The sequence below is a fragment of the Gopherus evgoodei genome, chromosome 4, assembly GCF_007399415.2.
Source record: "Gopherus evgoodei ecotype Sinaloan lineage chromosome 4, rGopEvg1_v1.p, whole genome shotgun sequence".
Classification (NCBI taxonomy): Eukaryota; Metazoa; Chordata; order Testudines; family Testudinidae; genus Gopherus; species Gopherus evgoodei.
The window spans coordinates 152,879,943-152,995,541 of record NC_044325.1 but is presented as its reverse complement, the minus strand read 5'-3'; the positions used below and the strand labels follow the sequence as shown (position 1 = coordinate 152,995,541).

General features: G+C 55.2%; 7 protein-coding genes across 17 annotated transcripts in view; 6 read left to right on the top strand and 1 right to left on the bottom strand.

Moving 5' to 3' along the window:
- Positions 1-2,067: 2,067 nt before the first annotated feature.
- On the top strand, positions 2,068-32,565 carry SRCAP (Snf2 related CREBBP activator protein). 6 transcript variants are annotated; one of them, XM_030562301.1, is made up of 35 exons: positions 2,068-3,209; positions 3,912-4,754; positions 5,084-5,157; positions 7,697-7,929; positions 9,461-9,700; positions 10,011-10,196; positions 12,103-12,243; positions 12,688-12,922; positions 13,258-13,511; positions 13,836-13,926; positions 14,069-14,158; positions 14,544-14,699; positions 14,782-15,032; positions 15,111-15,288; positions 15,625-15,761; positions 17,504-17,673; positions 17,772-17,964; positions 18,375-18,511; positions 18,952-19,138; positions 19,438-19,607; positions 19,915-20,246; positions 20,539-20,829; positions 20,910-21,074; positions 21,937-22,161; positions 22,377-22,679; positions 22,761-23,008; positions 23,308-23,651; positions 23,953-24,155; positions 24,353-24,522; positions 24,752-24,948; positions 25,070-25,184; positions 26,501-26,629; positions 26,717-26,899; positions 27,311-27,394; positions 28,121-32,565. In XM_030562301.1, exons 2-35 carry the CDS (start codon positions 4,555-4,557, stop codon positions 31,430-31,432), a joined length of 9,624 nt encoding a protein of 3,207 aa, XP_030418161.1. In that variant the 5' UTR covers positions 2,068-3,209; positions 3,912-4,554; the 3' UTR covers positions 31,433-32,565. The 6 variants fall into 6 exon arrangements, with proteins under 6 accessions (XP_030418161.1, XP_030418162.1, XP_030418160.1 ...); XM_030562302.1 differs by having other exon boundaries at positions 2,068-4,754; positions 13,839-13,926; XM_030562300.1 differs by having other exon boundaries at positions 2,068-4,754.
- Positions 32,566-41,901: 9,336 nt separating this feature from the next.
- On the top strand, positions 41,902-47,636 carry LOC115651409 (pollen-specific leucine-rich repeat extensin-like protein 1). The gene is made up of 2 exons (XM_030562387.1): positions 41,902-42,039; positions 42,932-47,636. The coding sequence occupies exon 2, from the start codon at positions 42,978-42,980 to the stop codon at positions 44,931-44,933; it is 1,956 nt and encodes a 651-aa protein (XP_030418247.1). The 5' UTR covers positions 41,902-42,039; positions 42,932-42,977; the 3' UTR covers positions 44,934-47,636.
- A 160-nt stretch (positions 47,637-47,796) lies between these two features.
- TMEM265 (transmembrane protein 265) lies at positions 47,797-60,826 on the top strand. 2 transcript variants are annotated; one of them, XM_030562572.1, is made up of 4 exons: positions 47,797-50,312; positions 57,097-57,141; positions 59,073-59,329; positions 59,846-60,826. In XM_030562572.1, the coding sequence occupies exons 3-4, from the start codon at positions 59,114-59,116 to the stop codon at positions 60,002-60,004; spliced, it is 375 nt and encodes a 124-aa protein (XP_030418432.1). In that variant the 5' UTR covers positions 47,797-50,312; positions 57,097-57,141; positions 59,073-59,113; the 3' UTR covers positions 60,005-60,826. The 2 variants fall into 2 exon arrangements, with proteins under 2 accessions (XP_030418432.1, XP_030418431.1); XM_030562571.1 differs by lacking the exons at positions 47,797-50,312; positions 57,097-57,141 and adding an exon at positions 57,268-58,161.
- Positions 60,827-63,261: 2,435 nt separating this feature from the next.
- PHKG2 (phosphorylase kinase catalytic subunit gamma 2) lies at positions 63,262-78,658 on the top strand. 3 transcript variants are annotated; one of them, XM_030562495.1, is made up of 10 exons: positions 63,262-63,330; positions 65,600-65,736; positions 67,088-67,263; positions 74,169-74,223; positions 74,659-74,724; positions 74,888-75,051; positions 75,407-75,497; positions 76,185-76,338; positions 76,528-76,653; positions 77,846-78,160. In XM_030562495.1, the coding sequence occupies exons 2-10, from the start codon at positions 65,642-65,644 to the stop codon at positions 78,158-78,160; spliced, it is 1,242 nt and encodes a 413-aa protein (XP_030418355.1). In that variant the 5' UTR covers positions 63,262-63,330; positions 65,600-65,641. The 3 variants fall into 3 exon arrangements, with proteins under 3 accessions (XP_030418355.1, XP_030418354.1, XP_030418356.1); XM_030562494.1 differs by having other exon boundaries at positions 63,286-63,330; positions 65,597-65,736; XM_030562496.1 differs by lacking the exon at positions 63,262-63,330 and having other exon boundaries at positions 65,642-65,736; positions 77,846-78,658.
- A 159-nt stretch (positions 78,659-78,817) lies between these two features.
- On the bottom strand, positions 78,818-86,908 carry CCDC189 (coiled-coil domain containing 189). 2 transcript variants are annotated; one of them, XM_030562546.1, is made up of 9 exons: positions 86,772-86,908; positions 82,849-82,880; positions 81,074-81,139; positions 80,668-80,837; positions 80,270-80,340; positions 80,004-80,120; positions 79,708-79,771; positions 79,235-79,318; positions 78,818-79,032 (listed from the first exon to the last, which is right to left on the bottom strand). In XM_030562546.1, the coding sequence occupies exons 1-9, from the start codon at positions 86,796-86,798 to the stop codon at positions 78,854-78,856; spliced, it is 810 nt and encodes a 269-aa protein (XP_030418406.1). In that variant the 5' UTR covers positions 86,799-86,908; the 3' UTR covers positions 78,818-78,853. The 2 variants fall into 2 exon arrangements, with proteins under 2 accessions (XP_030418406.1, XP_030418405.1); XM_030562545.1 differs by having other exon boundaries at positions 79,235-79,321; positions 86,772-86,905.
- Positions 86,909-87,243: 335 nt separating this feature from the next.
- RNF40 (ring finger protein 40) lies at positions 87,244-102,592 on the top strand. 2 transcript variants are annotated; one of them, XM_030562324.1, is made up of 19 exons: positions 87,244-87,344; positions 91,315-91,513; positions 91,763-91,930; positions 92,429-92,594; positions 92,749-93,221; positions 93,387-93,533; positions 93,785-93,859; positions 94,206-94,325; positions 94,741-94,920; positions 95,205-95,340; positions 95,761-95,882; positions 96,495-96,925; positions 97,021-97,138; positions 97,449-97,598; positions 97,788-98,000; positions 99,263-99,388; positions 101,485-101,625; positions 101,722-101,823; positions 101,960-102,592. In XM_030562324.1, exons 2-19 carry the CDS (start codon positions 91,382-91,384, stop codon positions 102,134-102,136), a joined length of 3,177 nt encoding a protein of 1,058 aa, XP_030418184.1. In that variant the 5' UTR covers positions 87,244-87,344; positions 91,315-91,381; the 3' UTR covers positions 102,137-102,592. The 2 variants fall into 2 exon arrangements, with proteins under 2 accessions (XP_030418184.1, XP_030418185.1); XM_030562325.1 differs by lacking the exon at positions 87,244-87,344 and having other exon boundaries at positions 91,382-91,513; positions 92,749-92,982; positions 93,100-93,221; positions 101,960-102,136.
- A 5,732-nt stretch (positions 102,593-108,324) lies between these two features.
- The window catches only part of LOC115651482 (zinc finger protein 345-like), a 9,710-nt gene continuing 2,435 nt past the window's right edge, over positions 108,325-115,599 (top strand). Inside the window, exons 1-2 of the mRNA XM_030562577.1 lie at positions 108,325-109,859; positions 110,856-112,092. Of these exons, the coding sequence (XP_030418437.1) occupies positions 109,721-109,859; positions 110,856-112,092 (1,376 nt within the window). The 5' untranslated portion in view covers positions 108,325-109,720. The remainder of the gene's footprint in view (positions 109,860-110,855; positions 112,093-115,599) is intronic.

Below are 115,599 nucleotides of genomic sequence, written 5' to 3'. Positions count from 1 at the left end.
GAGCAATAAGGGAGTGAAGGGGGTCTCATTCATACTTAACAAAGCCTGTTCAAAGGGGATCAGAAAAAAAACCAGATCTCAGGACTGGGGGAAGATGAGCCCTAAAGGATCCTGCTGTGTTAATTCAGAAGGAAACAGGGTGTTTGGGGAAGAGTTGCTGGATGGTTCAAATGCAGCTGACTGCTGTCCCTAGGGGGAGGTAGTGAGACAGCAGAAGAAATGGACTTGTTTGCATTGTATGATGTGGTAGCATCCCATTACCTTGAAATGGGATTTGACTGCAGCTCTAGAGCTAGTTTTCTGTCCACATATATCCTCCTCTCTCCACCTTTGCCCCTGCACACCCCTTCCTCCCTCCACATATCCCTCCCCTTCCACCTCCATCTATCCTCATTCACACTCAGCTACATCCATCCCTCCTTCCCCATACCACACCCCTTCCTCCCTCCATATATCCCTCCCCTTCCACATCCCCCATCTATCCTCATCCACACCCAGCTACATCCATCTCTCCTTCCCCATGCACTCCCATCTACATCTGTCATCAAACACACCCCTCTGTTCCTGCCTCTGTCCACGTCCACATCCACACCCACCTAACCTGTCCTTCCGAATACACTAATCCATCCATCCCCATGCAATGGCCCTCTATATCCATTTCTTCCCATACACATACATGTACATCCATCCCTCCATATGTGCATCTTTCCATCCATTCATACCCCTATGGACACTTCTATCCATTCTCCCCCCCCCCATGTATCTATCTCCAAACACTCAGACCTACGCCCCTATTACTCTAATCACTGCTTCATCTATCTATTAGCTACTGGGACTGTTTATGCAGAAACAGGGTGGATTTTTCCTTAGGAGGAGTGTTTAAATAATGACAAGACATCTTTTTCTCAACTCTGCTCTAGATCAGTAAGGGAGGTGTGGGGCTGGATGTAGGAAGCATTGGGGGAGGTTCCCAACCCTGTGGGATTCCAGCTAGATCGTCCAATGGAAGCTAATTCCTGGCCCCACGGGTTTAGCAAGTGATAGCACAGGCACATCCGCTCGCGCTCTCTCTCTCTTAAAGCCCATCCATGGCTCCGTCTAGGCGAAGGCGCCGATCACATCTGCCCACGAGCACCAGCAAAAGGGGCATGGTAGAAAATTTTGCAGAGAAAAATGACCACAAGGTTTTGTTTAAGTTCCCCAGACAGTAGATAGTGACACTCCACCATGGTTCGGGTCCAGAGTTCTCATGGAAGAGCTCAAGGGAAAGACCCCCTCAAAAATTGGTGGGGAAAATCCTTGACACCCTTCCATGGAACTACACTTCCCAGCAGCCTCCTTGGCACTCTGCTGGAGAACTACATTTCCCAGCAACCTCCTGTCTCTCCGCGCCCGTTTCCATGGAACTACCTTCTTCAGCATCCCCTTCTGTCCTGGCTCTATGGAATAACATTTCCAAACGCCCACCTCTGCAGCCCCCTCCATGGAACTACTTTTCCCGTCATCCCCTGCGCCATGTATCCGGGCTGGACTCCATTTCCCACAATTCCCTGAGCTCAGCGCTCTTTCTTTCCTCGCTGGGAGTCGGGACTTCACTTCCCGCGCTCGCCAGATTCCTCCTCTCGCGAGACTTCGGGGCGGCGTTGGCCCTGCTCTGCCCCCTAGCCCTCCCTGAACTCCACTTCCCGTCGTCCCTCGCAGCTCTGACTGTGTCTCCCTGTCACCTCTCGCGAGAGTTGGCGCACGGCGAAGCGGGCGGGGGGGGCCGGCCCTGGTGGTGGAGGTGGTGGCGTCCGCCATTTTGCCGCGGCGGCTCGGCTCGGCTCGGCGGGGCCTGGTTCGGGGTCGGCATTCGGGGGGGAGGGGCCAGCGCGGGGCTGATCGAGGCCGGCGGGACCCGAACGCGAGAGGGGCGGCGGGGCTGCGGCCGGGGGGCTGCGGATGGCGGCGGATCTTGCCCGGCGGCGGCGCTGGGGCTGAGGCGGCGGCGGCAGGAGGAGGCGGAGCAGGAGGCGCCTCCCTCCCTCCTCCCCCCTCCCACCCAGGTAAGATGGCGGCCCGGCCGGGGCTCCGCGCTCCCCCCCCCGCCCCTACCCATGGGGGCGCGAGACGCGCTTGGGATGGGAGGGGGCGCGTGCGCCGCCAACGGCCGGGCCCCTTACCCGCGTGGCACTAACCGCCGCCTTCCCAAGAGAGGGTAGCCTCGCTCTGGGGAGTGCTGGGCAATGGGGGTGGGGTCAAAGGGCAAAAGGGTGGTGGGTTAGGGTGTGCAGGGGTCAAGGGGCAAAAAGATGTTGGCATGGACTATAGGGGTCAGAGGTTAAAGGGTCAGAGGGCAAGGAGTGTTGGGTTAGGGGTGGGGGTCAAAAGGTGTTGGGTTAGGTACTGGGGATCAGGGGGCAAGAGGGGGCTGGGCTAGGGCTGACAGGCTCAAGGGGGAATAGGGTTAGGAGCTGACGCTGACAGGATCAAGGGGGAATAGGGTTAGGGGCTGACACTGACAGGATCAAGGGGGAATAGGGTTAGGGGCTGACACTGACAGGATCAAGGGGGAATAGGGTTAGGGGCTGACGCTGACAGGATCAAAGAGGAATAGGGTTAGGGGCTGAAGGAGGGCAGGGGTTAGAGGTCAAAGGGCAAGAAGGGTTGGGTTGCAGTAGGTCGGGGCTATGGAGTCGGGTAGCACAGCTAGGGGGTCTGTCTCAGAGAGTAGTAGATCTGAGGGGGTCTGAGCAGGGTCAGGGGGTGTCAGAGCTTGTGCAACAGGCGGTTGTGGGATCCGTGGGGCAGGGAGCATCAGGGTTGATGGGACAGGATCAGGAGTTGGCCCAGCAGGCAGCCATGGGTTTAGTGGGGTAGGGGACACAGGTGTTGGCACAACAGGTAGTCATGGAGTTTGTGGGGTAGGATCCAGGGACACCAGGGCTGGTGGGGCAGGATCAGGGGGAATGGGAGTTTGTCAGTTTGAGTCAGGGGTCGCCGGGACACAGTATGCCAAGATTAGTAGTGACAGCGGAGGCAGAACAGTCTCCAGGCAGGACAGAGGTGGTTGACAAAAAGGATTCGGCAGCGTGGGGTCTTGGGAAGAGGAAAATGGTGGGTGTGGGGGTGACAGGCTTGGCAAGACGGAGTTGTAAGGTAATGTGGTTGGGAGGTTATAGAATGATGGGTTTGACAGGTTTAATGATACAGAGATCCAGAGTATCTGGGTTGGTTGGAGGTAGAGGGATATGCAGAGACAGGACGAGGTCAGCGGGTGAGTGGGTTAATGGACTTGGTGACGGTACCCAGGGTATCAGGCTTGAAGGACACAGATTACAGGACTGCGGAATTGGTAGGGTTGGCAGGACAGGACCAGGGTGTGGTAGTGGCGGGAACAGGGATAGTGGGACAAAACCCTGATATGACAGGCTTGACAGGATGGGTTCAGGTATCAAAGGGGCTGGAGGCAAAAGTGGGACTGGGTAAGGAGGTCGTAGAAGCATCTGGGATGGTGGGAAAAGGGGTGACAGGGCTCGCAGGCCAGGATCGGAGGCTTAGTGGGTTGAAGGTGGTGGGAAATAGAGTGGCTAAGTTGTCGGGACAAAGTCCAGAGGTGCTGGAGTTGGAAAGGGCAGTGAGATGGGAATGTAGGGTGACAGGGATGGCAGGATATGAGGGGCTGGGGCGAGAGGTACAGGGTCATATATTGGGAGCGGCGGAGGCAATGGGGCTCAAGAGGCAGGTGTGGCATTGGAAGGGCGTGGGGTGAGGGAGTTAGTGGGACAGGGTCAGGCCTTGGCAAAGTTGGTGGTGGCAGGGCATGGTATGCAGGGACTGGCAGGACCAGATCATCAGTTGGCAGGCGAGCGACCTGGGGTGACAGAATCAGTGGGATGGGGGTTGGCGATGGAGGGATACAGGGCAAGGAGGTTGGCAGTATGAGGTCAGGGGGTTACAGGGTTGGAGGTGGTTGGGCACAGGCTCACTGGGTTGTTGGGACATGATGAGAGAGCTCCAGGGCACAGCATCACAAAGTGGGGTCAGGGGGCACCTGAGTTAGCAAAGACGGGACACCGGAGGCGGGGGTGGGCACAGCAGGATCAGGGAATGACTGAACTGGTGGTGGTGGGACACAGGGTGACTGGCTGATGGGGTGGGGCTGTGGGATTGGCAGGGACGGGACAGGGCATGGGGTAACAAGGAACAGCTGGGCACATGGGACCAGGAAACAGGAAGGTGTGATAGAATTGGGACTTATGGGGGTCAGGGTAGTGAAGGGGAGGGGCGCAGGTTGCTGTTTGGGGGTGCAGTAATGTGGTGAGCAGGATGAAGTCAGTGGAGTGGGAGCCAGGAGTTAGCAGGTAATGACAATGGGGTGGAGTGACAAGGGATGGGTCAGGAAGGGGTCACAGGGTGGGCCAAGATTGAGTGTAACAGGGATGCCAGGGCATCAATAGATCAGGGGGTGGGAGATTAGAAAGGGGAGAAGGGCTAATATGGGATAAGGGATACGTTACAGCAACAGCATGGGCAAGGTGGCGGACAGGGAGGTGGCCAGGGTTAGAGGTGAGAATGCAAGGGTCTGGGCTCCTGACTCCACCCTATCTCTCTGGGACATCGTCCCTGGCAGACGAGCCAAGCCAGCGAGCTAAGTGGAGATGGGTTATACCAGCCTTGACGACATCTAGGCATTGCTGTTGGTGGCCAACCATCTCCCAGGCTCTGCACTGGACCGACAGAGTGTCCCTGTCTCTCCCCAGCACCCTTAACAGGTCTCTGCCTTTCCCCGTAGGCAGGGATTTGGTAGCTGGTGCTCAGAGAAAACTCTCCGTTATATCCTGCAGCTAGGTCCATACTCTGCCGGCTGCATTTCAGGCCCGGAGAGACAGGTTTAGCTAAACCCAAGGACTGGTTTGTGCGAGCCATGTTGGACCAAGGGCGCAGGAAAAAGTGGGAGGAACGGGGATGTGGGGGGATTGTATCCCTGTGGAATATCCTCCCAAGGAAAGGGCTCGGATGGACTATTTGTTACCTCTTAGAAAAGTGTGAAGGGAGAAGGAAGTCTGGACCCAGGCCCCAATCCTGTCCCATCTTGTTGCAGGAGCAGTCTTCCCCGGGAAAGAGAAACCGTGGAAGTGGAGTCTGACGAGGAGGAGGAGTTCTCAGCTCACACAGGTATGGCTGGGACATGCTCTCTGGTGGCTTAGGGCTTTGTCCCCCTCTTGCAGGAAGCCAGCAGTGTAGCATTGCCTTTGCAGCAGGAAGCTTTGGATGTTCTCCAGAACAGTGTCACGTTTCACCCCACAGGCAGGTGCATTTCAGCAGTGGGCAAGTGAATCCTTCCCACTGTAAGAAACCCTTCTGAGATCCCAAATTCAAAAGTGTTAGCCCTTTTCATCAGTGATCTGTGTTTTTCTGAGCAGGGCCGGTGCAACCATTTAGGCAGACTAGGCGGTTGCCTAGGGCGCCGAGATTTGGGGGTGCCAAAAAGCGCCCCCCAACTTTTTTTTAAAATGGTTGAGCAGCCGCTGCTGCTGGGGCAGAGAGGGAGTCTGAGCTGCCGGCGGCAGCCGGCAGCCCAGGGGGTCCCCCGGGTCCAGGCGCCGCCGCGGCAGCCGGCAGCCCAGGGGGTCCCCCGGGTCCGGGCGCCGCCGCGGCAGCCGGCAGCCCAGGGGGTCCCCCTGGGTCCGGGCGCCACCGCGGCAGCCCAGGGGGTCCCCCTGGGTCCGGGCGCCTCCGCGGCAGCCGGCAGCCCAGGGGGTCCCCCCGGGTCAGGGCGCCGCCGCGGCAGCCGGCAGCCCAGGGCTTCCTCTGGGTCAGCATGCCGCCGCGGCAGCTGGCAGCCCAGGGCTTCTTCTGGGTCAGCGCACCAGCAGGACCACCCCCACGAGAGGGGGCAAGAGGGACAATTTGCCCCAGGCCCCACAGGGGCCCCCACGAGAGTTTTTCAAGGCTCCTGGAGCGGGGTCCTTCGCTCGCTCCGGGAGCCCCGGAAAACTCTCGCGGGGCCCGGGCCCCTGGAGCTTCTGCTCCTGGTCCTCGCTGGCGGGGGGTCCTTCCGCTCCGGGGTGGAAGGACCCCCCGCCGGTGAATTACCGCCGAAGTGGGACCCGCTGCCAACATGCAGCCCGGTCTTCGGCGGTAATTCGGCGGCGGGGGGCCCTTCCGCTCTGGGACCAGTCGCCAAAGTGCTCTGGAGACCTGCGGCGGGGGCCCTCTGCCACAGAATTACTGCTGAAGACCCGGCTGCACTTCGGCAGCTGGTCCCGCTTCGGCGGCAATTTGGCCGTGGAGGGGGCCTGCGGTGGGTCTCCGGGGCACTTTGGCGACTGGTCCCAGAGCAGAAGGGCCCCCCGCCGCCGAATTACCGCCAAAGCTAGGGCCCCCCACCACCGAAGACCCCAGGGCCCCCGGAATCCTCTGGGCTGCCCTGGCACGCTGCTGGCAACCCAGGGAGGTCCCCTGGGTCAGCACGCCGCTGCCAGTAGCCCAGGGGTTCCACTGCGCAGTCCTGCTTGGAGAGGATGCGGAGCAGAGGTGAGCTGGGGTGGGGAGGTACCGCAGGGCTCCTCAGGCCCGGGGATGGGGAGCTGCCACGGGGAGCTGCCACGGGGGCGGGGGGCACACTTCAGGGCGGGGGGGCGGGGAGCTGCTGCAGGGCTTCGGGGGGGGTGCACAAGGTGGAAGTTTCCCCTAGGGCGCGAAACTTCCTTGCACCGGCCCTGTTTCTGAGGGATCAGATGGGCAGAGGTTGATTATGGATTCCCTGTGTCAAACTGGGAAGCAGCCATTCTTGGGGGAATCCTGACAAAGAAGGTGATGTATTTCCAACTATTTCAAAATGTTGTTTACTTCAAGATGTTTTTGTTTCCTGCTAGAAGGAAACTTTAACACTGTGGGGCTGTCTTCTTGTTCTGTTGTCGTACGGCACTTAGCGCAGTGCGGTCCTGGTTTGTGACTCACGCGTCTAGATGCTTCTGTAATAATAATATAAGTAAGATGTATATGAGCATTCTTGCTAAGTAAATTAATTTCAGCTGCAAAACTTAGTCCTGGATGCATTAAAATTGCACTTATACTAGTGATGCTGAACTTGGAAACTTCCTGATCAACTCTTTCCACTTAAGGCAGTAGACTGTGTCTGTATTATGGAGTTGCCACAGTGCATGTTGATTGGTGTAATGTAAATCAGTGCAGGTTTTTTTCAACTTAGATCAGGCCAAATTCCTGCTTATCCCAACTTCGGCAGTTGTTAAAATATGAACAGCAATTGAAAATAAAGTGTCCTGTGTCCTGAGCTTAGTTCCCAGTTCTTGGTAGTTGATTGACAGGTAGAACTGGCAGCAAAAGGCAGTGTAGTCAGGGAGGAAGTTTTTCCCCATTATAAACTTTTTTTTTCCCCATTGAAGATCAGTGTCTACACCACAGCACAGAACTAAGGAATCCTGGCTCTGTTCCCTCCTGCTCTGATCCACTAGACCCCGCTCCTCTCCTAGAGCCAGGGCTAAAACCCAGGAGTTCTAACTTCCAGCCCCTTGCTCTAACCATTAGACATACTCCCATCTAGTTCTGTTTTTGCAAGGTGAGTCTCCCCAGAGGAAATGGGTGTTGCCTTCTGATTATGGGCAGCCTTCTGTAGCAGAGGAGTCCCTTCAGCTCGCCTGGCTGACAGCATGAATACACGTTTAATGGCTACTTCCCCATCTCTTGTCAGGTGATTCAGAGACAGGCAGCCCCGAGCGCAGGCTGGGCTGCCAGGGGACCCAGGAGCTGGACAGTTCGTCCCAGCGGTTGCTTGACCAGAATGAGGCCAGTTTCCAGCATGCACTGGAGCAGGACGACAGCACTTCGGCCACGAGCAAAGCTATCGGGGCGCGAGGCGAAGAGCAAGGGAGCAGTAAAATGCAGAGCAATCCTCCCCAACAGCACCATGCACTGCACAGTGAGGTAGGGGCTCCCAGCCTGGCCTTGGAGCTGATCAGGAACGCTCTGCATTGCTGCCTGGGTGGCAGAGCTGGAGAAACTCAAATGTTGCTGGGGTTTCAGAAGGGGGGCGCTCTCCTCTCGCAGTCAGTGCTGATCCCAGTGTGGTGCTTGGGGGAGCAGCATGGGGCCTCGCTAGGGGGCTCCTTCCCTTCAGTCAATGCTGACCCCAGCACTTGGAGGAGCTGTGTTGCAGGGTAGGGAGCACTCACTTCAGAGTCCGTGCCAACCCGAGTGCGAGGCTAGGGGGCGCTGTGCTGTATGGAGCAGAGTGGAAGCTCAGTAGGGGGTGCTCTTCCCTCACAGGCAGTGCTGGCCCCAATGCCATGCTGACAGTAACTACTTCTATGTCTACCCTACAAAATGATGTTGACCTAATGTCTGCGTACAGCCACTGCAGTTGTTATATCGCTTGTGTGGGTGCACACTTGGCTCCTTGTGTTGTCGGAGCCTGTTCTCACCGGGGCACTAGTATCGGTTGTATTATCAGTGTGGGGCATTGTGGGACAGCTCCTGAAAGCCAGTAACTGGCAGCGTAAACAACACTGACATTGCGTCGACCTAATTATATCGACTGTGGCTCTACGCCGCTCGGGGAGGTGGCGTTACTAAATCAGTGTAGAGAGGCACTTGCATTGGCAGAAGTCAAATTTAAGTGAAGAAACTTCCACAGCTAGGTCAACACAAGGCTGTAGTGTAGAGCAGGCCTTTGCTGTTGGTCTTTCATTAAGACAGTGATACGCGGACTGAGGCTCAGGAGCCGCATATAGCTCTTTAAAGTGTCTCCTACGACTCTTTGCAGCACATGATGTTAAAACACTGTGTGATTTAATTATTAACCAGTCTAAGTAATTAACCAATCAGGGTGTTATTACTATATTATTAATCAATTGTAATTGATAAAATAATAATACGCGGTTAATCATTTTGCTGTGAGAATTTATTATATATTTCTATAGTAAATGAAACAATGAATTCACACTACTGCGGCTCTTTTGAGTAATGTTGATCACTAATTTGGTTCCTGAATCACTGAGATCTGAGTATCGCAGCATTAAGAGATTTAAGAAACCCCTTTCTATGAAAGCTGTCTTGTCCCTTTTTTTCCCAGGACTTGAAGTATTAATCTTACTGTCCTGTCCAAATCTTAAATGTAATTCCATTCCGCTTCCTTAATTCCGTCTGCAGTTTCAGGTGGATATGGGATTTTCTGTCACTTCCCATCCAAAACTGTTATGTGCAGCTGATAATTAGAGGCCATGTCTCAGCCGAGAGTTGGCTGCACCTGGATGCTGGGTGAGGGATAACTGTATAAACAGCCCCCTTCTCCACTCCAGAGACAGCTGCGTTTCAGCACCAGGCAAGTCTTTCTTGTGCATACACATGGGGAAAAGCACTTTACAGTCCTTAGTCTGAACGGGCTGCTGACTTCACTGGTTCCATATGTAGCTATGGCAGTGGCTGTCCCAGTCACCTCATCCTCTTTCGCCCCCAGATTGCACCAGACAAAATGACGGGGAGCAATCCTGTGTCACCGGCCTCTTCGGGGTCACCTGCCTCCAGTGGCAGCATCTCACCATCACACCTTACTCACGATTCCTCTCTGGACAGTCACCTGGGCTTTGATGTGCCCAGGCTGCAAAGCAAAGCTCTGGCGTCCCCAGGAGTTTACGCCTCGGACCCGGCCAGCATGTGGGACAAGACACATGCTGAGATCGCTGAGCAGGCCAAGCATGTGAGGAGCTGACTGTGTCTGAAGGGTCCCCTGAGCTGGAGCTCTCCATGCTCCCATGGCCATGACACAGATGCCCTCAAAGAGCCCATGCCAGGGTGGGGGAGGTGGAAGGAAGTGGGGTTGGGGAGGAGGGGTAATGTGACTCAGAGCCCCTTTATGTCCCTTACACCTGTGTCACTGTGGGTCATCTTTTGATTAGGGTCAGATGGGTCTCGGCCCAGAGGATGGTTCTCCCTGATTTACCTCTGCCTTCCAGTCTCCTGTGATGGGTGGGGGCTGGGATCCCTGCTGACTTGGTGCTGTGTTCCAGGAGGCGGAGATTGAGAACCGCATCGCAGAGATGAAGAAGGAGGGTTTCTGGTCTTTGAAGAGGCTCTCCAAGGTGCCGGAGCCAGTTCGCCCCAAGGTACACTGGGATTACCTCTGTGAGGAGATGCAGTGGCTTTCAGCAGACTTTGCCCAGGAGCGACGCTGGAAGAGGGGAGTGGCCAGGAAGGTGAGCTCTGCCGCTCCCTGAAACAGCTCTGACTGGTTTATTAAGTCCCCTAAAGCCCAAAGGTGGGTTTGGATTGTCTTGGAAATTGCTGTGTCTCGAGGAGCCGTAGAGTATATGGTCCAAACCTGGGGGCGTTTGAGATAGACCTGTGAAAGTATCCCATGATATCAAAATGTTCTGTGTCTTCTAACTCTCTCTTACACGCATCTGGGGCTCAAACCTATTGCTGTGATCCTCCCCCACTCAGGATTGATCTCAGCCAGCATTTCATACCCACTGGTCCCCTGGGAAATCAATAGCACAAGAGTCATTGAGGGCCAAATCTGGGAATTCCAGGGTAGGTCAAGCCACAGTGCAGGGTGGATTGATTTAAATCAAAGCTATAAATGCCTGATTTTAATCATGATTTAAATCTGCAAGCCGGTAGCCTTGATTTAAATCATTTATTTTACTCTTGTTCTGCATTTGTACTTTTTAGTTACTTTCTTAAGGAAAGGTTGATTCTCATTGATTTGTAACACTTACCACATACTAACGTACAACTAAATATAACCTTTGTACTAAATTTGGTGCTTCTTTTAGTTAACCAGCAGGATATGCTACTTACATCTTCATTTAAGCAAGTACATAGTTTAACTTACATTTACTCTGATTCTTAATTTTTACATTTTTGTTAGTTTAGAAAACAGTGAATGATGCATTTCTTTTTTACATGTGATTTATGCCAAGCTGTATATGGATGGAGAGTCAGCTAAATGCACAAAAACAGTTTTGAATGTTTTTTAAATAGTTAAACTGTCTTAAACATGCTAGATAAACAAGAAAAGTTTATTAGACAGTTTATCAAAACATGTTTTATGTTGAAAATTGATTTATTAAACAAAGGAAGTACTTCATGCATTGAACTGTGGTTTTGGTCACCATGTCCTTCAGAAATTTAGAATTAGTAGATCACATCCTCTCATACCTAGTTTTTATTCATAGATTGGAAGAAGAAAACAAGTTTTTCTGCTTTTTCAACACCCAGCTCATTTCATAACTCTGAATTATCTCGTCATTGAACTGAATTAGTTGGATAAACTGAAATGAAGCAAATTATTCTGCAGGTGCAGAAGAGGCTACTTGTGTCAAAAGCTAGTTTAAGACTACAACACACTCTGGTTCCAGGTGCTTTGCCTGTGACTTCCACAAGTTCAGTGCTTTGTCTTTCTTTAAAACTTGGCACCAAATATGCACTGCTAATTTTTGTATTTAATTTTGATTATTTTATAGATGCAATAGATTATGGTAAGTTGAGGTCTTAACATAGGTTGTCATTTCAAATTTAACTTTAAATAGGTTTAAAATCTGATTTTAAAAAGAAACATAGATTTTTGTTCACCATTCTGTGCCAAAGAGGGTGGAGAGGCACATGTTCAGCAGGACAGTGTCTCTATTACAAGGCAGAGGGTTTGCAGGTCGCCTGGTATCGGGGTAACTGGATGACCCCCATGTGTTATGAGTTCAAGTCCTGCCCTCAGCAGCTCTCTGTGACTGCTGGGCACATTTTGCAGGGGTTTACTAAGAGTTCTGCCCAGAAAGCACACCTTCTGGCTTAAGAGATGGCATTTCCAAGTGCTCTGGAATCCATCCAGGCACCATCTGCCTGTCCATCCATCCAAGCACCCATCCGTCTATCCATGTTCCTGTGCTCCATCTAGGCTTGCTCTGTCTGTCCTTGGTGCTGAACGGAAACCTCTATGACCCTTCTTAAACTGGCTGGTAACCCAGCTGTTGGTTGGCAGCATGTCCCTGGGCTGTGGCTCCAACTAGAGAGATCTCCCCCACCCCCCAATACAGTCTGCTCTGGGTCAGTGAAGCCCCCATGTCCCCCCTGAGTGCATCTCACCCTCCTCCTCTGCCCCAGGTCGTGCGGATGGTGATCCGACACCATGAGGAGCAGAAACAGAAGGAGGAGCGAGCCAAGCGGGAGGAGCAGGCCAAGCTGAGGCGCATCGCCTCCTCCATCGCCAAAGAGGTCAAGCAGTTCTGGAGCAATGTGGAGAAGGTGGGTAGGGCGTGCAGCAATAGAGGGAGTGCTCAGGCTGGCTTTGGGCCTGGCCTTCTTCATATAAGAATTGTCACATAACATACAGGCCTCTCTAGCCTGGTATCCATGCCTCTTCACTGGTCTAGCTCAGGCTGTTGGGCTTCTCTCTCCCAGCATCCACTATTCTCTGTCATTTCAGCTTGGGCATCAGGACTCTCTAGCCCAAGGTCCCTGCCTCTCTGGGGCTCCAGGGTGGGTTTCACTAACACAGCATCTTGTATCAAGCAGTAGAATACAGTCGTCAGAGGGGAGATTTCCTTTTGCCCCTCAGCTGGACCACAGCAGGAAGGTTGTTCAGAAGCGAGTACGACAGGCTAACAATATGCTGCCTATCGAGACCTCCCTCTTACCCTTCTCTTTCACTTGGATGTCCCTGCCCACCCCATGGCCCTCCACTGGCAGGTGGTGCAGTTCAAGCAGCAGTCTCGCCTGGAGGAGAAAAGGAAGAAGGCCCTGGACCTGCAGCTGGACTTCATTGTGGGCCAGACAGAGAAGTACTCAGATCTGCTGACTCAGAGCCTCAACGAGACCTTCCCCATGGCCAGTAAGACTGGCTCCTCCTCCCACATCAGCTCCTCCCACGCTGGCTCCACCACTTCCAGCCCCCCGCCACCTCCACACCTCATCGACGAAGAAGGTATGGAACCAAAACACCCCGTGTCTCATTCCCTGCTCACCTTGAGCCAGCCAGTCCTCCCCTAGAGGTTAAAGGTCTTGTGTCCCTTTCCCCTGAGTTGGCCAGTCTCTCCTGCCCTGGGGCTGGATTGGAGATGGCACTCTTTGGAGATGAAAGATTCCATGTCCCATTCCCTGAGCCCTCCAGTCCCATCCCCCCAGGGCCAGATCAGCCGGCGTCCCCTACAGGGAAAAGGCACCAGGTTTCACTTCCAGGGCTCCTTAGCCCCAGGGTTCCCCACTTGCCCTATCAGTGCCCCAGGTGTATGGTTCATCCCCTGCTTCCTCCTCCCACAGATGGGGACTTCCAGCCCCATGAGGAGTCAGACGACGAGGAGACGATTGAGGTGGAGGAGCAGCAGGAAGGGAACGACTCGGAGACGCACCGGCGTGAGATAGAGCTGCTGAAACAGGAGAGTGAGCTGCCCCTGGAAGAGCTGTTGCAGTCTCTGCCCACCCGGATCCTGGATAATTCCTGCAGCACTGCCCCCTCCATCTCCAGCTCCAACAACAATGAGGAGGAGGTGGCAGTGGGGGAGAGTGAGGAGGAGGTAGAGAAACAATCCAAGAATGTAAAGATAGCGGAGGGGTGGGTCAGACCTGCCAGGGAGGCTAAGGGGATTGGTGATCGGGGAGAGTCTGTGGGGCTATAGACAGGACACCCCTGACTGGGGCAGCACTTTGCTCAGAGCAAGCACCTCTCTTTGCAGCCCACTGACCTGGAGAGGCAGCTGCACTCAGATACTTTAAGCTGCATGCTCTGTGTGTCCTAGCTAGGCCAGGGTAGGAGGGCTTGGAGGGGCCAGGGTTCTCCCTTTGGGGTGGGAGGGCCTGGCCCCAGCCTCTCCTCCCAGTGGTCTCCTTCATGCCTCCAGCAGGAGAAAGCAAAGTCCGTCATGCAGAGGAACAAAAGGCCGTGGAAGCCTGACAAGGAGGATGAGGAGTTCACGGCCAACGAGGAGGAAGGTGAGCATGGCAAGAGACCTGCTGGAGCATCTAGGTTCTGGGTGGATGGGAGGGACCTGTCTGCCACTGGTGGCTGATGGGGGTGACAGGTTAACGGGGCCTTCTCCCATCCACCTGGTAACACAGCCCCCTTTTTCCTCAGCTGAGGATGAAGAGGAGACGATTGATGCTGAAGAGAAGTTGGAAGGGGACATGGATCACAGGAAGGAACTGGATGACTTGGCCCAGGAAGGTACGGAGGGGATGGGAGGAGACTGATTCCAGCCATGTAGCTCTGATGTTTGACATGGCCTGGATCTCTCTCAGGGACATAGGGTCAGTTTCTCTGTCCCACCATCCCCAGGGCTCCTGGCAAACTGTCCCCCAAGTCATATGATCAGTGTTCGGAGAGCACTTAAACAGGTCTCTGCCTGGCCTTGTAGGATGGGATTTGGTAGCTGGTGCTCAGAGGAACCTCTCCGTTGCAACCCGCAGCCAGGTCCTTCCTGTGCTGGCTGCGTTACAGATTTGGAGAGACATCTCTAGTCACAGGGCGGGGGTAGGACATGACATGAGCCTTGCCCCATCCCACCCTCTGCGTGTTCCCATGCGCCCCTGACCCTGTCGCTGTCTGGCAGGAGAGCTGCCCATGGAGGAGCTGCTGGAGAGATACGCCGGCGCCTATGCCTCGGACTTTGAGATGGATGAGTCAGATAGCTCCTCGGATGCCTCGGAGCCCAGCACCTCAGAGTACGAGGAGGAGTCAGAGGATGAGGACAGCAGCAGCCAATCAGGTATGGAGGGGTGAGGGGGTGTGGTCTGAGGAGTGGGTGGGTGTCTTAAGGCAGGGCTTATGCTGGCTGGATCTTGCCCTAGACTCCACCGCAGAGGAGGAGAGTGAGGAGGAGGAGGAGAGCGAGGAGGAGGAGGATGCCCCCGCTGAGGAAGCGACAGCGGCGAGCCGAGAGGAAGACTTCGGCGTGGAGTACCTGTTGAAAAAGGATGAGGATCGGGGAGAGGGGGGTAATGACGCAGCCCCCGCCCTGGGGCCCAAGAAGGAGATCACAGACATCGCAGCCACTGCCGAGAGCCTGCAGCCCAAGGGCTACACCCTGGCCACTACCCAGGTAAGTGGAACCGCAGTGGGGAGGGGGTTGGAGGAGGGAAGGCAGCCAGACTTAACCACCTTCTCCCCCTTTGCATAGGTGAAGACGCCCATCCCTTACCTGCTGCGGGGGACCCTGCGGGAGTATCAGCACATTGGCCTGGACTGGCTGGTCACCATGTATGAAAAGAAGCTCAACGGGATCCTGGCGGACGAGATGGGGCTGGGGAAGACTATCCAGACCATCTCCCTGCTGACTCACCTGGCCTGCGAGAAGGGTGAGGGAGTGGGACGGGGCTGCATGGGGCGGCTCCATCTCTGCCGGCGTTTAGATAGACGGGGACAGTCCTGCCCCAGGTGGGGACGGGCTAGATGGGCCCAGATGCCTGGATTGCAATAGCCACCTGCCTCACTGGTGACATGTGGAGAGAGACCCAGGGCTGACAGACAGTGGAGGTGGAGCTTCCTTCTCCCGGGGCTCGGGGAGGTTCATTGGTGAGGAGGGTGCATGGCAGAGATTGCTATGCCACTGCCTAGGCTTTGCCCACCTTGGCACTCCAAGGCGGGCAAAGCCCTCAGCTTGAGAGCAACCCTGCTCTGTGTTGGTCCCACAGGTAGCTGGGGTCCCCACCTGATCATCGTGCCCACCAGTGTGATGCTGAACTGGGAGATGGAGATCAAACGCTGGTGCCCCAGTTTCAAGATCCTCACCTACTATGGGGCGCAGAAGGAGCGCAAGCTCAAGCGTCAGGTGAGGAACCAGGGGCCCCTCCATCACCCCAGGTGCACCCCCCAGCTGGGATACAAGACTGCCTTCCCACAGTGGCTGAGGGTTATCCACTCTCCCTGGCATGGGGGATGAGAGTCATAGAGTGTAAACCAGAAGTGACCACTAGATCTAGTCTGGCTTCCATATAGAGCACAAGCCACCAGCACCCACACACTAATCCAGCCAGCGAAATGTGGCCAATGTATTGACTAAACTCTTGTGTGCCATGGGCAGAATAGGAGGGACCAGTGCCCCGGCACCAGCAGGGAAATGATTAGATGCAAGATCCCCAGATGGCCCCAGCATGCAACCTGCATCCACACGCTGCAGAGGAAGGGGAAGTCGTCTTTCCCCAACCCAGGGTTCCTACCAGTCTGACCAGGGGAAAAATTCCGTCCCAGCCCCACATACAGCGATCAGTGAGACCCAGCCCTTGTGAGTAAGAACCAGCCAGCCAAGCACTGGAGGTAGAGACTGCTTGGTGCCATCCGAGTGCCCTGGCCCGCCCTCCCAATGTCCCATTTCCAGCATGGCCATCCCTGATGCTTCAGAGGAAGGAGATGATAAAAGCCTCACAAAAACAGAATATGTGGAGGAAATCTCTTCCAGACCTTGGCCAAAGTCCTGAAGCATGAGCTTTAGGAACATAAGAAATAAATCTGCCCCCTGCCAGCACAAACAACCCCCTCATACAATCGCACGCATACATTTTCCCAGCTTTCTCTTAAAACTAGTGAAGACTTTTGCTCCCAAAACTCCTACTGGGGCCTGTTCCAGAACCTCACCCTCCTGATAGTTAGACACCACCTTCTCATTTCCAGCCTGAACTTGTTCATGGCCAGTTTATATCCATTTGTTCTTGTGCCAACTTTGTCCTTTAGCTTCAATAGCTCTTCGCCCTCCTTGGTATTTGTGCACACACACACCCCCACACCCTGGTGTATTTATAGAGCTCAATCAGATCTCCCTCAGTCTTTGTTTGACTAGACTAAATAAGCTACGCTCTTCCAGTCCCCTCTGGTAGGATCAGCCCTCCATTTGCCTGGTCATCCTCCTCGCTGTTCTCTGCACCTGTTCCAGCTGGAATTCACCTTTCTGGAACCTGGGGGCCCAGCACTGTGCACAGTATTCCCAGGGAGGTCTTCTCAGTACCTTGGACAATGACATTAGTACTTCTCCCTCCTACTGGAAATGCATCTCCTGAGGCATCCTAGGATCACATTTGCCTTTGTCACTGCAGCATCCCATTGGTGGCTCATAGTCATTCTGTGATAGACCTCCACAGCCACGTCTCTCTCCTCTCTTGCTTCCAACTGATGAGCTTGTAACAGAAATTCTTATTATTAGACTTGAGATGCAGGATCTTGTATTTTTGTCCTGCTGAATTTCATCCCATTTCTGTCACTGTAGTCTTCAAGGTCCGATCTTCCTGTATAATATTTCCAATCTTCTGTATTGACAGTGCCTCCCAGGTCTGTATCATTGCCTCCCAGGTCTGTATCATTAGCACGCGCCTGCTTTAGGAGCAGGCAGACTTCTGCGGGGTCGCATGGGTTACTGGCTGACTCGGGTGTCAAGGAATGGATGCGGGGCCTTTCCCCTTTGAGGGCACCAGCTCCAGTCTTGTCCTGGGCTGTGGAACCATCTGGTTTGGGGATGGGAAGGGGATCTGGGTGGCCTATCTTCTCTGGCCCCTCCCAATATAACCCAGCTCCCCTCCTTAGGGCTGGACCAAGCCCAATGCCTTCCATATCTGCATCACCTCGTACAAGCTGGTGCTGCAGGACCACCAGGCGTTCCGGCGCAAGAACTGGAAGTACCTGATCCTGGATGAGGCCCAGAACATCAAGAACTTCAAATCCCAGCGCTGGCAGTCGCTGCTCAACTTCAACAGGTGGGTGGAGTACTCCCCGTGAGGGGGGAGAGGACCCTGGCCCGGCGCGGCCCAGCACGCTCACTGCTCTGCCCTTCCTTTCCCCATGTCTCTTCCAGTCAGAGGCGGCTGCTGCTGACAGGCACCCCCCTGCAGAACAGCCTGATGGAGCTCTGGTCCCTCATGCATTTCCTAATGCCCCACGTCTTCCAGTCACACCGCGAGTTCAAGGAGTGGTTCTCCAATCCCCTGACAGGCATGATCGAGGGTAGCCAGGAGTACAACGAGAGCCTGGTCAAGCGGCTGCACAAGGTGAGGGTGGGAATTGCTGGGGCTGCAGTGGAAGGGAGAGGGAGCTGCTATGGGGTGGGGAGCAGGAGCTGCTAGGAATCAGGTCTGCGAGGGACTGGGATTGGGTCAGGACCGGGACGTAGCTGGTTTGATCTCATGCTCAGAGCAAAGGTGACAGGCCTAGTGGTCAGAGGCCAGGTCGGGAACCTGTCAGGAAGTCAGTAGGTTGCTCAGACAACTTTCTGTGCCTCCTGCTGTTTTAAATAGTACAGTCGAGCCAATCGGTGGGGGCCAGGCATTGTCCCAAAGCAGGATCCTCCTAGGGGGTGCCTCTGGGAGGGGTCAGAGTGCCGCTAGCCAGTGGTGGCCAATCAGGACCGTTGGGAGTGAGGCTGGCATTCAGACTAATGGCTCTGTCCCACCCCTGCCAGGTGCTGCGGCCCTTCCTCCTGCGGAGGGTGAAGGTGGATGTGGAGAAGCAAATGCCAAAGAAATACGAGCACGTCATCAAGTGCCGGCTGTCCAAGCGCCAGCGCTATCTCTACGACGACTTCATGGCCCAGGCCACGTGAGTGCAGAGAGGACAGGATGCTTGGGTTTATCCCTGGCTCTTGGGAGTGTGGGGTGTCTAGTGGGGAGTGGGAGCCAGCACTCCTGGGTTCTGTCCCCAGCTCTGGGAGGGATGGGGCCAGATCCCAACTCAGGTGATTGCATTCTGCCTCTCTAACTCCTGCCTGTTGTGTCAGTTGGGTACAGAATCCACCTTCGCTTCCTGTCCCAAATTACTCTGTTGCACTGCTATGTTAACTAGTCACTGCTCCCTACCCCAGAGATAGCTGCATTTCCAAATTGACTGAGGGGTTCCTGTGCAATGTCACGGTGTGGTTACCCGACTGCTGCACCGCATCTCAGCGCTGGGTGGTCGATCCCAGGGTGGCATTGCTGGATGGTTTTTACCCACCCGTCAGCCCAGAGCTCTGGCTGATTCTGCTCTTGGTTTTGTCTCAGCACCAAGGAGACTCTGGCCACAGGGCATTTCATGAGCGTCATCAACATCCTGATGCAGCTGCGGAAGGTGTGCAACCATCCCAACCTCTTCGACCCCCGGCCCATCCACTCGCCCTTCATCACCGAGGGCATCTGCTTCAGCACCGCCTCCCTCGTTCTGTGCGCCCTCAACCGGGATCCCTTTAAGGCAGGTGCCCCCAGCCCTTTCAAGGGGGTGGGGATTGGGACAGAGGGTTCTAGGGGTCTTCAGCCCCAGGACAGGGGCTTGGCTTGCTCAGGGAAGACCAGGGGAAGGGAAGAGATGGGACCTTTCTCCTCTAGGGCTCCCGGCCCTGCCGGGGACTGGCTTGCTCAAGGGGGAGGTGGGAATGGGACACAGGCCCTTTCCCCTTCCCGCCTGCCCACATGTTAGTGTTGCTGCAGGGGGAAGTACCAGGCGCCATGGGGAGGACTGGTCCTCTCCTAACTGGGCCTGGCCCCTTGCAGCATGTGGACATGGGCATTTTTGACCTCATCAACCTGGAGGGGCGTGTGTCCCGCTACGAGGCCGACACCTTCCTGCCTAAGTGGAAGGTGACAAGGAAGCTGATTGAGGAGATCGCCGAGTCCCCGGACCCCCCGCCCAGGCCCAAGCCTGTCAAGATGAAAGTGAACAGGTACCACAGCCCCCCAATGGGGAGGGAAGGGGGCTGCCATGGCCATGGGCTGGGGGGATGGGGATCTCAGTGGGGGGCACGGGGCTGCCATAGCCCAGGGAGAGGGGGATCTCAGGGGCAGTGGAGGAAGCTTCCGTAGCTGATGCTAGCGGGGTTCTTGAGGATGTTTGTGGAGGGGGCTTCCATAGCGCAGAGCAGGGAGTTGGAGGGGAGTCCAGGATTTGGGGGCGGGGGGGAGGTGTCAGCAGGAGTGGCGAATTCCCTTGCCCACCACCACTTTAACCTTGTCTGTCCCCCCTCCCTGCAGGATGCTGCAGCCGGTGCCAAAGCCAGAGAACCGGACCGTGGTGCTGGTGAACAGCCCTCGCCCCGTAGCCCCCTTGCAGAGACCTATGACTCCTGTGTTGCCAGAGGCCCTGGCCCCCATGCACCCCATGGGCCCAGTTCTCCCGGGGCCCGTTCAGCCTCCCCTGCTCCCTCACCCCATGGCCGTACCCATCTCGCTGCCCCTGCCCCTCCCGCCATCCCCGGTGCCGGTGCCTCCCTCTACCAGGCCGCAGGGCCCAACGCTAGTGCCTACGCTGAGCCAGAACAACGCCGCGGCCGCAGTGCTCCAGGCCCCAGTGTCTGCCCCGCAGGGTAAGGGCCCTGCCCAGTGGGAGGGTGGGACGGGGCTGGGTGCTCACTGGGATCCCCTGGAGCGGGGCCCTTTCCTCTGCCTGAGGGCTGAAATGCCCTACTGGGGGAGTGTGGCCAGGATTTCCCTCCCTTCTCCTTTTTGGGGGGCAGGGCAGGGCCAGGTAACACCTCCTTGGGCCCTGCCCCATATTTCTGAGGGTGGAGGAGGTGGGCTAGTATCCCTGTCTCCCGTGGGGGTGTGGCTACGCTGGCTGACTCCGCTCCTCTAACCAGCCCCTCTTTCCTCCCACAGTCCTGCCCACACTGATGCCTGCGGCCCAGCTGGTCCCGAATGCCCCCCAGCCCCCCGTGCTGCCGGCCCCTGCTACCGCTGCTGCTGCCTCCACCCTCAAGCCTGGCCCAGTGCCAGCCCCCGCCATGCGGTTAGCCACCAACCCCCTGAACCCGGGCTCCATGGGGAGCATGATGAAGCCAGTGACAGTCCATTCCACCACCAGCGCCCTGCCTGGCTACAACTTCCCGGCCACCAGCGCTGTGCAGCAGAGGGTGCTGCTCTCCCCGGACATGCAGGCCCGGCTGCCCTGTGAGTACAAGGGGCGCTGCAGGGCAGGGGGTGGGCAGCGGGTGGGTGTCCTGGGAACTGACCCCGTCTCCTCTCTGCAGCGGGCGAGGTGGTGAGTATCGCACAACTGGCTTCGCTGGCCAACAGGCCCCTTCAGAGCGCCCCAGGCAGCAAGCCCCTCACCTTCCAGATCCAAGGCAACAAGCTGACCCTGACAGGCACCCAGGTGCGGCAGGTCACCATGGCCCAGCCCCGACAGCTGCAAAGTAGGTAAACCCCTCCCTTCCCACGTGCCCTCAGTCACCTCTGCTCCCCCCTCCCCTCCTTCCATCCTGGTGAGGAATCTCTGTGTAAACAGCCCCCACACCCCACCCCAGAGGTGGCTGCATCTCATCAGTCCCTGTACACTGAGAGCGCCTTCTGCTAAGAGCCCTCTCCCTGACCCAAATCCTCGCTCCCCTGCTTCCACCATTGCAGTTCTCGCTGTCTTCTGTGCCCTGACTGCTTGGCTGGCTCACCTGCTTTCTCTCCTCTTTCCCTTCGCTCAGCCAGAGCTCTGCTGAACACTCTTCTTAGACCTGGCGAGGCAGGGTGGAGGGAGGGGGCACGAGAGACTGCAGCACTTGGGGGAGGAGATGGAAGAACCAAGGGGCCCTGGTGGGTGGGTAAGAACGGATCTGGGGAAGTGGGGTCCTGGGGAACAGTCGAGCAGCACGATGGGGAAAAGCAGGGAACCAACAGACATTGGGTCAAGGGGAGCCATGGGGCGCTGGTGGGATGCTGATTGGGGGGCGATGGGCAGGGGTGCACGGAGGGATGCCGGTGGGGTTGGGGAGTGGGGAACCAAGGGGCATTAGTGGGCAGGGAGCGGAGGGGCACCATAAGGGAGTGCTGGGGGATGGCGGGGCAGAGGGCCAGGATGGGATCCCTCTAAGCTCCAGCCGTCTCTGCCCGTGAGGCGTCTGTTGACCCGAGGGAGAGAGCAAAACTCCAAGCCTGACTCTGCTGTAAGGCCCAATGCCAGCCTGGCCTGGTCGCTGCAGGGGGGCGCACAGAGGACGGAGGGGGTGGGCGTGCTCTGGTGGGAAAGCCCGCCCCTGCCATCTGTTCATGCGTTCTCCCTTGCAGGGAATGTAGTTCACCTGGTCTCTGCCGGGGGGCAGCACCACATCATCAGCCAGCCCACCCAGGTGGCTCTCATCCAGGCCATGACCCAGCAGGGCGGGCAGGCGCAGGGTGGGGTGCAGGCCATGCCAGGCCCCCAGCCCACCACCGTCCTGCCCGCCCCAGCCTCTGCCACCCCGGCGGCCGCCACTTCAGCAGCCATCAGCGTCCCCATAGCTACCACGCAAGGTGAGTGTCAGTGGCCTGGGGGCAGATCAGGGCGAGCGGCAGGCCGGACCCCTGGGTTCTAGCCCCAGTTCTGGGAACAGGGTGAAGCTAGTGGGTTAGGGCAGAAGGGGCTGGGAATTAGGTTTTGTGCCTCTCTCTGGGAAGGGAGTGGGGTCCAGTGGTTTGTGTGGGGGAAGATGTCTGCCAGGCTCCGACCCTGCTTTCCTCACCCCCAGTGCCCTCCTCCATGGTGAACAGCTCTGGTGTGGTGAAGATCGTGGTGCGGCAGGCCCCACGGGACGGCCTGGTGCCTGCCCCAGCCCTACAGCAGCCTCCACGTCCAGCCACAGCCACCACCCTGCCTAGCCTGCCGGCCGCCCTGATGGCACAGCGAGCCCAGCTCCCCGTGGCACCCATGCCACCTGTGCGGTTGCCCACTCAGCCACTGGTTCCAGTGCGAGCACCCACCCCACTGCAGGCCCTAGTGCGACCCATGATCCGGGTGGTGCAGGCGCCAGTGCCCAGCATGGAGCAGTCATGTAAGCAGGTCATCTTTGCCTTCCTAGCCGGGGCGTTGTGCCCTAGGACTCTCACTAACCCCACTTGGCTTTCCTCTGCAGCTCCAGCACCTGCTCCATCTTCTCCCGTCACGGCCGCCCCTCTCCCCATCCCCCCTGCCACCACCATCGCTGCTGCTCTCTGCCCTGCGCTGGCTTCCCGGCCCGCAGCCGCGCCCAGCCCGGGGCCCAAGGAGGAACCTGAGACACTAATGCTACGCTCCACCACGCCCACCCCGCCTCCCCCGTCGCCACGGGCCCCACGGCACAGACGGCAGCCCCCTCCCCCGCCCCGGTCCCCCTTCTATCTGGTGAGTGAATGTGCAGGGAGCCTAGGACTGGGCTTGGGGGGAAGCGGGGCGGGCAGAGAGGGTCTGGGATAGTCCATGGGGAGGGGGATCTCAGTGCGGTGGGGCAGGGATAGGACTGGACCGGGAGATGGGAAGGAGAAGGATCTGGACCAGCTGGGCTAGGGGGAGGATCTTGGAAGAAGGAGCTGTGCTAGCCCAAACTGGCCCGGATGGAGGGGAGAGGATCTGAGGTGCAAGGCAGCTCGGAGGGGGCGTCCCATCACCAGCACTGACATCCATCCGTGCGGTCCCGGTGGCAGGAATCACTTGAAGAGAAGCGGAAGAAGCAGAAGGAGGAGCGCCTGGATCGGCTCTTCCGCCTCAACGAGCAGCACTGCAACCTGGCCCCCATCTATGGCACCGAGGTGCTGCGCCTCTGCACCCTCTTCCCACCCAGCCCCCCTCGGGAACAGGAGGAGGAGGGGCAGGAAGTGGCACCTGAGCTGGATGGCTGGAGAGGGACCAGCTACAGCCATTGCTACATGGCACAGATGCATCGGGACCCCCAGCACCTAGAGGCGTACTGGCAGCGGGCCACAGCCATTGCCCTGGCCATCCTGACGCCCCAGCAGAGGGTTGAGCAGTTGGCAGACATCATTGAGAGGTAACGCCTCCTGGCGGCGCGGCTGGGCCCCTCTGTGAGGAACGGGGATCTATGCAGGTGCCTTGGGGAGCTGGGGTTCGAACTCAAGAATCCTGGCTCCCAGGCCCATCCTGCCCCATTCCAGGCCTGAGACTAGAACCCAGCGACCCTGACTCCCAGGCCTTTTCTCCATCCCACTGTAACCCACCAGATCCCGCTCCCCTCCCGGAACTGACAACAGCGGAGGCGTGTCCTCCATCTCCCTGGCCTGCTGCTGTGCCATGGCTGTTCGCACCCTCAGCCATGCCCGTTGTATCTGCAGGTTCATCTTTGCTATGCCTCCCGTGGAGGCGCCTGCCATCACCATTCACACCTCTCACCCGCCCCCGTCACTCCTGCTCCACCAGGCCATCTTCAAGGAGACGCTGCGGCGGGAGATTTCGCCCCGTGCCAGCGGCCTGCATCGCATCGTCTGCAACATGCGCACCCAGTTCCCCGACCTGCGCCTCATCCAGTACGACTGCGGTATGTGGGTGGGCCGGGCAGTGGGGACCATGGCTAGCTGGGCCCCTGGCTGATCCAGGGGAGGGGTGGGAAGCAGGGAGGCTGGGCAGAGACACTCTACTGAGGCAGGGGCTGAGGGAGAAGCAGAAAGGCCAGGCTGTTCTTGGTCCCCACCCCTGTCTGGCTGGCCTGGTCACCATCCCCGTTCCTTCCTGCAGGGAAGCTCCAGACCCTGGACCTGTTGCTGCGACAGCTGAAGGCCGGGGCGCACCGGGTCCTCATCTTCACCCAGATGACCCGCATGCTGGACGTGCTGGAGCAGTTCCTCAATTACCATGGGCACATCTACCTGCGCCTGGATGGCAGCACCCGCGTGGAGCAGAGACAGGTATCGCCGGCTGTCGCCCTGTCCTTGCGCCCATGTGTCATGGGGGTTCCCTCAACAGCCAGGCTAGGGACTCGTCAGAGCCCCCAGGCCTCTCCTGCTATTCATCCTCTCAGAGCTGGGGACAGAACCCAGGAGTCCTGACTCCCAGCCCCGTTGCTGTAACCTCTAGGCCCCAGCTGCCCCATATCCTGTCTGCTACCCCTCACTGTGGCTTCCCACCCCCCGGCAGGCGCTGATGGAGCGTTTCAACGCTGACAAGCGCATCTTCTGCTTCATCCTGTCGACACGCAGCGGAGGCGTGGGGGTGAACCTGACGGGCGCTGACACTGTGGTGTTCTACGACAGCGACTGGAACCCCACCATGGACGCCCAGGCCCAGGACCGCTGTCACCGCATTGGTCAGACCCGCGATGTCCACATCTACAGGTCAGCACCCAGTGACACGTGCTCTGACTCCTCTTGTCCAGCAGAGGGAGCCTGTGCAGTGCATGTCCCCTCCCCTCCCACTGCCCCAAAGGGTAAGTTGCCTCTCTGCCTCCCCCTGCAGGCTGATCAGCGAGCGGACAGTGGAGGAGAACATCCTGAAGAAGGCCAATCAGAAGAGGATGCTGGGAGACATGGCCATTGAGGGTGGGAACTTCACCACAGCTTACTTCAAACAGGTACCTGGCCCTGCTGCAGCCGTCGCACTCCCTGCTGCATTGCAGCCCTCGTTGACCAGCTACGTCATGGGCTGGAAGCTGAAACTCCCTGCTGAGTCCCAGGATTAGTGATTCCCAGCACCCACAACCTACCAGACCCAGCTCCCCTCCCAGAGCTGGGCAGAGAACCCAGGAGTCCTGACTCCCAGCACCCCCTGCTCTAACCCAACAGACTCCACTTCCCGCCCAGAACAGAACATAAGAATGGCCATACTGGGTCAGACCAAAGGTCCATCTAGCCCAGTATCCTGTCTGCCAACAGCGACTAAAGCCAGGTGCCCCAAAGGGAATGAACAGAACAGGGAATCATCAAGTGATCCATCCCCTGTCGCCCATTCCTGCTTCTGGCAAACAGAGGCTAGGGACGCCGTCCCTGCCCCTCCTGGCTAATAGTCATTGATGGACCTGTCCTCCATGAATTTATCTAGTTCTTTTTTGAACCCTATTACAGTCTTGGTCTTCACAACATCCTCTGGCAAGGAGTTCCACAGGTTGACTGTGCGTTGTGTGAAAAAATACTTCCTTTTGTTTGTTTTAAACCTGCTGCCTATTAATTTCATTTGGTGACCTCTAGTTTTGTGTTATGAGAAGGAGTAAATAACACTTCCTTATTTACTTTCTCCACACCAGTCATGATTTTAGAGATCTCTATCATATCCCTGCTTTGTCGTCTCTTTTCCAAGCTGAAAAGTCCCAATCTTATTAATCTCTCCTCATATAGCAACCGTTCCATACTCCTAATAATTTTTGTTGCCCTTTTCTGAACCTTTTCCAATTCCAATATATCTTTTTTGAGATGGGGCGACCACATCTGCACACAGTATTCAAGATGTGGGTGTGCCATGGATTCATATAGAGGCAATATGGTATTTTCTGTCTTATTATCTATCCCTTTCTTAATGATTCACAACGTTCTGTTTGCTTTTTTAACTGTCGCTGCACACTGAGTGAGTGTTGTCAGAGGACTATCCACAATGACTCCAAGATCTTTCTTGAATGATAACAGCCAATTTAGATCCCATCATTTTATATGTATAATTGGGATTGTTTTCCAGTTTACATTATTTTGCATTAATCAATATTGAATTTGAGCTGGGGAGAGAACCCAGGATTCCTGACCAAGCCTGAGCTCCTTCCTCTGAGAGACTCCAGTCCCAGAAATGTGGCTGAGTACATTGCTCTTGCTCTTACTCTTACAAAGTCCCTCACTCTAGCAGGTCACAACTCAGTATAACCTGGGGGTATCTGTGCCTAACCTGTGTGTCTCTGCCCCTCAGCAAACCATCCGGGAGCTCTTTGAAATGCCCCTGGATGAGCCAGCCAAGAAGGAAGGGGAGGTCCTCACCATAGCGCAGGAGGACGAGGAGGATCCCATGGCCAACAAGCAGACCCAGATCCTGGAGCAGGTAAGCCCCACCCAGCCATGGGGGCAAAGCCAATTTTCCCTCAGCTCCATCTCCCCACCCACTGAGACAAGTATATTTGCCTGGCAGGCGCTGTGCAAGGCTGAGGACCCTGAGGACATCCGGGCGGCCACGCAGGCCAAGGCTGAGCAGGTGGCAGAGCTGGCTGAGTTCAACGAGAACATCCCCCTGGACGCGGACGAGCGGCCCAGCAAGGAGGAGGAAGAGGAGATGTCAAAGGCTGAGCAGGAGATCGCCTCGCTCATGGAGCAGGTGCAGGACGGGGGCAGATTGGCTAGAAAGAGATCCACCCTTGCTCCTACCCTGCGGCAGAGCGAACCCTAGTGTATCTCAGCTGGGGGAGCGTTGGACCATGGGAAGGGAGTGGGTGGCTGTGTCCTTTGTGTCATCTAGTGGAGGGAATGAGCCCTGCTCTTGGTGGGTGGGTTCAGAATCTCACAAGCTCTTCCAGCAGCCCCTGCACTCTGGGTTTAGCCAGCAATATGTGCCCACTATTTCAGGGCTCTTTTATGTGCAGTGGGACCCAAGAGACCTGACTGCTAGCCCCCTGCGGCTCTAGTCCAGCAGACCCCACTCCCCTGCTGGAGCTGAGGATAGAACCCAGGAGTCCTGACTTCCCCAATCCCTCTGGTAACCCCTGTTCACCATCTCCTGCCCTTGCAGCTCACCCCCATTGAACGCTATGCCATGAACTTCCTGGAGGCCTCTCTGGAAGACATCAGCCGAGAGGAGCTGAAGCAGGCAGAGGTGAATGTGACCCCCTTTAGCCCTTCCATCACTTGGGGCTGGGTGGGGGATCTCACCCTGGCTGGCCAGAGTAGCTTTGTCCACAGCCTTGGCTTCGGCAGCACCTCCAAACCTCAAGCGCGTCGCTCCCCCCATGCAACGCAGCTTCGGTGGTGTGGCCACACAGCAACCATCTCTCAGGCTGTTGTGAGCCCCACTCCCCTGGGCTTATGACCTTTCATGGAGATGACACTGGGGCATCAGCTGCGTGGGAGACAGGAGTGGCCACAGGGTACTGAGGCATTCTGTAAACCCATCTAGCCAGGTATCCCGTCCTCCCTGCCATCCCAGATCACATTCCAGGGGCCCATCTAGCCCAGTATCCTGTCCCCCCGCCACCCCAGATCACATCCAGGGGCCCTTCTAGCCAGCTATCCCATCCTTCCTGCTGCCCCAGATCATACCCACAGGATTATCTATCCCCCTGTATTCTGCCCCAGATCACGCCCATGGGACCCTGGAGGCACAAACACCCCTTTCATATCCCGCCCTGGATGAGACCCACAGGACCCTCAAGCCCTGTACCCTGCCCCCTCCCTGCTGCCCTATCTCAGACCCATGGGCCCATCTAGCTCAATATCCTGCCCTGGATCAGGCCAATGGGCCCATCTGGCCAAGTATCCCTCCCCTGGCCCAGATCAGATGCCTGGTTGCCTGGCAGATGACCACTGTCTCTCTCCTTTACAGGAGCAGGTGGAGGCTGCCCGGAAGGACATAGACCAGGCCAAGGATGAGGTGGTGTTCAAGCTGCCCGACGACGAGGACGAGGGTCGGCTCAGCGAGGAAGGCTACATCAAAAAGAGCAAGAAAGCCAAGGTGCCCAGCCGTGCAGGCCCAGAGCGCACTGGCACACGCATGAGTGAGCGACTGCGGGGCACTCGCCTCTCCCTGCGCGAGGTGGATGGAGTGGACACCGAGTCACCCCAGGCCCGGCTCCCCAGCCTGCGCCATCTGCGGGGCCACCATGCCAGGCTGGAGGCCGAGGAGGCAGAAGACCACCTGTCCCTGGTGGCCCAGCACACACGTGGCGCAGCCATCCGCAGGGACCTGGTGCAGGAGGAGACGCCAGCTCTGACCCGCAAGGCCGCGGCCAAGAGGGAGGAGTCGGGGACCAAGGTCCCAGGGGCTGGCGAGAGGGTGCTGCGGCCCATCCCTCACAGAACAGAGGCCCCCGTCATTGGCGAGAGGGTGCTCCGGACCTCTCCACAGAGACCTGAACCTCCTGCTACTGGAGACAAGGTGCTGCGAGGCACCCCCCAGAGAGCTGAGCCCCCAGCCATCATAGAGCGGGTGCTCCGAGCCATCCCTCAGAGAGCAGACACCCCAGTCCCCGGGGACAGGATGCTACGAGGTGCCCCGCAGCGAGCAGAGCCCCTGGCTACCATGGAGCGGGTGCTGCGCAGCGCCCCCTTGAGAACAGACACTCTAGCTCCTGGGGACAGGGTGCCCCGGCTGGCCCCACTCAGACCAGAGGCACCTCCTGCTGGGGAGCAGGACCTGAGACCTGAGGCACCAGTGACTGGTGCGAAGCTCCTCCAGCCAAGACCTGAGGTAGCACCTGCCAGAGAGGAGATCCCCCAGCCAACGCTCCGAGCTACCGAGATGGGGATAGTCTTGGGGGTGCCGGCCCTGCTAGGGCATGAGAGCACAGCACCCACAGGGGAGCTAGCCTCAAAGAAGCCCCCTGCTGAGCACATGCTGAGGGTGGAACCCCCACCCACTTGGGAAAAAGTGCTGGGATCCATGGAGCTCGCGACAGGGGTGAAGATAGGGAGCGTAGAGCCATCTTCTGCCTCAGAGAAAGTTTCCCTACCAGCCCCCTGCAGCCTGGAGATCCCAGCCCCCCACAAGCTGGTGCCAAGCCCGGAGACGCCAGCCTCAGAGGAGGAGCCACCCGACGGAGCCAAGGGATCTTTGGGCAAAGCTGAGGTAGCCGGAGAGCTGGCCCAACGCCCAGTGGAACTGGACAGTGTGGATGTGAAGAGGGGAGAGCCAGAGAGCCTGGCACCCGATGGGCCCGCAGCAGAGCTCCCCTCAGAGACGCCTGCCCACTGCGCTGCTAGGGCAGGGGTTGAACTGCCCGCTGCTGAGCCTTTCTCCACCACAGAGGGCAAAGGGCCAGGAGAGATGGAGCCCCAGCCAGCCTGGCCTCTCTCGGGCTCCCTGAACCAGCCGGTGGAGGCTGCCAACTCCCTGCCTCGACTGAAAACACCACCCCCCAGCAAGGAGCACAACGGGCTAGAGCGGCCTTCCCCTCTCTCCAACAGCCTGGCCAAACCCCAGCCCAGGGAGCTGGCACAGAGTGCCACAGAGCCACTGGAGATAGCCATTGGGTGCAGCAGCAGCCCGAAGGAGGTGTCCAAGAGGGGGCTGGGCGACCAGGAAGACAAGCTCAAGCATCCAGACGGAGTGAGTGCAGCCAACACCGCCTCCCTGGGGCTGGGGGAAATGCAGCCAGGGACGACCTCCTCTTCGGACAGCCCATCGCCAGCCAAAACACCGCGCCGGCGCACCAGTGCTGACGTGGAGATCCGGCAGAACCACCAGGGCCAGGACGGCCCTGCTGCCAAGGTCTTGCGCAAGCTGCCAGGCCGCCTGGTCACCGTGGTGGAGGAGAAGGAGCTGATCCGACGCCGGCGCAACCGCATCCACAAGCTGGATGCCACCAGCAGCACTGTGGTGAGCCCCAGCAGCAGTTCGGCCCACAGCATCTCCGAGCTGGAGTTGTCCCCCTCCAGCAAGGAGCTGCCACTGCTCCGTGACCTGCCCGCCCGCCGCAGGATTGAGCTGGAGAGCCGGGCTGCAAAGGAGAGGGGAGACGAGGGGTCTGGCCTGGAGCTGCCCCCCAGCCTGCCCCCGCCGCCCCTCAAGCGTAAACGGGGCCGGCCCCCGAAGAACAAGTCTCCAGAGCAGCCAAGCCAGGGGGAAGCACAGCTACCACCCAGCACCCATGTACCCCGCGTCAGGAAGCCAGAGATCAAGACTCCTGAGCCATCCTCACCCAAGACCCTGAAGCAGCCATGCAAGGGGGAGGCACGGCCACCGCCCGGCACCCTGAAGCCACGTGCCCAGAAGCTGGAACTCAAGGCCCCTGAGCCAGCCTCACCCCGGAGCAAGACAGAGAGCAGTGAGAATGACTCCCCCCTGGAGAAGCGCCGGCGGGGCCGACCCCCCAAGACACACTGGGCCCCCGCCACTCCCAGCACTGAGTCACCCCCCAAGCGCAAGCGGGGCCGGCCCCCCAAGAACCCAGCTTCCCCCCGCGTGGAGACAGCAGCCCCCCGCCCTGGCTCAACCTCGGACCGCGACACCTCTGCCGAGAAGGAACTGCCCCCGCCTGGCCGCAAGAGGAGGTGGAGAAGGAAGGAAGAGCCTGGCCAGGCCCCCAGCGAGAGCTCCTCAGATGGCGAGGAGGCCCGCCCCCTCACCCGGCTGGCCCGTCTCCGGCAGGAAGAGAAGCTGGAGTCGGGCAGTGAGTGTTCGGCCCTGCTCCCATCCCAGAGCGCTGCCCCTAAGCCGGAGCCAGACGGCACCTCCTCAGGGGAGAGCAGCACCTCCGAGCAGACCCCGGCCCGCTCCACCCGCCAGCGCCCTGGCAGCTTGGTGCCACCGCTGGAGCAGGAGCATCAGAGGCGCAAGCGGGGGTGCTTGTCAGAGGGCGGCAAGTCCCCCGGGGCTGCCGGCTCATCGGAGGACGACGGGGGCGGCGAGTCAGAGTCCTCAGCAGAGTTGAGCGGCGAGGAGGGTGAGCGGCGGCCCAAGCGCCGCCGCCGTCACGCAGGCCGAGCCACTGGCAGCAGGAGGCGGCAGTGCCCACGGGGCAGTTCGGCCGACCGCGTCCTGCGAAGCGCTGCCGCCACCCCAGCCAGCAACACCCGCTCGGCCACCGGCCCCACGCCGGGGGGTGTGGCTGGAGCCCCCACCCCCTCGGCCACCGCTGCTCCTGCCGCCATGATTACCTCCTCACTAAGTATCAGAGGCCGCAAGCCCAAAACGTGACCACAGCTTGGGAGATGCCAGAGTCGCTTCCCATTGGGATAGATCGGAGCTCACCTACCCACTCACCCCCATCCCCGCCCTTCTCAGGCAGCAGTACAGCCACTCTGGGCTTCCCACATCTCTGCCATCCCCATCTGGACTGTTAAACCACTACTTGAACGCGGGAGGGGCTGGTGGCATGGCTGTCCGGTTCCCCTGGCTCTGGGCACAAGCTAACCCAGCTGTAAGCCTTGGCAACCTGAGGGGCCGTGCTGCTCTGCCCTGGGGAAGACGTGTCCTGTGGACGAATAGGGCTTGGCTCCCTGGCATCATGGAGCAGGCAAGGCGACAACCAGGGCGGGAGGTGTACGCGGCTCCACCTGGTTCTGGGCGTGGGATTAGCCCAAGGCCCTGGCTGAATTGGCCCAGGCATTTCGCACCCTTTTTTATTTCTATCCTCTTGCCCAGTCCAGGGTTGGTTCAGATCCCCCCTCCTACCCCCCCAGTGGAGGGAGCTCCCCCCCCCCCCCGATTTCTAAAAACTCGCCCTTTCTTTTTAACTAGCTTGGGTTGGTTTTTAACTGATGCGACCAAATTCGTGGCCTCCCACTCCCACCTGGTGTTTTTCTCGATTTCCTTCCTGCTCTTCCATGCAGGAGCCAGGTTGTCAGGCTGGGGCAGCCTAATCTGGCCGCTGGGGACAGACTGGAACACGGGGTGCAGCGGCCCCCCAACACAGAGGGACAGGAGAAATTGTCCTCTTTTTAATTATGTACATTTCAGACTCACAGCTCCAAGGACTCTTGGGGCTCTGATTGGTTGGACCCCCCCAACACACAAGCCCCCACCCCACCTTTCTCTTTATGTACAGCCCTTGTTGTAAAATAGGTTCTTTTGAACATAATCTATGCAAAGGTTATTTTGTATAGGGGAGCACACCATTCCCCCCTCCACGGCAGGACTGGGGGCGGCAGCGGTTCTCGGGTTGGGGGGGAGCGTGTGGTTGGGGAGCAGGGGGTGTAGGGACTGGGAGGGGGGAGGTGTTCCCATGGAGCTGTCTTTCCTACTGAAGCATGTTCAGAACGTGTACAGAGGTCCGATGTAATCTTTCTTCAGAATAATGCTATGAATAAAGTGTTTAAAAAAAAAAAAAACGACAGCACAGCCCCGGCCTCTGCAGTGTGGTTTGTGCCTCCTGCACCCTCCTGTCTCCCGTCCACTATCTCAGCCTTCCCTTGTGGCTATGAGTGTCTCATCTGACCTGCCACTGTGCCTTTTCACCTTCCACCGCAGCCTGGCATGCTCATGTGCTGGGATCAGGGGTGTTTCCTGCCATTTCAAGGGCCTTTGGCACTGGTGGCCCTTCACCTGTCTTCCCCATCACCACCACCCTGGTTCTCTGTGGTTCAGCAGAGGGCTGAAATGCTTTGGGCCAACTAAAGCCATGGGACTCAACATGGGGAACTGGGTGGGATTTAATGGCCTGTGCTCCACAGTGAGTCACAGTAGATGCTCCGTGGGCCTCCTCCTGGGCTTTGAATCTGTAGAACAGCCCCATCTGGAGCAGTCCAGGCCACAGTTCCTGGGTTGAACCCTGTATCTGATGGCCAGGCTAGAGCATGTCTTTGAGAAGGGACAGGGGCAGCCAGAAGTATCCCATCTGGCAGTGCCCAGTACTAGCCGCTTAAGAGGGAGCTGCGAGAACTTCCCACAACTTCTCATCCCCTGTATTGCTGCAATGGGCTGTGAATATTGTGTGCTTCATACTGTCTGGCCTAGCTCATGAGTGGCTTTTGGAGGTTTTCAGGCTTTAAATGTAAACTACCCTCCACCCCAGAGATACCACCTGTGGTTCCACTATCTCTCACACCTTCCTGTGCCTCTTCCCACGTGGTATGGCCACCCCTTGGCCAGGGGCAATCGGCTAGGGTTTCAGCTGAGCCCAGAACTGACTGGAAACCCCTTGAAGGGCAGACAGACCGACCCTGTGCTGGCAAAGGAGAAGCCATGATCCCATGGGGGGAAATGACCTACAGCAGGAGACAGAGGAACAGGGTGTGTGCCAGGGAGCTTCCCCTAATCTGTGTCATCTGCAAATTTTATCAGTGAGGCATTTGTTTTGTGCTAGGCTACTCATAAAAATCTTTCTTAGCATAGGGCCAAGAACTGATCCCTGTGGGCCCTCCCATTATATCCCAGTCCCCAGGAACTTCTCGCACCAAGACTCAGCCCCACTATACCCAACTCCAGGAGCCCCGGCATCAAGACACAGCCCTATCCCCCCACCATATCCCAGCTCTCAGGAACCTCTGCCACCAGGACACAGCCCTGTTCCCTTGCTATATTCCAGCCCCCAGAACCTCCAGCACCAGGATGGCATGGGGGCTAGGCGGGTGTCTGAGGCTGTGAGGCACCCGCCTGGTTCATCACCACAGTCTTTGCCTCATGCCCAATGGGTTTCCCAGTGCAGCCGTTCCGTGTGCCAAATGTCATTTCTGCCATGGGGCACCAAGGGTTCCCCCAGGGTGGGACTGAGATCCAAGCCATGGGGGGGCACCTACAGGACAAAGGCATGAACAGTCACGTGGCCCTACCCTGTCTCAGCCTGCTTTGGCTGCTGCAGTCCTGTGTGCTTTCCACTCTTCCCTTGGGCAGGGAAATTGGTGCCAGGGTCCCCAGCAGCTCCAGGAGGGGGTGCTGAGCAGAGTGATGAAGCAGCCCCCTGGGGTTCCACTCTCCTTTTGGGAGGAGCCCCAGGCTGGGCACCCTTGTTCTTTGCAGGGCCCCCATTTCAGGCTATCTGTTTGTGGCCCCTCCTGGTTTTCCTCAGGGGAGTCCCCAGCTGCCCAGGGAAGGGAGGGTGGCACCAAATGCCAGGGCACAGCACATTCCTGAGCTTCCAGGGACAGCAACTGCCTCAGCCAGCAAATGCCCCATCACCCAATGCCCCCAGGAGGGGGAACCCCCCCCCCGTGCTGAGCCAGCCAGTCCCCCCCAGTCTCTGGTTCACAATCAATTCCCCTTCCCAGGTCGAATTTCTCTCTCCATTTCAAACACCCGCCAAACTAACGGGCCATTTCATCTTGAATGGGCCCTTAGCACAGGTGTTACTGGCTTATGCTGAACTATCTGCTCCTCCTGTTTAGCTGTGACTAGGGTTGCCAGGTGTCTGGTTTTCGAAAAGGGCCCCTGGAAGCTCCGGTCAGTACATTTGACCAGACCATTAAAAGGCCAGCTGGCCGCAGTGGGGCTAAAGCAGGCTCCCTGCCCAGCTCCACACAGTTCACAGGAAGCGGGCAGCATGTCTGGCTCCTAGGTGGAGGAGCTACCCTGAGAGCCAGCTCTATAGGTCCCATTAGCAGGGAAGCCATGGTGGGTGCGAATCTGGGGCACCATGACTGTGGCCAATGGGAGCTGTGGAGCAGGGACTCAGGGCGGCACCCATGGGCAGGAGCAGCATATGGTGTCCCCTGGTCACTCTGCGACCTAGGAGCTGGAGGGACATACTGCTGTTTCCTGGGAGCTGCATGTACTTCCTCGATCCCCAGGAAATGCCAGGGCAGCGCTGATGGGTCTGCTACTAAGTGGCCACCTGAGGTCAATGCCTCCCAGAGCCCCCTCGAACTGCACCTGCCAGAGCCACCCAGAGGCCACACCCCAACTCCCCCTGCACCCTAAACCCCTCATCCCCAACCCCATCCAAGACCTTGCACCCCCCCGGCCCAGAGCTCCCTCATCCCCTGTCACAGCCCAGAGCCCCCTCCTTCATTTCTGGCCCCACCCCAGAGCCTGCACCCCCAAGCGTAGAGCCCATATCCCAACCTCCGTGCCCCAGCCCAGAGCCCCCTGCCACACATCCCAGCCTGGAGCACCCTCCTGCAGCCCAAACCCCTCAGGAGGAGGAGCCCCCAGGGGGAGAATTGTCTCACCTGGTGGCAGGGTCCTGGCCTGGGATCCCAGCTGCACCCATCTCCCTCTGCCTGTTTGCACAGGGGTGAGTTCCCGGTCCAGGTTTGGCAGTGCCCCTTTAGGGCTGGGCCCAGCCTCTCAGCATGAGCTCATTGACTCTGACTCAAAGCTGGCCGGCTGCCTCGGCAAACGCCCCCACCCACCTTGCCCCTCTGGCCAAGTACCTGCCAGGTCCCCAGGATATGGTGGACATTCAGGCTGTTTCAGGCAATGGGGAATCTGCCCTCCAGGGTTCTAGTCACAGTGCTAGGCAGGGATCTGTGGGGCTTGTGGGTTAGACCAGAGGATGGCCTGTGAGTCAGGATGCCTGGGTTCCTAGCCTTTCCTCTGTCTCATAATGCATGTCTCTTCCCCTCTTTGTGGCTCAGTTTTCCCCTTGTTGATGCTGCATTTCTGTTGAAATCCTGATGCCACTGGGGCACGTGACAGGAGGGCTGTTTGCCATGGGCTAGGAGCTAGTTTCTGGGGCAGGGGAGCCGTCTGATCAGCTATGGCTGCCTCCTTCAATTAGCTTGGGAGTTTTGCTCTCTCCATGCCTGGCAGCCCTGTCCCCATGGGCGGCAGCAGCAGCAGGACAGGTGAGTCTCTGTGTGCGTGTCCCTTTGCCTCTTAGCATGTGTCTGTCCAGCAGCCCCAAGGCTGAGCCAACGTGTCACAAGCCACCGCTCCCTCTCCAGGAGGGGCTGAATCAGGAAGCACTTGGGGCCCATTGCTGGGGATGATCCACCCTGGGACCACCCAAGCCAGGGAAATTGCAGAGTCATCTGGTCTTTACTCATTTCTGTGCCCACAGCATTGGCATGGTGCCAGCCCCATAGCCTGGCATGAGAGCCCTCCCCCTAGGGTTGCCAACTTTCTAGTCACAAAAAACCCCAAACACCTAGCCCCGCCCCTTCTCTGAGGCCCTGCCCCTGCTCACTACATTCTACCTCCCTCTGTGTCTCGCTCTCCACCACCCTCACTCACTTCTACTGGACTAGGGCAGGGGGCTGGAGTGCGGGAGGGAGTGAGGGCTCTTACTGGGGGTGCAAGCCCTGGGGTGGGGCCAGAAATGATGGGGTTCGGGGTGTGGGAAGGGGCTCCTGTGGCAGGGAGTTGGGGGGTGGGAGGGAGGGAGAGCTCTGGGCTAGGGATGATGGGTTTGGGGTGCAGGAGGGGGCTCTGGGTTGGGGGGGGCTCAGGGTTGGGGCACTGGCTTACCTCGGGTGGCTCCCAGTCAGTGGCACAGCGGGGGGGTTCAGGCAGACTGCCTGCCTGTCCTGGCACCCAGTGGCGCTGGAACATTTTTAGTAGCGGGGGTGCTGAAAGTCAGCCCTCTCACCTATCTGCCGCCCACCCCACCCCGAGGCTGGGAACAGGGCTGTGTCTCCAGGAGAGGGGGACCCGGACAGGGGTAAGGGGGCCGAGGCCACAGCTGAGGGAGGGCATGGGGCCAGGAACGGAGCCCTGGGCAGGGCTGGCAGCCAGGACCCCATGTGCGGGGCCAAGAACAGAACCCCAGCCGTGGGGGCAGGCACGGCAGGGCTGGCCTTACCATGAGGCGAACTGAGGCGGCTGCCTCAGGTGCCAGACTTGGAGGGGGAGGGCACCACTAGGACCCAGAGTGTAGAAAATTGTGTCTGCTGGTAGACGCACAGAGATGGTGGAGTGCTGTGCTGGAGGAAGGAGGGCACAAGAGACATAACAGACAGGCAGGAGAAAAGGGGAGAGGGAATAACAGAAAGCAGCAGGAGCTGCAGGGAGAGAGAGGTAGGATGACCAGATGATAGGAAGAAAATAGTGGGACACAGGCGGGGGGCTGCCGGTGGAGAAAAAAAAAGCGGAGTGCCACCAGCAGAGCGAAAAAAAGAAAAGAAGGAAAGCCGTGAAATAGCGACGCGGGACAAACGCCTAAATATCAGGACATCTGGTCACCCTAGAGAGAGGAGGAGGAGCCTCTTATATACCTCTCGAGCACCCCAAGGAGCCTGGACTGATTAACACCAGCTTGTCAGGGAGCTTCCTGTTTCCTACTGCTTCCCTGAACCCGCTTGAGGAGAACAGGCAGTCAACTGAAGTAGTAGGAGCCGAGTAAGCCCTTAAGACGCTGATATCTTCCCTCACTCAGACCCTGCTGCCAGCCTGATCATTTGTCCCCTTCAATTAGTGTTGAGAGCCACTCTAGCTGGCCCAGAACAGCAGTCATGAGTGAACGAAGAAAACGCCCCTCTGGGGCAGCATTCAGAGGAGGAAAGAAAGCAAAGGAAGCTTTTCTGTCTAAGCAGGAAGGAGCTCTTCTGAGATACAGAGACACAAATGTTCACAGTGAACCTTCCAGCCCCAATGAGGATGTGACTGGTGAGGAGATGCCTGATCTTCCAGTTAGTCAGAGTGCAGGTGACCTGGCAGCTACTGCAGCATCCTTATCTCTATCTCAAATGGATGGAACCATGCACATTCCTGAAGAAAAGTGTAGATCAGAGACGAGTGTAGTGGAGGTGCAAGAAACAGCTGCTGCTGAGTTTAGTTCCTTAAGTCTTAGATGATCCAGGACCGTGGACCCACTTAAGCAGTAGCCTGAGGGACTTCCTTGTACTGCATGGGCCACAGCAAGTGAAAAACTTCACATTCCCCAAAGACAATGAAAATAGAAGTTTCCATCAAACAACATTACTGGTGTGAAATCCTCAATGGTGACAAAGTGGAGAGGCCATGGCTTAGGTACTCAAAACCCAGAATGCTGCATACTGGTTTTGTTGCAAACTCTTCCAGTCTAATATTCCAGCCACACTGTGTTCCACAAGAACAAAGGACTGGAAAGTCTGGCTAGAAATGTGGCATGCCATGAGAAGGCAGCAAATCACCAGAGAGCATTCCATAGGTGGAAAGAGCTTGAGATGAGCCTAAGGTTAAAGTCCACCATAGATGATCAGCATCAAGAGAAGATTGCATCAGAGTTCTGAAAAGGCTCTTTGCCATTGTGAGAGTGCTTGCTACCCAAAACCTAGCACTGCGTGGCACTTCAGATCAGCTGCATGTGCCAAACAATGGAAACTTCTTTAAAATTATGGAGCTGATGGCTGAGTTTGATGCTGAGCTCCAGGAGCATCTAAGAAGAGTCCCCACCCAAGAAATGGACACACCCCACTACCTTGGAAAAACAATTCAAAATGAGATCATACAGTTACTGGAAACAAAAGTCAAACAGGAGATTGTGGCAGATTGGAAGTCAGCAAGATATTACTCTGTTATTCTGGACTGCACACCTGACATCAGCCATATGGAACAAATGACTTTAATGGTGTGTGTTGTAACAACAAGAGAACCTAGTGAAAATGTCCCTGCAATAGTGACTGTCAGAGAGCATTTTCTAGAATGTATTTACATTGGTGATATTACAGGAGCTGGTGTGACAAATGTGCTTCTTAAAAAGCTGGAAGATAAGGGAATTGCGATAGCTGATATGAGAGGTCAGGGCTACGATAATGAGAGGAAAGAACATGAGAGGAAAGAACAGAGGAGCGCAGACACCCTCAAGCTTTTTTTTGTCCCATGCAGTTCTCATTCATTGAACTTGGTGGTCAGCAGAGGTGGCTCCAGGCACCAGCGCAGCAAGCATGTGCCTGGGGTGGCAAGCCGCGGGGGGCAGCCTGCTGGTCGCCATGAGGGCAGCAGTCATGCAGCTTTTGGTGGCATGCCTGCAGGAGGTCCGCCAGTCCCGCGGTTTCAGCGGCAATTCGGCGGCAGGTACGCTGAAGGCGCGGGACCAGCAGATCACCCGCAGGAACGCTGTCAAATCCGCGTGACCAGCGGACCTTCTGCAGAACTGCCGCCGAAGGCAGCCTGACTGCCGTGCTTGAGGTGGCAAAAAACATAGAACTGCCCCAATGGTCAGTGATGCAGCATCAGCTTCTAGTGAGACTGCTGAATTTTTCATGTAATTCAAAGCATCTATGTATTTTTCTCTGCATCAACTCATCAATGGCAAATTTTGAAGGAACATCTGGGAACATCCTCTCTGACACTGAAACCACTGAGTGCCACATGATGGGAAAGTCGAGTGGAGGCGATAGAGCCTATCAAACACCAAATTGGGAAGACAGATGGTGCCATAGTTGCTATTATGGAGGATAATGCTATGACAGGAACTGTTCTTGGGAGACCAGTGGCAGAGGGAAATGGAATCACCAGAAACATACATAACTTCACATTTCTGTGTGGCTTAGTGTTGTTGCATGACATACTGTCTGAAATAAATGTTGTAAGCAAGAGACTCCAAGGTGTTGACCTTGATATATCTGGAGCAATGGAACAACTGGACAAAGCAAAGTCAGACCTACAGTCTTACCTGTCAGATGAGGGATTTCAAAATGTTCTGAAGAGTGCACAGAAGTTGGTAGAGGAACTTCACACTGAAGCTATTTTCCCTTTCATTCAAGAGTACAAAAGTCATTGAAGAAGAAGACATTTTGATTACGAGGTACAGGATAAGCCCATAAGAGATCCAAACAAGAATTCAAAGTTGAATTTTTTAACCAGGTGCTAGACTGAGCAATACAGTCAGTTAAAGAACGTTTCATGCATCTTAAGGAACACAGCAGTATATTTAGGATGGTGTATGATAATCCAAAACTCCTTACTGTACCTGAGAAGACCTACACCAGTAATGCAGGGCACTAGAGACAGTGTTGACACATGATGACATGTGTGATATTGATGCGAGTGATTTAGGTGATGAACTAAAAGCCCTTTCAAGATACATTTCAGCAGAATCAATTCCAAAGGCTGTTCTGGAATATATGTGCACAAATGAGATGACCACCCTCTTTCCAAAAGCTTTTGTTGCTCTGCACATACTTCTAACACTTCCTGTAACAGTTTCCAGTGGAGAACGCAGTTTCTCCAAGCCAAAGTTAATAAAAACACATCTACGCTCCGCAATGACACAGGAGAGGCTGGTCGGCCTTGCAGTCATCTCAGGCTACGTCAACACTACAGGATAAATTTGAATTATCTTAAACCGATTTTATAAAACAGATATTATAAAGTCGATTGTGCGCGTCCACACTAGGCACATTAATTCGGTGGTGTGCGTCCATGGTCCGAGGCTAGCGTCGATTTCTGGAGCGGTGCACTGTGGGTAGCTACTGTAAAATAATGAGGCCAATAATGTTGATTTGCGTCCACACTAACCCTAATCCGATATAGTAATATTGATTTTAGCGTTACTCCTCTCGTTTTGTAGGAGTACAGAAATCGATTTAAAGAGCCCTTTAAATCGATATAAAGAGCAGTGTAGTGTGGACGGGTGCAGCGTTAAATCGATTTAACTGCATAGTGTAGACCAGGCCTCAGTAGAGCATGAGCTGGCCCAGATTGTGAACCTTCAGCAGGAAGCAGTTCATACCTTTGCAACTAAGAAGACGCAGAAAGCACCACTTTGATTATTCAAACAGATAAAAATGCCAGTGCCAGCATCTGATGAAGTGGGTATTCACCCACGAAAGCTCATGCTCCAAAACGTCTGTTAGTCTATAAGGTGCCACAGGATTCTTTGTTGCTTTTAGTGTTTACTATGCAGACAAGAAAAGTTACATTTGCTGTTCAGACGTTTGAAAGTTAAGTGTTACTTTAAATTTTTGAACAAGGCATTTTAAGTTGTTATTTCTCCTTTATTGGGGTAGGTAGCAGAGCAGTACCATGAGAGGAGTAGAACAGGAAGAAGGCAGAATTGAAACCTTTCAAGGTTTTGGGCCAAGCGAGGGGGCATGGGGGCGTCAGTTGAGCTCCGCGCCTCAGGTTCCAAAATATTGTGGGCCGGCCAGGATTCCTTTTCCACCGGGTGTTCCAGTCGCAAACCGGACACCTGGTCACCCTACCCCCGAACATATGTTATGTGTGTTCATCTCACGGGTGTTCTGGGGGCTTCGGCACAGGGACCTAACGGGCCCCTCTGGCCTCGGGGAACCTGGGCCTGGCCAGGGCCAGGACGTGCCCAGGGCAGCCCCCCACTGCGGCGCCCCGGCCCTGACCCAGCCACCCCAGGGACCATGTCACAAGGGTCACTGGGGGCTGGGCTGTCATGTGACCTGGGGGCAACACGGGGTCAGCTGGGCTCAGCATTTGCCATGTGACACCCCAGGGCAGTGGTCAGGTCACATGACCAGGCTGCAGTCATGACACTCCCCTTGCCTGAGGGCCCCTAACCTTGCCTCTGGGGTCAGAGGTCACCTGGCTGACCCCATGTTAACCCAGGAAACTATCCATTTAAGAGCTCCTTCCTTTCCCCTATTGGCTGACCGGCTCCCGTTGCTTGGCTCCTGACTGGTTGGCTACTTGCGAAAACGGCTCCCTCCTCCCGTCTGATTGGCTGAATGGTTCGTCAATCACAGTGAGGCCCTTACCTCCATTTATGATTGGCTATCCGAGCCGTCACTCATCTTCAAACTCCTCCTTCCCTTTCTGTTTGGCCGCGCTCCCCGCTGCTCACCCACCGAGGCCCAGCCCCGGAGCTCGATTGGTCAATCCGGCTGCCGCTCCATTGCCCGGTCCCGCCCCTCATTCGCCACCTGCCAGTGCCCGCGGATTGTCCCGCCTCCGCGGCGCGTGGGCAGCCAGTCTCCGCTCCGGAAGCGGGCTCGGCGCGCGGCCCAATCGAAACCGCGCGGCCTGGAACCGAGGTGCTGGGCGCGTGGGGGGCTCCGGCCGCGGGAGTTGGGGTGGGGCAACTGGGGGGAGGGGCTGGAGGAGGGGGAGCTGGGGGGAGGTGAGTTGTGTCTGGGGGGGAGGGTTGGTTGGCTGGGGGAGGGGCTGGAGGAGGGGGAGCTGGGGGAGGTGAGTTGTGTCTGGGGGGGAGGGTTGGTTGGCTGGGGGAGGGGCTGGGGGGAGGTGAGTTGTGTCTGGGGGGGTGGGTTGGTTGGCTGGGGGGAGGGGCTGGAGGAGGGGGAGCTGGGGGGAGGTGAGTGTGTCTAGGGGGGAGGGTTGGTTGGCTGAGGGGGGAGCTGGGGTGTGGGTCTGGAGAAGGGGGAGCTGGGGGGAGGTGAGTTGTGTCTGGGGGGGAGGGTTGGTTGGCTGGGGGGAGGGGCTGGAGGAGGGGGAGCTGGGGGGAGGTGAGTTGTGTCTGGGGGGGTGGGTTGGTTGGCTGAGGGGGGAGCTGGGGGGAGGGGTGGAGGAAGAGGGAGCTGGGGGGAGGTGAGTGGTGTGGGGGGGAAGGGTTGGTTGGCTGAGGGGGGAGTGGGGATGAGGGAGGTGAGTGTGTCTAGGGCAGAGGGTTGGCTGGCTGAGGTGGGAGCTGGGGGGTGGGGCTGGAGGAGGGGGAGCTGGAGGGAGGTGAGTTGTGTCTGGGGGAAAGGGTTGGTTGGCTATGGGGAGCTGGGAGGAGATGAGAGGTATCTGGGAATACGGTTGATTGGCAGAGTGGGGAGCTGGATGTAGATTGGCTGGGTTGACGGTGGTGGTTAGGGAAGGGGGGGGGACCTGGGGGTGGGGCTCTAATGCTTGGGGAAGGGAAAGTGCAGATAGAGGTGAGTCACTCCCCCTCCCCACTTGGTGTCTGTCTCTCCCCTCCCTCAGCTGGCCTGCAGGTCTGTGAGCTTAGCTCCAGGAGAAGCTGACTAGCATGACCCAGGACATGGGGCTTGAGAACAAACTGCCTGACCTCGGTGGCAGGAGGGAGTTGGACCAGAAAGATAACGACAGCGGCAGCAGCTGGGCCAGCAGCATCTCAGCGCTGGCGCTGTCCTCCAGCGGCGAGGAGTTGCTGCAGCGCCGCAGCCAGCCCGCCAGCCACAAGATTCAGGTGGAGAGCGAAGACGAAGCTTCTGAGCGAGAGATGGCCCTCAGCCTGTCTCCAGTGCCCCTCAAGCGTAAACGGGGCCGGCCCCCCAAGAACAAGTCTGTGGAGCAGCCAAGCCAGGGGAAGGTGCAGCCCCCAGCCAGCACATCCAAGTCCCAGGCCATGAAGCCAGAGACCAAGGCGCCTGAGCCCTCCTTACCCAGAAGCAAGAAGATCCTTGAGAATGACTCTCCCCTGGAGAAGCGCAAGCGGGGCCGGCCTCCCAAGGTGCACCGTGTCCCAATCACCCCCAGTGCTGAGTCTCCCCGCAAGCCAGGCCGGCCTCCCAAGGCAGGATGTCCCCTGGTTGCCCACAGTGCTGAGTCACCCCGCAAGCGGGGCCGGCCTCCCAAGGCGCACTGTGTCCCAATCGCCTCCAGTGCTGAGTCTCCCCGCAAGCCAGACCAACCTCCCAAGGCACAGTGTTGCATAGTTGCCCCTAGTTCTGAGTCACCCCGCAAACGGGGCCGTCCTCCCAAGGCACAGCATTCCCTGGTAGCGGTCACCCCCAGCTCTGAGTCACCTCGCAAGCGGGGCCGGCCACCCAAGGCACAGCGTTCACTGGTAGTGGTCACCTCCAGTTCTGAATCACCCCGCAAGCGGGGCCGGCCACCCAAGGCAGGGTGTGCCCTGGTCGCCCGCAGTGTTGAGTCTCCCCGCAAGCGGGGTCGACCTCCTAAGATCAAGTCTCTGGAGCAGCTGAGCCAGGGGGAGGCGCAGTTGCTATCCGGCACTCCTAAGTCCCACGTGAGGAAGCTGGAGATGAAGGCCCCTGAATTGTTCTCACCCGGGAGCGAGACAGACAGCTGTGAGAGCAGCTCCTGCCTGGAGAAGCGCAAGCAGGGCCGACCTCCCAAGGTGCGCGGTGGCCTGGTCATCCCCCATACTGATTTGCCCCATGAGAGGCACCGGCCCTCCAAAAACAAATCTCCAGAAATCAACAAGGGAGGTGTGCAACCACCACCCGGTGTCCCCACGTCCCATGTCATAAAGCTGGAGACTAAGATGCCTGAACTCTCCTCACCAGGGAGCAGGACCTCAGAACTGCCAGGGGAGGGGGAAGCACAGCCTTCACCCAGCGCCCCAAAGCCACATTCCCAGAAGCCAGGATCCAGTACCCCTGAGCCAGCCTCGTCCAGGAGCAAGACAGTAAGCAGTGAGCCGCCTCTGGAGAAGCGCCGGCGGGGCCGGCCCCCCAAAGTGCCCTGGGCCCCGGCTGTCCCCACTGCTGAATCACCCTCCAAGCGCAAGCGGGGCCGGCCCTCCAAGAACCCAGCTTTGCCCCGCATAGAGGGGCAGTCCTGTGCTCCGGGTCAGCCTCAGACCGTGACACCTCTGCTGAGAATGAGCCACCTCTGCCTGGCCGCAAGAGGAGGAGGTGGTGGAGGAAGGAGGAGCCTGTCCTGGCCGGCAGCGAGAGCTCGTTGGATAGTGAGGATGGGGGGCCGAAAGAAAAGCCAGACTTGGGCAGCGAGACCTCAGCCCTGCTCCCACCCCAGAACACCGCCCCTGAAGCAGAGCCGGATGGCAACTTGTTGGGGGAAAGCGGTGCCTCTGAACACCCCCCAGCCCACTCCACCCGTAGCACAGCAGCAGTTAGCAGTAGCAAAACGGGGCCCATCAGTGGCTCACTCAGAATGTAGAAGAGAAGAAGAAAGGAACAGGTCTAAAAAGAAAAAAGAACAGCCTCTAAATCTTCAAATTCCCACAGCACTGTCTGATGGGAACAGTTTAACTTAAAGGCTTTGGTGTTCATGGTCTGCTCCTTTCTCTCCTCGCTCAACTCAGGGTGCTGAACTTGGTGCTGTCGCCTGTGCTTTGGAACGCTCCACTGGTTTCCTCGTACCCTTGCTTTTGCTTTCCAGTTCTGCATGGCTCTGTAATGCCCCCACCGAATTCCAGCCTTTCTAATAAACCTGCCCCTGATCTTGCCTCTCTCCTTTCCTACATTGCGTTCCTCGCTTCATCCTCTCCCGTTGTTCTAAAGGTTTCCTAGATTCCAAGGTCAGAAGAAACCATTGTGATCCTTCTAGTCTGACCTCCTGCTCTGGCCATAGACTTTCTCCTCCCATCACTTATAAATTGCTTTTCCTTCTGTATTCTACGCTTTCCTCACATTTTTTCATACTTTTTTTTTTTAGTGCTTGCATTCTTTGTCATTGTATTTTTGTGTCCCCCACCTCGCCCTTCTCATTTCATTACTTGATTTGTTTTAAAAGGTGCTGTGTTCTTACCAGAGTCACTGGCAAATTCCTTAACCTTGAAGTGCAGCCTCCTTGTTGGGAATCAGACCCCAGTCTGCTGCAGGATGGGCAGTGATAGTCACCATTATGCTAATGAAGAAAGCTGTATGGCTCCATTTCATAATGAAAATCTTATCGCTAATTCTTGCTAAACCAAGTACTCAGGGGGTGTCAAGGAAGTGATGGGCTCTTTCCATAAAATTGTGAGCATTTCTGTTTTAGCAGTCAGTCTTGCAGAGACCGTACCTGATTTGTAGGCTCTGAAGAGGTAGATTGCATTGTTGTCAGAAGCAATAAAACAGGTGCAGGCAAAGAAGGAATTATCATAGGACTCATTCTTAAAATCTTACAGACCAAAATAGAGAGCCATGGAGAGTTGTTTTCTTATGTAAAAAGGGAATGAGGCACTAATATGACTGGTGCCGGAGCAAATATTGAAAATTGGATTTATTTGGTCCATGACGTTGCCTCAGGAGGATAGCAAGGGACTGATAAAACCAGGCAAAGATTGGCGAGAGTAGGTTTGTAGCCAGAGATGATAAATGATGTGAAATAATACTGTGATGATTGCTTGATCTGTGCGCAAAATGATCTTGAAGTAATAAGAACGGTGCTCCCCTTAAAGCTCATAAAAATTCAGGGCCATGGTCTACTTTGCAGATTCATTTGGTGGGACTGTTACTTGCAAGTTAAAAAGGAAATAAATATTTTTTGCTTCAGCAACAGCTCGTGTGTTGTAGTCCAGGTATTCTCCTATTGGACCCTACTGGCAAAATTGAAATCAGATCGAGGAACTAATTTTACAGGAAAAAAATCTTAGAAAATTGTCTTTTGTTGTTGGGGACAAAACAAAAGTTCCACATTCCATACTGTGCTCAGGACAGGTGGAAAGGATGAACAGAATAATCAAAGTGATGTTGAGAAAGTTTCTCTCTAAAGGGAAGAGACTAGGACAGTCTCATTCCATTACTTCACATGCTAACTGGGCTGCTTTGCTAGTGAAAGAAATTGCATTTTGTTTGAAGTAATGATGCATGGAGAAATGAGACTTTCAAAGCATCTATAAAAACTAATGATGCACGGGATTGAGGGAATAAAAATGGATGTTTTGTATAAAAATTTCAAAGACTACCTTAAACAAGCACGTGTACATAGCTAATGAATTGGGAATATCAACGTGAAAAGCATGACATGAACTGTGGGTAAATTAAACTCATCTGTGTGTAGTCGGGTTACTGGAAATAAGAGAAATGTGTATAAAGTTTAGCATGCTACCCAACTTCAGCTGTTTTAGAGACCAAAGACACCGAGATATATCAGTGCACAGTGAAGAAACCCCCAGGCATCTGAAGGAAAGATAAACCTACAGATGAGCCAATTACACTTCCATCTACTATGTTAGAACTGAGTATGCAGTTGGCTATAGAGATGTTACAGTGCCCTAAGGTTAGACCAGTAAGCAACCACAGGTCCAACTGCTATTTCAGTCCCTGGTGCTTTGCTTAATAATGTGCAGTTTATGCATGTATCTGTTGTTTTAAATCTTTCTCAATGGAATATTGCTGAATTTGTCCACTGTGTAAAAACAAGTGTATTGGTGCTGTATGCATCTTTGTTATTAGACTTAATAGCATTTTATCAGGGACAAGTGCAAAATCTGGGAGCTGCTCAGTAAACTATTACATAGTCTGGTATCTTTCAAAATAGGCAACTCTGACATTTTGAGGGAATTGTTGGTTCCATTTTAGGATTATTTGGATCAGGGATGTCTTTTTTGAATAGGCAAGACCTGGAAAATATAAAAAGACTTATTTAACTATTTCAAGTACCAGGCAGTGGAAACAGTTTCTAAACCTATAATATAGCATTAATGGCCTAACTACTGAGGAAAGGTATATTTTGTGTGTGTATAATAAGCATGACATTGCTAAACTGTTCAGCTGGACACCAAAATTCCTGAATTAATAAATAACAGGAAAGAAAAGGAACATGGCATAGGTAAGATTATTTGCACAATTTATGGAAGTTGTGTTAACTGCCATAACCAGTTTGTCAGGTGATGTTGAAATGGATAAATTTCCTGATTTTATCAATGACAAACAATTAGCTAAATGTTCTTTCCCTGAGAGTATGGCTACATTTGGAATTTCAAAGCGCTGCCCCGGCAGCGCTGCGGGAGCACTGCCACAGCAGCGCTTTGAAGTGTGAGTGTAGTCGGAGCGGCAGCGCTGGGAGAGAGCTCTCCAGCGCTGCACGTAAACCACATCCCTTACGGGTGTAGCGTGCAGTGCTGGGAGCCCCGCTCCCAGCGCTGCCGCCCTGATTACACTGACGCTTTACAGCGCTGTATCTTGCAGCGCTCAGGGGGGTGTTTTTTCACACCCCTGAGCGCGAAAGTTGCAGCGTCGTAAAGTGTGAGTGTAGCCATGGCCTCAGTGTATTCAAAGGCTCTTGTAAACCGTCAATGTCTCAAATCCTGCAAACAGATTCCCTTGAGCACAACTTTTTAATTTGGAGTCAGTGACACCTCATCATAACAGAGGTACGTGTTGATCTAAACAGTCTTGGCTTCCATTGTCCAAATTTTAGTGCTGCCATGTTTAATAAATTGGCATTTGTCCAGTCACTTGACTACCTAGAAGAAAACATCTACATCTACAACGAGTGTCTGGATGTACCACAGCTTCTGGTATTTCATACAGCAGTACAAACCTGGAGCCCACCACACGTAGCCTGCTGCCTTTGACATCATAACTCCTGTCCGTGTCCATGCCAGCCTGACACAGCTCAACGAGACAGGTGAACAAGATTCTACAGCCTCTTGTCCTGGAAGGCTCATCCAGTGGTGGTGACCTAGGCTCTGGAGAGATGGTACTGCATAGTAATCAGTTAAAAAAATTTTATAGAGACTTTACGTGTGATATCACCACTTCAACTTTGTTTGACCCACAGTGTTGCAAGTCAAACCATAATGTGTAGGTCGGAACAGGCATCAATGAATCCATTATCCACAGTGAACCCCATCACCACGATGAAGTTAAAAAATACCAGTTGTTTAACCTACACATTGATCCACTAACCTCTAATGTAAAAACATCATTGGACTGAAGAGATATGCATCTTACTCAAATTAGCGATATCATGCACAAAGCAGAAAAGGCTACACACAATCAGGCATGATGGTGACTTAGAAATACTTATGTTTAATGCTTGGATAGAGATTACTCTTAAGGCTTTAATTGTATTGATTTTGTGTGTGTCAGTTTTATTTTGTCATGTATTTTGCTAAAACAGCCTAAATTTAAATGCTTTCACATCAGCTACCTTTTTTTCCCCAGGGTGTCACCCTGTTGCTATAATGGGGCGGGGGGGGGGGGGTAGAGGGGAGCTATTAGCCAATATCATATTTCTGACAGTTTTGTATTTTCTGCACTTAACGCTAAGTTCTGTAACTATGAAGCAGACTCCTAGCATGCTTTATGTTCATGCTAAGCTTACAGTTGTTGACTTGTGATCCCTAAGCTGATTTTTGAAAGGTCCATATTTAAAAAGAAACTATTTTCTCTTTGCTAGGAATGGCTTACTTACGGTCTCAAATAATCTAGTGGGTTGTTTGGAAAATGAGTTAAAAGCTGGTGAGACCAACTCCATACACCAGGATGACAGGATAGTGGAATCATGTCTACTTATGGTGTTTCTCCACTTACTGTTTCTTCTATCTTCACCTGTGATGCTTCTGATGGTCTCCATGAGGTTGTGAGCATGTGCAAGGCAAGGAACCATTTTGCTGTTTCCTTTTCAGTTGAGTATTAATTAGTTTTCAGATCTGTGTGAGACCCACCAATGGTGTGATAAATTTTACGTAGCTGTGTGAGTACCGTGATCAGTGACTTGTGCACTCTAAATTAATCAAAAAACTATGGAGTGAGCTGTATATAACTTCTGGTATTTGTAAGTGTAGGAACTGTCAAACGAGATGTATATTTTAAGGTTTGCCAAATAACAGTGTACAAAATACAGGGTATAAAGTGACAGGAATGATTGGTGCAGGTATCTTGGGTGAAAATGCCAGTAAACCTTGAAAAACAGGTGGGGAAAGTAGATAAGAATAGGGAAATTAGGTCTTTGATGTGACTGTGAGATGGGGGTTTTCTGCCGTTGAAAATGTAGGATATAAATGTCAGCTAAGCTCATGATTTTGGAAAAGATTGAAAACTGCTGTGAGCCTGTATCCCCAGCTGGTACAGTGCTAACCTTTTTCTTTTCTGTATTGTGCTGATCTGTCTTTGCTTAATAAACTGACCAAGCGTGGTTAGCTGATGCGCCATTGATCAGGAATTTAAATTGACTCCTCAGTGTTTTGTATAAGGGAACACAACATTTCCCCCCTCCATAGCAGGATGGGGGCAGCAGCCATTCTCTGGGAAGGGGCAGGGAGTATGTGGTTGGGGAGCTGGGAGATCTGGGGGTGGGAGGAGCTGTCCCCATGGAGCTGTCTTTCCCACTGAAGCATGTTCAGAACTTGTACAGAGGGCTGATGTAAACTCTCTTCAGAATAGTGCTATGAATAAAGTGTTTTTAAAAAATATAGAGAGAAAACTACCAGCACATCCTCTGCAGTGAGTTGTGTGCCTCTGTTCTCCCATTCCTTCAAGGCAATGTCCATCTCCTCTGACCTCCTTCCTCTGCACCATGGGGTGCTCGCGTGCTGGAGTCATCTGGGCACCTCTCACCTCAGCAGTTCCCTCCCATTGCCACATCCTCAGGCTGGCAGCTGAGTCCCCCCTGTTCTCTGCCTGTGTCTCACAACAGGGCTGAAATGATTTGATCTAACAGAAGTCCTTGGGCTCAACATGGCAAGAAGTTGGTGGCCCATGTAAGAAATACAGGGTATAAAATAAACCTTGGTTAAGCAACTGCTTATCTGATTACCTGGCTCACCTTTCTTAGGTTCTTCTCATGCTGATTGCTTAGCTAAAGAAAAGGTCATGGGAGTTGAATTGGATTAAATATCCTTAGCAGCAACTATGAGTTTAGGACATAAGAAGACAAGAATAATGTTGAACTGTGATGTGGCTCCATAAACTAGCACGGTCAATATAATCATGTAGGTTTTCAGAATCAAATCACACAACTGCCATCGAAAACGCTTTTACTCAGTCACTCAAAACGGTCTCGCTTATGCCTGTTGGTGTCAGCAACTTTGGTGCTGCTCTCACACCAGAGGAAACACAATCCAAAACTAGAGTAGAAGACAATCTGCCAATTAACTTACATGCCAGTTCACCCGTGGAGGCATAGTAATCAACCCTTGTTACCTGTTTCCCAAGGAGTGAGATTAGCTCCAGGCTCTAACACTCCAAAGTAGCTAAGATGAATTCCTACATTCTAAAGAGTCGTGTAGACTGCAGATCAAGAAGCTTGCCCGCTTGGTCTCATTTGATATCTGTATGTGCCCAGGACTTGACTGGAAGGTGTGCCATGCTGACAATATCCCATAATGTCCTGAACGAATCATATGGAACTAAGAAACTTTACAGAGTTAACACCTTTGGGGTACGTGGCATTAAAAATGCAGCTGTCTTGTGTTATTGCAGCACTGTATGTACCTTCTCTAGTAGGGAATGGGGTGCTAACTAACTTCCTGCATTATCAGTCTTTGAAGCCCCCTCCCAGGGGAGATACGCATAGACTAGTTCCAACTGGATTCTCCAGAACCCCACAGACAACAGCTAAGGTGGAGTTGGCCCTTCCTGATCCAGCAAACAGACTGGACCCTTGCTCCATGGAGGGCCCCAATCCTCAGTGGTAGATTGGAAGGACTTGGCCTATGAGGCCTCTTAAGTCTGTGTACTTGTGACTGAAGCTCTGCTGAACTTATGATCACAAGGAAGCCCCTGGGAGTGAGGGTTGAAAGAGGGGTCTTGCCACAGCCCATGTAAGAGATGAGTTGAACCCTGGTAAGCTTATTAGTACGTGTGCCAGTTCTTTCACTGGTTTTAATAGTTCTCTGTCATGCTTTATACCTTCAGAATAAAGTCGGCTTGGTATGGTAACTTGTATTGCTGGCAATTGCTGTTTGTCTCTGAAGAGGAAGCAAGCAGGTCTGTTTGGGCAGCCTGTCTGTGCTGGGAGTGAAGGCAGGGAACTGTCCATCCTGGAAATACCCTGGTCAGAAGGGAGAGAGACACAGGACTCCACTCAGTAAAGGCAACAGCTGTGGTGCTGGAAGCCTGAAGGTTGGGTGCCCTCACAGAACCACTGATGGCAGATACAGCTACACCTGCCCTGAACTGGGACCCCAGTATGGAACATTAACTATGGTAGACGTGTGTACAGTGTTATACCATCTTAGTTACCAGCAGTCATTTGTTCAATGTCAAAGCTACTGTACAACAATCTTGAGTGGAATTTGCTACAAAACAAGAACGTGTTCTGTGACACTGTTTAAAGCTCATACACAAGCATGTATATACTTCCTTACTAATTAGGAACCCAGTTTCAGGAAGTGGTCAGTTGATGACTTGGGTCATCACCCAAGAGAAAGTGTGTGTGTGTTACTTACCAGATCTTTGCTCACTTGTCAGCTTTGAGCACTGTTACTATTTACCCTAAGAGCTGACATTGCAAACACAGGTGGAGCAAAGGACGCACACGACCACAGTCTTTTCCCAGTGCATTAGCAGGCAACCTGAATTGCTGGAAAATTAAGACAGTTAAAAGTGCCTATCTGAGACAGATACTTCATGTCACAGGAGGACTCGAGGATCAGCTCAGGGTCTCTGTCTTCTCCCTTCCAGGTGGCTGTATGCTGAAGGAGACAGCATGTATTCCTTTTCTTGGAAATGCTGGTGTGGATGGTGAAGATTTGAAATGTGCCATCCAATTAGGGAATGAAACATCAGCTTTTGAGGTTGTGCAGCTGGGACTGGAACTTTCTAGTCTCTTCGTGCTGCACATCTTATCACACCGGCTTGTGTAAAACAAGTTAGGCCATGACCGTTGGTTGGTACAATCATCTTGGGACATACCTTGAGCATTGGCTTGTTTGCATTGGTCAGCAATTTACCTCCACAAGTTGCTTTGCAGGGTTTGGACAATTTGTGCAGTTCTGCTTACTCAAGTTGCAGTTCCGCTAACGGCTGAAATGTTCAATTTAAAGTTTATAATTTTATACAGAGACTCTCTATCTGCTTTGATGCTCCTTACACTTGTTTTAGTGTTCAATGCAAAGTCCCTTCAACATCTGTTGTTCTCTAGTAGGCTGGAACACCTCTATAAATCTTTCCTTTCTGGTCTCCCTATTTTAACAACAAGGTGAGCTATTGTTCTATATGGCTGAGCCGAGTATGTGCATTATCAGTTGAATTAGGCAGAGGTCTGGGGAAGGTAATCTGTCACAGCTAAATACTAGGTGGAACAGATTGTTTAGTATTTTAGTCTTGTGTTAAAGATGAAGAGGTCTAGTGAAATAAAAATTACGTATCACTGTTTAAAATCTCTCTCTCTACCTTTAAAAAATCATGTTAGCTTATTTTTGAAGTTTTGCCTAAATGAATAGCCCAGACTAGAAAACCCCCCAACCACCCTGTCATGGTATAATTCCCCACTCTGAACCTTAGCGTCGAAAAGATGGGGCACCAGCATGAATTCCTCTAAGCTCAATTACCAGCTTAGAACCTGTAGGGCTGCCATCAACCAGGAATTCCAGTGCCTGGTACACTCTGGTCCCCCCAAAACTCTGCCCGGGGACCCCCAAGACCCAGACCCTCTGGATCTTAACACAAGGAAAGTAAACCCTTTCCCTCACCGTTGCCTCTCCCAGGCTTCCCCTCCCTGGGTTACCCTGGAAGATCACTGTGATTCAAACTCCTTGAATCTTAAAACAGAGAGGAAAATTCACCTTCCCCCTCCTTCTCTCTCCCCCTCCCAGACTCTCCCTGAGAGAGAAAGTAATCCTAACACAGAGAGAAAATTAACCTTTCTCTCCCCCTTCCCTCCTTTCTCCCCACCAATTCCCTGGTGAATCCAGACCCCGTCCCCTGGGGTCTCACCAGAATAAAAAAACAGGCTCTTAAACAAGAAAAGCTTTTAATTAAAGAAAGAAAAAACAGTAAAAATTATCTTTGTAAATTTAAGATGGAATATGTTACAGGGTCTTTCAGCTATAGACACTGGGAATACCCTCCCAGCCTCAGTATACAAGTACAAAGTAAAATCCTTTCAGCAAAATACAAATTTGAACTCCTACCAGCAAAATACACATTTGCAAATAAAGAAAACAAACATAAGCCTAACTCGCCTTATCTACCTAGCACGTACTATTCTGGACATATAAGAGACTGTATCAGAGAAATTGGAGAGAAACCTGGTTGCACGTCTGGTCCCTCTGAGCCCCCAGAGTGAACAACCATCAAAAACTAACAACACACACAAAAACTTCCCTCCCTCAAGATTTGAAAGTATCCTGTCCCCTGATTGGTCCTCTGGTCAGGTGACAGCCAGGCTCACTGAACTTGTTAACCCTTTACAGGCAAAAGAGACATGAAGTACTCCTGTTCTATTAACCCTTAACTATCTGTTTGACACACCCAAATACCTTCTCTAAAGATAGTTGACAAAGATGGGACATAGATCTCTTACTAAGTAAATGAGTGAGCCCTGTTCTACACTGGGTGGGAGAGGAATTGACCTAAGATACGCAACTTCAGCTATGAGAATAGCGTAGCTGAAATCGACGTATCTTAGTTCGACTTACCTCGCATACTCATGGTGCAGGATCGACTGCCAATGCTCCCCCTTTGACTCCGCCTCCGCTTCTTGCCACCGTGGCGTTCTGGAGTCAACGGCAAAGCAACTGGGAATTGATTTATCCATGTCTACACTAGGTGCAATAAACTGATCCCCAATAGAGCAATAGTGAAGACGTATCCTGACGGTTGCAAGTGGCAGTGGGGGAGATTTAGGTTGGATATTAGGAAAAACTTTTTCACTAGGAGAGTGGTGAAGCACTGGAATGGGTTACCTAGGGAGGTGGTGGAATCTCCTTCCCTAGAGGTTTTTAAGGTCAGGCTTGACAAAGCCCTGGCTGGGATGATTTAGTTGGGGGTTGGTCCTGCTTTGAGCAGGGGGTTGGACTACATGACCTCCTGAGGTCCTTTCCAACTCTGATATTCTACTAGGCTCATCACTTGCCAATTGTAAAGAAAGACTTAAATTCCAAGCATGCTATAAATCTGCTCAGTTCAGGGATTTTACAATATAAAAAAGTAAAATGTTAAAAAGCAAAAGCCATGGTTTTGTGCCTGCATTCGGTTCAGAGATAAGGCTGCAGCCTCTGACATTGTTGTCCCATGCCTCTCCTCCCTTTCTGAATTTTTTTTTGTCTGAAACTGCAACCTTCTCCACATTTGCCTCTTAAATGTCTGTTAAGTTTAATCAAATATAGTTGTACTGTTCCATGGACTATCAGACTAGTAAATAAATACCTTTAACAAAAGCATAGGAGAGAGCACACAATGGGCAATATTTTGTAGCAGTATCTGCAAAGCAGCAATTACATTCTTTGTTTTTATCATCACAATCAAGAGCCCCAAAAGAATGATTTTTTTCCTGTTCTTACCGATATAAATATATAGCACTTTACATTTTGCTTTTATGCAAGCTGTAACTCTAGATATCTGACAGCATTAAATAATACAAGTCAGTAGATGAGAGAGCTGAGAAATTACTGAAAACAGGTGTTATGATGACAAAACTCTAATGCAGAGAGACGGGGGAAGGGAGGAGTTAAAAGGCACCACTGAAGTGGAAGTGAGTATGAGAACAAATCATGCCAAATCAACCTAATTTCCTTCTTTGACAAGGCTACTGGCCTAGTGGTTAGGGTGGAAGCAATAGCTATGATATATCGATTTTAATAAGGCTTTTGAGACATGACATTCTCATAGGCAAACTAGAGTAATGTCTAGATGAAATTGCTATAAGGTGGGTGCAAAACTGGTTGGAAGAGTAGTTATCAATGATTCACTGTCAAAGTGGGAGGGTGTATCTAGTGGAGTGTCCCAGGGGCCAGTCCTGGGTCTAGTACTATTCACTATTTTTATTAGTAACTTAGATAATGGAGTGGAGAGTATGCTTATAAAATTTGTTGCTGACACCAAGCTGGGAGGGGTTGCAAGCACTTTGGAGGACAGGATTAGAATTCAGAATGACTGTGACAAATTAAGGACTTGGTCTGAATTCGACAAGATGAAATTCAATACAGATGAGAAAAATATTACACTTAGGGAGGAAAAATCAAAGGCACAAATACAAAATGGGGAATAACTAGCTAGATGATAGTACTGCAAAAAAAGGATCTGGGGGTATAGTGGATCACAAATTCAATATGAGTCAACAATGTGATGCAGTTGTGAAAAAGGCTAATGTCATTCTGTGATGTTTTAACAGAGGCATTGTATGTAAGACACGGGAGGTGATTGTCCCGCTCAACTCAGCACTGGTGAGATTTCAGCTAGAGCACTGTGTCCAGTTCTGGACATTCCATTTTAGGAAAGAGGTGGAGAAACTGGAGAGAGTCCAGAGGAGAGCAAAAAATTATGAAAGGTTTAGCAAACCTGAGCTATGAGGAAGGGCAAAAAAAATGAGCGTTTTTAGTCTTGAGACAAAAAGACTCAGCGGGGACCTGATAACAGTCTTCAAAGATGTTAACGGGCTGTTACAAAGGGGACAGCGATCGATTGTTCGCCATGTGCACCAGTGGTAGGAGACAAGTGGCTGAGGGCTACTTTGTGACAGGCTAGATGCCCTGCTGCCCATAGACCTACCACACGCTCGGGAGGACATGGGGCCACATGTCTCTTGTTCTTGACAAACTCTAACTTACCAACATGTATGAGAAAAATAAAGCAGAACTAAGTGTGCAAATGTATTTGCTCTTTCAACAGTGATCCCTGGTCTACTATGCCCCAAACAGAAATTCCTCCTTGAGGGAGGCCAATGACTTTCTGAGAGAGAAGCAATTTGGGGACTGTGCAGGTTGTGTTGTAGATGCCCATGGCCATGACCATGGTGATGACCCCACTATAACAGGCTTTTTAAAAGAACTGGATAAGATCATGGAGGACAGGTCCACCAATGGCCATTAGCCAAGATGGTCAGAGATGGAACCTCATGCTCAAGGTTATCCTAAACCTCTGACTACCAGAGGTCAGGAGCAGAAGACTGGGTGGATCACTCCATATTTGCCCTGTACTGTGCACACTCTTAAGCTCTGTCATGGGCCACTGTCAGAGACCAGATTCTGAGCAAGACGGACCATGGTCTGTGACCCAACATGGCAGCTCTTTATGTTTTTTATGATGTGAACTGTAAAATCAGATAGTTGTGTTAAATTTGTGCATGGAGAGTGTTTTAAATATTACCACATTGGGATGCACACTGCAGTGCCTCTGCAGAATCGCTCAGCTCGAAGACCAGAGCGGGTGGACAAAGGGACAGAGACAGATGACCCAGCTAGAATGCTAGAGCAAAGACTCAGAACGGCAGGTGGAATGTTGAACACCTTTGTTTCGCTGTATTTCGCTAAAGTCATGCCAATTATCCATATAGCTTCCTGCAAGCTCTTAAACTTCATTTGTGGCAACTTATTTCCGCAGGCACACACGTCATCATAACTGTATCCCTCCAAACTTTAACCATCGGTGAGTACACATTTAAAACTTATTCTACGCAGGCCTTTGAATTGTATTAGCACATCCTCTGCATAGAGCATTATTTGGCATCCCATAATGGCCACATTTACTGCCCTCTAACAGTACCACAAACATTCTTACACACGTGGATGTGGTACTATGTATATGGGCAAAATAGAGCACAAGCAGAATTTACTGTTCTTAGGTGGCACAGCCAGGTAGCTTGACACCTCCCCCTGCCCTTATATAGCACTGCTGGGAACATGACACTTGGAGGTGCCATATAAGGGCATGGCGAAGGGGTGACCTCCCCAGCTGTGCCATATAAGGGCAGGGGGAAGTGACACACCCCTAGCTGTGCCATATGAAGGCATGGGGTTGTAGCGCCCCAGCCCTGGGGCATGCCACAGGAATGAGTGAAGACCGGTTTCCCGGCTGGCTCGGGAAGTCCCAGGGTGGATCATCCCCAGCACTGGGCCCCAAGTGCTTCCTGATTCAGCCCCTCCTGGAGAGGGAGCGGTGGCTCGTTACACATTGGCTCGGCCTTGGGGCTGCAGGATAGACACATGCTGAGAGGCAGAGGGACAGACACACAGACACTCACCTGTCCTGCTGCTGCTGCCCATGGGGAGGGGGCTGCCAGGCATGGAGAAAGCAAAACTCCCAAGCTAATTGAAGGCGGCAGCCAGACGGCTCCCCTGCCCCAGAAACTAGCTCCTAGCCCATGGCAAACAGCTCTTCCGTCACACACCCCAGTGGCAGGGGGATGTCAAGACTCAAGCCACAAGTCCAGCCTGACTATCCACCCAGGGATCTGGCAGGGACTCGGCCAGAGGGGCAAGGTGGGTGGGGGCGTTTGCTGAGGCAGCTGGCCAGCTTTGAGTCAGAGTCAATGAGCTCATGCTGAGAGGCTGGGCCCAGCCCTAAAGAGGCACTGCCAAACCTGGACCGGGAACTCGCTGGTGTGCAGACAAACAGGCAGAGGGAGACGGGTGCAGCTGAGATCCCAGGCCAGGACCCTGCCACCAGGTGAGACAATTCTCCCCGGGGGGGAGGGGCCCCTCCTTCCACTCCACCCCTTCCTCCTCTGCACAGCCCCCTCCTCAAGAGTCTATTTCCCCAGCAGAGATGGAGACGACTCCCCATCAGGGCCCAGCCAGGCTGTCCCCCCAACCCCAGTCTACTCCCTGCCTTTCCCTAGGGCAGACCAGACTCACAGCTGCCCTGGCGCTATGGGATAGTTACTCCCCTTAGCACCCTGCTCTTGGCTAGAGGCCCCCCCACTTTGCCCCTCCGGGTTGTGGCTAATGATTTTCCAGCCAGGGCTGTTGGGTGTGCCCTGAGATTCCCTGTCGGGACCCAGCAGGCTTTGGAGAGGCACCCAACGTGACTGCAAAACCCAGGGGCTGGTGTTTGCTCTGCACTCAGAGCCGCCTTTGGAAATAGCTGACAGAAAGAGCGAAGGAACAATTCTGAACCTGAGACTGGGGGAGACTGGCTAGCTCAGCGGGGGGGGGGGGTTCCCCCACTCGGGGGCACTGGGGGATGGGGCTTTTGCTGGCTGAGACTGCTGCTCTCCCTGGAAGCTCAGGAATGTGCTGTGCCCTGGCATTCGGTGCCACCCTCCCTTCCCTGGGCAGCTGGGGAATCCCCTGCAGGCAGTGACTCAGGGTGGTGGAAACCAGGGATGACGCAGGTAATCCCAGGCACAGACACAGCCCGAAAGGGGAAGCCCGTGAAGAATGAGGGGACCCGTCTCAGAGGGGACCCATTCTTAAGGGAGCTGGTGCTGGGGGGTCTTCTCCCTAATAACTCTGGGCTCAACACCCTATCACTGACCCTGGCACCCTGATTCTCCTCCCCGATGGGGAGCATGGTCATGCCTGGAGCAGGGCAGGGCAGGGCTGTGGCATGTGACTATCTGTGTTTCTGTCCCATAGGTGTCCCCGCAGCCTCATGCTGGGGGAGCCCTCGGTGCCCCATGGGGGAGGAGATGGCACTCAGCGTGGGGAATGGCTGTGCTGGGAAACCCACAGAGGATGAGGCAGAGACTGTGGTGATGATCCAGGAGGGACCCTTGCGGCCTAAGCCGTCTGCCTGGACCCCACGTCCCCGTGCCCTCCGCAACCTGGCCATAGGCAGCATCATCTGCGGCTGCTCCTGCCTGGGGGTGCTGGCCCTAATCTATGCTGTCAAGGTGAGGGGGGCTGGGATACAGCAGGGAGGATGGAGACATGTCTTAGTGCTGAAGGGTTCTGGGAGCTGGGATATAATAGGGTGAGGTGGGGCTGGGGCCATGTCTTGGTGTTGGATGTTCCCAAGAGCTGGGATATGGTGGTGGTGGGGGCACAGGGCCCTGTCTTAGTGCCAGGAACTGGGATGTAGTGGGGGGCACGGGACCATGTCTTGGTGCTGGGGGCTACTGGGGACTGGGATTTAGCAGGGGGCATGGGGCCAGGTCTCAGTGCTGGGAGCTACTGGGAGCTGGGATGTACCGGAGGTCACAGTGCCACATCTCAGTGCCAGGGGCTACCGGGACTGGGATTTAGCAGGGGGCATGGGCCCATGTTTCAGAGTTGGGGGCTACTGGGGACTGAGATTTAGCGGGGGGCAGGGGGCCACGTCTCGGTGCTGGGGACTACCAGGGGCTGGGATATAGCAGTGAGGGAGGATGACAGGCCGTGCTGCTGGTGACTTTCTCTTTTCTCCCCAGGCCAACGAGAAGCGGAAGACAAACTCTCCTGAAACGGATCTCTGGGCCCGGAAGTCCTTTCAGTTCTCCCTTCTCAGCATCGGGGTCTGGGTGTCTCTGCTCATCCTGGTACCGCTGCTCATGGGACTCATCTCCTACCTGATTGCCAGGGCAGAGTGATCTCCTGCTGCATTCTCATCGGCTCTGGGGGATCAGGGGGATTCCCAGATCTGATTTTTCTCTCCTGGGACTGCAGGATGGGAGTTGCCCTGGCTGCATCTCACCACAGCTGGCCTGGAATCTCCCCAGCCCTGCCAGTTCTGAAGAAGCTCCAGCTTCTCCATGGCTTGGGACTGAGACTTCAAAGAGACCAGGGTGGGGAGTAGGACAGGATCATCCGTGATTGTCTATTCCCAGCAGAGATGGTGATAAAGGAACCTAAAAACATCAAGGAAAAATCCAAGGCTGGTAGGGCTAAGGACCAGACTGATTCCATTCCTAGACGGAGATGGTAAAGCTGTTAATAAGGATGTACAAAAGGTGCTTTGTATTTGGAGAGAAGCAGGATGATGAACTCCTATCATATGAGGATGATGAAGTACTTTCCAGTACATTAATGAACGAGGAGGATGTTAAACAACATCTACTAAACACGTTCCAATCACAGACCCAGGAAACATGTCCCCAAAAGCCCTAACAAAGTTGGCCGTGGAGATCGCAAGCCTGCGAATGTTCATTTTTAATAGATGTTGGAATGAAATTCCAGAAGACCAGTAGAATGCTAATACTGTGCCGGGCAAGCAGGGTGACCAGGGGAATTATAGGCTGGTTAGCGTGACATCAATCCTGGGAGACATAAGGGAAAAGCTAATAAGGGATTCCATCAACAAAGACTGAAAAGATGTAGTTAAAGCCAGACCACACTGTTTTATGGAAAAGATATTTTTGTCAGACAAAGCTGATTAAATTCTTTAACAAGTTTACGAATTTGGTTGATAAACGCAGTTGGGTAGCGGTAATATATTTAGGGTTTTTGTAAGGCAGTTGACTTAGACTCACATGACATTCTGATAAAAAATATAGCACAATGCAACAGCAACAGAGCACAAGTTAAATGGATTAAGAATGGGCTCACTAGCAGCTCTCAAGAAGCAGCTGTCAATGGGGAATCATCCCTGAATGGGGGTGTTTCTAGCGGGGTTCTGCAGAGATCGGTACTAGGCCAGACACTATCTGACATTTTCATCAATGATCTGGAAGTAAATAGGTGCTGATAAATTTGCAGAGTGTCCAGCCCCTGTTCCGCTGGACAAACAGAATTCACAGACCTGCTCTTTGCAAAGGAATGCTACACCTCAGCTTACCACAGGATCACTGCTCTGCTTAACACCCAGCACTCCTCTTTGTTTATGGCAAAAAGAAGTACAGTGAAAGCAAACAACAGCAATTCATATAATAGCGTGTAGGTAAAAGTATTAGAAGCAATGGGCTACATTTAAAACAAAACCATAATTTGCCTTCTAGAGTCTAGATTTAAATAACAAGACACTTTCCTGGTCTATTGACGTTTAGGTCACCTAAAGTCTTTCTCCCAGTGAGCAACAAGCAGGCCGGCTGTGATCCTCCATTCATAAGACAAAGCGGGCAGGCAGCTTGTCCCTTCTGTGAAGGATACCGTATGTCTCTCTGCATGCTCCTCCTGATATACCAGACTAATGCTTTGACCTTAGTCATAAACAGGACAACCCCTCCTATTGTGTGGTGCTGCTTCCTGTAGATTTTGTGATCTCTTGTTGACTTTGCAGTCTTGATTAGCTGGTGGCTCGGGATGCTGATAGATTTACATTGTAAGACACACAATACACAATGGTCAGCCAGGGAGAGATAAGCACCTCCACCTTCAGTTGACCTGTCTTAACTTACACACATGAAGACCACGATGTTCGGTACCGAAACATAACTTCTTAAATATTATTATCATTTTGCAAAAATTAGTTGATTAGCAGCATACTGGTTTAGTGGAGACCTCACACACCCCTTCACTGGTCAATTATTATGCATATACCACCCCCAGGGGGTGCCTGTTAATCTCTGTGCATCACTTATGTCATCTGTCAGTTGGCGCTAAGGGATCTCTGGGTCAGAGTAAGCTGAGGCCATTCAAACAAAATAGGTCCCAATGTAACGCTGACAGCCCCCGGTGGTCAGTGAGCGAGATTGAACCTGGGAGCTCTGGAGCTTAATGCATGAGCCTCTGATTTAGCTGGGGACTGGTCCTGATCTGAGCAGGGGGCTGGGCTAGATGACCTCCTGAGGTCCCTTCCAAACTTGATATTCTGATTCTCTACCGCATGAGGTAAAAGCCAACTGGCTGTAGAGCAGACTCATTTTATCTCTCTCTCTCTAAGTGGTCTCCGTGCTACTAGATGGGACAGAGCACCACACCCTGGAGGAGTGTGGGTTACACTAACACAACCAAATGCAGAGCTATACCGCTGGGACCGAGACACGCAGGCCAGAGCACGCGAATGGGGGACTGCAGCCAAGGCAGCAGCGACACTGAAAAGGATCTAGGGGTCAGAGCGGACAAACGAGCGCCCGGCGCGGCGCGGGGGCAGCCGGGGCTGATGCGAGCCGTGGATGGGGAGGAGCAGGAAGGTGAATCGGGCGCACTGGGGAGAGTGATATGGGCCCCCCCACCCCCGTTCACATCCAGCCCAGATGCTTTAGCCAAATGCCAGGGGCTGGGCTCAGTGTGGGGGGGCTGAGGTGACATTCGCCGCCCTGGGCTCTACGGGGCCCCGGGGACAGGACACGCCCAGGGCAGCCCCCACTGCAGTGTCCCTGCTCCTGCCCCAGGGCCCATGTCACAAGGGTCACCGGGCTGTCACGTGACCTGGGGGGTCAGCTGGGGTCAGTGTTTGCCATGTGACAGCCCAGGGCACTGGTCAGGTCACGTGACCAGGCTGCTGGGGGGAAGGGAGGCCCTTGGCGTGAGGTCCCCTACCCCTGCCTCTGGGGTCAGAGGTCACCTAGCTAACCCTTTGCTGAACCAGGAAGCTGCCCCCTCTTCCCCGCTGGCTGGCCCTCTCTTGGCGCTTGATTGGTTAGCTATAAGAACTACCCGCCCCCATCCTCAGCTGACTGGCTGCTTGGTTTGTCAATCGTGATGCTGCTCCACATTCCCGTTGATGATTGGTCAATTGAGCCCTCACTCAGGTTCACACCCTCCTTGGACTCTTCATTGGTCCGGCTGCCCGCCATTCACCACATCTGGCCCTACCCCTCATCTTATTGGCCTATCAGGCTGCAGCTTAATTTTTAGCTCCGCCTCTTATTGGCTCCCCGGCTCATGACGCACGGCTCCGGGCTCGCTCTTCCTGCCTGCTGATTGGCCGTGTTCCCTCTCCTCCCCTGTGGGGTGGGAAGGAGCGGGGACAGTGAGGACCAATCGGGGCAGGCGTCGGGGGCGGGACTGGGAGTCCGGTTCGAAACAGTGGTGCCGGGTGAGTATTGGCGGGGGAGGTGGGAGCGCGGTTCGGGGGCGCCTGAGGGGCAGGGGGATGCCCGGGGGGCGGGGAAGCTAGAGGGGGGCGGGTGCATGGGGATGCCCCGTGGGGGGGGAACTGGAGGAAGGTGGGTGCATGGGGGGGCAGGGGGATGCCCCGTGGGGGGGGGGAACTGGAGGAAGGCGGGTGCATGGGGGGGACAGGGAGATGCCCCGTGGGGGGGGGACAGGGGGATGCCCCGTGGGGGGGAACTGGAGGAAGGCGGGTGCATGGGGGGGACAGGGAGATGCCCCGTGGGGGGGGGGAACTGGAGGAAGGCGGGTGCATGGGGGGGACAGGGAGATGCCCCGTGGGGGGGAACTGGAGGAAGGTGGGTGCATGGGGGGGACAGGGAGATGCCCCGGGGGGGGAACTGGAGGAAGGCGGGTGCATGGGGGGGGACAGGGGGATGCCCCGTGGGGGGGGAACTGGAGGAAGGTGGGTGCATGGGGGGATGCCCCGTGGGGGGGGGAAACTGGAGGAAGGTGGGTGCATGGGGGGGGACAGGGAGATGCCCCGTGGGGGGGGGGAACTGGAGGAAGGCGGGTGCATGGGGGGGACAGGGAGATGCCCCGGGGGGGGGAACTGGAGGAAGGTGGGTGCATGGGGGGGACAGGGAGATGCCCCGGGGGGGGAACTGGAGGAAGGCGGGTGCATGGGGGGGGACAGGGGGATGCCCCGTGGGGGGGGAACTGGAGGAAAGTGGGTGCATGGGGGGATGCCCCGTGGGGGGGGGAAACTGGAGGAAGGTGGGTGCATGGGGGGGACAGGGAGATGCCCCGGGGGGGGGAACTGGAGGAAGGCGGGTGCATGGGGGGGACAGGGAGATGCCCCGGGGGGGAACTGGAGGAAGGTGGTGCATGGGGGGGACAGGGGGATGCCCCGGGGGGGGGAACTGGAGGAAGGCGGGTGCATGGGGGGGATAGGGAGATGCCCCGGGGGGGAACTGGAGGAAGGCGGGTGCATGGGGGGGACAGGGAGATGCCCCGGGGGGGGAACTGGAGGAAGGTGGGTGCATGGGGGGGACAGGGAGATGCCCCGGGGGGGGAACTGGAGGAAGGCGGGTGCATGGGGGGGACAGGGAGATGCCCCGTTGGGGGGGAACTGGAGGAAGGTGGGTGCATGAGGAGGACAGGGGGATGCCCCGTGGGGGGGAACTGGAGGAAGGCGGGTGCATGGGGGGGACAGGGAGATGCCCCGTGGGGGGGGAACTGGAGGAAGGCGGGTGCATGGGGGGACAGGGAGATGCCCCGGGGGGGGAACTGGAGGAAGGTGGGTGCATGGGGGGGACAGGGGGATGCCCCGTGGTGGGGGGAACTGGAGGAAGGTGGGTGCATGGGGGGGGACAGAGGGATGCCCCGTGGGGGGGGGAACTGGAGGAAGGTGGGTGCATGGGGGTGGAGAGGGGGATGCCCTGTGGGGGGGGGACTGGAGGAGGGGGCAAACATGGGGGGAGGGGGATGCCCCGTGGGGTCTCCTGTTCAGGATCTGGGCACCGTGTGCCGAGGCGCTGGCTTTGACCTGGTCAGTGGCTGTGGTTGGTGGGATCCCCGGCTTGGCTGGCTGCACCCCGCACATTCCCACCTTGTTCACTCAGCATCACCGCCCCGCCTGGCCTTGTCAGCTGGCCCCTCGGTGCCCAGGCCACTCTGGCCTGGCTTAGCTCCCTCACCCTTCTCCTCCTGCTCCATCCCACCCAGAGTTCCCCCTGCTCTCCAGCTCCTGACCAGACCCTTCCAAGATGGCTCCCCCCCCAAAGTGGCTCTTGCTGAGGTCTGATCACCCCAAGTCTGGGAAAGGAGTACAATGAAAGGGGGGCTCCCTGGCTGGCTGGCTTGGGGAGGAGGTGTTGCGAGGGGGGCAGATGGATGGGGGGAGGCACATAAGTCAGGAGCAGGTGCTCTGGGAGGAGGCTAGGATAGAGGGGCTTATGGGTGGGGAGGGGGCACTCTGTGGGAGGAGGCGCATGGGTGGGGCTGCCCTGGGAGGGATGCAAGGAGATGGGTGGTCTGGCTGTTTGCCTGGAGGGGAAAGGGAAAGGGGGTGGGTGAGCTGTGGGGAACTGGGGGAGGTGAAGTGGGCTGGCTGGGGGAGGGAATGGGGTCATCTGGCTGCGCTTGGGGTCTCCCATGCTGCAGGGGAAGGTGGTGTGTGGGGGATTGTGTGTCTATGGGACAGATCACTGCTCCCTCCCCACTTGCTGTCTGACTCTTCTTTCCCCCAGCAGGTGCAGGGGTCCTGGAGCCCAGCTCCTGGTGAGCTGGCCAGCATGACCCGAGGCGTGGGGCTAGACGATGAGCTGCCCGACTGGGCCGGCGCCAAGGAGTTCTACCAGAAGTATGATCCCAAGGAAGTCATCGGCAGGTGGGCCTCGGAAGGGTCTCGCTCCCTGCTCTGGAGGAGGGTTTTTCTGAGGGGGCTCTGTGTGCATCTGGATGGGCAGCTACATCTGTCCATGGCAGGGCATGAGCAGTGAGGTGTGGGGCAGGGGGAGAGAGGTCTGTGGGTGTCAGTCTGCCTGTCTCACTGAGGTGCCTGTCTGTCTGTGGCAGGTGGGTGAGCAGGTGATGTTGATAAACTGGAGCCACGAGAATGATCAAAGGATTGGAAAACCTGCCTAATAGTGATCGGCTCAGGGAGCTCAATCTATTCAGCTTAAGAAAGAGAAGGTTGGGAGTGACTTGATCACAGTCTATAAGTATCTGTAGGGGGAACAGAATCTGATGAGGGGCTCTTCAGCCTAGCAGAGAAAGGTCTGACACAGGGCTGGGCAAACTTTTTGGCCCGAGGGCCACATCTGGGTATGGAAATTGTGTGGCGGGCCATGAATGCTCACGAAATTGGGGGTTGGGGTGTGGGGAGGGGGTGAAGGCTCTGGCTGGGGATGCAGACTCTGGGGTGGGGCCAGAAATGAGGAGTGCAGGGTGCGGGAGGGGCTCTGGGCTGGGGTAGGGGGTTGGGGTTGTGGGGGGCTGTAGACTCTGACTGGGGGTGTAGGCTCAGGGATGGGGCTGGGGATGAGGAGTTGGGGGTGCAGGAGTGTGCTCCGGACTGGGACCGAGGGGTTCAGAGGGCAGGAGGGGATCTGGGTTGCGGCATGGGAGGGGTCAGGGGTGCAGGCTTCGGATGATGCTTACCTCAAGCAGCTCCCAGAAGCAGCGGCTTGTCCCCTCTCTGACTCCTACACAGAAACATGGCCAAGTGGCTCTGCCCGCTGCTCCATCTTCAGGCGCGGCCCCTGCAGCTCCCATTGGCTATGGTTCCTGGCCAATGGGAGCTGCGGAGGCGGCACTTGGGGCAGGGGCAGTGTGTGAAGCCCCCTGGCTGGCCAACATGTAGGAGCCGGAGTGGGGACATGCTGCTGCTGCTCCTGGGAGCTGTGCGGAGTCATGTCATGCACAGAACAAGGCAAGTCCCTGACCTCGCTCCCAGCTGGAGCTCGAGGGCCGGATTAAAACATCTGAAGGGCTGGATGTGGCCCCTGGGCCATAGTTTGTCCACCCCGGTTTAACGCAATCCAACGGCTGGAAGTCAAAACTCTACATCTTATTTGTAGTCTGAATTTGTAAACATTTAATAGTGAAAGTTATTAGCCATTGGAACTAGATGATCGCAGTGGTTCCGTTTGGACTGAGAACATATGAATGGACAGAGTGTGGAGGGCTGTGGGTGTCTGTCTGTCTCACAGTGGTGTTGGTTGGTCTGTGCATGGCAGGGGCGTGAGCAGCGTGGTGCGACGTTGTGTGCACAAGCAGACGGGGCAGGAATTTGCGGTGAAGATCATCGAGGTGGCCTCGGAGCGCATGACCCCGCAGCAACTGGAGGAGGTGCGGACCTCAACGGGCAAGGAGATTGCCATCCTGCGTCAGGTGGCAGGGCACCCCTACATCAGTGAGTGACACCATGCGTCCCCCCGGGACACCCCATGTCAGTAAGTGGGTATGTTTACACTGCAAAAAACGGGTGGTCTTGAGTTCATAGATTCCAAAGCTAGAATGGACCATTGGGATGATCTTGTCTGATCTCTTGTATAACACAGGCCAGAGAGCTTCCCTGAGTTATTCCTTATGGAGCAGAGTGGGTGTTTTAAAAAAAAAAAAAAAAATCCAGTCATGATTTTAAATTTACCAGTGACTGCAAATACCCCGCAAACCTTGGTGATTCGTTCTAATGGTGAATTATGCTCACTGTTAAACACATCCGCTTTATTTCTGAGTTGAATTTGCCTAGCTTCAATTTCCAGCCCTTGGATCATGTTAGACCTTTCACTGCTGGATTGCACTGGGAGCTCATGATCAGCTGATTGTCCATCATGGCCCCCAAATCTTTTTCAGAGTCACTTGCTTCTCAGGACGGAGTCACCCATCCTGTAGTATGGCCAACATTCTTGGGTCCCAGATGTACATTTGACTGTAGTGAAACACATATCGCTGCTTGCACCCAGGGAGCTGTGAAGTAGAGGTGAAGATTTAACAGCTCAGGTTGAAGCCTAGAGGACTGGAGTCGATTTTCCCCCTGCTAACCCAAGTCAGTGTGTCTTCACTGCTAGTTTAACCCCAGTGAAGAACACACCTTTTTGCTGTGTTTGTCTACCCAGTGACACCCTCCAGATTTCCTGGGCACCCCATGACAGGAAGTCCCACCCCTGGTACTACCCCCTGTCACATACCAGGATGCAGTCCAGACTAATGAACAGCTGTGTCCCTCCTGCCTGCAACCTTGCTGAAGTGCGGGCCACCTGGGCTTCTCACAAACAGCATGCAAGTCACACTCTGTGTGTCTGTGTGCAGCTCCAGACACATCTGGGTTACGCTCTGGCTCTCACCAGCCTGAGTTATACTGCAGGGTGACCCCCAACACACCCCCATTTTTAAGACACCCCCCCCGGCCCCGGAAATGTATTTCCTATTGTGCCCAACCCTCTCCTGGACAATAAAAGTTACATTAAATTCATTTCTTTAATAGGAATAATGTATACAACTTGCCACTCCCATGGAGTTTCTTAGATACTTCACTTGAAACATACTGGATTAGATAAAATTTCTATCTTTGTACCTGTTAAACTTGTGATTGTTTTTGTTGTTGTTTTTAAGTGAGTACAAATAATGAGGCATAAAAGTCAGAAATGGTTACAAGAAACATAAAGATAAAATGCAACTGGTGCCTAACTTAACTTTGCTTTGAATTTAACAGTTTGTTTTCTGACCATGTGTATTCAGCAGTTTGACCAAACTTCTTAGCTTAGGACCCCTTCTGCAGTCCAATGGCTGCTTCCTGTGTCCCTTTAGGTGCAGAGAATCGATGGACAGAGAGAGAGAGAGAGGTGTCTTGGGGTGTTTGTCCCTCCTTTTTGTAGTTTCAGTTGCTCTTTTGAAAAACATTTCAAACTTGGTTCCAAGAGACAAAAAGTCTGTGTGGAAGGATGCTCCCTGCTGCTTTTTTCTCATCTGTTTGAGCTTCGTTTGTTTCCCTTCCTGCTTGATGACTCTGTTTACTGCTTAAATGCAAATTAAGCAGAGCACTCTTTCCTTTGTTTGTGATAGACTTGTTTGCCAACCTTGGTTTGGAACATGTGTTGTTAATGCCATGCAGAGAAATGTTAATAACTTCACATACAATGTTTCCACACACATTTTATCAGGATGACAATGATTAGCAAATTACGAGTTTTCAGATTAACCCTTGCAGGGTGTACTTTTTACAAAGATTATGACAATAGTGTGTAGGGTGTGAATACAGAAGTACGTTCTGTCACGCCTCCCCCTTTACAGAGCTGCAGTAAGATTAGCCACTGGCTGACCTGGAGGCAGCAGGTGAGGGCCCTCTTTTCTGGATAGGGGATCTTCCACCATGTTTTCCTCTCTCTTTATGGGTACAATTTCCATATCAAATTCTTGGAATATAAGACTCCAGCACAGAAGCTTGGAAATTGAGCCTTTAGGTTTTTTTTTTTTAACCAGATTAATGGCGAATGATCCATCAGTACCCTGAATTTTCTGTTAATGAGATAGGCAGTCAAGCAGTTAAGGGCCTACACTGTAGCATGATGTTCTTTTTCTATGACAGAATAATTTTGTTGGTGAGTGTCAATTGTTTGCTGAAGGAGGTGATGGGGTGTGTGATGTTGTTTTCCCCCCCCATCTGGATCAGCACAGAGCCTAGATCAGTGTCTGATGCACCTGTATGGAGTTCAAACATTTTGGTCAAAATCTGGACTAGCTAGAACAGGCTTTTTCGGATAAGACTTTTTTCACCTCTTGACGGGCCTTCATCCACACGAGTGCGTTAGGTTTATTGGTTTTTACATAGGTCTGGGTTTGAGATACAATGGCGCTGAACCTAGGCCCAAACCTCAAGGAATAGTTTACCAGACCTGTGAAAGCTTGGGCTTGTTTTTTTGGCTTGAGGTATGGGCCAGTTTTCAGTGGCTTCAACTTTTAAGGGCTCATGGGATATGTGACCTTCCCCCTACCCAGTGTTCCAAATAAGGAAATTCGGCTGCTCCAATTTTATACTTAGGCCTAACCGTAAAATCCTCTAACTCTTTGAGCTTTGACAGCACAACTGCCGAGAGTTTTTTTTTTTTTGTGATCAGCCCAAGCGTTGCTCAACACTGCGATGGCCTTAAATGCTTTGCAGAACTCTGCAAGGGCCTATGTTAACACTGGTTGACCAGCCTCTGAAAGTTGGTTCCAGCATTAATCAACCCAAATGGTAACATTATGAACTCAGGTTTCAGAGGGGCAGCCGTTTTAGTCTGTATCAGTAAAAACAACAAGGAGTCCTCGTGGCATCTTAGAGACTAACAAATTTATTTGGGCATAAGCTTTCATGGGCTAGAACCCACTTCATCAGATGCATGGAGTAGAAAATACAGTAAGCAGGTAGAAAGGAACCAACCCCTGCAACAAACTCTGTTGCCAACTCTGTCTGCATATCTGTTCAAGGGGGACACCATCATAGGACCCAGCCACACCGTCAAGGGCTTGTTCACCTGCACATCTACCAATGTGATATATGCCATCATTTGCCAGCAATGCCACCCTGCCGTGTACACTGGCCAAACCGGACAGTCTCTACTTGTCATGGTATAAACCCCCACTCTGAACCTTAGCGTCCAAAAGATGGGGTACCAGCATGAATTCCTCTAAGCTCAATTACCAGCTTAGTACTTGTAGCGCTGCCACCAACCAGGAATTCCAGGGCCTGATACACTCCGGTCCCCCCCCAAAACCTTGCCCGGGGACCCCCAAGACCCAGTCCCTCTGGATCTTAACACAAGGAAAGTAAACCCTTTCCCTCACCGTTGCCTCTCCCAGGCTTCCCCTCCCTGGGTTACCCTGGGAGATTACTGTGATTCAAACTCCTTGAATCTTAAAACAGAGAGGAAAATTCACCTTCCCCCCTCCTTCTCTCTGCCCCTCCCAGACTCTCCCTGAGAGAGAAAGTAATCCTAACACAGAGAGAAAATTAACCTTTCTCTCCCCCTTCCCTCCTTTCACCCCACCAGTTCCCTGGTGGATCCAGACCCAGTCCCCTGGGGTCTCACCAGAATAAAAAAACAATCAGGTTCTTAAACAAGAAAAGCTTTTAATTAAAGAGAGAAAAAAACAGCAAAAATTATCTCTGTAAATTTAAGATGGAATATGTTACAGGGTCTTTCAGCTATAGACACAGGCTGGGAGGGTATTCCCAAAGTATACAAGTACAAATTAAAATCCTTTCAGCAAAATACAAATTTGAACTCCTTCCAGCCAAATAAAGAAAACAACCATAAGCCTAACTCGCCTTATCTACCTAGTACTTACTATTCTGGACATATAAGAGACTGTATCAGAGAGATTGGAGAGAAACCTGGTTGCACGTCTGGTCCCTCTGAGCCCCCAGAGAGAACAATAACCAAACACTAACAGGACGCACAAAAACTTCCCCCTCTCAAGATTTGAAAGTATCCTGTCCCCTGATTGGTCCTCTGGTCAGGTGACAGCCAGGCTCACTGAACTTGTTTACCCTTTACAGTCAAAAGAGACATGAAGTACTTCTGTTCTATTAACCCTTAACCATCTGTTTATGACACTACTCAAAAAAATAAATGGACACAAGTCAGACATCAGGAATTGTAATATTCAAAAACCAGTCGGAGAACCCTTAACCTCCCTGGACACTCAATAACAGACTTAAAAGTGGCAATTTTTCAACAAAAAAAACCTTCAAAAACAGACTCCAATGAAAACTGCAGAATTGGAATTAATTTGCAAACTGGACACCATCAAATTAGGCCTGAATAAAGACTGGGAGTGGCTGTGTCACTACAAAAAAATAATCTTTCCTCTGTTGATATTCACACCTTCCTGTCAACTGTTGGAAATGGGCCACATCCACCCTAATCGAATTGGCTTTGTTAGCACTGACCCCCCCACACACATGGTAAGGCACCTCCCATCTTTTCATGTGCTGTGTATTTATACCTGCCTACTGTATTTTCCACTCCATGCATCTGATGAAGTGGGTTCTAGCTCATGAAAGCTTATACTCAAGTAAATTTTAGGCTCTAAGGTGCCATTAGGAACTCAGAGTCCCATATTTGTGATGAAAGCAGATTCTTTTTTCCTGAGCACCTTTATCTAAAGGAATTTGCCAGTAACCCCGAGTTAAATCAAAAGAGTAGAGATATTTAGCTTTGCTTAAAATGTGCATTATATCATCAATTCTAGGGATACACAGCTGGTACTGTAACACCATTGAGTTTTCTATAATAAACACAAAACCATGCAGTGTTGTATTTCTTAGAGATCAAGACCACAAGTGACGCCCTAGAGCTGTCAGGCTGTTTAATTACTCCCAGGTCTAACATGTTTTGTATTGCTGTTCAAATTTGTTCCTGCATCTTGTCAGTGGCCCTGGAGGGTCTGCTGGGAGGTGACTGGTCATTCTGTAATGATCTTATGAGTTAGCGAGTGTGTCTTCCCCAGCTCGTAAGAAAACACTTCTTTATGTTTTTGCAACACAGACAACACCTCTGCCCTTTCAACTGGTGGTAAAGCACTGCAGATATTGATGCTTTACAGGGGTGAGTCAGTTTGGCATTCAGCCATTCAATGAATCATAGAATATCAGGGTTGGAAGGGACCTCAGGAGGTCATCCAGTCCAACCCCTTGCTCAAAGCAGGACCAATCCCCATGAGGTGATGTGCTTCAGTTTCTCTTTCTACACAGTGGCTCATGTTCACCATGGCTTCCCTGCTGTGATAGGCTCAAAGTCTGTTCACCTGAACTAGTTGTTGTGGGACAACATTACCATGAGGATTTCTAACATGATCTGTATCTTTATTTACCACCCATCATGTGTTATAACTCCTTTTTTAACCTTTGTACCTCTTCCGTTACCGGCTCTTCCTCTGTCTCACTGTTAGTCAGAGCGACAGCCTCAGGATACCTAGTGGCAAATTCACCACCACCAAAATAGATTTCTTCCCCCTTTTGGTAGGATGTGGGCATAGGACCCACAATGTCCATTGCTACCCTCAGAAATGCCTCTCGTATCACAGGCAAGGGGTGTAGAGGAACTGTCTGGGGTCCTGCAGGCCTCCTGCAGTAATTCCTCGTGTCATTCTGTTTCCCTGGCCAGCAGACATTTTCCTTTAACCTGTCTCAGGTCCCGTGTGCCCTCACGTGATCAGCAAACGGTCAACCGTGTGCTAACAACATTAATTCCCCACAGTGCTGGGTGGGCACAACCAACTGCGTAGAGGGGCACCCAGGGCTTTTGGTTTTTTGTCAAGGGAGCTTCTTGATGCAATCTCCCATCTTCTTCAAAAACCCTCTCTCCATCTTTCCTTCTTGGGAGCCCCCTCTAGGACACACACTCTTATGCTGTCTAGAGTGGAGTCTGCCCTTTGTTCAGCTGCAAGACACTGGCAACTGATATCTGGGACAATGTCTTCAGTCACAGGGCTCATCTCATAGAATCACAGAATATCAGGGTTGGAAGGGACCTCGGGAGGTATCTAGTCCAACCCCTTGCTCAAAGCAGGACCAGTCCCCAGCTAAATCATCCCAGCCAGGGCTTTGTCAAGCCTGACCTTAAAAACTTGTAAGGATGGAGATTCCACCACCTCCCTAGGTAACCCATTCCAGTGCTTCACCACCCTCCTAGTGAAATAGTGTTTCCTAATATCCAACCTAAACCTTCCCCCACTGCAACTTGAACCAGAAGTAGAACCCACAGGTCTGGAGTTGTAACTTTTTTAATGACTGTTTCAGCTACATTCTGCTACTCATCAGATACCCCTCCTGGGAATCCCACAGCCAGCACCATGGGGATCTAGGTTGAGTCTCTTCTAGGGCTTGCCAACAGGCATCTTCCTTAGTCTCGATTCTCAGCTCTGCTTGCCGTTTGCTCACGTTCTCTGTCGCTTTCTTCGGCTTCCAGGCTGGCCAGCTCTGGCTTTGCAGTTGTTTTGCCGTTGCTCATTTTGATGCTTTACTGATTCCGTTTCCCGGACCCGAGATAAGCAGACAGAAAACAAACTGAGGTTAACCTCTCCCTGTCCGTTTCCAGCCAGTGGTGCTTTGACGTCTAGACGACTGGTGTCCGCTTCCCCCTGCTAACCCATGTCACGGTGTCTTCACTGCTAGTTTAACCCCAGTTAAGAACACACCTTGTTTGCAGTGCCTGTATACCCAGTGACCTGCCCCCAATCTCCTGGGCACGCCTCTGGCAGGAAGTCCCACCCCTGACGCAAGGGGTGCGCCGCTGTACCCCCCCATCCTCTCACTCCTCTCTCTCCCCACAGTCACACTGATCGATTCCTACGAGTCGTCCACATTCATGTTCCTGGTGTTTGATCTGTGAGTATGAGATCCCTGCACCCAGCCCCCACTTCTCCCACTAGGACCCTGCCATGAGTGACCCCCCCTCCTCCGCAGGGGTCTGCCGCACCGCAGGGCCCCCTAGCACACTCAGGTCTGCCCCCACTACCTGCAGGGGCCCCCCATGCCCTGGGGCTCTCATGCCAGGAATGGAGCCAGCCAGCCTCCTGCAGACCTCAGGGTTGCTGTGGTATGGGGCGGCCTGTGCCCATGGATCAGGAGAAGTGGTGCTCTCAGATCCTGTACTGCCTGACTGGGCTCCCTCCTACTCCATCTGCTCCCTGGGACGATTTCCACCCACCCCACCAGGGCTGATTGCCCCCAATCTGCCCTGTCACCTCACCAGGGCCAATTCCTCCCCCCTGCCACCGCCCGCCTCCCAGCTGGCTGACAGCGCCCCCCTTCTCTCCCCAGGATGCGGCGTGGGGAGCTCTTTGACTACCTGACGGAAAAAGTGACCCTGAGTGAGAAGGAGACCAGGTACTGTACAGCACCCCCTGCTGGCGGAAGCTGGGGCTGGAGCAGCCGGGAGGTCCCCCACAGTCAGCGCTGCTGCCCTGCTCCCCACAGCACCCTCTGTTGGGCAAGGCGGTGGCTGCAGGTGTGATCTGTTTCTCCCTCTCCTCTGCCCCGTGCCCTCCAGGTGCATCATGCGAGCGCTGCTGGAGGCAGTGACCTACTTGCACACCAGCCACATCATCCACCGTGACCTGAAGCCCGAGAACATCCTCATGGACGATCAGCTCAATATAAAACTCTCTGACTTCGGGTTCTCCTGCCGGCTGGAGCCAGGGCAGAAACTGCGGGGTTAGAGCGGGAAGGGTCTGGGGGGAGGCCAAGCTGATCTGTGGTCAGTGGGAGGGCTGAGCTAGCTGGGTCAATCCAGGGGGCATAGGGAGGGGAGAGGCCAAAGGGCTGACTGATGGTGGGGGCACTCCACACACTCCAGTCTGGGGGGCTGGCTGGACATGGGGGCGATCCAGGGTTGGGGGAAGGGAGGACATGGCTGGGCGGGATGGGGGGTTGCTGGGGACTGCTTCAGTGGCGGGGGGGGGGGCAGGACTGACTGATCCGTGGGGCTGATCCGGGAGGGAGTTGGAGGGCACTATTGGTCCCTGCTCACTCATGCCTGGGTGTCTCTCTTCCCCCTCTCCCACACCAGAGCTGTGCGGGACCCCCGGGTACCTAGCCCCAGAGATCCTCAAGTGCTCCATGGATGAGACACACCCGGGCTACGGTCAGGAGGTGGACCTGTGAGTCCCTGTTCCAGCAGCCACTGCTGGGCTGTGGGGAGAAGGGCTCATTCTAGGGGGGAGGGGTGGTGGGGAGGGTTCATTTCTGGGGTAGAGGGGGTGGTGGGGAGCGGATGGGCTTGCCCCATCTACCTCAGTTCCCATCATGGCTCTTAGACACCCCCATGTGCCCCCTGCTGGCCACCCACCCTGTGTGCAGGAGGGGTGAGGTGGGGATCCTGACCATTTCCCTAGCTAGCAGTTTTCTGGCCCCCCCGCCCACACCCAGCACCCTGATGGGTCCAGCTGGAGTGACTTGACCCCTCCTGCCTCATTGTGTCTGTGTTCCACCCATGTCCACATGGTCCTGCCTGGCAAGTGATGGGTCTGGCCTGAGAGCGTGCGGGGGATGAGGCCCTGTCTGCCAGCTGGTGCGGGAAGGTCCTAGCTCCCCACAAGTGGCCATTGGCCCCTCTTGTTGATGATCCTCCCCCCACCCGCCAGTTCCTGTCTCCACCCTCTGCCCCCTCCCTGCAGAGTTGCGATGGCTGAGTAGTGTCCATGGTTCCAGGCCAAGGATCCGTCTGTCCATCCATCCCCACCCATTGGTCTGTGTCTGTCCATCTTTCCCTGTCTATCTGTCCCCCTCCCAGTGGCGCTGCCTGCCCTAGGTCTGGCTCATGGAACTGCAGTGTGTCCTCCCCGCAGGTGGGCATGTGGTGTGATCTTCTTCTCCCTGCTAGCCGGCTCGCCCCCGTTCTGGCACCGCAAGCAGATGCTGATGCTGCGCATGATCATGGAGGGGCACTACCAGTTCAGCTCTCCGGAGTGGGATGACCGGTCCGACACCGTCAAGGACCTGGTGAGAGCAGGAGCCCTCCCCTCCATCCCAGATTGGATCAGCCTCCTCCTGCAGTCACAACCCCCCAACTCCATCCCCAAATCAATCAGCCTCTCCCCACCCCCTCTGAATAGAACAATTTCACACACACACCCGCTGCAGCCCATGGTGTGGTGGCTCAGGCCCCTCTGACTCCTCCTGTCCCTGCAGATCTCACGGCTGCTGCGGGTGGAGCCGTCGGAGCGGCTGACGGCAGAGCAGGCCCTGCAGCATCCCTTCTTTGAGCGCTGCGTGGGGCGTCCGGTCCGGATGTTTAGCCCCTACCGCCGGTTCAGGGTGAGTCACCTCCTTCTCCCCTTCCCCCCACAAGCTGGGGCTCTTCCAGCGCTTTCCCCATCACTGTGATGGGCCCTTCCAGCAAGAACCTCCTCCCTCGTTGGGTCAATGGGCTCCTGTGTCCCTAATAACTCCCCCCACTGCACTGAGCTAATGGGCTTTCCCATGTTCCCCTCCTGGCTGCATTGAGCTCTCCTGGGTTCTCCCTCTCCCCCTACTGCAGTGTTAATGGGCTTTCCCAGGTTCCCCTCTCCCCCCTCACCTGCAGTGAGCTCTCCTGGGTTCTCCCTCTCGCCTCACTGCACTGAGCTAATGGGCTTTCCCATGTTCCCCTCCCGCCTGCATTGAGCTCTCCTGGGTTCTCCATCTCCCTCGCCTGCCTGCATTGAGCTCTCCTGGGTTCTTCCTCTCCCCCTACTGCAGTGCTCTAATGGGCTTTCCCAGGTTCCCCTCTCCCCCTCTCACCTGCACTGAGCTTTCCTGGGTTCTCCCTCTCCCCCCACTGCACTGAGTTAATGGGCTCTCCTGGGCTCTCCCTCTTCCCCCTACTGCAGTGATCTAATGGGCTCTCCTGGGTTCTCCCTCTCCCCCTACTGCAGTGTTAATGGGCTTTCCCAGGTTCCCCTCTCCCATTCCTGCCTGCATTGAGCTCTCCTGGGTTCTCTCTCTCCCCCCACTGCACTGAACTAATGGGCTCTTCCGGATTCTCCCTCTCCCCAGCTTTCTCAGGTTCCCCCTCTCCCCCCACTGCACTGAGCCCATGGGCTTTGCTGGGCTCTTCAGGGTATATGCCCCCCTCCTCCATATGCTGCTTTAAGGGGCTCTTGTGACTCCCCCAGTCCCTCTTCCTTTTTCCCTTCTCCCCTTTGCTGGAATAGTCCTCTTCCCGCCCCCTTCGCACTGGGGTAATGGCCTCTCCTGCATGCTCCTCTCCCCCTAACGGTGGGGATAATGGTTTTCTCCCTCTGCCACCTGGGCTTCTCCTCCTCCTCACAGCAGGATAATGGTCTCTGCCATCCCCTCCCTCCCCCCTGCAATGGGAAAACAGTCTCCCCTGTGGCCTCCCCCTCTGCCCTGTGCTAATGGTCTCTCCTGCTGCCCCATTTCCCCCCGCCCATGTTCCCCACCCACTGGGATAATAGTCTCTCCCAGGCACCCCACCCCCCTGCTGATGGTCTGTCCTGCATGGTAGGTGCTGGTGTGGACGGTGCTGGCCTCCATCCGCATGTTCAACAACTACCGGGTGCGCACGCGGCCGGTGACGCGGGAGCTGCTGCTGCGCGACCCCTACGCGCTGAAGGGCGTGCGCAAGCTCATCGACGCCTGCGCCTTCCGCATCTATGGCCACTGGGTGAAGAAGGGCGAGCAGCAGAACCGCGCCGCCCTCTTCGAGAACCTGCCCAAGGCCCTGCTGCTGGCCCTGCTGGGCGCCGAGGGTGAGGGGGCAGAGCTGGGCCAGGGTGAGAGGGCGGAGTACCACTGCAGCACCACTGCTCCTCTCCACTAGGAGGCAGGGACCAGGCTGGGCTGTGGGAGATCCCGGAGTGGCCCCTCATTGCCTGGGCACTGTGAGTGGGGAATGGTTGCACTGAACTTCAAGCCAGGGACACCCCTCCCCCCCCAGGGAGTGCGGGGGGACCCTAGTGCAGGTTTGTCTGGGATCTCTGGAACAGGAAGGGGCAGTCCTGCCTGGGTGAGGTTTAGGGACCCCATGTGTGTCTGGCAGGGAGGGGGCTGGCATGCTGTGTGCGTACGTCTAGGATGCAGGGGCAGCTCACATTCCCCTGCCCTTGGATTCTTTTTACTGGCTCAGTATTGCATCCTGGGGGAGATGGGGCCAAATCCTCCCCTCCACCCAGATGGCAGAGTTGGGGAGATGGGGCCAAATGCTCCCCCCTCCCCGCCGGGCTCAGCCAGGCCCTGTTGATGTAGCTTCGTTAATTGTTACATTTTTCTTGTAGTCTGATTTCCTGTGCATTAGAATAAAAATCTATTGTGACCCCTACAGTGCCTGGGGCTCCTTCCTTCGTCTACGCTCCCAGCAGGGGCCCCAGGTCTGGGAGCGCTGGGCCTGGGAGCCATCTCTCCTGCGGCAGGGGCTGTAGGGGGGACCTTGAGACTGGGGTTCCCCCCCAGCAGGGGGCAGTGAGACATGGCACCACTGTAAAATCGCAGTCCTTTATTGCCTTCCTCTCTCCCCTCACTTCCGGTGGCCCCGGCCGCCCCCCTTGGGGGAGTTGGGCACCTTCTCCAGCAGGGCTAGCTTGGTGTTGAACTGCTCCTCGCTCGCCCGTAGCTGCTCCTCCACCTCCAGCCGCAGCTGGGCCAGCTCCTGGGAGAGTTGAGCAGAGATGTATTCCCGCAGTAGGGCCCTGGGGCCTGCAGAGGAGAGTGGGGTGAAGAGAGTAGCCAACCAGCTCCCCCACCCTGGGGCTGGAGCAGGGCTAGTGCCCCCTAGAAGGAAAAGGCCTGGGTCCCATTCCCCATCCCCACCCTGGGGCTTGCCTGCAGGCCCCGCTTGCCTCCCAGGGGGAAAGGCCCCATATCTCGTTCATTCCTCGAGGCAACGGTGGTCTCTTACTCTCCCTGGGGGCTGTGGTTCCACTGTCGGCTTCTTCCTCTTGCGCTGGGGGCACAGGCACCATAACACTCTCAGCCAGTTCTCCTGCTGGGGGGTGAAGACATTGGCTAATCAGGGTGGGGCTTGGCTTCATCGGCTGGATGCTCCACCTTCCTGTGCCCCCTAAAGCCCCCTCCTGCCTTCTGTGGTGCCTGGGAGCTTGTCCCACCCAGCACCCTCAGGTGCCCCACTCTGTTGGGATCAAAAAGCCTGTGTCTGGCTGGGAATTGCCATCCTGTTAGAGCATTTTCACCTTGGCTCCAAGGCCCCAGGGCTTGCTCTTGGTCAGCAGCTGAAAGGAGAAGCCCCAATCATCTCCCCCCCCCCCCACCTCCCAACCAAACCCCTCCCATGGGTACAAAGGAGGGTAAACTCCCCTGAGTTCACCCACGTGGCCGAGAGTTTTGGGGGTTCAGTGAGCACCAGCCACTCACTCAGCTCGGCCGCAGGCTCCGGCACTGGCATTCCCACGTAGGACAGCGATATGTCCAGCCGGACCTGCAAGGTGAGAAAACAGGGCAGTCCTGGAAGCTGCAGGGGCTGAGGCAGGTGTAGGGCTGGGCATGCCTGCCCTCTGCTAGCTGCCCTGTGTGGGTGGAGGACTTGGGAAGGGGGCCTGTGGGCAGCTAACCCAGGCGGGTGGTGGTGCAGGCCAGGTCCCCGGGCGGTGCTGGGCATGGCTGACACTGGAGCTGCCATTCCCCATGGGATTCCCCAGGGGGTGCCATACCTGGGGTGTGAAGGTGTATTTGTACAGCTTGAAGTGGCGGAAGTAGGTGTTCACCACGTAGTCGCTCATGAGTGCCAGCTGCTCCTGGCTGAAGAGGTCGATGCTGAATGGAGGCCGCTGCGGGGGGAGGGGAGGAGGGGGGAGGGTGAGACAGGAGATGGGCAGGGGCTCCCCACCCCAGACTCATCCCTCTAACTGGGCCCTGCTGTATGGGGGCTGGCAGCAGCCGGAGGCCCTGGCTGGGGCTGGCCCTCCCCGGGGCTCACCCGCACGGCGTGGCAGAAGAGCAGCTCGGTGAAGTAGCGGTAACATTCCTCCACATTGGGCAGTGGTGTCTCTGCGGGAGCAGACACGAGTGTGAGGGACCTGTGCCCCCTATGACCACACCCATCCTGCAAGCTCCTCCCCAACAACCACACCGTCTTCCAGGCTCCTCCCCTTCCTTCCCGTGGCCACCCCCACCGCCTCTCTCCACAGCCACGTCCGACCTCCAGGCTCCTCCTGAGAGCCCCAGCCACCTTGTAGGCTCCTCCCCCTCCCTGTGCCCATCCCAACTCAAGGACGGTCCTCCCCTAGGACTCATCCCCTTTCTTCAGGCCCCCAACCAGTCCCTGACTCCCTCCTCCCCCTGATGCCGGTGCCTCTCTTCAGCCCCCTCTCTTACCCACACAGGCCTCGTGGATGTCTTTGACGATGGCGAAGAAGGTGGAGCTTTGCTCTCGGGTGAAGCTGTGCTCCCGGCTGAACTGCACTGTGTAGAAGTAGAGATCCAGCAAGATGGCGGCCCGTGGGTCCGATTCCCAGCCCTGCAGCTGGAACAGCTCTGCCAGCACCCTGTGGAGAGGGGACCATTGACGGCAGGGGTGAGGTGTCTCCCCACCCAGGGGCCCCCTCCAGGGTGCGGGGCCCACGGGAGGACCTGAAAGTACAGAGGGGCTGGTAGGGAGTGCTCTTCCTACCATGGAAGGATAATAGGGGAGACCCCAAGTCTAGGTGCAGGGGGTGGAGGTTTCTCCCCAGGCCTGGGGGGCACTGACCCAGAGTCTTCCCTCAGTCCTAAAACAAGTTACCTCTTCAGCTCGTCTGTGGTCTGCGCCATGTCGATGAGGTCCATGGAGTGAACATCCAGGTACTTCCTGCACCAGGGAGAGGGACCCCAATGCCGTGAACAAGCATCATTTGAAGCCCCAGCACGGGCTCAACAGCCCGCTGGGGAACATCGACAAGAGACCATCAATTAATATGGCAGGATCAGGAGATACTTTGGGTCTCCCAGCTGAGCCGGTTCTGCCATTCCCAAGTACTGCACCAACAATATCCCCTCCCTGCTCTAGCTCCAGGGCGTTCCCATTACCTGCGTTTAAGGACATAGTTGGTCCCAGGTGCTGGGTGCACGAGAGACTCCAGAATTGATGTGGAGATAGGTTCACCTGACCAGCTGTAGCCTGGTATGTACCCTGGGCCAAAAGGCTGTCCCTAAGTTACATTGCCTGTGCCAGGCCTGGAACCCTAGCCAAGGGGGTAGTGTGGGGGTGGGCAAACTTTTTGGCCTGAGGGCCACATTGGGGTTCCGAAACTGTATGGAGGGCCAAGTAGGGAAGGCTGTGCCTCCCCAAACAGCCTGGCCCCTGCCCCCATCCGCCCCCCTCACATCTCCTGTCCCCCTCAGAACTGCCCTTGCTCCTTGTCCCCTGACTGCCCCCTCCCGGGATCCCCTGTCCCTAACCCTTCCTCTAGGATCCCCACATCTATCCAACCACCTCCTGCTCCTCCCTGTCCCCTGACTGGCTCCCCAGGACCCCCTGCCCCTTATCCAGCTCCCCTGCTCCCCACTCCCTTACCACGCCGCTCAGAGCACCAGGACTGGCAGCTGCGCCACCCAGCTGGAGCCAGCCACACCACTGCGCAGCCTAGAGCACTGGGGCAGGCTGGAGGTTCTCGCAGCCACGCTGCCTGGCAGGAGCTCAGCCCCGCTGCCCGGAGCGCTAGCGATAGGGTGAGCTGAGGATGTGAGGGGAGGGGACATCAGGGGAAGGGCTGGGGGCTAGCCTCCCCGGCCGGGAGCTCAAGGGCCTCGCAGGACAGATGTGGCCCGCCAGCCATAGTTTGCCCACCTCTGGGGTAGTGCCTTGCAAACCATTACAAACTCAACACGCGATCTACGGAGCACTATCCTTGTGTCCCAACATACAACCCTTTGGCTACAAGTAGGTAGTAGGTTAAATGGCCTTTCCAGAACTGAGCTTTGGGGTAAATCCCATCAGCTGAGAAACATGTCAGCTCCCGGGAAGCTTGGTTCTCTAGAGCAGTGCTCGGAGCCAAACAACGCGTAGGGGCGAGACGGAAGAGCAGAAGCCTGGCACGGCGCCTCGGCCGACCAGGCAGCTAAAGAGCGGGAACGTTTCAGAGAAAAGGGACCTCGGACAAATTTGAAAAGATCTGGTCTGACTTTTTAGACCCCTTTGATTAATTCCTAGCAGATGGAAACCAGCGTGGCATTCTCCTTTCCTCGCCCTTCCCGTTGCTTTCTTTTTTTGTTATTTTGTCTTGTTTGTTCTCCACCTACTTCTGGGAGCAATCAATAAGATGCACATGACATAACTATCAGACGCTGCATCTCGCGTTGGGCAGCCGGGTAGCAGCCACACAGCGACAGCACATGGGGTGGTTTGCATGGCACTGAGATGCAGCTGCCTCGGGGGTGGAGAGATTGGTAAGAGCCATGTAGAGATGCTGCCTGGGGATGGCTTGCCTGGCGCTGAGATGAAGGTGCCTCTGGCTGGGTAACAGCCACACAGTGATGTGCCCAGAGTGCCTCCTTTGGAGGGGGATGGTTGCTACTCACCACATGCAGATCCTGGCTTCATGGCACTGGGGCTGAAAGAGAGAGCGGTGTGGGGAGTCAGTGACTATGATGGGAATGGGATGGGGCCAAGACACTGGGGTGGGGGGAATGACAGGTCCCACATGCCCCACCCTGAGAGGGGTAGCCTGGCCAGTGGCCATAAGAATTAGCTGGTTGAGGTTCCTAAGAGGTTAGTAAAAGTGCTGAATAGTTTTATTAATATCAGATGATCAGAATCCAACAGACAATTTGCCCATGTGTAATGAGGAATATCATGAGCCAACCAACAATGTACTCAACATCAGTGAGGAGACAATCAGCTGGCAGGAGGTGATGAATATTCATGAGGTGATCAGCAATATGATTAATATTCATGAGGACCATGATTACTCAGCTGTGGATGCTGACTTTTCATGAGACACGCTTACATGTACAGTCTATATATGTACAAGAACCTACATTACAAAACAGAATTTCCCTCCTGACATTTTGAAATTTGTTTTTGTGCTGAATTGGAACAAAAAGCTGAAATTTCTTGGGGAATTTTTTAAAAATTGCACTTTGGAACCATCAAAACGTTTCATTTTGATAATGTGGAACTGCCTACTTTTGACAATGTCAAAATGTTTTATTTTGATAATAATAATACCACCAATTTCTTAGCGCTTTTCCTCAATAATTTCCAAGCACTCCAGAATCTTGAATTGGATGCAGAGTAGTTGGAAGTGTGTTAGTCCCAGGATATTAGAGAGACCAGGTAGGTGAGGTAATATCTTTTATTGGACTAACTTCTGTTGGTGAGAGAGAGAAGCTTTCAGGCTACACAGAGCTCTTCTTCTTCAGGTCTGAGAAAGGTACTTCAAGTGTCATCGCTCTATTTATGCTAAGCAGTCTGTTCCACCTTGCATTTAGTGGGTGCTGCAAGGCAGAGGTCCTGAGCTTCCCCCCCCCCTCGAAAAAAAATCTGGCAGGTGAAGAAGGGGGATGGGGCTCTGGGTGCTGCACTTTAATGGTAAAAGTGCTGTATATTGGCCATCCCTGTATCATAGTGTCCGTAGCATTGACATTCCTGCAGTAATTAGTGGTTTTAAAGCTGTGGAAATTCAGTAGGAAGTAATTAGGTAATGCTGGGTTTGGATATTCAGAGCGTGATCAAGGTAAATGAGGCGATGAATATTCAGGAGATGATTCATATTAAGGAGATGATGAAGGGGTGAATAGTCATGTTGAATTATTATTAATGAGCGATGACAATTAAAATGATTGGTGATGCCTCGATCGAGACTGATCTCTACCATGGATTTACATATGGGTCCTGAGATGACTCAGGAGTCCAATGCTAGAACCACAAATCCGCCTGCAGTAGGTACAGACATTTCGTGGCAGGCCAGCTGCCTGTTGGGAGAAAGTTCTTTCTTTTTCCTTCCTTCTCTCTCTCTTTTCAACTCTGAGGGAAAGGCATTTATCCTCAAACTGGGCCACTGCCTGATGGAGGATATGGCACCATTGGGGTTGGTTGGTGGCTTGCTCCTCCCAGTTTGTGATGTCCACGTCAATTTTCTTAAGATAAGCTTTCAGGGCATCTTTGTAGTGTTTCCTCTGACCACCACGGGATCTCTGACCATAGGCGAGCTGAGAGCAGAGGACTTGTTTTGGGAGGGAGAGTCTGGCCTCCGCATACAATGTCCAGTCCAGTGAAGTTGATGCAGGAGGATCATTGCTTCAATGCTGGTGACATTGGTTTCGGCGAGGATGCTGGCATTAGTGCGGCGATCTTGCCACTTGATGCAAAGGATCTTCCGGAGGCATCGTTGGTGGTTCCTCTCCAGACGCTTGAGGTGCTGTTGATAGGTCACCCAGGTTTCGCATTCATAGAGGAGTACTGAAACAACAAATGTCTTATAGACCTGGATCTTGGTGTCCACGATCCGTGAAAATGTGTTGGAACAATTTCCCAAAGGAAGCACTTGCACACTGGATCCTGTGCTGGATCTCACTGTTGATTTAAATTTAAACCACTGTCGGTGGTTAGCTGCTGGTGTGTGCCAAATAGTGTTGGCTACTATTGCTCCCTTGTGCCCTCCTGTTGGTCTGTCTGGCTCCATCTGGTGTCTTGTTTTACGCAGGGATTGTCAGCTCTTCAGGGCAGGGACTGTCTCTTTGTTCTGTCTCTCTACAGTGCCTAGGACAATGGGGTCCTCCGGGGCTGGGACTGGGGCTTCTAGGTGCTACTGTAATGTAACACACCGAATAAATAATGTACAGCCCCTAGCACAAGGGGGTCCTGGTACATGGCAGGGACAGCTATGGTGATAATAATCCGATCATGTACAGGGACTAAAAGAACAGGAGTACTTGTGACACCTTAGAGACTAACAAATTTATTTCAGCATGAGCTTCGTGAGCTACAGCTCACTTCTTCGGATGCATAGAATGGAACACGCAAACAGGAGATATTTATACATACAGAGAACATGAAAAGGTGGAAGTATGCATACCAACAGGAAGAGTCTAATCAATTGAGATGAGCTATCATCAGCAGGAGAAAAAAAACTTTTGAAGTGATAATTAAGATGACCCATAGAAGATGTGAGGAGAACTTAACATAGGGAAATAGACTCAATTAGTGTAATGACCTAACCATTCCCAGTCTCTGTTTAGGCCTGAGTTAATTGTATCTAAGTTGCATATTAATTCGAGTTCAGCAGTCTCTCTTTGGAGTCTGTTTTTTGAAGTTTTGTTGTTGCAAAATTGCCACCTTCAAGTCTGTCACTGAGTGGTTAGAGAGGTTGAAGAGTTCTCCCACTGGTTTTTGAATGTTATGATTCCTGATGCCAGATTTGTGTCCATTTATTCTTTTGTGCAGAGACTGTGTGGCAAATGAATGAGGAGCTGCAGCGAGTTAACGAATGTCCACAATGGATGGGGTGATGAATATCTACAAGTCAATGCTCGTCAGCAAAATCACCACCAGCATTTCTGCAAGTCGGTGGAGAATATTTACATGCTCATAAATATTCATAGTGGCTGCATGGGGGGGTGCTTACACTCACCTAGTGAGGGCTATTTCCCTGGAGAGGGATGACCCTCAAATGCTAATCAGATGCTACAATCACGAGCTGATGACTATTCTCTCTGTACTGGGCTATCTTGATTATCACTTCAAAAGTTGTTTTTTTTCCCCTTACTTAATTGGCCTCTGAGTTGGAAAGGCAACTCCGACCTTTTCATGCTCTCTGTATGTGTATATATCTCTCCTCAATATATGTTCCAGGCCGTGCATCCGAAGAAGTGGGCTGTAGCCCAGGAAAGCTCATGCTGAAATAAATGTGTTGGTCTCTAAGGACTCCTGTTCTCATTGCAGACACAGAGGAACCGGCTGCTGCTCTGATACCTTTCATGAGCTGTCGATTCCGGCAGCGTCTGAGTCTCCCATCAGAACTGGGCCGCGGTGGAGGGTTGAACTGACTTTAGGTGAACACTAATTAGTTGAGCAATTAATACCAATTAGCATGTGTACATTAATTAAATCTCGCATGCTAATTAGCCAATGAGTTAATTAGACGGCACATATTGTTGCCTATTGATTGGGCCGTGCGTGTTAATAGGCTGGCTCGTACTAATCAGCTGATCTATGTTAATTGGGTGACTGTTAACGAGCTCATTAACGTGAGTTATTAGCTATGAAAATTGATGGCGATGAATATGAATTAACCGACGCATATGAATCGCCTGGCGGGTGGTTAACGAGTCCGCGCATATTCATGAGTTAATTAATATTAATGAGCCGACAGCGGGACCGTTCCCAAGGTCATGCATATTCATGAGATGATCGCAGGGCCGCGGCCCCACCTCACGGACGGGTCTTCGCGGCGCGGTTGCCATGGCAGCAGCGTAGTCCCCGCCCCGCGGGCCCCGCTCACCTGCTTCAGGCCGCCCCCCGGCCCCATCGTTGCGGCGGTGCCGGCTTCCCCGATTACTCGGGACACGTCGCCACGGCAACCCCCACTCCGCCAATCAGAGAGGGTATCGAGGCCGAAACCAATCGGAGAAAGATTCACTCTACGGGTGAGAGTTCATCAGCCAATCGCTGAGGTTGTCTTTGTCCAGCCAATCACACGGTGTATCTCTCCTGGGCCACGAACGCGTCTTAATTCCTTCAGCCAATCAAAAAAAGCCTTTTCGGCTCAGCGGTCTTAGGCCAATCAGCGCATGTCTCTCTTTGAGGGCTGCCTTCCACCTCTTTCACTTCTCAGCCAATCCCCAGCCGGTCTCTAACATCAGCCAATCTTCGGCCTGGACACTGGTCGTCTAATCCCGCCCCTCCCTGGTCTCATCCAATGGGAGAAGAAGGGAAAAAAAAAAACCTAGTCCCGCGCATGTGCAGCGCGAGGTAGGGGGAGAGTGGTGGGAGTGCCAAGTGGGCGCGTGCGCAGTGAGGTGGCTGGGGGGTTGGCCTGGCAAGGGAAGCCGCTGGGAGTGGGAGCGCGAGGCAGGTGAGAGCCTGGGGGGGGGAGAGGGTGACAAGGGGGGGAGGCGGGGATGGGGGTTGGGATGAGAGGGGTAGGGGGTGACAGGTGGGGGTGGGGTAGGCACTGAAAGTGACAAGGGGGAGAGGTGGGGATGGGGGTTGGGATGAGAGGGGAAGGGGGTGACAGGTGGGGGTAGGCACTGAAAGTGACAGGGGGGAGAGGTGGGGATGGGGGTTGGGATGAGAGGGGAAGGGGTGGACAGGTGGGGGTGGGGTAGGCACTGAAAGTGACAGGGGGAGAGGTGGGGATGGGGGTTGGGATGAGAGGGGAAGGGGGTGACAGGTGGGGGTGGGGTAGGCACTGAAAGTGACAAGGGGGAGAGGTGGGGATGGGGGTTGGGATGAGAGGGGAAGGGGTGACAGGTGGGGGTGGGGTAGGCACTGAAAGTGACAGGGGGGAGAGGCGGGGATGGGGCTTGGGATGAGAGGGGAAGGGGGTGACAGGTGGGGGTGGGGTAGGCACTGAAAGTGACAGGGGGGAGAGGTGGGGATGGGGGTTGGGATGAGAGGGGAAGGGGGTGACAGGTGGGGGTGGGGTAGGCACTGAAAGTGACAAGGGGGAGAGGTGGGGATGGGGGTTGGGATGAGAGGGGAAGGGGGGTGACAGGTGGGGGTGGGGTAGGCACTGAAAGTGACAAGGGGGAGAGGTGGGGATGGGGGTTGGGATGAGAGGGGAAGGGGGTGACAGGTGGGGGTGGGGTAGGCACTGAAAGTGACAAGGGGGAGAGGTAGGGATGGGGGTTGGGATGAGAGGGGAAGGGGTGACAGGTGGGGGTGGGGAAGGCACTGAAAGTGACAAGGGGGAGAGGTGGGGATGGGGGTTGGGATGAGAGGGGAAGGGGGTGACAGGTGGAGGTGGGGGTGGGGTAGGCACTGAAAGTGACAAGGGGGGAGAGGTGGGGATGGGGGTTGGGATGAGAGGGGAAGGGGGTGACAGGTGGGGGTGGGGTAGGCACTGAAAGTGACAAGGGGGAGAGGTGGGGATGGGGGTTGGGATGAGAGGGGTAGGGGGTGACAGGTGGGGGTGGGGTAGGCACTGAAAGTGACAAGGGGGAGAGGTGGGGATGGGGGTTGGGATGAGAGGGGAAGGGGGTGACAGGTGGGGGTGGGGTAGGCACTGAAAGTGACAGGGGGAGAGGTGGGGATGGGGGTTGGGATGAGAGGGGAAGGGGGTGACAGGTGGGGGTAGGCACTGAAAGTGACAGGGGGGAGAGGTGGGGATGGGGGTTGGGATGAGAGGGGAAGGGGTGACAGGTGGGGGGTGGGGTAGGCACTGAAAGTGACAGGGGGAGAGGTGGGGATGGGGGTTGGGATGAGAGGGGAAGGGGTGACAGGTGGGGGTGGGGTAGGCACTGAAAGTGACAAGGGGGAGAGGTGGGGATGGGGGTTGGGATGAGAGGGGAAGGGGGTGACAGGTGGGGGTGGGGTAGGCACTGAAAGTGACAAGGGGGAGAGGTGGGGATGGGGGTTGGGATGAGAGGGGAAGGGGTGACAGGTGGGGGTGGGGTAGGCACTGAAAGTGACAGGGGGGAGAGGTGGGGATGGGGGTTGGGATGAGAGGGGAAGGGGGTGACAGGTGGGGGTGGGGTAGGCACTGAAAGTGACAAGGGGGAGAGGCGGGGATGGGGCTTGGGATGAGAGGGGAAGGGGTGACAGGTGGGGGTGGGGTAGGCACTGAAAGTGACAAGGGGGGAGAGGTGGGGATGGGGGTTGGGATGAGAGGGGAAGGGGGTGACAAGTGGGGGTGGGGAAGGCACTGAAAGTGACAAGGGGGGAGAGGCGGGGATGGGGGTTGGGATGAGGCGGGAGGGAGTGACGGGTGGGGGTGGGGTAGGCACTGAAAGTGACAAGGGGGAGAGGTGGGGATGGGGGTTGGGTGAGAGGGGAAGGGGGTGACAGGTGGGGGTGGGGAAGGCACTGAAAGTGACAGGGGGGAGAGGTGGGGATGGGGGTTGGGATGAGGCGGGAGGGAGTGACAGGTGGGGGTGGGGAAGGCACTGAAAGTGACAGGGGGGAGAGGTGGGGATGGGGGTTGGGATGAGAGGGGAAGGGGGTGACAGGTGGGGGTAGGCACTGAAAGTGACAAGGGGGGAGAGGTGGGGGGGATGGGATGAGGGGTGGGGTGGGGTAGGCACTGAAAGTGACAAGGGGGGAGAGGCGGGGATGGGGGTTGGGATGAGGCGGGAGGGAGTGACAGGTGGGGGTGGGGTGGGGTAGGCACTGAAAGTGACAAGGGGGAGAGGTGGGGATGGGGGTTGGGATGAGGCGGGAGGGAGTGACAGGTGGGGGTGGGGTGGGGTAGGCACTGAAAGTGACAAGGGGGAGAGGTGGGGATGGGGGTTGGGATGAGAGGGGAAGGGGTGACAGGTGGGGGTGGGGTAGGCACTGAAAGTGACAGGGGGGAGAAGTGGGGATGGGGGTTGGGATGAGAGGGGAAGGGGGTGACAGGTGGGGTAGGCACTGAAAGTGACAAGGGGGGAGAGGCGGGGATGGGGGTTGGGATGAGGCGGGAGGGAGTGACAGGTGGGGGTGGGGTGGGGTAGGCACTGAAAGTGACAAGGGGGAGAGGTGGGGATGGGGGTTGGGATGAGAGGGGAAGGGGTGACAGGTGGGGGTGGGGTAGGCACTGAAAGTGACAGGGGGGAGAGGTGGGGGGGGTTGGGATGAGAGGGGAAGGGGTGACAGGTGGGGGTGGGGTAGGCACTGAAAGTGACAAGGGGGAGAGGTGGGGATGGGGGTTGGGATGAGAGGGGTAGGGGGTGACAGGTGGGGGTAGGCACTGAAAGTGACAAGGGGGGAGAGGCGGGGGGGTTGGGATGAGAGGGGAAGGGGGTGACAGGTGGGGGTAGGCACTGAAAGTGACAAGGGGGGAGAGGCGGGGGGGTTGGGATGAGGCGGGAGGGACTGACGGGTGGGGGTGGGGTAGGCACTGAAAGTGACAAGGGGGAGAGGTGGGGATGGGGGTTGGGATGAGAGGGGAAGGGGGTGACAGGTGGGGGTAGGCACTGAAAGTGAAAGGGGGGAGAGGTGGGGATGGGGGTTGGGATGAGGCGGGAGGGAGTGACAGGTGGGGGTGGGGAAGGCACTGAAAGTGACAGGGGGGAGAGGTGGGGATGGGGGTTGGGATGAGAGGGGAAGGGGGTGACAGGTGGGGGTAGGCACTGAAGTGAAAGGGGTGACAGGTGGGGGTGGGGTAGGCACTGAAAGTGACAAGGGGGAGAGGCGGGGATGGGGGTTGGGATGAGAGGGGAAGGGGGTGACAGGTGGGGGTAGGCACTGAAAGTGACAGGGGGGAGAGGTGGGGATGGGGGTTGGGATGAGAGGGGAAGGGGGTGACAGGTGGGGGTGGGGTAGGCACTGAAAGTGACAAGGGGGAGAGGTGGGGATGGGGGTTGGGATGAGAGGGGAAGGGGGTGACGGGTGGGGAAGGCACTGAAAGTGACAAGGGGGGAGAGGTGGGGATGGGGGTTGGGATGAGAGGGGAAGGGGTGACAGGTGGGGGTGGGGTAGGCACTGAAAGTGACAAGGGGGGAGAGGCGGGGATGGGGGTTGGGATGAGGCGGGAGGGAGTGACAGGTGGGGGTGGGGTAGGCACTGAAAATGACAGGGGGGGAGAGGTGGGGATGGGGATTGGGATGAGGCGGGAGGGAGTGACGGGTGGGGGTGGGGTAGGCACTGAAAGTGGCAAGGGGGGAGAGGCGGGGATGGGGGGAAGGTGGCTAGGGGTTGGTGGGTTGGCATGGCATGGGGTGGGCTGAGAGTGGCATAGTGATAGCATTAAGAGTTGGGGTTTAAGGGGTGCCATGGGGTTGGGGAGGTGAGGGGTTTGGGGATAGCAAAGGAAGATGGGGGGAATGGGTAAGAGTCTGGGGGATGTGGTAGGCAGAGATGATAAAGGTAAGGAGGTATCTGATCCCTCTCTGTTTCCCTTCCAGGTGAGGCGCAACTCCTGGGCTGACCCCCTCACCCCCGCTGCTGCCAAAGACCCCAGCCAGCAGCGCCATGTCTGGGCCGGGAAGCAAGCGGGCAGCTGGGGATGGGGGATCAGGGCCTCCTGAGAAGAAAGCCAACCGGGAGGAGAAGACGACCACTACCTTGATCGAACCCATCCGCCTGGGGGGCATCTCCTCCACGGTCAGTGCCTGGGGTGGGAACTGTTGGAGGCAAGGGGGGCATTTGGGGAGTTCAAGAGAAACTGGGAGCATGGAAGGGATTTGGGAACCCTGATTGGGCAGGTGGGGGGGATTCTGAGTGTAAGTTGGGGAGGGCAGGGTGTGGGGTTGGGAAGTGGATATGGGGGTCCCTGGGGAGGAGGCAGCTGCGGGGGTGTGGCAGGGAGCCACTGCTGACCCCCCCCCCCCCCGGTTGCCCGTCCCCCTCCAGGAGGAGATGGACCTGAAGGTGCTGCAGTTCAAGAACAAGAAGCTGGCGGAGCGGCTGGAGCAGCGCCAGGCCTTTGAGGACGAGCTGCGCGAGCGCATTGAGAAGCTGGAGAAGCGCCAGGCCACAGATGATGCCACCCTGCTCATTGTCAACCGTTACTGGAGCCAGGTGAGGCCCATGCCCGTCCCCTGGCCATGGACCTCTCCCCACGATCTCTCCTGCAGCCTCCCTCAACTGTGCATTCCACCCCCAACCCTCATCCCATCCTGGCCACAAGCCTCTGGCCGTGCATTGCACTCCCTGTCACAATGCCTCACCTCCACCACGATACCCCTGCCACCCATCCCCCACCCAGCGTTGTTACTTAGCATCATCTGCAATTGGAGAGCTGCCTTTCTGGACCCTCAGCATATCTCCCAGCTACCACAACACGCTGCTGTTCTCTAGTGGGGTTGAGTGATTGGGGGCTGGGAGCCAGGACATCTGGGTTTTTAGCTCTTTTACCAGAGTCTTCATCTGTCCCTCCCGGAGACCTTTCTCCTGGGTGTACGTCGCCCACAGTCAGTGGATCCCCATGAGGGGGGCACAGGTGTTATTTCCTCTCCCAGGCCTGTGCTGGGCTGACCCCTCTCTTCCCCCTCTTCCCCAATCTCCATCTCCCCACAGCTGGATGAAAATGTGCAGGTCCTGCTGAGAGGCTATGATGGGGACTGCGAGCCCCAACCCCCTGCAACCCCTTCTCCCCTTTCTGCAGAGGAACCCAGGCCAGAGCCAGTGGGACAAGACCCTGAGAACACAGCTAGCCCTGGTATCGAGGGCCCAGATAGGACAGGTGAGCATGGGACAGGTGCCAGGCTGCAGGGGGCACTGCACTTGGGCAGGGGGATTCTGTGGCTTGGCAAGGGGGCACTCAGCAGGGGGTGCTCTTCCCTCGCAGTGATCTCAACATAGTGCTAAACCCTTCTCTGTTCTCCCTACCACCACAGAAACAGCCCCACCTATTGTGGCCCCGTCTACCTCCTGGAAGGCTGGGGGACTGCTGCTGAATGAGCCGGCCCTGTCATTCCTGGCCACACTGGCCAGCAGCAGCAGCGAGGAGATTGAGCTGCAGCTGCAGGAGCGCATGGAATTCTCTAAGGCCGCCGTGTCCCGTGTGGTCGAAGTCTCCAACAAGATCCACCGGCGCACGGAGGAGCTGTGCCAGAAGATCCACGCCCGTGGTGAGACGAATGCCAGGGTTCCATCCTGGCCGTGGGAGCGGAGTGAGATCTGGGGGTTAGAGTTGGGGTGCTGGGAGTCAGGACTCCTGGATTCTCAGAGGTGTGACTCCTTTTCAGCTGACTTGGACCAGCTGGATGAGGCACTGAAGTCCTTGAACAAAGAGCTGATGAGAGAGAATCAGCGGCTGCAGGACTTAGCGATGCAGCTGCAGGAGAAACACCACAAGATCTCGCTGGAGGTATGAGCTGGTTCTCAGGGCAGAGGGGCGGGCTGGCTGGCTCAGGGGTAGGGAATGAGTCACAGGGCCTTTCCCCTCTGGGGCACCGGTTCTGACCCCAGGGTCAGGGGCTATCTGGCCTGGAGTGGATCCAGCCCAGCTTCTCTGTCTCCCTTCCTGGCGCAGTACACAGAGCTGCAGGACAAGGTGACATCGTCTGAGACCAAGGTGCTGGAGATGGAGACAACGGTGGAGGATCTGCAGTGGGACATCGAGAAGCTGCGCAAGCGTGAGCAGAAGCTCAACAAACACCTAGCTGAGGCGCTGGAGCAGGTGACCTGCCCCCATGCCCAAGTCTTCCCTCTCCTCATCCTCCCAGGCCCCTTCCTGTGTCTCACTGCTCCCATCTGGCCCTGTTGCAGCTGGAGCCATAGTTTCTTTCTGCTGCCTGTATCTGGGTCCCACTCCCACTTTCCCTCTCATCCCCTTATTTGGGGCTCGCTGCCACATGTGCCCATTCCTCAGAGTACTGGGGAGGCCTGGTTGGTGAGGGGGTTGCTGACTTTCTCTCTGGCCTTTTGCAGCTGAACTCCGGTTACTACGTGTCTGGCAGTTCTGGGGGCTTCCAGGGCGGACAGATCACGCTCAGTATGCAGAAGGTGAGCGGGCAGGGGGAGCTGGGGACTCGGGATGGGTGGGGATCTCTGGTACTTGGGCAGGTGGAGGTAAGGATCCCAGTGGGTGGGTCCTAGTGCAGAGCGGGATGGGGGTCTTTGGGAATGGGATGGGGAAGTCGTGGTGCAGAGAGAGATAGGGGAGTCTGACCCTGAGGTTGGGGAGCATCTTTGTGCTGGGAGGGGTGGGGGTCTCTGGGGTGGGGTCCTGGTGCAGGAAAGGGCGGGGTTGTGAGGGTGGGGTCTCGTGGCACATGTTGAGGCAGCCCCTGGATGGGGGTGTCGAGGCGGACAGGAGACGGTCTCTGTTATCGGAGCCCTGTGTCGGCAGTTCGAGATGCTGAACGCGGAGCTGGAGGAGAACCAGGAGCTGGCCAACAGCCGCATGGCTGAGCTGGAGAAGCTGCAGCAGGAGCTACAACAGGCTGTCAGGACCAATGAGAAGCTCAAGGTAACAAGGTGGAGGGCGGCGCCCCATGGAACCAGGCTGGGTAGTGGGGCCTGGCCAGGAGGGGTGGAGGGCAGCATCCCCTGGAGCCAGGCTGGGTGGTGGGGCCTGGCTGGGAGGGGTGGAGGGTAGCTCCCCGGTGGCAGGCTGGGCAATAAGCCTGGCTGGGAGGGCAGCAACCCCTGGAGCCAGGCTGGGTGGTGGGGCCTGGCCGGGATGGTTGGAGGGCAGCAGGCTGGGCAGTGGGGCCTGGCTGGGAGGGGTGGAGGGCAGCACCCTCTAGAGCCAGGCTGGGCAGTGGGGCCTGGCTGGGAGGAGTGGAGGGCGGCGCCCCCTGGTGCCAGGCATGGGGGGAGATGTGAGAAGGCTGGCTGGGGTGGAGGGCGGTGCCTGTGGCAGTGACACCCTGTGCCCCCAGGTGGCGCTGCGGTCGCTGCCCGAGGAGGCGGTGAAGGAGACCCTGGACTACAAGGTGCTGCAGTCACAATTCTCGCTGCTCTACAACGAGAGCCTGCAGGTGAAGACACAGCTGGACGAGGCGCGCGCCCTGCTGCTCACCACCAAGAACAGCCACCTGCGCCACATTGAGCACATGGAGGTGAGGCTGGGGGGAGGAGTCACAGTTGGGGCGGGGCCCCTTGGGTGGGGCGGGGCCTGTGCAGGGAATGCGCCACACCTTTTGTGCATCAGGTGGTTAGTGTTCTGAAGGGCCTGTGCTAGGTCGGAGGGTACCATCTGTGGTGCAGCACCTCCTTGTATTGGGATGTACCACGCTGGCCGGGGGTGGAGGAGTGCTTACCATGCTGCGTGCAGGGAAGCCGACGGGGGTTGGGGGAGAGTGATTCCTCCCCTGTCTCTCACCCTCCGCCCGCCCTGTTGCAGAGCGACGAGCTGAACCTGCAGAAGAAGCTGCGCACGGAGGTGATCCAGCTGGAGGACACGCTGGCCCAGGTGCGCAAGGAATACGAGATGCTGCGCATCGAGTTCGAGCAGAACCTGGCCGCCAATGAGCAAGCAGGTGAGAAAGAGACACTTCCCGGTGCCCGTCCCCGTGGTACGGCCTGGCATGGTGTATCGCCTGGCCCCGTGTGCGGCTCCATGGTACGGCCTGGCATGGTGTATCGCCTGGCCCCGTGTGCAGCTCCATGGTGCGGCCCTGCGCGGAGTGCGCCCTTCCCCCACAGCAGTGCACGCTTGGCGATACCCCCGCACTCACTCAGTGCAGTGAGCTTCCTCCCAGCGGTGCCCTGGTGCGGGCTGCTGCCCTGGCATTGCCTGCCAGGATCTCTGCGCTGCAGTGAACTTTCTCTCCACCAGTGCCCTGCCACCAGCCAGCTACCCCCCATGGAAGATGCCCCCCATTCCTCAAGTGCTCTCTCCCTCCACCCCCATCCTGGAAAGCAGGTTCCTTATCCCCCTGTGTAACCTTCCCCCTCAGGTCCCATTAACCGGGAGATGCGCCACCTGATTAGCAGCCTCCAGAACCACAACCATCAGCTGAAAGGAGACGTGCAGCGATACAAGCGCAAGCTGCGTGAGGTGCAGGCTGAGATCAACAAGGTGAGAGATTCGCTGGGGAGGGTTGCACTCAATCCACTCTGGGGGAGGGGAGGGCTTGACTGGAGGAAGGACGAGGGATCCATTTGGGGATCTGCTTGGCGTAGAGGCAGCATTTAGGGATCTGTTTTGCAGGAAGGGGTGATGTTCAGGGATCTGCTCAAGAGGTAGAAAGGATCTACTCAGGAAGGGGCAGGTGGCATTTAGGGATCTGGTCTGAGGGGCAGAGAGGTATCCACTTGAAGTGAGGGACTGCATTTAGAGATCCATTTGGGGCAGGGAAGGATCTGCTCTAGGGGAGGGGTTTGCTTAAGGATCCATTTGGGTGGCCACAAGGGATCTGTGGGGTGCAGGGTTTAGGGATTGGCTTAGGGGGGCGGGGAGGGATCGGTGGGAGAGGTGCGGGGTTTGGGGATCAGCTTGCAGAGGTGGGGAGGCTGAGGGAGGGGCAGGGTTTGGGAATAGGATTGCAGGGGGTGGGGAGGGCTCAGTGGGGGAGGTGCGGGGTTTGGGGATCGGCTTCGGGGGGTTGTAGAGAGGGATCTGTGGGGGAGGTGCAGGGTTTAGGGATCTGCAACCCTGGGGTCTCTCTCCCTCTCCCTTTCCCTTTCCCAGATCCGGATGCAATCGAGCGGATTCCCCTGCGGCTCAGCTGTTCTGCCCCCTGCACCTGGGCCAGAGGAGCCTGTGGGCGTGGCCCCGGCCGTGGTGGTGAAGGAGGAGGAGGGGGGCGCGCCTGCCCTAGAGGTGAAGAAGGAGCCGAAGGAGGCAGTGGTGGCTGTGGTGAAGAAGGAGGAGGTAGCGCCTCTGCCCGAAGGGGGGGTGAAGGAGGAGGAGGAGCCACTCCCACCAGCTCCCCAGCCGCCCCCCGCGCCTCGCATCAAGGAGCCCCCGGAGCGCCCCAAGGGGAGCCGCGGGGGGGACCGGGAGCGCTCGCGGGACCGCGACAGGGACGGCTCGGCTCGCGAGCGTGACCGGCAGAAGAGCAGCGATGACCCCAAGAAGAAGGACTCAGACCTGCTCAAACAGCTGCGCATTGAGCTCAAGTGAGAGAGCCCCGGTGTCCGCGGGGAGGGGGAGGGAGCTGTGGGTGGTCCCAGGCTGGCTGTGATGTGCAGGGCCTTATTCCTCTCCTCACCAGGAAGGCCCAGGAGAGCCAGAAGGAGATGAAACTGCTGCTGGACATGTACAAATCAGCCCCCAAGGAACAGCGGGACAAGGTGCAGCTCATGGCTGCCGAGAAGAAGACCAAGGCCGAGGTGAGTGAGACCCTCGCGGGGTGGGGGGTCTGGAGGCTGGGTCTATGGGTAGCATGCAGATTGAGTGGTAGGGTCTGCCTCACTCTCTGTATGGGCGGATATGGGACAGTGACCCCCATCTTTCTGCATCCAGCAGGCAGAGGAGCTGGGGGGTGGTGGTTATAGGGCTGACACCATATCTCTATCCATTGCAGGTGGAGGAGCTGGGGATAGTTAGGGGGCTGTGTGACCCCAGTGTCTCTGCCCCCTGCAGATGGAGGAGCTGGGGGTAGTTATGGGGCTGTGACCCCCGTCTCTCTGCCCCCTGCAGGTGGAGGAGCTGCGAGGACGGGTGCGAGAGCTGGAGGAGAAGGAGAAGAAGGAGAGTAAGAAGATGGCGGACGAGGATGCCCTGCGCAAGATCAAGCTGGCGGAGGAGCAGATTGAGCACCTGCAGAAGAAACTGGCTGCCACCAAGCAGGTACCGGGATGAGGGAGTGGGGGGCAGATAGGCTGGGGATGGTTAGTGGCGGGAGGTTCCCCTGAATGGGGTGGGAAGGGGAGGTCTGGCAGGATTGGGGGGGCTCTGGGGGTGGGGCTGGGCAATCTGGCAGAAAGGACTTGGCAGGGGAGGGGGTCCAGGCCCCCCTGACCTCATGCGCTGCCACAGGAGGAGGAGGCCTTGCTGTCGGAGATGGACGTGACGGGCCAGGCCTTCGAGGACATGCAGGAGCAGAACATGCGTCTCATGCAGCAGCTGCGTGAGAAGGACGATGCCAACTTCAAGCTCATGTCCGAGCGGATCAAGTCCAACCAGATCCACAAGCTGCTGCGTGAGGAGAAGGACGAGCTGGCAGATCAGGTGCTGGCCCTCAAGTCACAGGTAGGGGGTGCTGCAGGGAGTGGGATGGGGGGCTGAGTAGTAGGGTTGCCAACTGTCTGATCACACAAACCCAGACACCCTTCCCTGCCCCTTCTCCGAGGCCCCACCCTGCTCACTCCGTCTCCTCTCCCCCACCCTCACTCATTTTCGCCGGGCTGGGACAGGGGGTTAGGGTGCGGGAGGGGGTGCTGGCTCTGGGCTGGGGCTGAGAGATTTGCAGTGTGGGAGGGGGCTCCAGGCTGAGTCTGAGGCAGGGGGTTGAGGTGCAAGAGGAGATGTGAGGTGGAAGCTCTGGGAGGGATTTTGGGTGCTGGAAGGGGCTCAGGGCTGGGCCAGGGGCTTGGGGTGTGGGAGGGGGCTCAGGGCTGGGGAAGAGGCTTTGGGGTGCAGGAGGGAGTAAGGGGTGCAGGCTCTGGGAGGGAGTTTGGATGCAGGAGGGGGCTGGGACAGGGGCTTGGGGTGCAGGAGGGGGCTCCGGGTTTGGGCAGGGGAGAAGGGAGTTGAGGTACGGGAGAGGGTGTGGGGTGCTGGCTCTGGGAGGGGGCTCAGGGCTGAGGCAGGGGCTTGGGGTGCAGGAGGGGGTGTGGTCTCTTGCATGGCAGCACTTACCTTGGGCAGCTCCCAGTGGGCAGCACAGTAGGGCTAAGGCAGGCTCCCTGCCTGCCCTGTCCCTATGCCACTCCCAGAAGCAGCTGGCATGTCCCTGTGGGAATGGGGGGGGGGCACCAGGGGGCTCTGTGCTCTGCCCCTGCCTGCAGGCACAGGCCATGCAGCTCCCATTGGCCACAGTTCTCCGCCAATGGGAGCTGTGGAGTCGGCGCTTGGGGCAGGGGCAGCGCACGGAGACCCCCTGTTCCCCCCTTCTAGGGGCTGCAGGGACATGCCGGCTGCTTCCGGGAGCGGGGCGGGGCCAAGGCAGGCAGGGAGCCTGCCTTAGCCCTGCTATTCCACTGGACCTTTAACTGCCTAAAATCTCCCTGTTTGGCTTCAGTAGCCTCCAGGAGATTGAGCCTGATTCCGGGCGATTCCTGGCAACACCGGGCGGGTTGCCAACCCTAGCTCAGTAGGGGGCGCTCTCCCCTCACAGGCAGCGTGTGCCTCAGTGCGGGGCTAGGGGGCTCTGGCTTGCACAGAACAGGATGGGGGTTCAGCAGGCTGGGCCTGTGCGGTTGGGGTGAGGTTCGTTAGGGGGTGCTCTCCCCTGGCAGGCAGGGGCGGGGGCAGCTGGCTGGCTGTGCTCTGCTGACCAGGCCACGTTGCAGGTGGACGCCCAGCTGCTGGTGGTGCAGAAGCTAGAGGAGAAGGAGCGGGTGCTGCAGGGGAACCTGGGCACAGTGGAGAAGGAGCTGACCCTTCGTAGCCAGGCCCTCGAGCTCAACAAGAGGAAGGTGAGTTGGGGGGCAGGGCTGGGGAGCTGAGTGGGAGGGTTGATGAGGGGCATCCATGGTGAGGACGGCTCCTTTGGATCCACAGGGCTAGTCCACAGGAGAACCCTTATTTCTTGGCTAAGCCTTGAAGTTGGCATTTTTCTAGGGGGAGCTCCACAGCTCTCTCCGGGGCTGGGCCTAAGGGCTCTGGCCCCCCCCTCTTCTTCCCACAGCAGGTCCGCCTGAGGTCAGGTGCCGGCTTCGAGCCCTTCGCCGTGTTGGGAGCAACATGGCCTGTTGCAGCCAATTTAGCACCCGTTGGGCAACTGGGACCCAGCGTCGGAGACGGTTTGGGTCCACATACAGAGCCATGTTCCAGTCAGCGTCCCTCCTAGCCGGACACCCATCGTCTGTCTCCTTGAGCTCTGTGTGTGTGTGAGCCTAGATCTTTGCTCTGCTGCCTCAGCCCGGCCTTCTCCCGCTCAAAAGTCCCTCTGCTTGTTGGTCTGTTGTAGGGGTTACTGTTCATAGGTGTGGATGCCAGGGTACTTGATCACATCCCAGATGCTTGACCAGGCCTCATTCCCCTCTCCTCTAGGAGTCATCTGTCTGGTTCTGTTCAGCGGTTGGGGAAACTGAGTCACGCATGTTGGTTATAAAAACATGACAACTATCCCCACGTTTGTTGGGGATGGTGCTGGAGGAAAGCTCACAGCATCGGGATGAGCTCTGTGGCTGGAGCCCTACTATGCAGGGCGGGGGGGGCGGGGAACTGGCAGTGCTGTGGGCTGTACCCCAGTGGGAGCATAGGCGCCGACTCCATGGGTGCTCCGGGGCTGGGGCACCCACGGAGAAAAATTGGTGGGTGCTGAGCACCCACCAGCAGCTCTCCGTGGCCTGGCCCCGCCCCACCCTGCCCCCCTGCTCCAGTTCACCTCCGCCTCCTCCGTGAGCGCTCTGCTGCATCCTGCTTCTCCCCCCTCCCTCCCAGCGCTTGCACTGCGAAACAGCTGTTTTGCAGGGCAGGGAGGGAGAGGAGAGGAGAGGGAACAGGGTGCTCTGGGGGGAAGATGCAGTGCAGGGGTGGGGATTTGGGGAAGGGATCCAATAGGGGCAGGGAGGGGGCGGAGTTAGGGTGGGACTTTGGGGAAGGAGTTGGAATGGGAGCAGGGCCAGGGTTGGGGAAAAGGTGCAATCAGGGCGGGGCCAGGGACGAGGAGGGCACAAGCTCCCACCGGTGTCGGAGAAAGTTGGCGCCTGTGACTGTGGGGAATCTTTCTAAGGTGTTTCACTGCACATGCTGTAGCTTTTCTTAAAGGAATCAGAGATCATTACACTTCAGTCCTAGCTTTTAGATTTAATTTGAATAGATTTAATTAGTTATTGTCTGTCATTTTTTTTTCTCTTTTTTTCCACTTCCCTTTCTCTTCTTAATTTGATTTTATCTGGTCACATTAAACTGTTAGACCGCAATGCTGCAGGCTGTTGGAACACCATACAAGATTCCAACCCACCTTACCATTTTCTCCATGAATAGGATCACTCTGGATCTGACTGTCATTTATACTAGTCCCGTTAACCACTTTGGAAGTGTAAAGGGGCCTTAAAATGGATATAAATATAATTTAACTTACACCACTTTTAATGTAATTTAATTTGACACCCATTTTATACTGAATGGTGCAAAATGGCCCTCCTGTAAAAGAGAATCAGTTTCCATTGTTTATTGTTTCCATTATATCGGGTTGGCAAACTTTCTGAAGTGCTGTGCCGAGACTTCATTTATTCACTCTGATTTTAGGTTTCGCGTCCCAGTCATAAATTTTAACCTTTTTTACAAGTCTATAATGTATAACTAAGCTATTGTTGTGTGTAAAGTAAATAAGGTTTTAAAAATGTTTAAGAAGCTTCGTTTAAAATTAAATTAAAATGCAGAGCTCCCGGGACCGGTGGCTAAGACCCGGGCAGTGTGAGTGCCACCGAAAATCAGGTCATGTGCTGCCTTTGGCACATGTGCCATAGGTTGCCTACCCCTGCATTATATCATTTGTATGTATCAGTTCTCAGGCACCGTTTAGGGAAAAGCTCACAGTGATTGACATTCCCTCCTCTCACAGGCAGTGGAAGCGGCCCAGCTGGCCGAGGACCTGAAGGTGCAGCAGGAGCACGTGCAGTGCAAGCTGAAGGAGATCCAGGCCTGCATGGCCGAGAACCGCGCTGCCAAGGAGAAGGAGTCCTTCAACCTCAAGAGGGCCCAGGTAAGGGGCAGGGGCCTGTGGGTCATACTGCGGGGAGGGGCAGGGGAGGACCCGGGCCCAGGTCCCCTTGCTGACTAGATCTTCCCTGCACCCCAGGAGGACATCTCCCGGCTGCGGCGCAAGCTGGAGAAGCAGAAGAAGGTGGAGGTGTACGCGGACGCTGACGAGATACTGCAGGAGGAGATCAAGGAGTACAAGGTGGGCAGCTGGGGGAGGAAGGGGGAAGCCTGGCACTGGGTGGGGGTGGGGGTGGGGCTGTGCTCAGGCTCTGGGGGTGGGGGGAAGGGACCCAGCCCCCCCCACTAACAGGGTCTGTGTCCTCCCCGTCCCCCAGGCCAAGCTGACCTGTCCCTGCTGCAACACACGCAAGAAGGACGCGGTGCTCACCAAGTGCTTCCACGTCTTCTGCTTTGACTGCGTCAAGACACGCTACGACACACGGCAGCGCAAGTGCCCCAAGTGCAACGCTGCCTTCGGCGCCAACGACTTCCACCGAATCTACATCAGCTGAGCGCCTGCAGTCCCTCTTCCCACCCCCTCCCCTAGCCCTCCGTTCCGCAGGTCCCCCCTCCAGGATCCACATGGCCGTCCCCTCCCTCCTGCCCTCTGCAAGCCGCTCAGCAGGTGCTGCCAGGATTCACTTGACCCATCCATGTAGATCCCACCCAAGTGATGCCTGATCCCCTGAGGATCTGCTCCTTGCAGCTCTCTGGATCCTCCCCCACTCTGGGTTCTGCCGGGGTCTGCTCCCCTGGGGCTGGTCTCCTTCTGCTAATATTTGAACCTCGGTGAGAGCCCTGTTGTGCCGAGAGGATGCCCTTGGGGGTGAAGGGTCTCAAGGCAGCAGCTGACTGCGTGGGGGGCCGGGGACTGTTCATTCTATTTGGATTTTATTTTATTTTTAAATACTATGTTTGGTTATGTGGGAAATAAAAATTGGAGAGTCCCACCGGGGCCAGATCCTCCAGCCTGGGAGTATTTTTCTGGGTACAGGGGAGAGGGGAATGGTGGAGGACCCCAAACATGGGGCTGTGGATCACACAGGAGCTTTTAGAGTACATTTACGAAAGTTTGACTGGCTCTATTGCCGTAAACCCATGGTGTTGTATTAATTATAGACTCATAGACTCGTAGGTCAGAAGGGACCAATATGCTCATCTAGTCTGACCTCCTGCACAAGGCAGGCCACAGAACCCTACCCATCCACTTTTATAACAACCCCTAACCCAGGACTGAGTTATTGAAATCCTCAAAATTGGTTTGAAGACCTCAAGCTGCAGAGAATCCACCAGCAAGCGACTCATGCCCCACGCTACAGGGGAAGGCGAAAAACCTCCAGGGCCCCTGCCAATCCGCCCTGGAGGAAAATTCCTTCCCGACCCCAAATATGGCGATCAGCTAAACCCTAAGCATGTGGGCAAGACTCACCAGCCAGCACCCAAGAAGGAATTCTCTGCAGTAACTCAGTTCCCATCCCATCCAACATCTCCCCGCAGACCATTGAGCAGACTTATCTGGTGATAATCCAGATCGATTGCCCAAATTGAACTATCCTATCATAACATCCCCTCCATATACTTATCAAGCTTAGTCTTAAAGCCAGATAAGTCTTTTGCCCCCACTACTTCCCTCGGAAGGCTGTTCCAGAACTTCACTCCCTAATGGTTAGAAACCTTCGTCTAATTTCAAGTCTAAACTTCCTAATATCCAGTTTGTACCCATTCGTCCTCGTGCCTACATTAGTACTAAACTTAAATAATTCCTCTCCCTCCCTAACGTTAACCCCCCTGATATATTTATATAGGGCAAGCATATCCCCCCGCAGCCTTCTTTTGGCCAGGCTAAACAAGCCAAGCTCTTTGAGTCTTCTTTCATAAGGCAGGTTTTCCATTCCTCGGATCATCCTAGTAGCCCGTCTCTGGACCTGTTCCAGTTTGAATTCATCCTTCTTGAACATGGGACACCAGAACTGCACACAATATTCCAGATGGGGTCTCACCAGCGCCTTATATAATGGTACTAACACCTCCTTATCCTTGCTGGAAATACCTCACCTGATGCATCCTAAAATCGCATTTGCTTTTTTAACAGCCGTATCACATTGGCGGCTCATAGTCATCCTGCTATCAACCAATACCCCAAGGTCCTTCTTCTCCTCTGTCGCTTCCAACTGATGCGTCCCCAACGTATATCTAAAATTCTTATTATTAATCCCTAAGTGCATGACCTTGCACTTTCCACTATTGTATTTCATCCTATTACTATTACTCCAGTTTACAAGGTGGTCCAGATCTTCCTGACACTGCTTTCCTTTATTAATGGAGTCCCCCATCAGCTGATCTATTATCTTTAGTGGGATTGAGGTTAGGCTGACAGGCCTATGATTATCCAGGCCATCCTGTTAACCCTTTTAAAATATTGGCAAAACTTGTGTGTGTGGTCAGCCAGGGCACTGCCAGGTGGCAGCTCGCAGCTTTCAGGCTCCGGGGAATGGGAAAGGGCTGTCTCCTTTTCTAACCTGTCACCCAGCACTGGAGAGTTAAGAGCTGCTGAGCTGAGATGAAAGGGTTGTCCCATGACCCCAGAGTCTTCCTCCACCCGGTGAAATTCAAGGGGAATGCTGCATCCCATCACCCTCTTTGCTGCCATGATGGCTGAGAGGGGCTGGGGTGGAGACCCTGTCCTTGGGACAGGGCTGCTCCATTCATGTGGCCCTGCTCCCCTCCCAGAACTGGGGCAGAGAACCTCGGAGTTGAGTCCCAGCCCCCAACCACTAGGCCCCACTCCCCTTCCAGAGCCATAGATAGAACCTGGGACTCTTGACTTCCTCCCAGCTGACTCAACCTCATTCCCCTCCCAGAGCTGGGTATAGAATCATAAAAATGTAGAACTGGAAGGGACTTTGATAGCTCATCCAGTCCCATGCAGTGAGGCACTTTATTATCTAGACTGTTTCAGACAGGTGTGTGTCCAGCCTATTCTTAAAATTCTCCAATGACTGAGATTCCACACGCTCCCTTGGTAACCTGTTTCAGTGCTTAACTACCCTGAGAGGATGTTTTTCCTAATATCTAACCTAAGTCTCCCTTGCTGCAATGTAAGCCCATTAGTCTTGTCCTATCCTTAGTGTATAAGGAGAACAATTTGTCACCCTTCTCTTTGTAACAACCTCTTACATACTTGAAGACAGTTGTCATGGCTCCCTTCAGTCTTCTCTTCTCCAGAAAAACTCTTTTTTCAGTTGTTTTCTAGACTTTTAATCATTTTTGTTGCTCTCCTCTGGACTCTCTCCAGTTTGTCCACATCCATCCTGAAATGTGGCACCCAGAACTGGAACCAATACTCCAGTTGAGGCTTAATCAGCACGGAGTAGAGTGGAAGAATTACTTCTCGTGTCTTGCTAACAACACTCCTGCTAATACAGCCCAGAATGATGTTTGCTTTTTTTGCAACAGTGTGACACCATTTGACTCATATTTAACATGTAATCTACTATGACCCCCAGATCCCTTTCCGCCGTACTCCTTCCTAGGCAGTTGTTTCCCATTTTGTATGGGTGCAACTGATCCTTCGTAAGTGGAGTACTTTGCATTTGTCTTATTGAATTTCATCTTATTTGACTATTTCTACAGTTTGGCACGGTCATTTTTAATTCTAATCTTGTCCTCAAGTGCTTGCAACCCCTCCCATCTTGGTATCATCTGCAAACTTTATAAGTGTACTCTCTATGCCATCGTCCAAATCATTTATGAAGATATTGAACAGAACTAGACCCAGAACTGATCCCTGTGGGACCCTACTTGATATGCCCTTAACTAGTCAGAATACAGTTTGCCAACCAGTCGTGCGTTCACCTTATAGTAGGCTCACCTAGGCTGTATTTCCTTAGTTTGCTTATGAGACGTTCATGTAAGACAGTATCAAAAGCCATACTAAAGTTGAGATATGTGACATCTACTGCTTTCCCCTCCCGATCCCCAAGTCTTGTTACTTGTCAGAGAAGGATATTAGGTTGGTTTGATATGATTTGTTCTTGACAAATTCATGTTGATTGTTACTTATTACCTTATTTTCTTCTCGGTGCTTACAAATTGAGTGTGTGTTTGCTCCATTATCTTTCTGGGTACTGAAATTAAGCTGACTGGTCTATAATTCCCTGGGTTGCCCTTATTCCCCTTTCTATAGATAGGTACTGTATTTGCCCATTTTCAGGCCTCAGATATCTCTCCCATTCTCCATGAGTTCTCAGAGATAATTGCTAACGGCTCAGAGATCTCTTCAGCCAGTTCCTTAGGTATTCTAGACGTATTTCATCAGACCCTGCTGACCTGAAGACATCTAACTTAATTCTCAACCATTCTTTCCCTATTTTAGCCACAGATTCCACCCCGATTTACACTGATGTTCACTACGTTGGACATCCAGTCACTGCTGACCTGTTTGGTGGAAACTGAAACAAAAAGGGCACTGAACACTTTGACCATTGCTGCGTTTTTTTGTTATTGTTTTTTCCTCTTCATTGAGTAATGTGCCTACCCTGTCCTTGGTCTTCCTCTTGTTTCCAATGTATTGGTAAAATGTTTTCTTATTACCCTTTATGGCCCTAGCTAATTGAATCTTGTTTAGTGCCTTGGCCTTTAACTTTAGTCCCAACATGCTCTCATCCTTAAGTTGACCTAGTTTCCACTTTTTGTATGACTCTTTGTTGAATTTCAGGTCTTTGAAGGTCTGGTTAAGCCAGTGTGGTCTCTTACCACGGTTTGCTGTTAATAATGTCTCTTTAAAAAACAGCCAACTCCCCTGCTCTTGTTTCCCTGAGATTGCTTCTCCTGGACTCTGACCTGCCATTTCTCTGAGTTTGCTAACGCTGCCTTCTTGAAATCCATTTTTTTTTATTCTGCTGTTTTCCCTCCTACCATTCCTTAGAACTATAAACTCCATCTTTTCATGATCACGTTGACCCAATCTGCCTTCCACCTTCAAATTATCAACCGTTTCCGCCCTGTTTCAGAATTCACTCTAGGACAGCCTCTCTTCTAGTCACTTTCTCCACCTTCTGCAATAAAAGTTGTCTCCAATGCAGTCCAAGAACTTGTTGGAAAATCCGTGTCCTGCTTTATTATTTCCCCAACAGCTGTCTGTGTAGGTGAAGTCCCTCATCACTGCTAACGTCTGGTCTACACTACAGCCTTCTAGTGGTATAACTTCATCATTCAGGGGTGTGAAAAATCCACATCTCTGAGCCACGTAGTTACACCAGCCTAACCCGCCGTCTACACAGCGCTATGGCAGCAGGAGAGCTTCTCCCGTCAACATAGTTACTGCCTTTTGGGGAGGCAGAATAACTACATCGAAGGAAGAGCTCTTTCCTGTCATCTTAGAGCGTCTTCAAGTGCTATACCGGTGCAGTGTTTTATATGGACGTTTGCCATAAGGCTTGTGTTTAGGATGATTTTGTTAGTTGTTTAAAAAAAGCCTCATCCACCTCTTGATGGTCCCTCGTAGACCCTTACTATGACCTTACCCTTATATTTTACTCCTTTTATCCTTTCCCAGAGCCTTTCAGCAGTCTGCCTTCCTTCTCTTTCAATCTTAGTGTAAGTGTACACATCCTGGATATTCAAAGCAACGCCTCCTCCCTTTGTCCCCTACCTATCCTTCCTGAACAAGCTGGCCCTATCTATACCAGTATTCCAGTCATGTCAATTGTCCCACCAAGTCACTGTGATGTCAGTGATGGCCTAAGTGTGATTATTCACTAATACTTTTAGTTCTTCCTGTTTATTCTCCATACTTCTAGCATTAGTATACAGCCATCCAAGAACCCAGGAGTCTCGGCTCCCAGGCCCCCCATCTAACCCACTAGAGCCAGAGCTGGGGAGTCCTTGAGCAACAGAAGGTGAGTGACTAAAGCTCTGCCCCTAGTCTCCAGCTGGTCTTAGTGGGGCTGGTTTGTGCTGTTCCATGAACCCAAAGGGCCTGTGGATGAAAAGTTCAGGACTGAACCAGGTTTCAGGGGCCAGGCGTATGCAATGCCTCAGACCGCCACCAGGGGCTGCTGCAGCGAGTACACAGCCCCCTCTAGTGGCGCATTTGGGGCCATCCCTGTCTGTGAAGGGAGAGCGCCCCCTGCTGAGCCCCCCACTGCTCCGCACGGTGCCCCCTCAGCACCACGCGGGGGCCTGCCCGGACTGTGGGGCTCCCTCCTGCGCCCTCACCCCGCTCCAACCCGGATCCAGTGACCCTGCTGCGCATTGGGGGTGCAAGTAGCCCCGGGTTTCAGGGCACGTGCTAATGCTCCTGGCTCTCCTCTCAGCTGGGCTGGGGGCATCGCAGGCCCCCCCCCCGCACCCCCCCGGGGCGATTCCTAGGCGAGATCAGGAACTGTTGCAAGGAGGGGACGGAATAAGGCAGGGACCTTCCTGTTCCCAGCAATCCCCCCGCCTTGTGTTGTGTTGTGTGTGCGCCTGGCAGCGGGAGGGGAGCGCACAAAGAGACCCGCTGCCGGCCACTCCTGCCGCGGGGCCGCGTCTCCGCCTGCAGCCCCGGCCCCGGGAGGGGATCGCCCCGGCCGGGCGCTGAGCTGGGGCGAGAAACAGCAGGCGAGGCAGGAAATCGCTGCCCGCGGTGAGGAGGGGATCGGAGCCGAAGGGGGCTGGGACTGGACAGACACCCCCGCCCCCAGGCAGCGGCGGGGTGGGGCTGGGGAAGCGATAGATGCTAAGCCCAGGTGATCTGGCCACGGGGGCCCCCAGGAGCAGAGGGGAGAGTGCTGCGATGGTTGCAAAGCCCTCCCCGGCACAGCCCCGGGGCGTGTGGCCCCAATTCCAGCTGGAAATTGTACAGGAGCCATGTTTCAATAACTCCCCCCGGCCTGTACTGAATGGGGCAGAAATGGAACCCAGGAGTCCAGGATGTGAGGGGGCTGTCTGGGTGCTTAATCTTCTCCCCCACCCTCCTGGTTCTCCGGGCCCCAGTGATTTCTGTGTTGATGGTGTTCGCCTCCTGGAATTGGCATGTGTATTGGGGGTAGCGGGGTCGGGGCTGGCTGAAGGTGTGAGCACCCAGGGGGGATGGTTTGAGAGAAGTGCCTGAGCTGGAAGTGGCAGCCCAACAACTTTGACATGTGACATGCCATCATTAGGTTTCAGAGTCGATGCCCCCACTGAGAAGAGTGGAGGCAATTCATGCCTTTCAGGGCAAGTCTATGCTACGATATTAAGTTGATTGAATCAGTTTTACACGTCCGCACTAGGCTCCTTGTGTCAGTGGTGCGCATCCTTACCAGGAGCTTATTAGCTACCAGTATGGGGCATTGGGTGTTGGTTTCTGAAAGGCAGCAAGGGTCAAGGTCAGTAATGCAGTTTTTACACGGACACTGTCTTGACCTAACTACATTGACTTAAGCGCTACGCCTTTGCTGAAGTGGAGTTATTAAGTCGGTGCAGTAGGCAAGTTACATAGGTGGGAGCTACATTTTAGTGTAGATGCTTACAAAGCCAGTTTGATGTAAGCTGCCTTACATCAGCCTACCCGTGTCGTGTGGACCAGGCCTCAGAGTGATCAGTTCAGGCTCTCTGCAGACTCAGGCAGATGTTGGGTCATGTTCTCCAGATTTTCTGTGCACCTATGACAGCTAGAAATATGTTTTTTCCCTTGGTTAAAACTGAAGTTCTGCTGCTAATTGTACATTCTGGGCACTTAGTACATGTCTCTTCCTATCTCTGGTTTCATCTTGTTCAGTGCCTTGCCTTTCACAGTTCAGAAGTGATTAAATGAAAACCTTTAGCATGGAAAACTCATTGAGACCAACAGCTGCTTTCTAGGGCACGATAATGCCCCGGGGCAGGTGTGGAGCATTCTGTGGCATGTGGAAGTGGAATCAGCTGGGAATAAAGCATCTTCTTGTGGTTGTAAATTGTGCCAACGCCAACTATTGGGCTGGGGGGTGTTGAGTGATGGTACCATGATTAGGTCCCCTCTTAATTAAGCTCTTGGCTAAGGGGCCCTCTGGAAGTGGGGTGCTAACAGTGGATGGCACCAGAATGAGAAGGGGAAACCTAACAGTGTGTTTGAATTCAGCAGCTCGCTCCACATGACTGGGATCATGCCTGGCCCTTCACCAGGGTTCCCTGACCCAGCCAGGATCTCCCAGCTGGAGCGAGGGGAAGAGCCCAGGGTCCCAGATCTCCAGGGCTCCGAGGAAGGGGAGATCTTGAGAGGTGCCCGCGCAGGTGAGGAATGTGACACTGGCTTAGGGACTGGAGTGAAAGGAAAAGCTGGTTTCCCCGCAAAGCCATTGGGAGCCTCCCCAAGTTCTGTCTTCCATTCCCCCATCCCTTTTGCCCTCCCCCATTCCTGTTACTGTGTGACACCATCCACAGGCATGAGGAACGCGCCCAGCAGTGGCGGGGAATTGGACTCCAACTCCTGCACCCTGTGGGGCCAGATGCCCCCCTTTGTATCCCCCAGTGCCCAGCACTGCCTCTTTCTGCTCCCTCCATGACAGCTGGGGAACCCCAAGGGCCACTGAGGATCCTAAAATCTCCCAGAGCAACACCCCTCCTCACCCAATTCTGTTTCCATAGAGATGGGATGGGGAGATGTGGAAGGGGCTAGACCCCCATCACTATGGATACAGGTGGGTAGGGACCTCTAGGCTCCACCTCTGTAGTTACTGAGGTGCGGGGCCAGGGCGATATATGTTCTAGGCCCCATCTCTGTGGTATGGGCAGGCCAGGGAGCAGAGCCAGCTCCCCAGGCCTGTGCCAGCCCTGGCATCTCTCTGGGCACAGCTGGGATCTGCCCTGCCAGAGGGAGGGTCTCTTTGCTGCAGTTCAGCTGGGACCACTTCCCAACACAGCCCCACCACACAGGCCAGAGAGGAGAGACCCTGCGGGGTTGGGATCTCTGAGGGGTAGCGTCACCCTGCACATACCCATCAGCTACTGGGCTGGGGGGTGGATGTCTCCCATCCGGCAGCCAAACAGACCAGATCCTGCTTAGCAGGGAAGAGTAGAGCAGACCAGATCCCACTGTGAGTTGGCAGGGCAGCAGTCGTGGGTCCCCTGCGGCAGCTGAGCCACTGGGGCAGATGTGGCCTCTCCTCTCCCTTCTTGCGAAGGGTTGGGGGGATTCAGCTTCCTGACCATCAGGTTTTCTGCTCTCTTTCCCGACCGCTGTCTCCTGTGGCCAGGGAATGAGCCCTGTCTGGAATCTCTGTTTCCTAGCATGTGCCAGGACGGAGGAGAATCTGCAGCGGGAAGGGCCTGCAGCAACGGAGTCTTACGGCAGCCCCAAGCAGGGGGAGGGCCGGCCCGACTGGGAGACAGTGTGCGAGAGCCCCCTGCAGGAGATCCTGGTGCACCAGCGCACCCACATGGGTGAGAAGCCCTACAAATGCCCCGAGTGCGGGAAGAGCTTCCACCAGAGCTCCCACCTCATCCGGCACCAGCGCATCCACACCGGGGAGCGCCCCTACAAATGCGGCGAGTGCGGCAAGGCCTTCAACCAGAGCTCGCTGCTGACTCGCCACCAGCGCACCCACACCGGGGAGAGACCCTACAAATGCCCCGACTGCGGGAAGAGCTTCAGCCGCGGCTCCAACCTCAGCCAGCACCAGCGCATCCACACCGGGGAGCGCCCCTACAAATGCACTGAGTGTGGGAAGAGCTTCACGCTCAGCTCCCAACTGATCCGCCACCAGCGCACGCACACGGGCGAGCGGCCCTACAAATGCGGCGAGTGCGGCAAGGCCTTCGCCGAGAGCTCCCACCTGCGCCAACACCGCCGCACCCACCGCTGTGAGCCGCCCTACAAGTGCCCTGACTGCGGGCGCGCCTTCGCCCTGAGCCTGGACTTCGTGCAGCACGTGCGTGAGCACACGGAACACCGCCCCTACCGCTGTGGGGCCTGCGGACGTTGCTTCCCCCTCAGCTCGGCCCTCTCGCAGCACCGCAAGAGCCACCACCGTCCCCCGGCCGCCTCCAAGGCCCACCCATGCGGGGTGTGCGGGAAGGTGTTCGGGAAGAGTTCGCACCTGGTGACCCACCGGCGGGTGCATACGGGCGAGAAGCCCTTCGCCTGTGCGGAGTGTGGGCGCGGCTTCAGTCAGAGCGCCGACCTGGCGAAGCACCGGCGCACCCACACCGGCGAGCGGCCCTACCGCTGCCCCGAGTGTGGCAAGAGCTTCAGCGTCTCCTCCACCCTGGTCAAGCACCAGCGCAGCCACAAGGGCGAGCGGCCCTACCCCTGCCCCGAGTGTGGCAAGTGCTTCAGCCAGAGCTCCAACCTCATGCAGCACCAGCGCAGCCACCGCGGGCACCGGCCGTACCACTGCACCGAGTGCGGCAAGGCCTTCGCCCAGAGCTCGGCCCTCCTGCAACACCACCGCACCCACACCGGTGAGAAACCCTTTGCCTGCCTTCAGTGTGGCAAAGCCTTCAGCCTCAGCTCCAACCTGCGGCAGCACCGGCGCACGCACCGTGAAGACACCAGCCCTGCCTGGGGAGCGGCTGCGGGAGCTGGCCCACTCGGACACATCCAGAAATACCTCGGCTGACCAGGAGGGGACACAGGAATCCCATGGGGGTGTCCCTGGGAGGGGATTTAGAGCAGGGAGAGAGCTGAGAACCAGGACTCCTAGGTTCCCTGGGGGTAGAGTCTAGTGGTTAGAGCAGGGGGCTGGGAGTCAGGACACTTGGATTCCTTCCCTGACTCTGGAAAAGGAGTGGGGACCAGGGGTGAGAGAGAGAGAGGGGCAGGGAGACAGGACTCCTGTGTTTTTATCCTGGCTCTGGTAGGAGAGTGGGATCTAGTGGTGAGAGCAAGGTGGGGGTTGAGAGACAGGACTCCTGGGTTCTACCCCTGGCTCTGACACTTGCTTTTGTGCTCTTGGGTGACTCTTTTCCCCTGTCTCTGCCTTAGTGCCTCATCTGGGAAAAGGGGACAGTGCTGTGTGCTGACCTGCCTTTGGGAAAGTGCTTTGGGATCTCGGCTGAAAAGTGTTGATATGGGAACTCAGCAAGATACATAGGCTCATCTGAAGGATCGGAACGGAATGAGGGTGGGGGCAGATGGGTTATTTCAAATTCGTGTGAATGGTCGGGGAGGAGGTTTGGGTCAGGGTGTGGACTCAGCGGAAGAAAAGGTTTTGGGGGAGTTTTGGAGAAAGAGGATCCAAGTTTCTCCTTGGTGCCCTGGGAATCCCATCCATGCTGGAGCTGGGGGCAAAGTGCCCCAGTTTGGGGGCCTCTCCTGCTCTCCCACCCCCCCACTGTGCATGGATCATTAACTCTTGCAGGCTCATCCTGTCCCCTAATGCCTGTGGCCATCCTGGGGGCGGGGAGGGTGTAGGGGAACGACACCATCCCTTCACTCTCCAGAATCTGGCTGCCTCTGGACCACGCTCTCTGCTCCTTCACCCTTTCACAGAGGGTTCAGGAGCTGTGGGCATGTGAGACTGCTGGGTACCAGAGAGGCTGGACAAATGGACACACCCAGACGGGGGGGGGCAGCCTGTCTCCTTCTCTCCAGCACCTGGCTCTCTTTGCAGCGCATGGAGCTGCATGTTCAGGAGCCCAGTGACACATGGGGAACATCCCCTCCTGGGCCTGGAGCAGCCAGAGAGCTTCCCAGAAGTCAGTCTGGCCCCAGCCCAAACCTGTTCCCAACAGGTGCCTGGATCCTGCTCCCCTGCTGGATTTTGTGACCGATTGAGTCTCTTGTTGTGTTAGCATGTTGTGCCTGTAGGAAATAAACTCCCTTCCTCTATGATTTGCCTGTGTCTGTGCTGTGGACCCCATCTTGGGGGTCAGAATGGCCCTGGACGTGTTGCTGTGCTGCCAGAGAAGCTCAGAAGCTGCTTGGGCTCCCAGATAGGCTAGGAGGCTCCCAGTTCTGTGGTGGGGTCCAGACTATACTGAGAGAGACCTCTGCGAGACCTCCCAGACTGTAACCCCACTCCAGAATTCTGAACCATAGAGACCCCTGGCAACTCTACCAGAGCGTAACCCCATCAGGACTCCAAATCATAGAGACTCTTGCAAATCCTCCCACAGCATAATCCCTTCAAGGAGATTAGCAACTCTCAGCAGCCCTCCCAGACTCCTTCAGGATTCTAAACCATAGAGATGCTTGGAAGACGTCCCAGAGTGTAACCCCTGCAGGAGACCAAATAATAGAGACTCCCCAAGAATTCTTCTAGATTGTAACACCCTCCAGGGCACTGTACTCTCTGGAGCAGTGTTTCTCAATGACTGGTCTGTGGATCAGCGCAGGTCCCTGAGATCTCCCTAACACAGTTTAGGGAGCAGCTAGCTGGTCCCTGGTATCAAAAAGCTTGAAAATACCTAGATCAGTGCAGGTGCTAGCCCATTGGGGGCCCAAAGCAGGAATATTTTTGGCTCCCCCCAATACTAAAACAAGCAAATAGGGGTCCCCCTTAAGCTGCTTGGGACCCTAAGCAATTGCTCAGTCTGTTTATGCCTAGCACCAGCTCTGCCCTAGATCATAATGCTCCCCAACCCATAATCATAGAGATATGGATAGTGACATGGCTAGATTGGTACTACATAGGTGGTCGCTCTGGCCATATTTCTGTGGCAAGGCTGGCAGAGAAAACTAGGTATCAGAGGGGTAGCCGTGTTAGTCTGGATCTGTAAAAGCAGCAAAGAATCCTGTGGCATCTTATAGACTAACACGTTTTGGAGCATGAGCTTTCGTGGGTGAATACCCACTTCATCAGATGAAGTGGGTATTCACCCATGAAAGCTCATACCCCAAAACATCTGTTAGTCTATAAGGTGCTACAGGATTCTTTGCTGCTTCTATGGTTATTAGACTCCTGGAGGGTGCCTGGAAGACTCACCATAGAGACCCTGCCCTAGAATTTCTCTCAGCTGGCCTACAGCCCTGGACAATGCTAGTGCACGGAGTGACATAATGGGTAGAGTGGACCAATGCAGACAGCCACTCTTAGCTACATTTCTATGGCCTCAGGGTGGCTGTGGGGGATCAGTGCTCTGGCACGGGTGGCCAACCTGTGGCTCCAGAACTACATGCAGCTCTTCAGAAGTTAATATGCGGCTCCTTGTATAGGCAGCAACTCTGGCTGGAGCTACAGGCGCCAACTTTTCAATATGCCGAGGGTGCTCACTGCTCAACCCCTGGCTTTGCCACAGGCTCTGCTCCCACTCCACCCCTTCCCGCTCCCTCCCCTGAGCCTGACATGTCCTCGCTCCTCCCCCCTGCCCCGAGTCTCCTGCACACCACAAAACAGCTGATCGGGAGGTGCTGATCTGCACGACTGCTGATGAGTGGGAGGCGCAGGGTGGGGAGCTGATGGGGGGCTGCTGACGTATTACCGTGGTTCTTTGGCAATGTACATTGGTACATTCTGGCTCTTCAGGGTCAGGTTGGCCACCCCTGCTCTATGGTGAAGGAGCCCTTGGGGGGAGCTAGAGGGGGGGATGGGGTTGGGGTGGGTGGGCAGAGCCAACCAGAAATGACGGTTGGGGGGAATGACGGGGGTGGGGGAAGGAATCTATATTATGTAGATAAGTCAACACGTATTAATCCAACATGTCACTGCTATTGCATACTTCTCATGAGATGCCTGGATCTCTGGTCCCACAGACAAGGGACTGGCCTGGGGATGTTGATTTGCCTCCACATTCTCCTGGGGAGAGATGGAAACATCAGACAGGGCAGGGCAGAATCCCCTCCCACAGTGTTGCCAGCTGTCACGATTTTTCATGAGTCTCATACTAATTATTTTTCCTTAAAGCCCCAGCTCCTGGAGTCAAGTGAAGATGTGATAATTCCAGCCTTCATTCTGAAAGAAAAATGTGACCCCCGTGCAGCCTAAAGGCTCACAAAGCAGAAGGCAAAGAAAAATAACCCAAAATCTGTTCTTTTTACCAACTCTCATGATTTTGGGTGAGCCTGACACTCCTTGTCTCCCACCTGCTGACG

Coding starts and splice junctions, on each gene's coding strand:
- SRCAP (XM_030562301.1), top strand. CDS start 4,555: ATGCAAGGGTCTGGGCTCCTGACTCCACCCTATCTCTCTGGGACATCG. Junction 21,075..21,936: donor CCAGCCCCGACAGCTGCAAA/GTAGGTAAACCC, acceptor TCTCCCTTGCAG/GGAATGTAGTTCACCTGGTC. Junction 24,156..24,352: donor CCTCATCCAGTACGACTGCG/GTATGTGGGTGG, acceptor TCCTTCCTGCAG/GGAAGCTCCAGACCCTGGAC.
- LOC115651409 (XM_030562387.1), top strand. CDS start 42,978: ATGACCCAGGACATGGGGCTTGAGAACAAACTGCCTGACCTCGGTGGC.
- TMEM265 (XM_030562572.1), top strand. CDS start 59,114: ATGGGGGAGGAGATGGCACTCAGCGTGGGGAATGGCTGTGCTGGGAAA. Junction 59,330..59,845: donor CCCTAATCTATGCTGTCAAG/GTGAGGGGGGCT, acceptor TTTTCTCCCCAG/GCCAACGAGAAGCGGAAGAC.
- PHKG2 (XM_030562496.1), top strand. CDS start 65,642: ATGACCCGAGGCGTGGGGCTAGACGATGAGCTGCCCGACTGGGCCGGC. Junction 67,264..74,168: donor GGCAGGGCACCCCTACATCA/GTGAGTGACACC, acceptor CTCTCCCCACAG/TCACACTGATCGATTCCTAC. Junction 74,224..74,658: donor ATGTTCCTGGTGTTTGATCT/GTGAGTATGAGA, acceptor TTCTCTCCCCAG/GATGCGGCGTGGGGAGCTCT.
- CCDC189 (XM_030562545.1), bottom strand. CDS start 86,798: ATGGGGCCGGGGGGCGGCCTGAAGCAG. Junction 80,838..81,073: donor ACCACAGACGAGCTGAAGAG/GTAACTTGTTTT, acceptor CCCTCTCCACAG/GGTGCTGGCAGAGCTGTTCC. Junction 80,341..80,667: donor CATCCACGAGGCCTGTGTGG/GTAAGAGAGGGG, acceptor CTGCTCCCGCAG/AGACACCACTGCCCAATGTG.
- RNF40 (XM_030562324.1), top strand. CDS start 91,382: ATGTCTGGGCCGGGAAGCAAGCGGGCAGCTGGGGATGGGGGATCAGGG. Junction 91,514..91,762: donor TGGGGGGCATCTCCTCCACG/GTCAGTGCCTGG, acceptor GTCCCCCTCCAG/GAGGAGATGGACCTGAAGGT. Junction 101,626..101,721: donor TCAACCTCAAGAGGGCCCAG/GTAAGGGGCAGG, acceptor CCTGCACCCCAG/GAGGACATCTCCCGGCTGCG.